Below are 118342 nucleotides of genomic sequence, written 5' to 3' on the forward strand. Positions count from 1 at the left end.
AGGACAGGATTCAGGGATGGGCATCTGGTTTTGTGGTTAAGGTGCCAGTTAAGATATCCAAGTCCCATGCTGTATTGTCTGGGTTTGTGACTTGGATTTGTTTCTGCTAATACAGACCCTGGAAGAGAGCAGTGATGGTTCACATTTCTTATCATTCAGATTTACCTGACTACTCCATTTAGAGTATTCACTTATCATTCTCAATTTTTTAATATTAATCTGTGCATATGACTTGTTCAAAAACATTTAGAGTCTTTCCATTTACAGCCTCACTACTCAAAGCGAGATCCTGGGATTAGCAATACTGACACTACCTGGGAGTGTTTTAGGACTGCAGTATCTTGGGCCACACTCCAGGTTTACTAAATCACAGTCTTCATTTGGGTGACATCTCTAGATAATATGTGTACACTTAGAATCACTAGCAGAAGTCAGAAACTATTAGCCTCAGTCTGTCTCTCTCCACAATGCAACTCCAATTTATCTTTTAAAATCTACTTTCCAGGCAAGTCAAACTATTCATTGACCCCTTTCAAGCACAGTGCGAGCTTTCCCAGTCTTACGTCTGACATGCAGTTTTCCCTCTCCTTCGAATACAAATTCTTTCCTTTTAAATAAAGACTTTACAGCCCACTATACCTGCGGAGTCCTCTTCTCTGCACTAACTTGCATTGTTCTTTACCTGTTCAGGCGATTTTTTCCCCAGCCCTGGAGAGAGAGTACTTTCCTCAGTGTCTTCTGGACATAGCTCAAGGCCTTGCACATAGTAGATTTTTCACATTGCTTCCTAAATGAGAATTTCATTCTGAGTATTTGAGTAGTTGTGTGTAGAATTGCATCTAATAATATTGATTTGAATGTTCATTACAGTCTCGGTGCTATAGTGAGCTGTATATATTTACATATTTTATCTCATTTAGTCTTCACAGTGGTTTTATGGGGTGTGCATTGCCATACGATTTCTCCAACAATGAAACAAAGAATCAAGGATTGAGGGATTTGCTGAAGGAGCTGAAATTGGACATGAGTATTATAATTGCTCACTGCGTGCTCCACCCTTTCACAGTTCCTGTCTCACATGTGTAGTAGGTTTCTTCCTCTAGTTCTTTGGTGCTTTGGGATCTTACACATTTTAAGAAAAGAGAAGTTAAAAGTGGCAACAATATAAATATTTGCAAATTTTGCATCCCCTGCCTCCCTGGCCCTAAAATTCAGGGACATGTCATTATACTGCCACCTTCTGGATCCTTTGAATGCTTGCACATTGATGACTAAAACCAGGTCTGTTCAATTCTTTACTACTATGAGGCTGACATATTAAATTATGTAAATAATGTTTTTCTTTAAAGGAGAGATACAGTAAAATACTTATTTAATTAATTTGGAAATCCCTTCTTAGCAATTTAATACATATCAGGTATGGATGCTAAAAGTAAATGTATTCAGAGGTCGCTTATTTCTGTTTGCTTGGGATGCAGAAAAACATACTTGTGACAAATTAATCACTGCAGACAATCATACAGCCTCCTTTTGGCCATTAGTTTCAATCTCTTCCAATTACAGTTTTTAAAAGTAAGATATTAATCATGTTGGGTAAAAAATCACTACACTGCTGGTGAGTGCATAAATTATTACAGACTTTTTCGAAAGAATATTGGATTGAATTTATAAAATAAAATGTATGCTATTTATTTATTTATTTATTTGAGAGGCAGAGTTAAAGACAGAGAGGGAGAGACAGAGAGAGAGTTCTTCCATCCGCTGGTTTACTCCCCAAATCATTACAACAGCCGTAGCTGGGCTGATCTGAAGCCAGGAGTGAGGAGCTTCCTCTGGGTCTCCCAAGTGGGTGAAGGGGCCCAAGGACTTGGGCCATCCTCCACTGCTTTTCCAGGCCATAAGCATAGATCTGGATCAGAAGAGGAGCATCTGGGACTTGAACTGGGCCATATGGGATTATGGAGCCGCAGGTGGAGGCTTAACCTACTATACTACAGCATCAACCCTACATGTTACTTTTGACACAGAAAATCTACTTTATGAATTCGTCTTATGTCTATTCCTGTTATTGTATGCAGTGATGTGTATTTTCAAAGCATGTACAACCTTTCTTTATTTATCAAAGGTTAGAAAAACTCAGCATGCTTAAGTAAGTGATGTTACTACACCTATGAAGTACAATTCTATGTAACTGGTTAAAAAGGATGTTGTAAATATGCTGAAAACAATAACTGTTACTGTAAGAATTTTATAATATGTTTTAAATAGTTGAGCCTGTATCTGGGAGATATGTAGAATAGATGCCATTTTCATAATTTTTATTGGTATATATTTATGCAGCAAAAACAACATTTTGGTTCTCCTCATTAGAAGAATAATGCATTTACATTTTAAAAATGAGGGGCTGGCATTGTGGTATAGTAGGTAAAGCCACCAACTGCAAAGTTGGCATCCCATTTAGGCACTGGTTCATGTCCCAGATGCTCCACTTATGATCCAGCTCCCTGCTAATGTGCCTAGGAAGACTGCGGATGGTGACTCAAGAACCACCTGCATGGGAGATCCTAATGGAGTTCCAGGTTCCTGACTTTGGTCTGGTCCAGCTCTGGACTTAGTATCCATCTGTAGAACAGCAGATGGAAGGTTCTCTCTCTTCCTTTCGAATAAATTTTAAAAATAGAGATTAATAATAATAACTACTCATAAAATAGAAAATTTTATCAATACATTATAATGGAAGTTAAATATAAAATAGATACCAAGAAAGTTTCACTATGTATTTTTATATCCTCTTGCATGAACCATTACCCAAAATTTAGTTTGGATCTAAGACTGGTGAAGCCAGACATATATCAAAATACATACTGAAGGTTTTGGGGGTAAGCACCACCCCCTAACATGCACCTCCTGGTCAGTGTTCCCAGCTAATCCAAAAATGACTTGAGAGAGCGGGTGAAGAGAGTGGCTTGAGGTTAGATGGTGGGACTAGGATGAGAACTCTTCTAGGAAGCTGAGTGCACTGCTTTTGCTGATCCTCCCAGTCCAGAAGTTAGCATTATGGTCATTGCTAACTGCAGGTAGGTTATAAAAGGTAGTTTTTGTTTGAAGATATCAAGTGGCAGCTTAACCTAGGGGTTCTGTTACTATACAAGGGGATAACGAACATGTTGAAGACAAAGAACAGTCTCTGACTGATTCATTCAATAGACATGAGGTGGAACGACATAATCATTTCATGTCAACTCTGTATGATTTACTATTTTTACAATTCCTAGTTTAGTGTTCAGAAGCTTGATATTTTTAAACTTACTTAAGGGTTTCTATATGTTCCATAGCAGCACGCCAGGTGGTGCAGGAAGGTGAAACTTGCTGAGAAGAAAAAGGAAGCTAACATCTGTTTGTGGCTAGGTGCCAGGCAACTGATTACACATTTTTGTGTGTATTTTCTCATCCAGAAGAGACAAAGAAGATAAGGGCCCTCAATCAGGGCCAACCACTTGCTAAATGGTAAGGAAAGTGCTTTTTCTTAATTCTTGCTTTCCTTTTCAATAGAGCTTTTCTACAATGTGTTCCGTGTATTTGTTGTACAATAGAATGCCCAACATGGGTCATAACTGCAAATATTCAGTTGTGCAAGAGTGCATAGGCTATAGGTATGAATGGAAGCATGATTTTTTAGAGTTAATACTAAACTAATTAATTTAAATAAATAATTTAGGGTCTTACAAAATAGTAAACCAGTGGATGGAAGACCTTTCTCTCTGTCTCTCCCACTCTGTCTGTAACTCTACTTTTCAAATAAATAAATAAAATATTAAAAAAATATTCTTGCTTAGGCCTCAAATACTACCAGATTTTTTTTTTTTTTTTTGCCAGAAGGTCTTTCAGACCTTTATGTTCTGCTGAGCAGAGTTTTCAACATCAGCTGCCAATTAGGCTCTGTGAAAATCTAATGGGCAGACAAAAGAAAGAAGTTGCTACAGCTCTTCCATCAGAGACTGGATTACCAGTATTCACCTCTGAAACCATGTGTGTGCTTGCTTATTCTTCTCAGTAACACCTGCTTATACATACTCAAAGATCAAGTGAAAGACTGAAGCAGGAAAATATTTGCTGCCATGTCAAAGTGTTCTTCTAGAAGGAGAATGCCTCTTGTTTCTTGGGAGGACAGACTACCCAATGCCTTATGCCTTTGCACAAGGATTCAACAGCAATCTGTTGGCTTATATGTGTTTGCCACGGGACTTTAACCCACGTGATTAAGCCATTGCGGTGGTGATACTGAATCCAGGAAGCCCTTTGCAAAGTACATGACTTGTTCAGTCATGCCAATAGAAGGTAAGGCTAGGGTGGGAGCTTTGAGCACCAAGAAGGTTGGTTTTGCTTGCTCAGTCCTGCCACATCTGCTACTGACAAGGCTAATCTACTGTTTAGCTTATTTCTTATATCTTTCCCTTACCACTCTTTTTTCTTTCCTTCTACACGGTCAGTACTCTTTTCAAGTGGAATTCTTTAAATTCCTTAGCCTGAAGAAGACTTGTTTAAAGCAAACAATACAAATTTCTGAGCCTAAAATTTCAGGTTTCATGAGAAAGTTTTTCAATGAACTTACATTGCCACTAACTCAGGAGAAACACTGGTTTAATCTATCCTGAAAGAAACAGGCTCAACAGCTCCTTTACCTGAGGGCTTAATTCATCAGTGACATTCTTTCCATACATCGTTTTTGAAGACCGCTCCCAGATGAGACATAAAAAGCTCTAGAAATATAATTCTACTTCTGGGGAGATAATATTTTTTATATTCTTGCTGAAGAAACAGGGTGACGAGAGGGTCAATTTCATTCTTTTGAATCTGATGGGCACATAAGCAATCATTCATTCACTGGTTATGAGAGGGAAAAATTCTCTGGCACAAGGTTTGGGCAACCTATTGGATTAGAGAGTATAATAAGCTTTGTCTCTTAGAATGGGCCTTATTCACATACTTTATAGTACTTTACTGGGGCATGCATTAATAAGGGGTCAAACACTAGGTCAAAGTTTTCTTGAGAGAGGTAGAATTCTCTGGCTATAGTGTCAGCTCTGGGTTCTTAGCTTGTATATATAAATATTGGTCATTCCATAAAATACTCCAAGCATCTACTGTGGGGTCAAATGCAGAGCATCACTGAATCTTGAAAATGCAGCTTGTTTAGGGAAATGCTTAAATATTTCTGCTGAAACAAGGGCCACATAATCTGTCATGCAATGCTTAATTGTAAGGGGAGTGGAGATGCAATCTTACTGACAGCAAGGTTGTTCTCAAGTAGAGCTCTTAGAAAAGATTCATTTATTTGAAAAGGAGAGTGACACACACACACACACACACACAAATCTTTCAGCCCCTGGTTCACTTCCCAAATGACGTCAACCATCACTTCTGGGCCAGGATAAACCCAGGAGTCAGGAAATCCATCCTGGTCTCCTATATGGGTGTCAGGGGCCCAAATACCGGGGTCATCTTCCATTGCCTTCCCAGGGGCATTTGCAGGGAGCTGGATCAGAAATGGAAAAGCCAGGACTGGAACCATCACTTCAATATGGGATGCTGGTGTCACAAGAGGTGGCTTAATCTACTGCTCTACAACATCATCCCTACCCCCACTCCCAAGTAGACTTTAAAGAGAACATAACCTGACTTTCCCAGGTCTAATTGTGAGTAGACAAGATGGGATCTACAGACAAATGCCTCAGCCAGGTGCATGTGGAGTTCACCTAGTAACAAAAGGTAAAACAGAGAGGTCCCAAGATGGTGGTATAGCAACAGGATGATCCAAGTCACATGGGGCAAAGTAGATAGTCAAAAAGGAGAGAAGATACATGTTGGAGATAGAGCTGTGGGAAATTCTCAACGGGAACCCCAGGAGAGCAACAGAGACTGGGCAGGTCCACACTGAAAGCAAATAAGGGAGGCGGCAGAGGCCCAGACTGGGGAGGTTGGTGCCAGCTGCCAGCAGACCAGGTGAGAAGGGAAATCACGGGTCCATGGAGCTACAAATAGCAGCGGGAGGGAGAGCTTGGCGAACTGCTTTTGAAGTTCCATGTGGGAAAAAAGAGAAGGTCTAGAGGAACAGAGAGGTCGGGCACCCCCCTTCTCACCTCTCTCCCCCTTCTCTCCCCACCCAGACCTGCGGGTGGCTGGGAGAAGCCATTTTGTTTGTTTACATTTTCAAATGTAAGCAAGGGACTGCTGCCTTTGCGTCCTGCACACATGCCCATCAATTGTGGGGGCCACTTCACCATACCTCCCACCCAGGAACAAGGACCACAACATTTCAGAAGAATTTCTTCCCCACCACACAAGCTGTACAACAAGAAGTCTTGAATATCAAAAACTCGAGCCTGCTCCATCCACCATTGAGAAGCGAGCCAGGCTATAGTAGGTGGGGCTCCGTGTGCCGGAGCTCATACCTGCCTCCTCCATGACTGAGAAGTGAGCTGGGTCCCAGTAGGCGGGATTCTGTGCTTCCATTTGCAATGCATAGACACATAGCAGCTCATAACAGAGGGAAACCTCACCACCAGAAAAGCTCCACAGATTAGAGGTGCAGTTTGTAGAACAGGGCAATATAACCCTGAACACACCAGAGACTAAGACTGGGGTGTCCCACAGCTGTGAGGTAAAGGGCAGGTCACACCAACAGAAGTGAACCAAAAACCCAGAGGAGCTGTACCAATCCAAAGCCAGGAGCCAGGAGCTTCTCCCAGGTTTCCTGTACAGGTGCAGGGGCCCAAGCTCTTGGGCCATCTTCTGCTGCTTTCCCAGGCCATAGCAGAGAGCTGGATTGGAAATGGAGCAGCTGGGACATAAACCAGCACCCATATAGGATGTTGGCACTACAGGCGGTGGCTTTACCCACTGCGCCACAGCACTGGCCCCAAAACAGACATTTTTCAAAAGAGGAAATCTAAATGGCCAAGAGACACATGAAAAAATGTTCAGGATCACTAACCGTCAGGGAAATGCGAATCAAAACCACAATGAGATTTCACCTCAGGCATAGAAACTAATACACTGTGGCAAAAAAAATGTCTTACATGAAGGATCTCTGTGAGTGAGACCCCAATGGCCACATCAAAGAAGGATATACTTTTCTCTGAAGGGAGGAGAGATTTTCTACTTTGTTTATGGCCTTGTCTAAATAATGATGGAAATTGCAGATTCAAAAGGCTTCCATAGCCTAGGCAGCTCATGTCAAGAGCCTAGGGTAATCACTGATGTCATATATAAGAGTGTTAATTGTTAAATTAACAACAGGAGTCTCTGTGCACTTACTTCCCTTGCAGTTCCTCTGTCCTCATGAGTTGTATTATGAAAATTAACTGTAACTTGTTCACAAGCAGTTTGTATGTGTGTGTGTGTGTGTGTGCATGCAAATTGTTGTAATCTTTACTTAGTACAGAATTGGTCTTCTGTGTATAAAGTTAATTGAAAATGAATCTTAATGGAGAATGGAATAGGGAATGGGAGAAAGAGAGGATAGGATGGGGTGGGAGTGGGAGCAGGAGGGCGGGTATGGTGAGAAGAATCACTATATTCCTAAAGTTGTACTATTAAATTTGTACTCATTAAATAAAAGGTTTATGTGGGGGGGAAAAAAGGTAAGGCAGAGTATTTGGGTACACGTGCTGGTATGTGAGTAGATGAGTGATAGGAGTGTGTATAAATGCTCTTAAAATAGTTTCCATTTTATCAATGAATTAAGAAATTCATTGGTTAAGAATAAACATGAGACAGTAGATATTGGAGATATGAGGGAGAAATGTTAGGTGTGAATTTACTATCCACAGGTCTTTCAGTATAAAAATCCTTAGATTCTCTCAGTCTAAGTTACACTCATCAAATTTCCTTGTCACATTCTCTCATCTATCTGTAGCATCACAATTGTAAATATTAAATATAAACCAAGAAAAGTTCATGACGAGATGAATGAGAAAGTGATATCGTAGTGGAGAGGCATGTAATGGTTGACCTCAATACTGATTCCACTAAGCCTCATAGAGTTGAGAGAGAGCTCTGTTTCTTCCATTTAAAATCTTGGCTGGTATGGTGTGCGTATGGCACAGTGGATAAGATGCTGCTTGGGGGGCCTGCATTGCCTGTCAGACTGCCTGTGTTTGAGTTCCCCTCTGCTTCCAGTTCCAGTTTCCTGCTAACGTGCACGCTGGCAAGAATTAGGTAATGACTAGAGTGCTTGAGTCCCTGCCACCCAGGTGGGAGGCCTGTCCTGAATTCTGGGCTCCGGGTTTCAGCTTGGCCCCACCTGGGCTGCTGTTAGAATTAGGGGAGTGAACCAGCAGATGGACGATGTGTCTTTCTACTTTTTTTTTTTTTTTTTTTTTGACAGGCAGAGTGGATAGTGAGAGAGAGAGACAGAGAGAAAGGTCTTCCTTTTTGCCGTTGGTTCACCCTCCAATGGCCGCCGCGGCTGGCACATCTCGCTGATCCGAAGCCAGGAGCCAGGTGCTTCTCCTGGTCTCCCATGCGGGTGCAGGGCCCAAGGACTTGGGCCATCCTCCACTGCCTTCCCGGGCCATAGCAGAGAGCTGGCCTGAAAGAGGGGCAACCGGGATAGAATCCGGCACCCCAACCAGTACTAGAACCCAGTGTGCCGGCGCCGCAAGGCAGAGGATTAGCCTGTTAAGCCACGGCGCCGGCCATCTACTTTTTTAATAAATAAAATTTTCAAGAAGAATCTTGGTGGTATTAACAAACCTTCTTGAGGTCTGTCCCAGTGACCCAAAAGATACCGGCTCATTTCCAGGAGTGGGAGTTAGAGATACGGGCCCATTTCCCATCTGGAATGCCTTCCTGAGAGTATTTGGACCCAGGTTTTGTTTTTTTTTTTTTTCTGATAGGCATCCTACTAGTTGAAATCAAGAAGACTCTGTATTGGTGGAAATTATCTCCCTTTCCTTCAGGGTCTTTAGTTGAGCACTGTGAGGTAAAATTTCCAGTCACGGAATCAGGGACATAAAGACATACTCTACTATTTTAGGAGGAAAGGCAGAGGGCGTTGGTTCAGTAAAAGTATATGTGATGTTGGAGATGACCCCCTAAAATCTTTTTTTTCTTCTTTAAAACTTTAATTCACTGCACCCCACAAATATTCTTTTTTTTTTTATTAAACTTTTATTTAATGAATATAAATTTCCAAAGTATAGCTTATGGGTTACAATGGCTTCTCCCTCCCAAAACTTTCCTCCCACCCAAAACCCTCCCCCCTCCCGCTCCCTCTCCCCTTCCTATCACATCATCATTCATTTTCAATTCTCTTTGTATACAAAAGATCAGTTTAGTATATATTAGGTAACGGTTTCAACAGTTTGCCCCCCATATAGTAACACAAAGTGAAAAGAAAAGAAGAAAAAAAAATACTGTTGGAGTACTAGTTATAGCATTAAATAAGGGTGTACAGCACATTAATGACAGAGATCCTACATAATATATATTTTTTTAAATTAATTAATTTTCTATGCCATTTCCAATTTAACACCAGGTTTGTTTTTTTTTTTTCATTTCCAATTATCTTTATATACAGAAGATCGATTCAGTATGTAATTAGTAAAGATCTCATCAGTTTGTACCCACGCAGAAACACAAAGTGTAAAAATACTGTTTCAGTACTAGTTATAGCATCACTGCACATTACACAATACATTAAGGACATCCCACAGGGGATGTAAGTACACAGTGACTCCTGTTGCTGACTTAACAATTTGACACTCCTGTTCATGGCGTCAGTAATCTCCCTAGGCTCTAGTCATGAGTTGCCAGGGCTATGGAAGCCTTTAGAGTTCGCTGACTTTGATATTGTTCCGATAGGGTCACAGTCAAAGTGGAAGTTCTCTCCTCCCTTCAGAGAAAGGTACCTCCTTCTTTGATGGCCCCGTTCTTTCCACTGGGATCTCACTCACAGAGATCTTTCATTTAGGTCTTCTTTTTTTTTCTTTTCCATGGTATCTTGGCTTTCCATGCCTACAATACTTTCATGGGCTCATCAGCCAGATCCGAATGCCTTAAGGGCTGATTCTGAGGCCAGAGTGTTGTTTAGGACGTCTGCCATTCTATGAGTCTGCTGTGTATCCCACTTCCCATGTTGGATCTTTCTCTCCTTTTTTGATTCTATCAGTTAGTATTAGCAGACACTTGTCTTGTTTGTGTGATCCCTTTGATTTTTAGACCTGTCTAAGCCATCGAATGTGAACTGAAATTGATCACTTGGACTAGCGAGGTGGCATTGGTACATGCCACCTTGATGGGATTGTATTGGAATCCCCTGGCACATTTCTAACTCCTTCATTTGGGGCAAGACTGATTGTGCATGTCCCAAACTGTGCATCTCCTCCCTCTCTTTTTCCACTCTTAATTTTAGCAGGGATCACTTTTCAGTTAAAATTTAAACACCTAAGAATACTTGTGTGTTATTTACAGAGTTTAACCACTAGTACTAGAACAACTACTACAACAACAAATACTAAAAAGGATAAAGTATTACATTGTACATCTAGAGTCAGGACAAAAGCTGATCAGGTCATTGTTTCTTGTAGTGTCCATTTCACTTCAGCAGGTTTCCCCTTTGGTGTTCAGTTAGTTGTCGCCGATCAGGGAAAACAAATGATATTTGTCTCTTTGGGACTGGCTTAATTCACTCAGCATGATGTTTTCCAGATCCCTCCATCTTGTTTCAAATGACTGGGTTTCATTGTTCCTTACTGCTGTATAGTATTCTATGGAGTACATGTCCCATAATTTCTTTATCCAGTCTGCTGTTGATGGGCATTTGGGTTGGTTCCAGGTCTTAGCTATTGTGAATTGAGCTGCAATAAACATTAATGTGCAGATGGCTTTTTTGTTTGCCAAATTAATTTCCTTTGGGTAAATTCCGAGGAGTGGGATGGCTGGGTTGTATGGTAGGGTTATGTTCAAGTTTCTGAGGAATCTCCAGACTGACTTCCACAGTGGCTTAACCAGTTTGCATTCCCACCAACAGTGGGTTAGTGTCCCTTTTTCCCCACATCCTCTCCAGCATCTATTGTTGGTAGATTTCTGGATGTGAGCCATTCTCACCGGGGTGAGGTGAAACCTCATTGTGGTTTTGATTTGCATTTCTCTGATTGCTAGTGATCTTGAACATTTTTTCATGTGTCTGTTGGCCATTTGGATTTCCTCTTTTGTAAAATGTCTATTGAGGTCCTTGGCCCATCTCTTCAGTGGGTTGTTTGTTCTGTTGTTGTGGATTTTCTTGATTTCTTTGTAGATTCTGGTTATCAACCCTTTATCTGTTGCATAGTATGCAAATATTTTCTCCCATTCTGTCGGTTGCCTCTTCACTTTCCTGACTGTTTCTTTTGAAGTACAGAAACTTCTCAATTTGATGCAATCCCAAATGTTAATTTTGGTTTTGACTGCCTGTGCTCCTGGGGTCTTTTCCAAGAAGTCTTTGCCTGTACCTATATCTTGCAGGGTTTCTCCAATGCTCTCTAATAATTTGATGGTTTCGGGCCGTAGATTTAAGTCTTTAATCCACGTTGAGTGAATTTTTGTGTAAGGTGAAAGGTATGTGTCTTGCTTCAAGCTTCTGCACATGGAAATCCAATTTTCCCAGCACCATTTATTGAATAGACTGTCCTTATTCCAGGGATTAGTTTTGGATCTTTGATCAAATATAAGTTGGCTGTAGATGTTTGGATTGATTTCTGGTGTTTCTATTCTGTTCCATTGGTCTATCCATCTGTTTCTGTACCAGTACCATGCTGTTTTGATAACAACTGCCCTGTAGTATGCCCTGAAATCTGGGATTGTGATGCCTCCGGCTTTGTTTTTGTTGTACAAGATAGCTTTGGCTATTCGAGGTCTTCTGTGTCTCCATATGAATTTCAGCATCATTTTTTCCAGATCTGAGAAGAAGGTCTTTGGTATCTTGATTGGTATTGCATTGAATGTATAAATTGCTTTTGGGAGAATAGACATTTTGATGATATTGATTCTTCCTATCCATGAGCATGGAAGATTTCTCCATTTTTTGGTATCCTCCTCTATTTCTTTCTGTAAGGTTTTGTAGTTTTCATCGTAGAGATCTTTAACATCTTTGGTTAAGTTTATTCCAAGGTATTTGATTGTTTTTGTAGCTATTGTGAATGGGATTGATTTTAGAAGTTCTTCCTCAGCCGTGGCATTGCCTGTGTATACAAAGGCTGTTGATTTTTGTGGATTGATTTTATATCCTGCTACTTTGCCAAACTCTTCGATGAGTTCCAATAGTCTCTTAGTAGAGTTCTTTGTGACCCCCTAAAATCTATACAGAAATGTGGCCCTTTAAAGTTCCCCAGAAGTGCCATCTGGGATGCCACATATGTTACCGGAATTTGGGGTGCCATATGATATCACCATATGCTTATTACTTTTTTTTTTTTTGACAGGCAGTTAGTGAGAGAGACAGAGAGAAAAGTCTTCCTTCCGTTGGTTCACCCCATAAATGGCTGCTGCGCCGATCCGAAGCTGGGAGCCAGGTGCTTCCTGCTGGTCTCCCATGTGGGTGCAGGGCCCAAGGACTTGGGCCATCTTCCATTGCCCTCCTGGGCCACAGCACAGCAGAAAGCTGAGCTGGAAGAGGGGCAACCAGGACAGAATCCAGTGCCCCAACCGGGACTAGAACCCGAGGTAGTGGTGCCGCAGGTGGAGAATTAGCCTAGTGAGCTGTGGCGCCGGCCCACCATATGCTTATTAATAAATCCCCAATATTAATAAGCCTGAGAGGAAGAATTCTTAGAGAATAATTCTAAATCCCGGCATCCATAAACGAGGCAGCATGGTACATTTTAGGCTGTATTTAGTGCGAAAGGTGCATAGGAAAGTGAGGGCTTTAGTTCAGTTTAAAGAGAAGGGAAAAGCTGGAAACTAGGGTAGTGTCCATACTGAGCAGAGAGCAGGCCAAAAGCTACACGCAGCAAGCGCTTTGAGCTGCTATCCACCGCTTATCACTGGCAGCCAAGCAGAGGCAGAGAGAGAGCCTTTTGGGACGCTCCTTGGCTTTTATGTATTTTTTACAGGGGAGTGCTCAGGTTATGGTCAGGTAGAGCAGGATGTCACACGGGGATGTGGTGAGGCTATCAGGTAGGGTGTGAGGTCACACAGGGACATGGCGAAGGCATGGTCTTCCAGCTCACAAACCTAATCCGTTTTAGCCTGTCTACTTCATATGGAAGTTCTCTCAGCTAGGTTTTCTCAGTGAAGTAGGGAGAAAGATTATTACCAAACTGAGTTTGTGTGAAGAGGTTTAGAAAAGAAAATGTGAAATACTTGTAGTTATAGTGAATGGCTAAATGGACTAGAAAAGTAGTGTGATTAGAGTTAAAATCTGCTTGAGCTCATGGTCCTGAATTTCAAGTAAGACCTATCAAAGGCTACATGGATTGGATTTAACTAGGCATGTCATTTTGACATATATATGTATATATGCAAGCTAAAGATAAATCAGGGGGTGAAATGGGGGATAATTAGCAAGGGAAGCTTAAATGGAAAGAATCTAAGAATTCTTAGACAAAATATATTTTTGGATAATTATTTTATACTTCTTTTCTCATACCTCCAATTTCAACTCTCCCTCTCTTCCTCTCTCCATATATGCACAGAGTCTGCATATACAGATTATGTGTAAGAAGCGAAGTGAGAATATATGTTTTTTATTATATTTGTATAACAGAAACACTGGAAGGGTACTTCAAAGCTAACACAAATGGTTACTAATGGGAGGGTTGTGGGAGAGGTGGACAGAAATTAAGTCCTTAAAAATTCTTGACAAACTGTTCCCAAAAAACAGAAGAGGAGGAAACATGTTTAGGCTCATTCTGTGAAGGCAGTGTTACCTTGATTCTCGAAACAGAGAAAACTGAAGATCAGTATTTCTTATTGATATAGGCAGAGTTTCCAGAAGAAGATACTAGCAAAATGAATTCAACAGCATATAAAAAAGACTATACACTGTTGAAAGATGAGGACTGATCCCAGGAAGACTAGCTTGGTTCAACATGACATTAATCAATGCAACATATCCTATTAGGAGGAAAAAACTGAATGACCATCTGAATTTATACAGAAAAAGTTTTGGAAAATTTTTGTGGCTTTTCTTGACATAAATGCTCAACAAAATAGAATAGAAGGACTTTTATTCTACATGATAATTGGCATCTGTGAAAACTCATATCTAATATCACACTCAATGCTAAAAGATTGAAAGCTTTCCTCCCAAGGGGAACAAGACAAAGATGACTGTTATTACTTCTGTTCAACAATGTGATAGAAGTTCTAACCAAGGTGACTGGGCAAGAAAAGGAAATGAATGACCTCTATGTTGAAAGAAAGAAGAAAAATTGTCTCTATTTGTAGATGATGTGGTTTTACATTTAGAAAATTATGAGATTCTCACACATGCATGCATAGACACAGAGACTTCTAGAGCTAATCTAGTTTATCAGAGTTGCAGGATGCAAGAATCATATGAAAAGCCAACTTTATTTCTATACTCCAACAATGAACAATTTGAAAGAGAATTTTAAAATATTACATTTACAATAACATCAAAATAACAAAATATGTGGGAGTAAATTTAACCAAAAGGTTCAAAACTTACACATTAAAATCTTCAAAACATTGCTGAAAGAAACAAAGTAAGGCAATAGACATACTATATTCCTAAATTGGAAGGCTACACAGAATAAACTCAAAGCCCTAAAAAGACTGAAAAAAAAAAAAAAAGACTTATGAAAAACTGTAGAGGGGCCAGCGCTGTGGTGCAGTGGGTTAATGTCCTGGCTTGAAGCAACGGCATCCCATATGGGCGCCAGTTTGAGACCTAGCTGCTCCACTTCCAATCCAGCTCTCTGCTATGGCCTGGGATAGCAGTAGAAGATGGCCCAAGTCCTTGGGCCCCTGCACCCACGTGGGAGACCTGGAAGAAGCTCTGGCTCCTGGCTTCAGATTGGCGCAGTTCTGGCCATTGTGGTCAAATGGGGAGTGAACCATCAGATGGAAGACCTCTCTTTCTGCCTCTCCTCTCTCTGTGTAACTGACTTTCAAATAAAAATAAATAAATCTTTAAAAAAACTATAGAGATAAATATTCATAACTTTGTATTTGGCAATGTATTTTTAGGATGCCAAAAGCACAAACAATGAATTGACCTTAAATGAATTTAATTAAATTGATAAATCAAACGATTAAAATGAAAAAAACTTCAGCTGGATGCTGCGTCATAGCGGGTAAAGCTGCTGCCTGCAGTGCTAACATCCCATATGGTCACCGGCTCAAATCCTGGCTGCTCCACTTCCAATCCAGCCCCTTGCTACGGCCTGGGAAAGCAGTAGACAATGGCCCAAGGACTTGGGCCACCCACGTGGGAGACCCAGAGAAGCTCCTGGCTCCTAGCTTCGGATCTCCCACCATTGTTGCCCTCTGGGGGAGTGAACCAGCCGATAGAAGACCTCTCTCTCTCTCTCTCTCTCTCTCTCTCTCTGCCTCTGAGCCCTTGTAACTCTGCCTTTCAAACTCTGCCTTTTTTTTTTTTTCTTAAAAAAAAGAGAATGGGCAACTTCTATAAAAATTACTTATTTATTTTAAAGGCAGAGAGACAGAGACAGGCAGATAGAGATGCTGATTTACTTTGAAATGCCTGTGACACGTGGGGCTGTGGAAGGCTAAATCCAGCTGGAAGTCCATTCAATCTCCCGTGAATGGCAGGAATCCAAGTACTTTAACCATTGCCTGCTGCCTTTCAGGTTGTGCATTAGCAGGAAGTTAGAGCTGGAATTTAAGCCAGGCCCTTTGATATGAAATGCAGGCATCTCAAACAGCAGCTTAACTGCTTTGCTTAATACTTACCCCTGTTAACTTTTATCCTCAGAACACACTGTCAACAAAGTGAAAAAAACTGCCTATAGAATGGTAGAAAATATTTGCAAACCGTTTATCTGGTAAGTGTGTAGTGTCCAGACTGCATAAAGAACTCTTGCAACTCAACACCAAAAAAATAAAAAATTTGCCTTAAAAATGGGTAAAATACTGTAACAGTAACTTCTTCTTTATTTTTTTTGACAGGCAGAGTGGACAGTGAGAGAGAGAGAGAGACAGAGAGAAAGGTCTTCCTTTTGCCATTGGTTCACCATCCAATGGCTGCCATGGCCGGCGCACCGCGCTGATCCGAAGGCAGGAGCCAGGTGCTTCTCCTGGTCTCCCATGCTTGCAGGGCCCAAGCACTTGGGCCATCCTCCACTGCACTCCCAGGCCACAGCAGAGAGCTGGCCTGGAAGAGGGGCTAAAAAAATGCTAAGAAAAAAAACCTTAGTGTAGGAATTTACATAGCTGAATTATTCATAATTTACATAGCTACATTATTCATAATAGCTAAAATTTGTGAAAACAACCCAAATATCATGAACTGATGAATGGATAAACAAAATGTGATATATAATGGAATATCGTTCAGATAGTAAAAGGAGTAACGTACTATACTGATACATTTAACAATACTGATGAATCTTGAAAACATGTTAAGTAGAATAAGTCAGACACAAAAGGTTACATTGTAGGCAATTACATTTAGCTGAAGTAAATGGATTTATATGAAATCCATAGACAGAAATCAGATTAGTAGTTACTGGGAACTGGAAGGTAGTAGCGATTGCTAATGGATATGGACATGAGTATTTTTTTGGTGGAGGGGTGATGATGAAAATACTTCAGAATTAGATAGTAGTGATAGTTTAACACTCTCATGAATATTTTAAAAAATCACTAGGATGTACTCTTTTTTTTTTATTTTAAAGATTTATTTATTTTTTTGAAAGGCAAAGTTACAGAGAGATCTTCTATCCTATGCCCACAACTGCTAGAGTTGGGCTGCTCTGAAGCCAGGAGCCAGGGGCTTCTTCCTGGTCTACCACATAGGTGCAGGGGCCCAAGGATTTGGGCCATCTTCTGTTGCTTTTCCAGGCACATTAGCAGGGAGCTGAGTCAGAAGTGGAGCAGCCAGGACTCAAACCAGTAGCCATATGGGATGCCTGAGTCGCAGGTGGCAGCTTTACTTGCCATGCCACAATGCCAGCCCCTCAGTTGTACTCTTAAAATAATGTGATTTTTATGGTTTTTGAATTATATTCCAGTGAAAAAAATAGAAACCCAATCTGGAGATAAGAGTGCAAATGATATGGAAGACCTGGCTACCACAATGGCAGTAGGACAGAATAAAAGGATTTAGAAATTAGAAGTATCTTCTATCGAAGTTCTTCACTGGGTGTTGGAGTCAATGAGGAAGAGGAAAAATCAACAATGATCCAGTGGTGCTCATCACCTTGAATTCTACTGATTTAATTAAATATTTATATATTTCATTAGAATATATATTTCTCAACCATAATTTGTCATACTCAACTTTGTATGACAATTTCAAGAAATTAGCATAATGTCATGTAGAAAACATGCTTGTTAGGTGAAGAAACGAATCAATGTGAGACTTCAAGGAGGAATTTAAAATCAGATTACGGTTGAATAGGTAGTTAAATGATTTCAGCATGTCAAATACCCACATTACCATGTACAGATGTTATTTATATGGGTATTTGTGTCTACCCTGGCTAAAAAGAAGAGGTGGTGGTTTTAGACACACTTCAGATAAAATAGCAAGTCTGTTTTCATAGGTCTGTGACATACAACCCAAGAGTGTTGCTATTTCTTGGGGCTGACATTGTGGCATAGCAAGTAAAGTTGCTGCCTGTGACACCAGCATTCCATGTGGGCTCTGGTTTTGTTACTGCCTGCTCCACTTCTCATCCAGCTCCCTGCTAATGTGCCTGGGAAAGCATTGGAGATGGCCTAAGTACTTGGGCCCCTGCATCTATATGGAAGACCAGTTCCTGGTTTTGGTCTGGCCCAGTCATGGCCTTTGTGGCCATTTGGGCAGTGAACCAGTGGATGAACGGATCTCTCTCTCTTTCTCTGTGTCTTTCCTTCTCTCTCTGTAACTTTGCCTTTCAAATAAAGTAAATCGTAAAAAAGATCTGCTTCTTATTTTGATATTTCTTCCTTTTAGTCTGGCTGAAATCACTAAGCTTTATTGACTTTACACTAAGTATTGTTTGGTAGAATTCTTTGGGACTTTTTGCAAGTGAGATGCCCTCTTTATTCTGTACCAAGTCACATATTCTGAAAGTTTTTTTTTTTTGACATTTAAAAAATTTGTTGAAATAATTGATTTTACCTCTTACTTAATCAAAGTTATAATAAATGCAGTTGTCATCTGGACTTTCTGATTTGTGTGAACTGTATCATAACTATTATAATACTAATTGATATAATTTCTTTTCTTTTTAAAGAAAATAAATTTTATTTGAAAGTCAGAGTTACACAGGGATAGAGAGAGGAAAGAGAGAGAGAGATAGAGAAAGAGAGAGAGAGAGAGAGAGGTCTTCCATCCATTGGTTTACTCCCCAACTGGCTGTGAAGGCCGGAGCTACCCCGATTTGAAGCCAGGAGCCAGGAGCCTCTTCTGAATCTCCCATGCAAGTGCAGAGGTCCAAGGACTTGGGCCATCTTCTACTGCTTTCCCAGGCCAAAGCAGAGAGCTGGATTGGAAGTGGAGCAGCCAGGACTCGAACCGACACCCATATGGGATGCCAGCACTGCAGGTGGCAGCCTTACCTCCTACACTACAGCACCGGGCCCGATATAAGTTCAATATAAAGAAAAGGATCTTGATCTTTAATAAGCTGGAGAAATATCATTTTAGATCATATATATTTTAAAGTAGGCTTAAGTATCCAACAACTAGCTTCTTAGACCCATAAGAATCAAATCAAACAGTGGATATTCCACCTTGGTAATTATTAATTGACTTCCCTCCAGACTTAGTGTTTGTAAGTTGATTTGATTATTCTCAGAAACCCCAGCATCAAAGTAAGTATCAAAGATATTCAGTAATATCTTTTACAATTTTTAAAAATAAAACCTTAATTTAGTCCCCATTTTTGGATGTGCAAGGTCTAGGGGCCTCATGTGATGAGGGCATTCTTGCTGGCAGAGTCCTGAGGCAAGACAGAGCATTCCACAGCAACAGATGGGATGTGCATGTATTTCCAGGGACTTACCTGGTTAAAAACTGTTTTGCTAAAATTCTTCTTTGACTCACATTTGCTTATGCATATTTTCATTTACTGTTCTTGGATGTGGAACCTATATGTGCTCAGGGTGCTATAGCATGCATTTTATATCCAGAATCTCAACAGTTCTCTAAAGAAAATTTCATTGTCCTTATTTATGTAAGAAAATTGAGGTTTAAGAGAATAATACGGATTGCAAATGATAAAGCCTAAAATTGAGATAAAATCTGTCTAATGCTTTTTTGGCAAGCAACATTTCCTTCCTAGAAACAGGCTCACACCAAGAGAAACTGGAGAAGGAGGAGGAAGAGAATGAAACCAACCCCTTTAGGAATCTGCGTGATTTCTTCCATCTTCATGTATATTTAAATGCCTAGGATTAGAGATCTTTACTCATATGCTCACTGTGGAAGAGTATACATTTGGAACTTCATCACATAAAAATGAAGGAAATATAATGACAATGCACAAAAGAAAAGATCTGCAGATCACTAGACTTCCTTTTAGACCGTCTTTTTGGCCTTGAAGCCCATCAAGCATTTCAGTGTGATTCCTGCTTCTGTTAGAGCTATGTGTATCCTTACCATACACCACAATTTCTGCAAACAAATGAAGGGACAGACAAGCAAGCAAGTGATGAAAGAACAAAGAATCTATCAGAAGGGATGGGCATTTACTATAGTAGTTACGATACTGGTTAAGGCACCTTTATTCCACATTGGAGTACCTGGGTTTGATACTCCATCCTGGATCTAGGCTTTGGCTTCTTGTCAATGCGTACTATGGGAGGCAGTGATGACGGTTCAAGTAATTGGTCCTCTAAAACCCTTACCCATATGGGAGACTTGGGTTTTTTCCTGGCTCAGGTACATGAGGAATGATTCAGCATATAGGATCTCTCTCTCTCTCTCTCACCCTCTCTTTCTCTTTCTCTCTCTCCCCCTCTCTCTCTGTTACTCTCATCTTTCTGTTTCTATCTTTTTGCCTCTAAAACAATTGAATCAACTTTTTGGAAAAAGCTATCTATTAGGGTGCTTATTCTGTTGGAGTATAATAATAAAATAATAACAGTTAACAAAGTAAAAATTTTAAAGATTTATTTATTTACTTGGAAGATCGACAGAGAGGCGGAGAGAGAGAAGATATCCTTCATCTGCTAGTTCACTCCTCAAGTGGCTACAATAGCCATATCTGGGGCAGACTGAATCCAGGAGCCAGGAACTCCATCCTGGTCTCCCACATGGATGGCAAGGGCTCAAGTGCCTTGGCCATCTTTCACTGCCTTCCAGGTACATTAGCAGGCAGCAAGATTGAAAGCAGAGTAGCTGGATTGGAAGCAGAGCAGGTAGGATTGGAACTGGCACTTGGATATGGGATGCTGGTGTTCCAAGCAGCAGCTTAACCCATTGTACTCCACTGCTGCCCTCTGGAATATTGAATGGGACTGAATTAGAAGACAATGGGAGGTGACAATTCTGTCCAGGTGTGCTGACAGATTTCAGTCTGAACACTGTGATATGAGTTTAAGTAAATGGAAACTCAAGGAAGTGATTAGAGGTAATTGTTTTCTTCCTCAGGGGTCTTGACTTTAAGTAGGCAAAGTGTTCATTCCATGAAGAGAGCCCTTTCCTTCATCTGTTGGGGTGATAGTCCTCGGACTCCTTTGGTATTAAGTGAAAAGTCTTAGTCCCATCACTGTTTCCATCTATCCCTGCTTCTGTCTCACCTATCCCCTTCCCATGTACAACCTGTCAGATAACCATTTTTTTTTTTTTTGGACAGGCAGAGTGGACAGTGAGAGAGAGAGAGAGACAGAGAGAAAAGTCTTCCTTTTGCCGTTGGCTCACCCTCCAATGGCCGCCGTGGTCCGCGCGCTGTGGCCGGCGCACCGCGCTGATCCGAAGGAAGGAGCCAGGTGCTTCTGGTCTCCCATGTGGGTGCAGGGCCCAGGCACTTGGGCCATCCTCCACTGCCTTCCCGGGCCACAGCAAAGAGCTGGCCTGGAAGAGAGGCAACCGGGACAGAATCCGGTGCCCCGACTGGGACTAGAACCCGGTGTGCCAGCGCCGCAAGGCGGAGGATTAGCCTATTGAGCCACGGCGCCGGCCAGATAACCAATTTTATTAGTTTCTTGTGTTTCCTTCCAGAGTTGCTTCATGAAAATATAAGTATTATATATATATATATAACATATATATATGCGCTTATTCTCCCCCTCGTTGTGACCCCAAAGTGAAGTACTTGCTGTACTCTTTAATAGTATATTTCATAAATTTTCCATGTCAGTGCACAGAAAGCTTTTTCAGTTTCTTAGCTTCATAATATTCCATTTAATGTATGTAACATAATGTAACAAACTCACTACCAACAAAATTTGATTATTTCTAATCTTTCGTATACTAGCTCATGTTTATTGGGCTAAATTCACTATATTCCAGGCATGATACTGGTTGCTATACATAGATTTAATATAACAACCATGTGAGTTTGATGTTATGGTTTCCTATTTTCAGATAAAGAAATAGAGAAAGAGGCTAAGCATCTTTCTCAGCATTTGAATACAAACTATCTTCAGAAGCCATACCTATACTAGGGAAATATTAATTAGTACCTTTTTGTGATTTCAGGAAAAGTCTCTTAAGGAGATTCTAATTGCATGTTTGTGACTGTTCTTCCCTAGTTTCTAAGATTTTTACGCAAATATTTGAACAGGGTGGTACAATGCAGGGTTTTAGTACTTCCTACCACTCCTTTTTCTTTTCTGGCCTATGGACTGTGTAATGAAGAATCTGATATGAAAATATATCTGTTTAAAGCTAGTTCACAGAGTTAAAGCTTAAAATTTTGGGCCAGTCTGACCTTTTCTGAAAGTGATTGGTTTTTATTTTAGGTCTATTGCATGTAGAACTCTTGGGCTGGGGAAAAAAAAAAGCTCTCTTTCTGCTTAGGTGCCATTAGTTTGAAGTGGAGATCAAAAAGATGCCTTGTCCTTTGATAGCCACCCTTCCTCTACAGGACTTTCCATAATGCAGTTACAGAACCACTGGCATCTTGGCATTTGACTTAATTCAAATTTAGACCAAATGAAATGTATCTTGGCCTTTTGCAGACTACCCCAGATAACTGAAAAGTGGACATTCAGAAAACCAAGCAAATGCTGACCTTCTCCTAAATTTAGCAAGTGCCTGCCATCACTGAACATCCTAATGACAAAATGTCTTATCCCCACCTGGGTGTAATTTGATCCTCGCCATCTAGGAGGGCACCAGGGCAAAGGTTTGTCCGGTGTTGTAAAGGGCAGTGGCATCTACCAAATGGGGAAGCATAAAACCCCCTAAGTATTTTTTGGCCGGCGCCGCGGCTCACTAGGCTAATCCTCCGCCTTGCGGCGCTAGCACACTGGGTTCTAGTTCCGGTCGGGGCACCGGATTCTGTCCCGGTTGCCCCTCTTCCAGGCCAGCTCTTTGCTGTGGCCAGGGAGTGCAGGGGAGGATGGCCCAAGTGATTGGGCCCTGCACCCCATGGGAGACCAGGAGAAGCACCTGGCTCCTTCCTTCGGATCAGCGCGGTGCACCGGCCGCAGCGCGCCAGCCGTGGCGGCCATTGGAGGGTGAACCAACGGCAAAAGGAAGACCTTTCTCTCTGTCTCTCTCTCACTGTCCACTCTGCCTGTCAAGAAATAAAAAAAAATAAAAAAATAAAAATAATTAAAAAACCCCCTAAGTATTTTTTAATCCACTTAAACCTTAAACAACATTCTTATGAAGGACTGGATGCCAGCAGGAAGTATTGGTCTAGTGACCCCACTTTAAATTAATGCACAAATCACAATGTTTAAAGCAGTGCTACCTTCAGAAGTGGGCAGCATCTCATTAGGTGTAATGATAAAGCATTTAACAAGCATCACTTGGCTGAAATCTTCCTTTGGATAAAGCTGCGTCTGGCAGCCATTTTTCATTCTCAAACGGTTCACACAGTGACACTTTAATGGGAAAGACGGTACCACCTGGAGTACTTAATAGCTTAACAAGCACTTGTTTGAGAGCCTAAGAATCGCCGTCTCCCGGGGCTGTGCTGCAGCCTGCCGCAAGGGGGAGCTGTTGCTTCTTCGCTCCAGCTGCTGATCGCTTTCACTCACCTTACTCTAGCACGAGAGAAAGGGAAGCTTTGCTCTGGTCCGCTGAGTTCGTCTTAAGCCGCCCGAATCAGCTGAGTCTGTTGGAACAACTCAGAACAAGATGAAATGGTTAGTAAGTAAAATAGACTCGTTAAAATGTTTTCAGATCTCTCCCTGTGGTGGTTCAGGACAGCCTCTTGGTATCATCAGTGGCCTAACAGGTCACAGTCTGGGGTTTTCAGGGTTTTTAAGGTGTTGCCAAGTTAAGTGAGACCACTTGGGGAGGAGCTAGTAGGTCAGGGAGGTCAACAGAGGGCTGGGCCCTTGCTGACCCTTCCCAGGTCTGGCAGAAATCCCGTCTTCACTCTAGTGACTTGGTATTTCTCAGATTCTGTTTGCCAAAGTAAACCCATGGTTCAGTGTTGCGGGTTGTTACAAATACACTTTCTGGAGTCACATAAACTTCTGAAACTCTCGATTGAAAAAGTTTAAAAAGTTTCATTATGGGGTGGGCATTTGGCACACCCGTTTAAGTGGCCCAGGTCTCATATCAGAGCGCCTGTTCCAAATCCCAGCTATTCTGCTGCCCATCCAGCTTCTTGGTAATGTGCATCCTGAGGGGCAGCAAATATCTCAAGTATCTGGGACTCTGCCATCCATTTGGGAGTCCCTGGTCCAGTCCTGGCCGTTGCAGAAAGTTAGGGAGTGAACCAGTGGATGGGAGATCTCCATCTCTGTCTCTCTTTGTGTCTCTTAAATAAAAAGAAAAAAAATTTTACTTGGTGCAGAATGTTCAGAGCATTTGCTTTACAATGGATTTGCTTTTTGCCTCCATGGCTGGCGTTTGCTAGGAGTCGACACTGTAGCTTATTTTAGTGCAAAAAATTTTGTAATTGGTGCAGAGCATTTTTATATGACACATTTTCTGTGAACTTCATGAAGACCCTTTGTGTACAGTTTGTTACATTTATTTAACCACAAAATTTATTTTTTGACGTGTATTAAAGCACTCAAGCCTTATGGAAAATAGATTGGAAAACTCTGCCCGAAGTTTGTCAACAATGTTCTAATTGTACAGCAGCATGCTCCCCCACCTCCATATTCCTTCTCTTTGACTGCCATGTGTCATTTGTTATTGTTGATTGACCTCTTCTTGAAATAACCTTCACTGGCCTGAGGCTGCATTGTTTTGATTTTCCTTCTTTGGCAACCCCTCTTTGATGTTTCTTCTTACTTTCTGAGAAATTATACTTGTTCATTTATATGTTGCATGCTACCCAAGAGATATCTCTTTCCAAAAATATGTACATTTTCAATGCCTTCCTTGAAGTAAAAACGTTCCCTCACCAAAACCATCTTTCCCTCTTTGACTTTATTTTCTTTCTCCTTTAATTTGTTCTTAAATTTTGCCAATTCTTGAAAGCATGTCTAATTAAGTTTTGTGACTCTTCTTGGCCCTCTTGTCCATTTCTTCTTAAATGAGGCTTGATTGCTCCTCGCCTGAACTACTGAAATAAATTCCTACAGGCTTCCCTCATTGCCTCTTCCGTGTATTCTACACACTACTACCGTTTGGCCATCCTAAACGCCATTTTGTTTTTCCTAAAAACATTCAGTGGTTGAGTTCCCATTGATATTTGAACACAGTCCATAGAATTTATGCTGGCAGTCAAAATTTCCACAGTGTGGCACCTGTGTATATTAAAAGTCTTTGTCAGAAGGAGGCACCTTTCTCTGAAGGGAGGAAGGAACCTCCACCGTGATATGGCCTTGACTAAACAAGTTCAGAGTTGGTGAACTCAAGGGGCTTCCATAGCCTCGACAGCTCATGGCAAGAGCCTCGGGTGATTACTGACGTCATAAATAAGAGTGTCAATTGTTAAATCAACAATGGGAGTCACTGTGCACATGCTCCCCACGTAGGATCTCTGTCATTAAGGTGTTTTACTATGAGAGTTAACGATAACACTACTAGTCGAACAGTACTCTTTATCTTGTGTGGTTGTGTGGGTGCAGCCTGTTGAAATCTTTGCTTAGTATATACTAAGTTGATCTGTATATAAAGATAATTGAAAATGAAACTTGATGAAGAGTGGGATGGGAGAGGGAGTGGGAGATGGGAGGGCTGCAGGAGGGAGAGAGGTTGGGGGGGGAAGCCACAACAATGCAAAAGTTGCACTTTGTAAATTCACATTTATTAAATAAAAAAATTAAAAAAAAGTCTTTGTCAATGCTCTTCCATTGAAATTCCAGGCAGAAGAAATGCTAATGTGAAATAAAAGATGTAGAAATGAGACCATGCAAGACAGGTGGGGAAAAGGATGTTTTTATAAACTTTTTGGAGTTGAATAATCCAGGATACCCGAGATCAGCAATTCAAGTACTTAAGTATCATAGATATATTTGAATCATCTCTGAGATTATGGATTCTCTATAAATGGACTATTAAAGCTATATTTAACATGCAAGGACTGGAAATAAACAAGGACCTGGCAGAAGTCATAGTCTATCATATTACATTTCTTCAGTACATATTTGTTGAATTTAGAATGAACAAATTAATCCAAGAACGAAAAACTACTCTAGCAAATGATCTTGGTATCCTTCCTAGGTCTCCCCAGCACTCATTGCTACATGACCAAGACAAAAACTTCAAATGCTGCAATACCTGCAACTCTACTGAAACCTTTTCTTTTTTTTTTTTTTTTTTTTGGCTGTAGGTATATGCTTAGGCTGCCCCAGGGCAAGCTGGAAGTGCCAGAGTGCAGATGCCCCAAATCCAGAAACCACCTTCACCAGTAACAGACAGGGTCTTGGTGGATAACTACTTCAGTTTCCTACCCCTAATTAAACTCACTCTGAGGCATGCTCTTCAGTGTCTGGAGCTTCTCACTGAGACTGAATTCCCATCCACTGTAGTAGGCTTTGGCTTCATGGGGCACCCTCTGACTTTCTTCCCTCTGCAGTCTCACTTCCCCAAGCCAGCAGTGATTTCTAGGATCACGTCTCAACACAAAAACAAAGCCGCCCAAATACTTGTAATTAAATTCTTGTCTGTGAATCTACTTCTGGGACCCCAAACTAAGAGAGTCACTGAATATGGAATTGCACATTTGTACTTGAAGGGTCTATGACATCTGTGCAAGGTGTCCAGCGCATAAGAAATCTTCCCAGCCAGATGAATCAATTAATTCACAAGCTTTTATTGGGATTCTACTCCGGGGTGAGGTTCACTGTTCCCAACAGAGTAGGGGCTTGGGAAGTTACATGTCAGAGGTTGGGAGGGCTCCTTTTGTAGATACAGGGCATGGGGGTTAAAGGTTGAGGTGTGTCTGATCCTCATTGGTTGACCTTTAGACACCCGCGGGGCCTTGGCAAGGACTTTTTGTCCCTGGAAGTGCGGGTAGGGACTCTCCAATGCCAGGAAGTGTGGGCCTTCTCTCCTGCGGATCCCAAAGCTACTAATCTGGAATTAATTTAAGTAGAGTTAAATTTAAAAAAGTACTTCTCTCAGGATTATCTTCACTAGCAAAATTTTTTCCACAAAATTACTGAAGATTAAAAGAAAAGATGTGAAAGCTTTACCTCTGGGAGCAGAGGGCAGGAGTTACTCTGTGAGGAGTCAGATGGGTTAACAGGCAGTCAGTGGAAGTTGGGGTGCATTTCCTTAGCAAATCAGGTCTTTTGATGGGTTTTGTGCCCCCCCCCTACCTTGTAACTGAATGTCAATCTGATTGCCAAGTTTTTTTTTTTTTTTTCCCTCAAAATTGGGGGCCAGCGCCATGGCGCACAGGGTTAATCCTCCGCCTATGGCGCCAGTGCAGCATCCCAAAAGTGTGCCGGTTCTAGTCCCGGCTGCTCCTCTTCCGATCCAGCTCTCTGCTATGGCCTGGGAAAGCAGTAGAGGATGGCCCAGGTCCATGGGTCCCTGCATCCATATGGGAGACTGGGAGGAGGCACCTGGCTCCTGGCTTCGGATTGGTGCAGCTCCAGCCATTGTGGCCATTTGGGGAGTGAACCAACAGAAGGAAGACTTTTCTCTCTGTCTCTCCCTCTCACTGTTTGTAACTGTACCTCTCAAATAAAAACAAATAAAATCTTTTTTTCAAAATTGTATTTAAAAAACTCCACTGCCACTGACCACCTGGGTTTTTTCTCCTTTGGAGCCCCTCTACATGCTGGTCTGGCTGGGGGTCTTTGACTCTAGTAAATCTTGTTTTTAAATATTGCTGCTTGTCTGCTTGGAAATTCTTCCATGTGGGACAAAGAACCGAGGTAATATCTTCTCTGCCTTCTCCCTAATAGATATTATTATACAAGTTCTTGGGATACAGGAAGTAAGTCATTAAAACTGCAAAATACTCAATGATAAAATGTTTACTTATAAAATCACTTTCAATTCAAATTTTCTTTCCCACTTAAAAATTAAGTCTGTCTTACCACTAATCCCCTAGCAGGGAGAATCAGAATATTTGACTGAACAATACAAATAAAACTGTAGCTTAATTTCAATAGGAAGGGCTGGCACTGTGACCCTGGGAAAGCAGCAGAAGATGGCCCAAGTGCTTGGGCCCTTGCACCCACTTGGGAGGCCATGAAGAAGCTCCTCGTTCCTGGCTTCAGCCATTTGGACCATTTGGGGAGTGAACCAGCAGACAATGATCTCTCTCTCTGTCTGTCTCTCTCTCTCTTCCCCTCCCTCTCCCTCTCTCTCTGTGACTCTGTCTTTCAAATAAATGAATCAATCTTAAAAAAATTTCAGTAGGCAATCTGAAATCTTGGGAAAAATGCAATATTTCATGAAATCTGTAAAAATGATGTTGGAGAACTCTTAGACTCAATGCAAAGCTGTGGACATATGACAATCTGGCAGAGAAAGATCAGGTGACAGTTGAAGAGGAGAGAAGGGACATGGTAGATGATGGTGATAAGAACTTTCCAGCAGAATGATGTGAGCATCACAGAGCTAGGAAAGTCTTGAGAAAATTAGTGATGCCCTCAAATATGTTAGCACACAAAACAAAGCATGGTGCTCTTTATGATTGTTCTGTGAAACCTAAATCCAAACAGATGGATATTGCATTGTGTTAGGCTACATTTTATTTGGGAAAAATTCTATCCCATAACTTTCCATTTACATTTCATATGAAAAAACTGCATTTATAGTTTTTCCCCACAAAGTAATCTGAGTCTGATGCATAACACGCTTTCAGTGAATCATAAAAATATCTCTTAATTTAGTAGATAAAAACAGGATGGGGATCATCCTTTACTTTGTAGAGTTTCTTTTGCTGGAAAAATCACTGAAACATTGAGCTGAGAACATTTGCTAGCTTTCCTGATTTACAGATAGGTTTCTCAGAAACATATCTATAGTTTCCAAAGAATCCCAGCTGGTTGTAGCTAAGGCCCATGTAGTTGATAAGATGCATCTGGCTTAAGGGCAGGCTCTCGATATCCCTGGAGAATCTGGCTGGGGTAGGAGCTATGTCTAAGGCCCAGTTGCTCTGTATGTGATTGCCAAGATAATCCAGAGCAGGGAGAGGCAGAGAGGGAGGCTGCCTGTTGTGCTCTCGCTGTTGAAATCTTACTGCACCCTTACAGAGGAAATTTTCCTCCTTTCTCCTGCCCTGAATGCTTTCCCAAACATGAAGGTAAGTTAACTTGATTCTTTTTGTAAAAGAAGCTATGTTAAAGAGTAGTAGTGCTTAAATGAAAGACATCAAATAAGGAGAGGGGCACAGAAAAGTGTACAAGGTTTGGAATTGACTTTTAAATATTCTTATTTAATTAGATTTAACAGTTCACCCAAAGTGAATTCATTTTCCTTACTTTTCAGTTAAATTATAGATACAGACAGCTTGGAATAGAGAATTGGAGACAATACTTATGAAAGTCCTGATGCCCATAAAGAATTAGAAGTTTGCTACTGTTATTTCTTACAAAAAATGTTCTTCCAGTGCATTGTTGGTTTGTTTTGATTTAGAAGCATGCAATGTTATTTGACTTATTTCAGAGCTTTATAAAAGTGAATTTTCTCACAAGGAAGTTTACAGTTTTGAATTATGGATGTAAGGGTCAGGACTGTGAGAATAGAAAATACAAGTAGATGGAATGAAATTAAAGGTTTGCCAAAGATAGATATTGGCCTACTATGAAATGGCCAAATGTTGAAACAAAAAAAATGCTGTTCAACCAAAGACAAGATTAAAGAAATAGCTATCATAGACCGAATTCTTCAGGTGCAAAAATAAATTGAAATTGTCATTACCATCTTACTATTAGAAACTTTCATATTTAAACATAAAAATGTTTCATTCTAATACTGTAGCCCTGTCAGCTGCTAGATTGCTTCTGAGGTCCCTAGGCTGTCCATTTGCAATACTGAATCCATGCTCACTTACCAGTTGGTTTGAAGGAGAAGTGAGAAATGAATATTAAATAATCCATGCATTATGTGGAATTGAGTAATTAAAAATTAAACACAAGTCACAAAGTTCATTTGTTTAATAATGTTATTATGCTAGGATGCCATGTAGCCTTCCAATGTTAGACTTATTATATAATCTATTTTCTACTACTCTGCCCTGTATTTTTATTTAAAAATTTAGAATATATGTTAGCTCTAAAAGAATGATGCTTTTCCTAAAGTCATATAGCTAATGTGTTTTCTCCTAATATTTGTATTAACTGTCAATCAGCTTCCTTAATTATCTTATGATAAGACATCTTAATAATTGCTTTATGCTTAAAAATGTGTTCACAGTCATTAGTTATTATGACATTTTACTGCTGTGATAATAAACATGCTTTTATCTTTTAATTGGTTGATAGAGTATCAACAAAGGATTTCATTCCAAGTTGCTGCATAGTTCCTACCTATGTTTGAAAGTAGATATTCGTGATTTTGCAGTAAGCCTTAAGGACATACTTTTGTGATTATTTCAAAGAAGGGAATCTTGGGAAAACTCCAGGCTATCAAGACAAAAGAACAGTTTTCTGAGTCTGGGCTTTCAAGAAGGGATAATCTTTTGGTCTCAACTCTCTGTCATCCATGTGCATTAAATCCCCTTTGATTCTCTCTGTGTCCCCTGGACAGGAGATGACTTGGTCCTTGGGTATTTGTGAAGGACATCAGAGCCAAAGCGGCTTCCATCTGAGCTGATTGTAGGCCAACCAATGACTCTGCATTCCCATAACTGAGCTGAGCCTGAGGGCTGTGGGCCTGGGGGATGGTTCACAGAGTGCTGGGATGTGGTCAGGCACAATGAGGTCCGTGATCAGGGCTGTGGCTGCACTGTGTTAAGAGAAGGAGGGAGAACCATTGCTCAGTTGTAAGAAGAAAATTCAGGGACATGTAGTTCCATCTTAGGTACCTTGATGGAGTACAAAAACACTGTATCTTCTTCTTAACTAAGCTATAACTTAGAGTCATCTCAGAGGTCTTCCTTTCATTCACGTGGTTTATTTTTATTTGTGTTCGTTCCATCTCTCTTATCTATTTGATAAAGTACCTTTTTCCAGTGGCAAGGAAGAATAACAGTCTCCTTTTCAGAGAATCAGTTAGCAAAGTTTCAAAAAATTCCTTTGGTTAGTAAATTCAGCTTGAATAACTTGTGAACAGAATTGGCCTTGTAATAAGCTAACTGTGATGGCTGATAATGAGCAAGCATATGGTGATGAAGGCACTCATAGTGAAAAGTATGTTTTCTAAAATTTGTTTGAAATTCTTTTAAAATTCATATAAAATGATATCATTAAATTCATATAAAATGATATCATTAATGGATTTTTCATGTTGCTGATTTTGACTGAGAGTCAAAAGCCAAAAACAGTAAATATCAAAATCTCCACATTTTATTTTTTAATTAACATTTTAAAAATTTATTTTCATTTTATTTGAAAGGCAGAGACAGAACAGACACATGTATATACGTGCTCACCACACACACACACACACACATACACACAGATTTTTGTAGTTATTGATTCATTACCCAAATGCTCACAACAGTAAGTGCTAGGTCATGCTGAAGCCAGGAACTCGGAACTCCTTTCAAGAAAAGTCTCCCCTGTAGGTGTATGTAATTGAGCCATCCCTGCTGCCTCCAGGGTACACATTAGCAGGAAGCTGGAGGATCCCCACATTTTATATATTTATTTATATATTTTTAAAAGATTTATTTATTTATTTGAAAAGCAGAGATATAGAGATAAGGAGAGAGAGAGAAAGAGAGAGAGAGAGAGAGTTTCCACCTGCTGGTTCATTTCCCAAATGGCTGAAGCCGGGAGCTTCTTCTGGGTGTCCCTCAAGGGTACAGGGGCCCAAGTACTTGGGCCATCTCTGCTGCTTTTCCAGGCCATTAGCAGGGAGCTGGATGGGAAGTGGAGCAGCTGAAATTTGAATGGCCACCCACATGGGAAGCTGGCACTGCAGGCAGAGGATTAATGACACAGCGTGGGCCCTGGATTCCTGCATTTCAAAGTGAGGTGATGAACATTCTGTAAAATATTATAGTATTATAAAGAGAGGAGTCCCCAAATCTATTTGGTGACTCTTAAAGCACCCCTGCCTTCCGGAATATGCTTCCATGTTTTGTTCTTGAAGTAGGGGGCATCTAGAATGATGTACTCTATGCACTCCATGTCGAGAGCTTACTTTAGCAGAGTAAGTCAGCTTAGCAGTGTGGGTTACAATCTGGACATTTAGAATTTGGCAGGACAAGGATGTGTGCAGGTCATCCATGAGCCAGATGTGGACGTCTGGAAGAGGGCCAGATTTGGATTGTCAGGGAATCTGTTCAAGAGGCTGACTGGATGAAGCCGCCCCAACAGATGGCATCAGTATGGAAATAACTCAAAGGAAGCAGGCACTGATTAGTATCAAAAGTGATGAACAAAGAGATGAATCATTGTGCCAAGGAATAGTGGTTATAGATTCCCAGCGGGGAGCCTGCTAAAGAACCACAAAACCCTGTGAGAGACAAGGAATCAGCATTCAGTCACCTAACATGCCCTGATTTACCATCACCAGATTCCAGCTAAATTAGTCAAGCAAGATCCTTTTTGACTCTTGTGTCTCTCACTTTTGCTGCTCTGACTTCGAAGAAGACAGAAGCAACTTGTGGGGACGCGGTATAAGGTGGAGGAATTTTACCAATTCCTCCCCTATTATAAGCACCCAAGAACTGAGGAGTAGGGGCGAAAATGAAAAAAATGGGTGATAAATTGAAGTTTGGATATTAGAATATTCTAGAGTTTTTTTTCCTGAAATTTTTAGTGTTTCAGAATGAATAGTAAAGAGATAGTAAAGATTGAGATAGGCTTTCCTGGGAACATGAAAGAAAGACTTGACACAATGCATAGTGTTTTAAAAGAAAAAATACAGATGGTTTGTAATTAAAAAAAAATTTAAAAGTGTATACTTCTCAGGGGCCAATGCTGTGGTGAAGTGAGTTAAGCCACCTCCTGGAATGCCAACATCCCATATGGGCACCAGTTCCAGTCCTGGCTGCTCTACTTCTGATCCAGCTTCCTTTTAATGTGTCTGGAAAGCAGTGGAGGATATCCCAAATCCTTAGGGCCCTGCACCCATGTGGGAGACTTGGAAGAACTTCTTGGCTCCTGGCTTTGGCCTGGCCCAGTCCTGGCTGTTGTAGCCATTTGGTGAGTGAACAGAGGATGGAAGATTCTCTCTGTCTCTCTTTCAAAATAAATAAAATAAATCTTTTTTTAATGTATATACTTTTTTTCATAGTGAATCTATTTTAATCTGTGCTAATTAAATCTTTATTTTGTAAGTAACACTTGTATATTAAATAAAATTGCTTCTGTACTTTTTTGTGTGCTTATCTTCTTAGGGGAAAAAATACTCCAGAAGTAAAATTGCTAGGTGAACATATTCATTTGCCTTAATGCTTTATTTTTTTCATTTTCTTTCTTTGAAATTTTATTTAAGTTATACACATTTCATGTATTTCATATATAGATTTGGGAACATAATGATACTACCCATCCTACCTGCTTTCATGCCTATGCACCGCCCTCCAAAAAAAAGTATATGAGTCCCATAAAAATTGTGGAGACAGATATGTTTATCTTGATTTGACCTTTACATGATTTACATATGTTTTGAGTCATCCCATGGATGACTCACTATGTACAGTTTTTATGTATCAGTTAAAAATATAGAAGTAAGAAAAATATTCATAGCATTGCTCAGTCTCTACCAGGTTGATCTTAATAAGTTGGTAACTTTCTGCCCTTTTGGATATGCTAATAAGGATAAAGGGATTAAATATTTTTAGAACTATAAAAGCCAAAAATGGGAAACTAATATTTTATGACCAAAAGTAACGTAACTAATAAGATGAATGGTTCTGGGGAAGCTGGTGGAAGGGTCTGGGAAAACGCTGGAAAGAAATTCCATAGGTACATTGAGGGAAAAGAGGGCTGGGAAGCTTAGGTGAAAGACAAAGAATATTGGCCTCATATTAAAATGTGGGAAACGGTGTTGTGACACAGAGCATTAAGCTTCCCCTTGGGATGCCTGAGTGTCCTCTCAGAGTGCCTGGTTTGGGTCCTGGCCACTTGGCTTCCAATCCAGCTTCTTGCTAATGTACCAGGGAGGCAGCAGGTGATGGCTTAAGTATTGAGTCACTGCCACACATATGGGCGGCTTGGATGGAATTCTGGCTCTTGGCTTTGGCCTGGCTCAGCCCTGTCTGTTAAGGGCATTTTTCAAGCAAAATATAATCATATTTTACTTACAATTTTGTAACCCATTAAGTTCTCAATATTTAGGTTTATGCTGTCACATAGGGTGATTAGAAAAGGCCTGGAGGGTATTTTAAACATTGAAGAAGCCACTCACAGTACTACAGAGTAAGATGAGAGTCACTGCTCCCGCCTATTGGCTGTGTCTTAACTGTTTTCCTTAAGTTTTATTTATTTATATTTATTTGAAAAACAGAGCATCACACACACACACATACACAATGTGAGGGGGCATGGGGGAGAGAGATCTTCCATCCACTGGCTCACTCTTGGGCAGGCCAAAGCCTTGAACCCAGAACTCTATCTGGGTCCCCCATATAGCTGGCAGGAACCTGAGTATTTGAGCCATCATCTGCTGCCTCCCAGGATACGCATTAGTAGGAAGCTGGGTTGGAAGTGGAACTGGGCCTTGAACTTATGTACTGTGACTTATGATGTAGGTGTTTTGTGCACTGGGAAAACACGTGTCCTTGTGCCTTAACTTTTGATTACTCATTTATAAAGCACCATCATCTTTCTCTTCCAGGCTTTTTCTCCTCTGTGTGTCCTCCTGGTGCTGAAGTTAGAGAGAAGGGGAGTGGAGAAAGGCATTGAAAGGTGGTGGAACCCTAAGGAAGTGCCTGAGGCCATTTCACTGTACTGAGCATTTTCATTTGGCATCACCCAACTCCTAGTTTTCTTTGCAGAAATAAACAGTAGGAGATGGAGTCCATAGAACAATATAAAACTTTTATGTATAAGATTTACATTTTTCTTATTTTCAAAAATAAAAATTGTATATATTTATTATGTACAACATGTTTTAAAACTCTTCTCTGTACACTGTGGAATATCTCAAATGAACTAATTAACATATACATCACCTCCCATACTTATCATTAGTGTTGAGAATATTTAAAATCTACTCTCAAAAATTTTCAAGTATTCAATACATTGTTTTAACTATAGTCACTATGTTGTACAATAGATCTCTTGAACTTATTCCTCTCATCTAACTGAAATCAGGGTATACTTTGACCAATATTTCTCCAACCCCTCATCCCCACCCTCAGCCTCTGGTAAGCAACTTATTTCCTCCCTCCCTCCCTTCCTTCTTAAAATTTTTAATATTCTACTTTCTACGTCTATGAGTTAAACATTTTAAGATGACACTTATAAGCAAGATGAGCTGGTGTTTGTACTTGGCTTATTTCACATAATGTTATGTCTTTGTCCATATTGCTGCAATTATCCGGATTTCCTTTTTTTTAAAGGCCAAGTAGTATTCCATTATGTGCATGTTACCAGATTGCTGGTGCAGAAGGTGTCACTTCAGTTCTTGAACTTGCCAGAGAAGGAATTCAGAGCGAGTTCAACTCAAGGAAGAAGTGAAGCTTATTGAGCAAAAGCACTTGGGAAAGAGCTGAGGGGGCAGTTGCTTAATCAACTCCAGGGAAAGTCTTTAATCGCCTGTATCTTAATTGAGTGGTGGTTTATTCCTCCCCTGGATTAGGGTTTCTGTAGAATGGGGGAGGGTTTTCTGGGAAGAGGGAGGTAGACCAGTTTAGTCTTAATTCTCAGATAGGATCTGTCATGGTGACTTTGAAGGTGGAGTCTTCCTTGGGGCAGGGATGAGCTGACCACAGCTCTCTCTCTGGCTCTTGAGAAGTTGCAGTTTTACTGGTGCTGAATGGCTGGAGCACAGGTGTCCTAGCCTGGGGGCCCCTGCCCGTGGCTGTCTAACTGCCTACTCTAACATTATCTATGTGTATATCTATGTATGCCACACTTCTTTCCTCTCTTCATCCATTGATGGACACAGGTTGATTCCATGTCTTGGCTATTGTGAATAATGCTACAATTAATGTGGGAGTGAGGTGATCTCTTTGACATATTGATTTTTTTTCCTTTGCCTGTATACACAGCAGGAGGGATTGTTGAATCATGTTAGTTCTCATTTTAATCTTTTTCTCTTTTTAATTTTTTGAGGAAACTTCAAACTTCTAAAATGGAAACTTAAAAGCAGAGTCATTTGACCTTCTCTGTGGTTCTTTCACTCTTTGTACTTCCAACTCACAGTTCTTGATTTGTACGAGTGTATTGGTATTCAGCTTGTTAAAGAAACTCAAGACATACTAATGATTTATTGTTTTTTTTTTCTTCAGGCAATCAGTTTATTCATTTTTGTGGGATTTATGGGAGAATTTCAAAGTTTTTCAAGGTGAGAATTTTTTATATTGTATTGAAAATTATTAAAAATTCTTTGTAAAACATTTGAAGGAAATTATTTGGTATGGTCTGGTTTTACATTGCATCTTCAGTGAGTTTATTTCTTCAATGTGTTTTGTTTTTCTATATTTTTTAGAAAAGGCAGTGGTAACTGTTAACTGAAAAAATCAGAGACTGGCTGAAAACTCAAAGTTAAAATTTGTTCAGTAAGTCAAACTGAGGATTTAAACTTGGAAACAAATAGTTGCCTGTGTTAGCTGTGCCACAGTCTGAGTTTGGTTATAGGTTTTACACTGTTCTTACAGGGTGGATGCGTACACTGAGTTAAGTTAAAAACAACACAGATTTGTGTGTGGCTATCAGTCACATTGAAAAATCAAGAATGCCTTAATGAAAATGGGAGAGCATTAATAGTCGTTAATAGACTCCCATATTGATTAGGGAGGAGCATTCCACACTCACTCTATATGCAGGGAAGGGCAGACAGTGGGAGGTAAGTCACTCTCTTTACAGTGGTCCTAAGACCTAAAACTCCCTCCTTCTCAAGGGGCAGTTGTTGTTTCCTTGCCCCTGGCTGGTGCTTCCTTGGTCAGAGTTGAGGTTCATTGAAAGGTCCTGTTATCTGGGAACCAACTGTAGGTCATCCTCACAGCACAGGCAGCACCCTGGCTGACTTAGGCCTCTGCAGTTACCGTTTATGTCCACATAACAAAAGTGTTTTCTTATTATTACAAATTTTATTTTTTATTACTATATTATTATTTTTTTTCCTTGTAAGGAATAAAACTGAAGATTAAAAATACCTCAAGGTCTTTGTCCCATCCCATGGTTTTACCTGTAATTCAGAGAATCATAACAGACCTACATATCCCAGAGAAATATTTAAAAAATATTAATTTTCATTTTATTTGAAAGGTGGGGGAGGGGGAGTTGAGAGAGAGAGAGGGATTTCCATCCACTTATTCGCTCCCCAGATGTTCCCAACAGGCAGAACTGGGCCAGGCTGAAGCCAGAAGCCTGGAACTCAGTCTGAGTGCTGTATGTGAGCGGCAGTGACCCAAGTACCTAAGCCATCCCTGCTGTCTCCCATATGTATCAGCTGGAAGCTGGATGGAAAACAGAGTAGCCAGGTCCTGAACCAGGCACTCTGATATGGGATGCAGGTTTGTCATATGTCTACCCCAGTCCACTATTTGGTCTTTAAACATAATCCTTAAAAAAATTTTCTGAACTTAAAGGTCAAGAGTTTTTTGAGAAAATACTTTTCATGACTCTTGAGACAATGCTAGAAAAATGTAGCATTGTTTTCCTGTAGTCTTGTTTGCTTTCATTCTCAGATTAGTGGGACAGAGCACTTGTTGGATTATCAGAATATGTGCCAGGTGCCATGTATGTGGGGGGTGCTTGGGATACAAACAGGAGCAAGATGGCGCTGAGTGTACTTGGTGATTCAGATATTGAGACATTTCCTTGCAATGCAATATCCTAGGGCTCCAGGAGAGGCCTGCAGGGGATGGTATGGGAATAGCGAGGAAGGAAAGCCAAGCAAACTTCTTGTCCTAAACCTCTGTGTTTGGGGAAAGCCTCTCCCTGGGACACAAACTAGACAGATCACAATAAGTTTAGTAAATATTTCTGCATGAAAAAATACTCAGATTTTTGTAAACTGAGAGTCTTAAGTTAATCACCTTGACTCAAGATATCTCCCAGCTTATCAATGTGCCATAAATCCAGAAATTAGGAGTCTTAGCTCCTTTGCTTCTTGTAAGACATTGTTTTAAACAAAGGCTACTGAATGTCTTAGAACTAACCCATGTGACTTCCTCTATGTGACTTGGCCAAGAATTGAGCACTGTGTGAGTAAACTCTCCATTTTTCACATGCATTTTATTTCAATGAGATTGTGTGAGCTCAAATTGCTCCATTTGGGTGTGTGCTTGAAAAGTGGTCTAAATGAAATGGGGGAGAGGCCGGCACTGTGGCTTAGCAAGTAAAGCTGCGGCTTGCAGTGCTGGCATCCCACATGGGCGCTGGTTCAAGTTCCAGCTGCTCCACTTCCAGTCCAGTTCTGCTATGGCCCGGAAAAGCAGTAGAAGATGGCCCAAGTGGGGCCCCTGCACCCATGTGGGAAACCCAGAAGAGGCTCCTGGCATCAGATCTGCACAGCTCAGACCACTGCGGCCATGGGGAGTGAACTAGCAGATGGAAGACCTCTCTCTCTCTCTGTGCCTATCCTTCTCTCTCTGTTTAACTCTAACTTTCAAATAAAATAAATAAATCTTTAAAAAATATGAAATGGGGGAATACAAGTTTAAATTTCTATCCAGTTAGCCTCTGCCTGTTTTTAGTTTCCCACTTCTGTTAGGGCCTTTTTAGAGCTTCTTGTCACTCAGTTAACAATTTCTGAATAACTCTTCAGTTTATCATTCAGATTCTCTCAAAGGCCAAAACACCTTCCTCTATATGTTCTCCCCTAACCTGCCAACTCCAAATGCTCCCCATCCATATTTCCATGTCACATTCCATTGTGCACATTTCTGTTATGAAATCTATCAAATTACATGTATTATATTATATTTGTATATCTGTCTGTCTTACTCTATCAATAGTCAGTAACCTCTTATTTGTACACTCTAGTGTCTTAACAGTATTTTGTTTATAACAGATATTTAATAAATGTTAACCTCTAAAAAATGAATCTCCCCATTTTTATGTATTTTGGGATATTTTTAGTGTCTCTTAGGAAAAAAAGTTGAAGCAGTTTTTGACTATTTTTGACTATTCTTTGTCTTGATTATTCTTTGCATATTCCTCACTTACTTGTCTACCTGCCTTATGATGGACAACTTGCCATTGCGACAGTGGTTCCTCTCCAGTCAATTGCCAGTGGGATTCCTATGGCTCTTGGTCAGAATGCAGTGGCTGTACCAAGACACAGGTAGGTCCACATAGAACTGTATATTTGATTATTTACATGCACAAATAGCACAGGCATATCTACAATGATATTAACTATTGCATGTTCACTAATTGATGTTTCTAGAAAACTATGTAAATAATTTTGAAGTGAGAAAAGTATGACTAAATTAATAATTAGTATTGTAGTAATTTCTGCATTTTTTTTTTTTAAATTTTTGACAGGCAGAGTGGACAGTGAGAGAGAGACAGAGAGAAAGGTCTTCCTTTTGCCATTGGTTCACCCTCCAATGGCCGCCGCGGTAGCGCGCTGCGGCCGGCGCACCGCGCTGTTCCGATGGCAGGAGCCAGGTGCTTCTCCTGGTCTCCCATGGGGTGCAGGGCCCAATCACTTGGGCCATCCTCCACTGCACTCCCTGGCCACAGCAGAGAGCTGGCCTGGAAGAGGGGCAACCGGGACAGGATCGGTGCCCCGACCGGGACTAGAACCCGGTGTGCCGGCGCCGCAAGGCGGAGGATTAGCCTGTTGAGCCACGGCGCCGGCTTCTGCATTTATTTTTTGAAGGACTTTTCTTTTTGCTTTTTGAAAAACTTTTCTAATCTTACCAATGTCTAGAAATGTAACATAGGCTAAAAGTTGAAGGTAATTCCTAACTCTTTGTTAGAGAAATAGCAAAGCATGGAATGAAAGTAGTAGATAATTCAAAATGTATTTCATATTGACTAGATTCAACTTTTCTTATTTCAAACAAACACCAGCAAATTAGCAAAATGTCTGCTTTGTTTTAGTTCACACATACTGAACTGTCAATGAAAAAAATCAAACATTTTGCAGTGTTTTCAAGTGTAATACCCAAGTAATGCAAAGAAAATGCTACACTTGATCTGAGATGTAATAGAGAACTTCTAAGCATGTCTATTTTTTCTTTATTATAAAATGTTTGTTGAAGAAAATACAGAAAAAGCGTGAAAAGAGTTGTACTCATAATTTCATCATTAATGAGAAATACATATAGTAGCATTTTGATATTTATTCTTTCAGCTTATTTTCTAATTGTGTGCTTAGCTTATAATTTGAAATAATAGGATTATATTTTATATATTATTTATATATTAATATACATGTTTATGTTCCATTGTTTTAACCTAAATTTGTAATGGCTGTATTATGTTCTAGTCTATGAATATTCCTATCTTGTTTATTCACTTTTCTACTATTTGACATTTATATTCTTTCCTTTTTTATTATTATAAACAAAACTTTATGAATATTTTGTGATTGGAAATCTCTTCTTTTCTCATAACTTTTTTAGGACAAATTCCTAGAAACATGTTTGCTTTAAAGTTTTTGAACATTCCGATGTTTAAACATTTTTAAAGAGATGCAAGTCAGATAAAAATATATATTTAAAATCATTTTAAAATATAAAAATAACAGAATCATACTGTAGTTGATAATTTCTATTTTGAAGCATAACCATGACTGTCATTTTCTTTTTCTTTTTAAAAATTTTTATTTATTTATTTGAGAGGTAGAGTTACATACAGAGAGGGGAGACACAGAGAAAGGTCTCCCATTCACTGGTTCACTCCCCAAGTGGCTGCAAAGGCCAGAGCTGAGCTGATCCAAAGCCAGGGCCTTCTTCTTGATCTCCTATGTGGACGCAGGGGCCCAAGCACTTGGGCTGTCTTCTACTGCTTTCCCAGGCCATAAGCAGAGAGCTGGATTGAAAGAGGAATGCCAGTACTTGAACCAGTGCCCGTATGGGTTGCCGGCAACCCAGGTGGAGGCTTAGCCTACTATGCCACAACACCGGCCCCTGTCATTTTCATCATTCATTTAGTAGGTGTATGCATAAAATTGTAAAACAAGTTACAGAAATTAAAAATTTGACTTCTAACAAATATGATAGATACCATCTGTGGTTATAGGTAAAGCAGATACATGAAGAATGAGGCAAAAGTCAAAAAACACCAAGTGCATAAAACATTTTTATAATTGAAAAACAAGAAAGAACACTAAATAAAAGTAGAGAGTTAAAGGTCATTTTCTTGTAAGTAATTTTTCCTTTTGAATGAAGGTCATGATGCAATAGATATACCTCTATATTATAAAACAAATTTTTTGTTAGGCAAGAGATAAGTGCAAATGACAAAGGGGTCATAAAATCAGAGTTTGACAGGTGAGAATGAGACTATTGAGAGTGGGCAGCTGTCAAGGGCACCCTGGTGAGATGGAGAGGAAAGCACTGTTTACACAAACATCTCAATGTGCTTTGGAACCTCAGAAAAGGACACTCTGGTAAGCCATAAAAAGAGATGTCTTCATCAATTAAAGACTGGAGCTAAAAACATAGCAAGAAACTTGACTGAGTTGCATCCCCCCCTCTTTTCCTCTGAGGCACTCCAGTTAGGTATGATGAAAAGGTGCTACAGCCACGCTCTGGTGGATACCAGAGTTCAAATTATGTTACCATGACCCCTTGTTCCAAGCAGACCCACTTATAACTTAACTTAGGATGGATGACTACATTCAGCATTGGTTTGCATATCTATTCTTCTCTGTGAATCTTTGCTCAAGGTTTAAGTCCCTGGGAAGCTGAGGCATGTTTCATTTTTATTAATGGAGGAGGGGTGAGTACAGGAAGAGTTCTGAAGGATGCATCTTTTATTGCCATTGGGGAGGGAAAAGATATTGTAGCTTTTAAATTTTTGGAAAATGTTAGATTCATGACTTTGTATCAAAGGAGGATTAAATGAATTTTGGGACAGACTAGTAATAGGTTTCTTATTTAGCTTGATTTCCTCAATTTTCCTATACTCTTTTCTTCAACAGGTTTGTTTCTTTCATATATCCTACTGCAGAGGTTAGTGTTTTTTGATAGCATCACAAAATTCAATTGTGGGTGTGGCTTTACCTTTGGACTACTTAGGCCTCTTTTTTTGTAAATTTGACCTCCATGTTGTAAAATTTCTCTCTGGACTATTTTTCCTTGCATTGTCTTCAAAGAAGGCTTAAATCAGCTCAAATCAATCACACCAATTTTCTAAAGGTTTCCCTGACTTCATTTCATCTTAACATCTCTTCTCAGTTCCTTACTCCCTCCCAACAAAATTCTTTCCACCTTTCCTAATTAGCTCTTAGTACACAGTTTTAGCAAAAACATTCATCATTCTAAATGATAACAAATCTGCTTATGTGTCTACTCAACTAAACTTGACTCTTTCATGTTACTTTCTTCAAGACTCACTAAAATTTTTTTTTTTTGTATTCAACCTCAGAAATATATAGCTGGGAATTCTCTCTATAATAACCCGAGTGGCACTGAACTGAAGTGGGTTCATTGGTTTTGGAGCTTTTACTTCTGTAGAACACCAGAACAAATTCTCAAACATTGTTTCTCAAATTGTATTAATTGCTCTTGGATTTTATTATGCAGATAAAAGAAATTGGAGACACATAAAAAAAAAGTATTACTTGTTTTGTGTTTAGACTCGTAGGCGGTCAGTTGCTGTTTATGGGCAGTATGGGGGCCATCCATGTTCTGGAAATGCTTTTGAAACACAATCTTGTGAACCTACACGTGGATGTCCAACAGAGGAGGGATGTGGAGAACGTTTCAGGTGTTTCTCAGGTGACTTGTTTTCCAGGGGCATAACATTAAGACTAAATTCAAATACTGTTTGTTTAACTTGCTCATTATATATTTTTTGAATTTTACTGCATTTATATTGGCCTACAAATGAATTTGCTGCAATCACAGACACAGCTGTTATTGTTTCAAATAATCTGATAATAAAGATGGGAGGAGTCTTGCCTCTTTGAATAGAATTATGGCTACTGATAGACCCAAACAGGTCTTGACATTGAATTTTTGTTGATGATGAAGAGTGAGTCTTGTTTGTACACTAGGACTGAGAGAAAACAATATTAAAACTGCTGAGGTCATTGTGTTTACAAGAAAAGCAACTTAAGTTATCTAAGCAAGGAGCAAGACGTATCACCCCTGTGCATGGGGTGAATGAAACATAATTTTGGTATTGAAAATTGCTCGACTCATTGTCTAGTTTGGATTTCCATGGTCTGAATAATCTGAAAATTGTAGTGAATTTTTATTCTTGTTGTGAAACATATAAACAATATATGTCATATATAGTGTTGAGGATTATGGACATAGAAATGAGGTATATAATCTCTTTGCTCAAAAATATTAAAGTTTAATGGACAGAATATAATGCAAATAATCCCTGCATTGTAAGTGCTCCTTAACAATACCTGTCAACCTCCTAGCTTAGTTTCAAAATCCAAATCAGATGACATCTACTTTGGGAAGCATTTCTTTTTTTTTTTTTAATTTTATTTCAGACAAGATCATGCATTCTTTTTCTTTCTTTTTTTTTTTAAAGATTTATTTATTTATTTGAATGTCAGAGTTACACAGAGAAGGAGAAGCAGAGAGAGGGAGAGAGAGAAAGAGAGGTCTTCCTCCGCTGGTTCACTCCCCAGTTGGCCGCAACTGCTGGAGCTGTGCCGATCCAAAGCCAGGAGCCAGGAGCTTCTTCCAGGTCTCCCACAAGGGTGCAGGGGCCCAAGGACTTGGGCCATCTTCTACTACTTTCCTAGGCAATAGCTGAAAGCTGGATCGGAAGTGGAGTATTTGGGACTCGAACTGGCACCCATATGGGATACTGGCACTGCAGGTGGTGGCTCTACCTGCTACGCCATAGCACCAGCCCCGGGAAGCATTTCTCAACTCCCAACTGATAATTCTTGCTAATCTTGCTGACAAATCACTTCTCTGTGTGTATATTGTACCATCTGTCATCTGGGTTATTTGTTGGCATATATGTTTCTCTTGGTAGATTGTGAATTCCTTGAAAATATGGCCTATATTTTTTTTTTCATTTTGGGATCTAGAATTCATAATAGACTATCAACAAATCTTTGTTTCAAGTGCCAGTACAGTGGAGTACATGCTATATTCTGAGAATAGTTTTGGAAAAGGCATCCTATGAAGACACAGAGGAAGACCATGCATCCTAGTATATGGAGGAGGAATAGTTTTCAAAATGTGCAAGATCGTTGGAGTTGATAAAAACCTGGTCTTTTATTCCTGCAAGTGACCCAGTAGGAATATAGGTATATAAGAAGCTCATCTGAGAATGGCTGGATATGATGCTATAGTGATAAGCAGGAGCTAGATTCCCCTGGTACACTGTAGTGTTTCCTTGGTACTCTGGATTTATGACATCATAAAAATTATATTGCTGAATTATAATGATCTATATCTTTGTAGTTTTTTTTCTATTAGATTGTAAAGTATGTAAGTCTGGCAAAGACCATTTTTATGCAAATTTTATGCATTTTTCTATCCCAACACCAAGTCTTGCATAGTCTATGTACTGAGGAAATACAGCATTTTAAACTTTCTACCCAATTTCTTTGCTCTCAATGATTACAAGCTAAATCAAGAAAAGCCCAACTTTAGTATCTTGGTTAGTGATTATAGAAATAATTAAAAAAATTGGAGAGCAGGAGGTTAATCTATATTCCTAGTGGTTGGCATTGTATAATTTTGGAGGATTTGAATAAACTGCTGGATGATTATGGGTGAGAGTCTGGAATTTTGAATTCACCTTCTATTTGCAGTTTTGTGTCTGGACAAGGTAAAAATCAATTCTGTATGCTGCAAATAGGAGACCAAAATAGTCACTAGTCTTTTTGTAGACATTTTGAGGATTTATCTGAAATTCACATTCACATTCATGTTGGGGATGGGGGACAAAATGATTTTGATCCCAGAAATGTTTCTCCTCTCTTATTTTTTATCTGCATGGGGCTTTTTGCTGTGTTCAGGTCAGTGTATCAGCAAATCCTTGGTTTGCAATGGGGATTCTGACTGTGAAGAAGACAGTGCTGATGAAGACAGATGTGAGGACTCAGGAAGCAGACCTTCTTGTGACATTGATATGGCTCCTCCCAACATAGAACTTACTGGAAATGGGTAAGGTGCTGGGCAGCCTCCTAAGTGTATCAGTGGTTTGTCATTTTTAGTTTCATTTTATTTATGGTTCAGTAAGTCTAATAACAATCACCTAACATGTGATCCTTTTCAATGGCTTAGAGCTCTTTGCCACATTTTGAAGTAATTAAGACAATTCATAACTGTGTACCTATAGGTATATGTGGTAAGATGGAGAGTGACCCATTGTCCTGGGAAAGTCCTGGCTCTGCCTCTGGGGAGAAGGACGAAGGGTCTACTGAGGAATAAGTAGGAGAATGAGAAGGAGCAGAAGAAACAGAGAGAGAGGTGAGAGAGAGAGAAAGCGTAACACACTGATTCAATAATGTGGTGCTACCCAAGAGAATGAAGGCAATGGAAAAAAAAGAATGAGAACAGGGAGAGAAAGGAGGAAGTGATGGTGCTGTAAAGCCCAGGCTGAAATGGGACTGCCTAAATTAGCTGAAACCTTCAATTCCAAGCGAGTTTGGGAAAATCCTGGTTTGTCTTTCAAAAAAGAATTCTGAGGAAATTTTAGGGATCATCTGACCTAAGCTAAGAGTTCACAGTTTCAAAGTAATCCACTTTAGAGTGATAGATGATGTGATTTTCGATAACATTTTAACATTAATTAGCAGAGAAACTGGATGAGATTACTTTAAGGAGTATACCATTCAGCATACCAAGAGGCAATTAGTTGAAATTGGTTGTAGAGAGCTCTCCTCAAGAGTAACCTTAATTGTATTGGTTTTATCTACAGATTTAATTCAAAACTAGCTGTTGCCATAGATACAACAGGGCTGTGTGTTTCAAGAATGTATTTGTGGGCTGAAAGGCTGTTGGACTTTCTCAGTTATTAGTTTTAGCTATTATACCGAATAGGGGAAGTTGGGTAATATATGGTGTGCATTAGGATGCTGTTCTCTATATTTGAGTTCTCTCAAAGAACTGCTTAATTGTAATGTAGTTTAAGAATCTCTGGAATTCTCTAATGACAATTTTCCCAGCAACTGCTACATCTGGTTTTTAACTGCCTTTGTCACTGCTCCCACCCGCCCCCTGCCCCCCCCCCCCCCCCCCCATCTACAACTCCTTCTCTTTATTCTAACAGTTATGATGCACTCACTGGCCAGTTTAGGAACAGAGTCATCAATACCAAAAGTTTTGGTGGTCAATGCAGAAAGGTGTTTAGTGGTGATGGAAAGCGTTTCTATAGATTGAGTGGAAATATCCTCTCCTACACATTCCAGGTACTTCTTATATCTCATTGATGTCTAGTATGTGAATTGTCAGATTGTTACTTATGAGATATTGACATTTTGGAAATTGTTGAGAATTTATTTATGGATCAATATGTGGTCAGTTTTTATGAATATTTTATGTGGAGTTAAAAAATACATATTCTGGGGCTGGTGTTGTGGCATAGTGGGTTAAATTGTTGCCTGTGATGCTAATATCCGTATGGGTGTTGGTTTATGTCCAGGCTCCTGCAGTTCTGATCCAGCTCCCTGCCATGGGAAAGTAGCTGAAGACAGTCCAAGCAACTTGGGCCCTGAACCAACATGAGAAACCCATAAGAACCTCCTGGTTCCTGGCTTCAGCCAGGTCCAGGCCCAGACTTTGCTACCATTTGGAGAGTCAACCAGTGGATGAAAGATCTCTCTCTGTATCTGTCTCTGTCTCTCACTCTCTGTATGTAACTCTGCTTTTCAAATAAATAAATAAATCTTTAGAAAATACATATTCTTTAATTCTTTGGTACAGAATAATACTTTTAATCTAACACATCCCTATGCCTTTAAAGGCCATGTTCTGTGTGGGCCCAGGACCTTACTGTCTGTCCCTCTATTGGTATTGAACTCAAAACCTTGGCTATGACTGATTTTGGTAATCTCCTTATACTGCTACAGTGTAAGCTCACTTAAGAATGTTTTTTATTTTTAACCTGTGAGATAATTTAATATATCAGAATAGAAAACATATATTCTGAAGAAAACAAATATATATATGCATATATATAGTATGTGTGTGTGTCTGTGTATATATATGTAGTGTACTCAAATCAAATATGCATATATTTTGAAGATAACATATTTTGAAGAAAACCAATGACATAAATATTCATATATGCCCACCAACCCCCATAAGAGGTAGAAAATTGTGAGTGCTTTAAAGGTTCCTTTGATCTCCTTTCTGGTTACATCCCTCTCACCTCTGGGCAACCACTGTGTTGTTACACTTTGTAAAAATCATTCCCTAGTTTCACGTGTAAGTGTTTATTCTATGTATGTCTTTGTCTCTAACAAAAAATTTGTGATTTACTTTTGCTGATTTTTGTTTCATTTGTAGAAATAGAAAGATACATTCTTCTATGATTTCTTTCTTATTCAAAATTATGGTTATGAGATTTGTTCATGCTGATACAGATGACATTTTTATTACTTCCAATTTTTTTCATATGAAAATGCCTTGAACATTATTGTGTAGGAGTGTCACACAAATGAGCAAGAGTTTCTTTGGGGCACACACTTGGAACTCAAACTGCCTCCTTGTAGGATATGTATATGCTAACTTTTATTAGTTACAGTTTGCAAATGGCAGTATCCATTTATACTCCCACCAGCAGCTTGGAAGAACAGCACCTGTTCCACATCCTTGCCCATGTTGGTATTACCAGACTTTCCCATTTTGCTTGTGATCTCAGGTCACCTCTAGTTCCAGGCTTCTGTCTCTCAAAAGCTCTTTCTGTAATACACACCTCAACTCATCCTGTAACTCTATTTTAACACAAAATATACACATGCAAAATAGCTATGGTTGTAGAAGACTTTCTTGAAGATTTAGAGGGAAAAAGAAGAGTTTCTTTTGTTGTTGTAGTAGAGAAAACACATTCAAGTCATGTCAATTGGCATCCTCCAACTTAACACATTGTTCTAAAGCCTCAAGCAAATAAAGTTTCTGGTATCATCCTGTTTTAACCTTTTTTCTTTTAAGATAATCTTTCTCATTCCTTTCCTTCCATATTCCCAGAATGCCCCAAATTTCCAATTCAGCTTTCCTTATCTGTTAGTTTCAAATTACAATTTAAAACTTTTAGGATATTCAGATAAAAGGGTCTTTTCTTTAAACAAATCAATCCTCTCCAGAAAGCTGCTTTGATTATAAACAGTAAACTCACCATCCTCCAATTTATAATAGAGTAAATTAGTAACATTTATTAGTTTTTAAAAAAGATATATTTATTTATTTGAAAGGCAGAGAGAAAGAGGGAGAGACAGAGATAGACAGACAGACAGACAGACAATCCATCTACTGACTCACTCCCCAAATGGCTAAAGTAGCCAGGGCTCAGCCAAGCTGAAGCCATGGCCAGGAACTCCATCCAGATCTCCCGTATGAGTGGCAGGGGCTCAAATTTTTGGGCTAAACTCCACTGCTTTCCCAGGCATTTTAGGGAGCTGGGTTAGAAGCAGAGCAGCTGAGATTCAAACAAGCACTTTAATATGGAATGCTGGCATCACAAGCAGTGGTTTAATCTGTTGCACTACAATGCCAGCCAACATATAAGTTTTGAAGTATGAAAATTAAAAGTGGGGGCTGGCGCCATGGCTCACTTGGTTAATCCTCTACCTGTGGCACCGGCATCCCATATGGACACCGGGTTCTAGTCCTGGCTGCTCCTCTTCCAGTCCAGCTCTCTGCTGTGGCCTGGGAAGGCAGTGGAGGATGGCCCAAGTGCTTGGGCCCTGCACCCATGTGGGAGACCAGGAGGAAGCATCTGGCTCCTGGCTTTGGATAGGTGCAACGTTGGCTGTAGCGGCCATTTGGTGAGTGAACCAACGGAAGGAAGACCTTTCTCTCTGTCTCCTTCTCTTACTGTCTATAACTCTACCTGTCAAATAAAAAGAAAATTAAAAGTGAAATGATCTGAAAAATAATAGTAGCTACCATTTTTTGAATATATATGTGGCATCAGCACTGAGTATAAGGCAATTAGTATGGGTTTAATCCTCACAACTGCCTTAGAAAGTCAGTGATATTTATATAGTCGGTGAGTAGTGGCACTGGGATCCAGTCCATCCAATCTCATGAGCATTTATTGTTCAATTGCATTTGACTCACTCCATTTATTGTATTTAATTCCTTTCTCAGTTCTAAATTCTATGTGGTGAATACTCTGAGGGGACTTCAAAAAGTTCATAGAAAATGAACTCAGAAAACAGGTTTATTTAAATGCAGAGCTTTTTATATTTATGCAGAAGAGTGGTCTTCAAAATTTTCATGGAATATGCTTATTGTGAAAAAACTGTGCATGGACTTCAAGCATATTTTGCACCAAGATGAACTTACCTCCATTTCATTTTTCCATGAGCTTTCTGAATTTTGCTTAAATGTTTGTAATTTAACCTTCAACTAAAAGGGATAATATGTGATAGACTTAGGCAGAGAATCATTTTCATTCTGTAAGGAGAATGTGTTGTAAATTCTATCATAATTTTAAAGGGGAGAGTTGCATGTATATTTTTCTTTTTCTTTTCTTTTTTTTGCATGTATATTTTTTTAAAGGGTCACATTTAGACAGTTACAGAGCAGAGAAAATAATAAGGAGGAACATTTCTGAGTCAGTTGAAAGGTAGCTATGCCCAAAGTCTGCAGTGTCTAAGCAACAGGAACAATTTCCTAACAGTGTGATCCTGACATTCATTTTCCTCAGCAGGGCTAAGTTTTTGGATTGGCATCTGAAATGCCTTCCCAGTCACTTAATGTGAGGTTGTTTGTCAGAAACAAAGAAATTATAGCTTATAGCCTGTTATTGAGTGAGGACTAGAGAAGTTTTCAGGATCTAGCCTGAGGAAAGTGAGTTGGAAGCAACAGACGATCCCAGTCATCTAAGTGCTAACCCCAGATATGGGTCAGGAGGAGTGAATGTCTTTAATACTTCAAATAAATTGACCTAGGCAGAGTCCACTAGGTATTCAGGTGTCTGCTAGGTGGAAGGTGATGTTTGGCCTATTGGAACATAAATAGTAAATAAGCATAAAGCAGAATTAGCCCACCTCTCTTATAATCTGTTTTGTTGATTGCATTGGGGTTTATCCAGTACAACCCTGGACCCTATTCTGAATATTTATATTGATGTCATCTCTCTATAAGTAGAGAAGAGGATGAGAGAGAGAGAGTGCGAGATATATCAGATTCTTTTTTTTTTTTTTTGACAGGCAGAGTGGACAGTGAGAGAGAGAGACACAGAGAAAGGTCTTCCTTTTACCGTTGGTTCACCCTCCAATGGCCGCTGCGGCCAGCACGCTGTGGCCAGTGCACTGCGCTGATCCAAAGTCTGGAGCCAGGTGCTTCTCCTGGTCTCCCATGTGGGTGCAGGGCCCAAGGCCTTGGGCCATCCTCCACTGAAGACCCGGGCCACAGCAGAGAGCTGGACTGGAAGAGGGGCAACCGGGACAGAATCCGGCGCCCCAACCAGTACTAGAACCCAGTGTGCCGGCGCTGCAGGTGGAGGATTAGCCTATTGAGCCACGGTGCTGGCGGCCGAGAGATCAGATTCTTTTGGGTTGCCTTTTCTCTTACCATCTACAATATAAAAAACTAGAATTTTAGCACTTTTTCAAGTCAAACAGAGTTAGAAAGTTGAATCTACTGCCAGATCACATAGAAAACTCTAAAAGATATTCCAAAACATCTGATTGCTTCATATGACCTATTTGTATCTCCATTCCCTTCTGTTATATGGGAAATCTGGAGCCAAATGCTTGTGGCTCTCTGTTAGTGTCTCTTTGTTAATTTACTCACTTCTGTGCTAAATGCTGACATTAAAGGAAAATGAAGATTTGTATATACAAAGGCATTTTGATGCCATATCACAGGCTTAACAAAGCATAATCATAGGAAGAACTCTTTCCTTATACTCCTGCAGGTCTGGTCTTTATGAGAGGTACAGTATTGTGTTAGTAAACGTTTTTGTCTTTTTGAGAAGATATGAAAAAAGTGTACATGTTAAAGAATCCATGACAGAAATATTACAGGTATATTCAAAACCTTAATTTGATCATGCCAATTTTTTTTTGTCTATGTAGGTGAAAGTGAATAATGATTTTAACTATGAATTTTATGACAGTAGCTGGTCTTATGTAAAACATACATCAACAGAACATACATCATCTAGTAGACGCAGTTTCTTATTTAGTTCATCATCATCTTCTTTACATAGTCATACTTCACATAATAATGAAATCCATAAGAAAAAGGTGAGTGTGAAATATCAGCTAACTTTCCCATATTTTAGTGGTTTTAGGTACTGCTAACAATACAGAGGTTTATTTGTAAAAAGGATCAGCTTTCCTATTTAAATTAGGTTATGATATCTCCTTTAAGAGACAATACAGTACATTTCTTTAAAGGGTACAAGATAGTGTTGTTAATTCTCTTTGAAAATATATTTATTTCTGCTTTTAATTTTCTCATTAAAATGTTTGTTCTTATTTGAAAATCTTATAAAAATGTGTTACCCTGAAATCTACTTTAAACTAGCCTAAGTTCTTCATTCATGATTACTAATGCTACTATTTTAAGTTTTACACATGATTTTTAAAAATAAATGCTTAAATGTGCTTTTTAAATGTTAATGCTGGAGGTTCTTTTTCGGTTTTGAGAAAACAAATTTTGATTTGAGGCAGTTAGGAGAACTTATTTTTACCTAATTTGTTGTTTTGAAATACTAAAACATTCATCTCGGGACACCTGAACAGTGGAGATGGATTGTACAGATTGATATACACTTATAGCTGAAGAATTGCTTCAGGCAGATCATTCTTAACAATCTGCATACTTCACCTCAATCTCAAAGTCAATAACTTGATTAATAAATCATGCAAAGGAAATGTAACTTATATTGATTTCATTTGTTTTATGATTAAGAAGCTGGCTGTGGGAATATGAACTCTAAAAATGTTACATCTTTATATTCTATTGTTTGCATATGGGGATTTGGTATAATAAGGTTGTTCTGTCTTGGATATCATGAAAGGATGCTTACAAATTGTTTAAAATACCTTATTGTAAAGTAGCTTAACCTATAAAAAACCCATTGTGGGAGACAAATTACATGGTCATCCTACCTGTAAGTCATTGTGAAGTTGTGGATCCAAGGAATACATTATTATATATTTATTAGTGGGACTATTTAACAGTTGAAGTTGATTTTCTTCTCCCTGTTGAGGAAGGCATAGCAACTTGGCCTTAGAGCTCTAGAGGTCACATATAGAAGACATTACCATGATATGTCACTAAGATATTCCTATTTGAGACTCCAAAAATTTCTTAGCTTGATCAAGAGAGTGGACCCAGAAGGACCTCATCTTGCATCCAGTTGAAATTCATATAGTCTGAGTAGATTGGAGGTAGCAATTGATGGAAACATTGGTAGCAGAATATTTTCATTGCCTTTCTATCCTAAAATTTCTTTTACCTTTTCTTCTTCCCATAGAGTTATCAACTGATGGTTGTTCAGAACACTGTTGAAGTGGCTCAGTTCATTAATAACAATCCGGAATTTTTGCATCTTGCTGAGCCATTCTGGAAGGAACTCTCACATCTTCCCTCTCTGTATGAATACAGTGCTTACCGAAGATTAATCGACCTGTATGGGACACATTATCTGCAGTCGGGGTCCTTAGGAGGAGAATACAGAGTTCTATTTTATTTGGATTCAGAAAAAATCAAGCAAAGTGGTATAGTATTGAGGAATTGTTATCTAAAACCTCTCCGGGAATTTTAATGGGGAAATAATGTGTAGTTTCACTTTTGAGGTTTAAAATAAAGCTCAAATAGAGATTTATTTTTAAATATGACAAATAAAGATTTAAATTGCAAAGGAGTCTAAAATTGCAAGTATCATCATACCCAACTCAGAATCTTACAGATTTTAAGAAAATACTGCCTACTCTTTTGGATAATACCCTGAGTTAAACCATTGTCATTATGTGTAATCTGCAGAGAGTGTTGGTTGAATTTTTAGAATACTTTCTAACTTTTCCTATTTCTCAAATTAAGAAATTATTTCACAAGGAAAATTGAGAAATTTAAAAATATTTTTTTTATTAAACTTTTATTTAATGAATATAAATTTCCAAAGTATAGCTTATGGGTTACAATGGCTTCCCCCTCCCAAAACCTCCCTCCCACCCACAACCCTCCCCTTTCCCGCTCCCTCTCCCCCTCCAACCACATCACGATTCACTTTCAATTCTCCTTATATACAAAAGATCAGTCCAGTATATATTAGGTAACGATTTCAACAGTTTGCCCCCACATAGCAACACAAAGTGAAAAAAAAAATACTGTTGGAGTACTAGTCATAGCATTAAATAAGAGTGAACAGCACATTAAAGGCAGAGATCCCACATAATATTTTTTTAAAAATTAATTAATTTTCTATGCCATTTCCAATTTAACACCAGGTTTTTTTTTTTTTTCAAAAATATTTTAAAGAACTGTTTGTCTTCCATCTGCTGGTTCACTCCCCAAGTGGCTGCAATGGCTGGAGTTGCACCAGTCCGAAGCCAGGAGCCAAGAGCTTCTTCTGGGTTTCCCATGTGTGTGCAGGGGCCCAAGGACTTGGGCCATCTTTCTTTCTTTCTTTCTTTCTTTCTTTCTTTCTTTCTTTCTTTCTTTCTTTCTTTCTTTCTTTCTTTCTTTCTTTCTTTCTTTATTTTTTGACAGGCAGCGTGGACAGTGAGAGACAGAGAGAAAGGTCTTCCTTTTTGCCGTTGGTTCACCCTCCAATGGCCGCCGCGGTAGGCGCGCTGCGGCCGGCGCACCGCGCTGATCCGATGGCAGGAGCCAGGTGCTTCTCCTGGTCTCCCACGGGGTGCAGGGCCCAAGCACTTGGGCCATCCTCCACTGCACTCCCTGGCCACAGCAGAGAGCTGTGGGCCATCTTCTACTGCTTTCTCAGGCCATAGCAGAAAGCTGGATCGGAAGTGGAGCAGCCTGGTTTTGAACTGGTGCCCATATGGAATGCTGGCACTGCAGGCAGTGGCTTTACCTGCTATGCCACTGCACTGGCCCCACAAATAAATAATTCTTTAAAAAAAAAAAAGACAACAAAATGAGAAAATTTCCGGAAAGTAATGGGGAAGCATAAAAGAAAGGTTTTTATTTTTAGGGGTGTCAAGGGGAAACTCAATACAAGAGTAGTCTGATTGAGGCTATTTTAACAGTAAACTTACATGAGAAAAATGTATTTTCAACTTTATTATTTTCTAACCTACTTTCAGGAAAATACAATGGAAGAATTCCAATTCATAAAGGTAGAAATTGTCACATTCTAATGTTAGGAGTCATGGAAAGCAAATATTAGGAATCACAGATATTAAAGATGGGGAGCTTGAGCCAGTAGAACTAGGGTTTTAGGAATTAGTTTCCATAGAACTAGAAATCAGCTTTTGAAATCTCAAGTGGATAGGTTATTATTATGTTCCTACTTTTACCATTTTGTTATATGCCTAAGAAGTTTACTGAAATGGGCATAAGATATCAGTTTTTGGGGTGTTAAATTTCTGCTCCATTGTTTTCTGTAGAAATCTCTCCTGCTTCTTCCCCCACCTGGTATTCTTCTCCCTATAGCCAGAGTGAACAGAAGGAAAATACCAAAAGTAAAATATCCTTTTTTTCTGATCCTTGGCCCTTCTAGAGTACTTGAAAAAAATACTTATCATGTCACTCTTAATTAGTCACAGTAGCAGGAAGCATTCTCCTGCTGTTCCTACTCCTCAACCTGGCTTTATTTCAAAGGAAGTCTTCAGTGAATGCAGAAATTAAGCACCTCTGTTTTACATCTTTCCTTTCCAGGTTTTTCTTCAGTAGACCAGAAGAAATGCACTTCTTCAAAATTCCAATTTTTGTTTACCTCATCAGAGCATTCATGCAAAGACCTGGAAAATGCTTTAAAATCAGCTTCAGGTAAGTGAGAAGCAATTTGCATTACAAACTTAGTCTCCTTGTTCCTCTGTCTCAATGAATTCTTGGTCTCCAAAGGCTTTTGAAGCTTTAACAGCTGTTCTGCCTTGTAGTTTTAATCTCTTTGGTTGTTTTTACCTCTGCTCTCTATTTCATATGTCATGGAAGTAAGACATCATGCAGGGTGGGATTTCCTTGGGTATCTACACTGTTTTGGAAATAGGTTCTCAACATAACACTGTTTTACTTCCCCATAATGGTTGGCAGCCTGGTGTAGAGAAGTGTCAGTGTCAGAGGAAAGTTTGGTTCCATATTGTCATAAGGATACTTAGTGAAGTATAAGGTTTCTTCTGAAGCTGCTGTTGGTGGTGGTGGTGGAGGTGAGAGTGGGGAAGGTTGTTGGTTGATTGAGGAAGGAACTGGAAGGTTAAGTTGACTGTGAAAGTTCCATGGTAAGGAGTTCACATTTCATCCTGATGACTATCAGGTACCATTAGAAGATTAATAAGACAAGTGATTAAAGATTACATAGATAAAGTTATAGAGAAAGAAGAGAGATGGATAAAGAATTATCTTATAGGATAAGAAACAGAAATGGAAATTAAAGGAGAAGAAAGAAGTCAAGTGAGATAAGGACTGAAATATTTCCATTGGGTTTGGTGATTAAGACTTAATTTTCATAAAGTAGATTTTGAAGTGAAGTAGGGATGGAAATAAGACATCAATGCATTGTGGGAAGACAGGTTTGAGTAGTATTAGAACTTAAATTCTCCTGGGGTGATGGCAGACATTGGGGTGAAGGTGAAGACTGACCATTGTGCCATACTTGTCAGTAAAGAAGCAGGGATTCTCAGGATGCTGGTAGATGGTTTTTTTTTTTTTTTTTTTTTTTTTTTTTTTTTGACAGGCAGAGTGGACAGTGAGAGAGACAGAGAGAAAGGTCTTCCTTTACCGTTGGTTCACCCTCCAATGGCCACTGCGGCCGGCGCGCTGCTGCTGGCGCACTATGCTGATCTGAAGCCAGGAGCCAGGTGCTTCTCCTGGTCTCCCATGCGGGTGCAGGACCCAAGGACTTGGGCCATCCTCCTCTGCACTCCCGGGCCACAGCAGAGAGCTGGCCTGGAAGAGGGGCAACCGGGACATAATCCGGCACCCTGACCGGGACTAGAACCCAGTGTGCTGGCGCCGCTAGGCGGAGGATTAGCCTATTGAGCCACGGCACAGGCTGGTAGATGATTTCTAGAAAAAGGGAAATCATTTTTAAGAAAAGCTGTTTTAAGTACTCATTCACTAATTTCATTCATCAACTATTATGGAATCCACAGTATGTGCTAAAGATTGTTCTAGGCACTGGGGGATACGAAGTGAATATGCCAGATAAAGTGTTTGCTTTCATTGAATAGACATGACAAAGGAGGATAAGTTTCTGATGGAGGTGGAACAAATAATGATCTAGACATGGAAATGGGAGTGGGAGCTTTGGGAAGAGGTTGATATTAGTCACCAGCTGGGTTGGTATTTGGAAACTTCTCCCTGATTTGATTTGATTTTGTACTTAACACAAAGCACATGCTATAAGCCCAGCAAAATTTTAAGCAATTATAAGCATTATACCTGTCCTACCTTATAGTTACATATTTTTTCAGATCCCCATTTTACAAATAGGGACATCAAAAAACAGAAAGGTGCCCAAGATCATAGTTAGTGAGAATCAGACATGAGATGCAAATACATGCAATCTGGGAATTCTCTGTTGCCTTTTCCAGGAGAAAAGAGGTTGAATGAAGAGCACAGTAGGATGTGGAGAGGGAGGCTGTGGGTTTAAAAATAACATACGAATGATTTCATAGAATATGGTTTTTATTAAACAGGTGTGCCAGTTAAGGTAGTGATTGTCAAGCAATAGTATGAGTGAGGCTACTTGCAGAGGCCTGTTTCAATGTTGACTCCAAGGCTTATACTCTCAAACTTTCTCTGAGAGGTCTTGGCTGGTGCTCAGAAATCTGCAGTTACCCCATGTGTTTGGATTCAGTAGTTCAGACACTAACCTTGCTGATACACTGGTTAAAAGGTGACAATTTGCATATTAAAGACCTATCTAATAATAAAAATGAAGAAGCAGTCAGTCAATTTATTAAAAATATCAGGCTTTAAAAATTTCTGATTATAAAGATGTCACAAAATTTTGATAGTTGTAAGAGAGGTAATAGAAATTCAAATGTGATCTGTGCGATTAGGAATTTCTAGTCATGATTTGTCTAACAATCAAATTACAAATAGACATAAAAAATTTCTGAAATTAGGAGACACATAAAAGAATTTAACTAGCATTTAAACTTTTCAGAACACTTTTCATGTGTTAGGTAATACATTACTATTAATTAACAGCTTTTTATTTATTATTAGTAGATCATACTCAATAAATTGTTTTCCTTCCAACATCTTTTTTGAAAACTTTCAGACATACAGAAGAGTTGAAAGTACTTTTACTATGGTATAAGAATAATATAGCTGAAATAACTTATTGCTGTATTATAGTAATAATATACTCATATACCCACCTCCTAAATGCAATTATCATTTTGTTACAATGTTGTATGTACATATAGATAAAATTGATGATTTAGCAATATGTAAATATATATCTAAAACATTTATATTTTCTGAACCATTTGTGAGTAAATTTCAGACACTATATTTCCTCCCCTATATATATTCATATATTTTCTAAGAAAGACATTCATCTGTATAACACAATATTTCTATCACACAAAGAACCTTAAGAATATGAACAATTTTTAATACCATCTCCTGTGAACTGATGTATTAAAAATGATTTTGAAGACCAGTTTTAGGTTCATAGCACAATTGATCGAAAGTGTAGATTTCCCACATATCAGGATGCTTCAAAAAGTTCATGCATGGATTTCTTTTTTTTTTTTTTTAAGATTTATTTATTTATTTGAAAGGCAGAGTTATACACAGAGAGAAGGAGAGGCAGAGAGAGAGAGGTCTTCCATCCACTGGTTCACTCCCTAGTTGGCCACAACGGCCAGAGATATGCCCATCTGAAGCCAGGAGGCAGGGTCTCCCACGTGGGTACAGGACTTGGGCCATCTTCTACTGCTTTCCCAGGCCATAGCAGAGAGCTGGATCGGAAGTGGAGCAACCAGGGCATAAACTGGCACCCATATAGGATGCCGGCACTGCAGGTGGCGGCTTTACCCACAATGCCACAGTGCTGGCCCCTGCATTTCAATTCTTTTTGGCACCAAAATAAACTTACCTTTTAATCCATTTTTCCACAGAATTTTTTAAGCACTCTCATAGTGCCTTTTCCCACACATCTATAGCCTCCCCCATATCCATATCACCCAGAAGGGTGGAAAGAACATTTGTATAATTGATGAATCTGTAGTTCACATCATGACCATGCAAAGTCCATTATTTACATTGGAGTTTGCTGTTGGTGCTGTATATTTTATGGGTTTTGATGAGTGCATAAAGACATGGATCCCCCATTGTAGTATCTTGTAGAATACTTTCATAGCCCTCTGGTAACCGCTCATCTTTTTACTGTCTCCATAGTTTTGCTTTTTCCACCATGTCATACAGTTCAATGGATTATTTTTCAAGACTTGATAGGCTTTCTACCTTCATGTCTTTATTTCATTTTGTTTGTGCTTCATGACTTATTTCACTTGATTTCTCCTGCGTAGGAACTCAGAATAATGTGTTGCAAGGGGACCCATATGTCATCGGAGGAGAGTCAGGCTTTATAGCTGGCCTTAGTTTCCTAGAGCTGGATAATCCTTCTGGAAATAAAAGGCGATATTCTAAGTGGGCACAATCTGTGCCTCGTGTTCCCCAAGTCATCAAACAAAAGGTATGTGATGCTCTGTTTAAAGAAGTAGGAAGCATTGTGTTTATTTGCATTGGGCAAATGAGATTAAATTAAGGTGGTTGAGCAGAGATGGCTGTAATTAGCATTTTCTGTATTCCAATTATGTTTTGTATAGTAAAATGAATGCATACATAATAATAAGAAACAAAAGGTGCAGTATCTAGTATGTTCATATTTCAGTTTTAAAGGTTAAATGTCTTGTAAATCCCAAGAGAAATTAATGGCAACATTTGCATTTTTAACTTTTGACCTAAACTTGATTATGTTTTCATTGATCCCTAACTCAGAGGAATGATAGATTCTTGTCAGAGGAATGCAATTAGGCTTGTCTGCTGTTCATCTGCCAGATCATCTTTCTTCCTGTGGCCATGGCTCATGGACTCCTGAAGCCAGAGCCAAACTGGATAGCAGAATTTGATTCAGTCAATTCTTTTACAACACAATGTATGTATTCCTGTGCAAAACATCACAGTAAAGACCACAGGGCTTATGGGAAAAATGGGGTCAGGGACATAGTTCTCTAAAACATCATCTGTGACACTCATAAGAAAGTTGATGGGCACTGCTAAAGACAGTAACATAGTTTTATGCATGTTACATTATTAAGAAATGCAGATATGCTACCATAATGTGGCACATTCCCTAGAAAAAGGCCTAATGCCTGCTGGGTGTTAGAAGAGTTATCACTGTGAATGAACATGAAGCAGTAGGAGAGCAATCAAGAGTGCTTTCAGAGTTGTGACACCAGATATGGATGGGTGTAGTGTATACCACAGGCAGTGAATCAGTACAGATGTTTGTGGGGTGCATTTTCTATATTTCTATGTGATTTGATTCAGCTGTATGGCATTTTCTGTGTTCATTCTATGTTTTATGTGGATGAATTGCACATAAGAAAATGCAAAACTTATATATGCTCAAATTATTCCCTGATATGTCAACTCAATGGAACAAATTCATACTTTCAAAACAACTATTATAGTAGTACTGACATTATACTCTATTCCAATGTCCTAGGAAAGGACTGATTTTCAGAGATTAAGAGACTTGGACATATTTTATAAGCTAAAAAATTACAGTAGGTCTTCTGGTACCCTCCTAACACCGTACTGTACCCACTCACCTCCCAATAAGTGTGAGGCCAGGAGAGCTTTTCCCATGGAAATTCTTAACTTAAAGTGCCATCTGTTAATATTCAAAATGGACAACACTTGTATTCAGTGTCAGTGTTTCATATAAATCTTTAGAAATCCTAAACTGTTGGTTGCAGAAAAAGACATTCCTTCAGTCTCAACAATGCACTTCCATCCTTAATGTAAACTATGATAGTAGCTGGGCAAGAAAGGGACACAGAAAGAAAATATTCTATATAGGTATGAGTGCACTTCAAAAGATTTGTGGGAATAGAATTAAAAGATTAGTTTGTTTTGATGCAAAAAAAAATGAATTGAAATCCACAATAATGTGGAATCTTCAAAAAGTTCATGGAAATGGGTATTGTGGAAAAGCTATGCGTGGACTTCAAAATTTTCAAAATCCCTGAATGATTTATCTTTTCCTTTTCATTAACTTTTTTGAAGTGCTCTTGGATCTGACCATGCAAAACCACTGTGTTCAGAAGTTTAGCTCTCCAGAGCAAATGCTGCATATCTCCTCTGGGTTCTGTGCTTAGCCTGGAATGTGCTATTGTGGGAATAGTCTGCAGTGACTCCTTTTGTCCCTTATAACGTGTACCGTTAAAGGCTGGCCAGCACGCTTGTGATTTTGAAGTTGCTTTACTTCTGAAATATCCCATGCAGTGTGAAAAAGTCTACCTGTTTTACATTCTCTAGGAGGACAGTCTCTTGTCTCCATTTAAGAGCCATGCTAAAACTTTCAGAGTCAGGAAATTCAATTTTATTCATTTCTTGCTGTGATTTAAGTGCATTTCCTTATTGTCTGTCCTCTATAGAGGTGGTAATGTATTGTCTTCAAAATAATCTTCCATTAATTAGAAAATGAGTGTGCTGTTTTCTTTTTTCTTAATTTTAATTTTTCTTAAATTAGCTCTATCTTAATTTTATGTATGCACACAAATATAAAAAATATTCCTCCCTCATCTGATCCTTATCTCCTTTAGGTTTGTCTTGACTTTGCTGCAGAAGAGTGAATTGCTTTCTTTTTTGTTTGAACAAAAAACAGTTGTTCTGCAGTCCCCCCTTATTTTTGATTTTGCTTTCCAAAGTTTTTGTTAGCCATGGTCAACTTACATTAAAAAAAAAATTAAATGGGAAATCCCAGAAAAAAATCATAAATTTGAATAGCTTTTATTGTAGTACTGTTAAATTGTCCTATTTTATTATGAATTATTGTTGTTATTACCTTAACGTGTATAATTTATAAATTAAAAATTTTATCATAGGTATGTATGCATAGGAAAAAACAATAAGCTCAGGGTTGGGTACTATGCACGGTTTCAGGCATCCACTGGGGATCTTGGGAGTATTCCCAGTGGATAAGGGGGGTACTATTGTAGTCAATATAAGAGAGACTTCCGATTTTGTTTGAATGGAGATTCTGCCTAAATGTGAAAAGAAAAATATGTACACTGAAGGCTCTAGTTACTGACTCTGATGTCTTTATCTGCACAGCTGACACCTTTATATGAGCTGGTAAAGGAAGTACCTTGTGCCTCTGTGAAAAGACTGTACTTGAAACGGGCTCTGGAGGAGTATCTGGATGAGTTTGACCCCTGCCACTGCCAACCTTGTCAAAATGGTGGCATGGCCACCATTGTGGGGACTCAGTGTCAGTGCCATTGCAAACCGTATACATTTGGTGCAGCGTGTGAGCATGGAGTCCTCGTAGGAGACCAAGCAGGTCGGTCCTCTGGGTTTTCTCCTAGTCAAGTTGCACACTGAGAAGGGAATTACTCTTCTCTGCACCCTGAGATGTACATTTCTGTGAATAGAGAATTTAGAATCTCCTCTTTCCCATCTCCCTGTTGTAGCTACTGTGGTTAAGACCCTTTGCAGTCTTTCTATTTAACCATTGGAATTAATAGCCCCGCTGTGCCCTCTACTCCCTATTTTCTATTAGAGTAGAATTACAGTTAAGCCATTTTCCATCCTTCAATAATTGTCTCAAGATTTTGTTAACAAGGTCTATGGAGCTTGGGTTTGTATTGCTCAACATTTCTAATGGCAAGCTCTTTGAAGCATCACTGTTTCTGCTTTGTATTATGCACCATCATTAATCATTAACAAATATTTGTTGAACATCTGCTGAGTGCTCAACATGGTGCATGGTGCTTCAAACATTTAGCACAGGGCTGTGTGAAGTTGGCTTTTGGAGTAGTTGAACTCTAATTATGATTTTTATTTATTTATTTATTTTTTTAAATTTTTTTATCTTTTATTTAATGAATATAAATTTCCAAAGTATAGCTTATGGATTATAATGGCTTCCCCCCCATAACTTCCCTCCCACCCGCAACCCTCCCCTTTCCCACTCGCTCTCCCCTTCCATTCACATCAAGATTCATTTTCAATTCTCTTTATATATATATATTTATTTTTACATTTATTTATATGTTCCTGTCCTCTAGAAAGCTCGTTCCTTAAGGTCAGAGCTGTTTGATTCTTTATTCTCAGAGCCTGATATATGGCTTGACTCATAGAAGTCACTAAGTAAATGTTTGATAAATTAATAAATACATGACTAGACTATGGTTGCTTATAGACAAATGTCAGGAAAGCCTGCTGGATCCCAACTGTTTACCCAAATGCCCCATGCTGGTAAATTGAAATTCCATCACTGTGATTTATTCCTTTGTAGTTTAGGTTTCCAGGTTATATATTAAAATGACATCATTCTCTGCTTATAAGAATTTGGGTAGCAATCACAATGTATTAATTTAACATTACCTCCTATTAACATACTTCAGGAGATGACTTTATTAAATACATTTCTAATTGCAGCAGTATGATGGTTAGAGGTTCCAGGGAAAATTACACAAAAGAATTTAGTTTTGGTTAGTGATGCAGAAGAGTAGGTGTGGAACTTGGGGAATGAGAGACGTGGTCCCCCTAGAATAGGAAGAACTAAGGAGCAACAAATAGGACACTCTTTGGGAGAATGGTTTCTGAGATCACTCTCTAGGAAAGCAAGTCTCTTAGAATATAGTACAAATTCTCTTGCTTTATGCATGAGATATCATGGGTGGTCAACGTGGGTTCAGGAGGTGCCTGTAGATTGGAGAATGTTGAAGAAAGCTAAAACTAGGGATTGAAAAATATTTTTCCTACTTAATGCATTTTCTCATTTTGTATAGTGCCAGCCTTGGGGTTAGTAGCCTAGCAGTACCCTGTAGATTATGTTGTCCTCACGCCCAGTCATTACTTTAACGACAGGAATTCGTTTGATTTACTGAGAGACTGTGGAGTAAGGAAAGGAGCCTGCATTCAACCAGAGGACCGGTTTACAATCTTGATGTGGCCCTTGGCTGCCATTACAACATTGGGCATAGCATTTAACCCATTTGTCTTACATTCCTTGTCTATTGAATGGAAATGGTAACAGATCTGCCCATGTTGATTCATTATTGTGAGAAGTAAGTAATTAGTACAATATACATGAAAGTGCTTTGAAATGATTATGATATAATCAGTAAATTTAATATTACTGCAAGAAATTCATTCTGAATTCAGACATTCTTAGTCAATGTATAGAACCATTCAGGCCACTGTAGAAAACCTAAGTGAACAGAATGAAGATGATCAGTCCCTGGAATTGTCCCTTCCCTCAGTAAGCACTTTAGCAGAAAGCATGACTCTAAGTTCTGAGGTCCTCCTCTCTCCAATAACTTAATGAGCAACCTCTTTTATCTTGCAGGAGGGATTGATGGAGGTTGGAGTTGCTGGTCCTCATGGGGCTCCTGTGTTCAAGGGAAGAAAACTAGACTCCGAGAGTGCAATAACCCTCCTCCCAGTAGGGGTGGGAAATCCTGTATTGGAGAAACCACAGAAAGCAGGCAATGTGAAGATGAGGAGCTGGAGCATTTGCGGTAATGGAGAGCAGCCCTTCTGGCAGATACATAGAACAGGGTGCCTTCTGCAATAAGTGTGAAATACACAATTCCTTCTACTCAAAGATTTAGAAGTGGGGTGGGTGTTTTGCCTAGTACTTAAGATGCCAGTTATGATGCTCAAGTTCCATATTGGATTACCTGGGTTTGAGACCCATGTCTGGCTCTTGACTCCAGCTTCCTGCTAATGTAGACACTGGGAGGTAGAGATGAGGTCTCAAGTGATTGTTTTCCTGGAGTTCACATGTAGATCAGAGTTCCCAGCTCTCGGCTTTGGCCTGAACTCATTCTTGGCTGCTGCTGGCATTTAGGATAGCAGCTCTATCTGTTTCTCAAAAAAGATATTAAATGGTAAATGGCACTTTTTATCAGTGATTGTTTTGTCCTTTATTGTTGGAGTGAGTTGAAGGAGCTAGAGGCAAACAATGGCCAACTTGAGCTTGTGTGCTTCAGATTTGCCTGACAGCAGTGTTACAAAAGCAGGGAAACTGGGAGCTGTCAGTTGAGGAATATATCCAGAAGCTTTGGCTTCAAGCAGACCTGCCACCAGCTTGCTGTGTGACGTTGTGCAAGTGACTTGCCACAACTCTGTAATTAGAATTACAGTAGTAAGTAAACCTATAATATGATATTGTTAGAATCCAATGGGGTTGATCATGTAAAGTAATTAATACAGTGCCTCGTACATAGTAAGCATTCAATAATGTTGTGTTGCTTTTCAGACATGCCTCTGTCTCTTATTCATGTACTTTTGGGATTAAGCATTAAGCCAGATAGATAATATCTTGACTGATTATCTCAGTTTTTTGGCACTAACTTCCAATTTTGCAAAGGATATTTCAAAATTGCTTAGTTGATCCATTATACCCCTGGGTCAGAATTTTTTGTGCCACACTCCACTGTTTTATGCTATTTTTATTAATCTCTTCTAATCACGAACCTGGTAAAAAATTCCAGTAAGTTGTTTGGAGGTTATGTGGATTAAAAATAGGTGAGGTGGGGCTCATGCTGTGGCGTAGCAAGTAAAGCTGCCACCTGCAGTGCCAGCATCCCATATGGGTGCGGTGCTGATTCAGGTTCTGGCTGCTCCACTTCTGATCCAGGTCTCTGCTGTGGCCTGGGGAAACAGTAGAAGATGCCCCACATCCTTGGGCCCCTGCACCCATGTGAGAGACCTGGAAGAAGCTCCTGGCTTTGGATTGGCCAGGCTCTGGCTGTTGAGGCCATTTGGGGAGTAAACCAGTGGATGGAGGACCTCTCTCTCTGCCTCTGCCTCTGCCTCTGCCTCTGTAACTCTACCTTTCAAATAAATAAATTAAAAAAGCTTAAAAAATAATTGAGTGCTCACTTTGGCAGCACATATACTAAAAAAAGAGAGAGTATTGACTTTGGAAAAAAAGATGAGGTGAGGTGTTTGGCATCTGGTAGGAGCATAGAGAGGTGATATGCCCTGTGGCTAGGTCTTCGGTGCTTTGCAGTACAACAATAATCAGTATCTCGGCTCAGAAGGAGGAAGACATTCTGGTAGGAAGAGAATGCTGGATTCAGTGCATGTAACTCTGGGAGGAAAAGGGTCCGGGAGGAGGTATCTGCCTGAGTGGGTGTATTTTCCCTGCCTTTAGAAATTTACAGAGAGGGGCACATCCTAAGGGAGGCATTGGAGGAATTTTCCTTATTCTTGGTTCTCAGAGGAGAGGAAGAATCCTCTTGCTCAGTACAAACAGGAAGATTATGATCACATTTCTGAGTTTCCTCAGACTGTTTCTTTTTTTTTTTTAAAGATTTATTTATTTATTTAAAAGTCAGAGTTACACAGAGAGAGAAGGAGAGGCAGAGAGAGAGAGAGAGAGAGAGAGAGAGAGAGAAAGGTCTTCCATCCAATGGTTCACTCTCCAGTTGGCTGCAATGGCCAGAGCTGCGCCAATCCGAAGCCAGGAGCCAGGAGTTTCTTCCGGGTCTCCCACGGGGATGCAGGGGCCCAAAGACTTGGGCCATTTTCTACTGCAGAGAGCTTGATTGGAAGTGGAGCAGCCGGGTCTTGAACCGGTGCCCATATGGGATGCCGGCTCTTCAGGCTAGGGTGTTAACCCGCTGTGCCGAGTGCCGGCCCCCATCCTCAGACTATTTCAAGAGGCTAGGAGTCCTGCTGAGTAGGAGACTGTACTCCCAGACTATTTCTGTTGCTTTCCCTCATATTCTGTGTCTATGGGGGTGGAGATAATACCGGTGGCATGTTGACCACAGAGGGACTATTGAAAACTGCTGTTTAGTGTAGATGTCATCACTGTTACAATCTTATTACAAGCTCCTCCTAGAGATGGTCATGGTGATGGTCAAGTGTCAGGACTGATATCAATGAGATGATCTTACAACTTCTGTTCTCCCATCTTACTTTAAGGCTTAGGGATTTTGAACCAAACTTTATCAAAACTTGCTTCACCAAAACTTGCTTCACATTCCTGCAAATGTGTACCCTGGGAGGCAGCAGTGACGACTCAAATGCTGAAGTCTCTACCACCTACATGGGAGACCTGAATGGAGTTCCAGGCTTCTGGTTTGGGCCTGGTCCAACCCTAAGTGTTGTGGGCATTTGGGGAGTTAAAAAGTGTATGAAAGATCTTTCTGTGTATTTATGTCTGCCTTTCAAATAAAAATAAAGGAATAAATAAAAAAAGTTTTAAGAAATAGGAAAACAATCGCATCAGTATACTTACATGAGTGGAGTTCCTTCAGACGAACAGGAAAAATTCAGTGTAGTAAAAATTATTTATTAAACTGTAGAAATCAGTCATATTAATCACGTCTCATTTCTTTTTTCTTTCAGATTACTTGAACCACATTGCTTTCCTTTGTCTTTGGTTCCAACAGAATTCTGTCCATCACCTCCTGCCTTGAAAGATGGATTTGTTCAAGTTGGTTATGAAAAATATTTTTTCTTTATAATACTCCAAGTTTTATCTCTCTGCTGAGGCTGTAATCTGTTTCCTTCCACTATGGTGAAGTGATGCTAAAAATATTTTGTATGTGCATTTTAATTTTAGTGGTGAGAGTTTCAGTTTGTGACTTTTATTCTTTGGCCCAAGGTGATCAGAATTTTGCAAAGGCAGTATTTCTTCTGTGGTATGGGGAATCAACACTGCTACCCAGTGAATTTAGAAATGTAATGTAATCATGCCACAGGGCTACTAAACATTGCCACTCTGGGCATTAAAATACACACCTATGAGCAATTTCTCAACTTAGTTTTGTTTATCGCCACTGAAAGACTGAAAGAAAGTTTTTTTTTTTTTAGCTCATGAATGTGAGGCTTGGGATGAAGTATTAGGTTTATTTCAGAAGTCAACACGATGTTTAGTCAGTGTCTGGTGTGATGTGGGTTGTTGTAGTTAGAGCAATTTTCTTGTTCAGGAAGGCACATGGATCATCTGCCACTTATCATTCTGGGGAGTTCCCTTGGCTCTAGGACATTTTTAATTAGTGCTGTTCTAAGTGCTTGTTAGGATGAAGCTTTGGCCCCAAATGTCACAGAAGTCTCTTCATGGCTCACACAGGATATATTGTTCATCAGGACTGTCAATGCTGCAAACCTTGCTTTCTTCATGAAGGCTTTGTCTCTCAAGTTCCAGATCCCTGAGCATATCTTATTGAGAGCTTGTTAAGTTTCCCCCAATTCTGATACTTTTGGAAGATGGAACCCACATGTGAGTGTGTGTGTGTGTGTGTGTATGTAGAGAGAGAGAGAAAATAAGCATAGCATCTGTAACACCCATGTTCTGTCATGACAGTCCATGGAGTTATTCAATGAAACACACGTGCAGAAAACAAGGCCAACCTAACTCTTAAACTTTAGTGAACAACAAAGCTATTATCCGAAACTCCAGTAATATGTGGAACCTTTTTGGGAGCCAGGGTTTCCAAACATTTCCCCATCGATTGGCTTTATGAGTATCATCCGGGAAACTCAAGAATATGTTTTTTTATTAATTAATTAATTAATTTATTTGAAAGGCAGAGTTACAGAGAGGCAGAGGCTGAGAGAGAGAAAGAGGGAGAGGTCTTCCGTCTGATGGTTCACTCCTCAAATGGCCTCAATGGCCAGAGCTGGGCCGATCTGAAGTCAGGAGCCAGAGCCAGGAGCCTCCTTTGGGTCTCCCACTGGGTGGGTGCAGGGGCCAAAGGATGTGATCCATCTTCTACTGCTTTCCCAGGCCACAGCAGAGGATTGGATTCAAAGCAGAGCAGCTGGAACTCAAACCAGCACCCATATGGGATGTCGGCTCTGTAGTCCTTGGCTTTACCTGTTGTGCCATAGTGCTGGCTCTGGGAACTCAAGAATAAACATTGCTGCTTACCCCTTGTCCTCTACCTTTTCTGATTTAATAAGTTTAGAGTACAGCCTGTGAGTCTGTTTTTAAAAAATTCTATGAGTGGATCTGATATAGGGCCAAATTTTGACACTGCTGAGTTAGACTCCTTCTTGGAGTCTCTTTGCCAGGTGGAGGAAGACCTTTGGAGCTAAAATCAAAGTAGAACATTTGCCCATCCCCATTTTCCTCAAAGCTCAACATCAACTTGGGCCCTCTGTTTCCTATGGGTTTCCAAGATGAAGGCAGATGAGGTCAGGAGGAGCAAGAGTGACAGGGAAAAGAAGTAGGCACCAAAACATCTTGTTCTGTTCCCTACAGCAGAGTGAGTCTAGGTATCGGCTGCAAGCCTTCCCTCAGACCTGAATTTCTCACTGATTTCTGGGTGACAGAGAACCAGATGGGTAAGGAAGATAGCCAAGAGAGACCCTCAGTTAGATGATTACCCCCCCCCCCACCACCACCACAAGCTCAGACTTCCAATTCTTCCCCACTTCACCATGAAAGCTCACTTCCTAGCGTTATAAGGCAATGAAATTTGAATCTGATGCAGCCTTAGCATTAATTCAATCCTTATTGGTGGAGTAGGAAAATATAAACATTCGGGTTTCCCTAAAAATTATCACTGCTGATAGGATTTGAACAGTTCTGGGTGTTCATGGTGGCATTTCATACGTAGAATTGCCAACGAGTAGTCCATAATATCTGGATATGAAGGGGTGACTGCCAAAGACATTTTCAAAATCTGAAAACAAACCACATTGTCTAAAAGTGTATGGGATAATATCCACTAAAGTAATTTTTATAAACTGCTTATACAGTGCTTGGTATTTTAGGAGCAATCAATGCCATTATAGTACATTGGCATTAATTGTTTCGTTTCAATTACTAATGACACTTGTGTTTTTGACTAGGACTATGCAGAGAAAAATATCATATAGACCATTTTCCAAATCAGTTATTTGAATGTAGGCTGCCTGATGATTACAAGAAGCTATGATTTATGGGCCAAATATGAAGAAACATTAATGTGAAATAGATAACTCTACTCTCCATCTTTTGTTTTTATTTAGGATGAAGGTACTGTATTTCCTGTTGGGAAAAATATAGTATACACTTGTAATGAAGGATACTCTCTTATGGGAGACCCTGTTGCTAGATGTGGAGAAGATTTGCAATGGCTTGTTGGGAAAATGCATTGTCAGAGTAAGTGTTATTGTATATTAGTGAACTTTTTGTCTCTATGGTTAAATACTTGAAACAAGGTCCTTGTTAGGGAGCAGATGTATTTTGTCTCACGATTTGTAAGGTCACAGTTCAAGGTTGGACAGACCTCTCTGGTTTGGGTGTCTGGTATGGCCAGAGGGTGGTACTGGCAGAGCATATGTGGAGGAAGGATCAGACGGTGAACCAGGAAGAAGAGAGCAAGTGGCCAGGCCTGACTCAGGCTTTTATAACCAACCCTCTCCTGAGAACTACCTGCTAAGAACATGTCCTCAGTGACCTCGGGATCTCTTATCTCCTAAAGGCCATAGTTGGGTTAGTTTCTAACTTTATTTATTTATTTTTTTGACAGGCAGAGTGGACAGTGAGAGAGAGACAGAGAGAAAGGTCTTCCTTTTGCCGTTGGTTCACCCTCCAATGGCCGCCGTGGTAGGCACGCTGCGGCCGGCACACCGCGCTGATCCGATGGCAGGAGCCAGGTGCTTCTCCTGGTCTCCCATGGGGTGCAGGGCCCAAGGACTTGGGCCATCCTCCACTGTACTCCCTGGCCACAGCAGAGAGCTGGCCTGGAAGAGGGGCAACCGGGACAGGATCGGTGCCCCGACCGGGACTAGAACCCGGTGTGCCGGCGCCACAAGGCGGAGGATTACCCTAGTGAGCCGCGGCGCCAGCTCAGTTTCTAACTTTAATTAGGTTAAATTTTCTAGCATAATTGGGTTAAGTTACTACCATTTTTTTTTGTAGTTTATTTATTTTAATGAATATAAATTTCCAGTGTACAGCTCATGGATTACAAAGGCGTCCCCCTCCCATAACTTCCCTCCCACCCGCAACCCTCCCCTCTCCTGCTCCCTCTCCCCTTCCATTTGCATCAAGATTCATTTTCAATTCTCTTTATATATAGAAGATCAATTTAGTATAAAGGTGTCAACAGTTTGCACTCACATAGACACACAAAGTGAAACATACTGTTTGAGTACTAGTTATAGCATCAAATCAAAATGTACAGCACATTAAGGACAGAGATCCCACATGAGGAGCAAGTGCACAGTGGCTCCTGTTGTTGACCCAACAAATTGACACTCTAGTTTATGGCACCAGTAACCACCCTAGGCTGTCGTCATGAGTTGCCAAGGCTATGGAAGCCTTCCAAGTTTGCTGACTCTGATCATATTTAGACAAGGTCATAAAAGACAGAGTGAGGATAGTAACCAATGATCCTAAGAGTGGCATTTACCAGGTTTGAACAATTATACAGCATTAAGTGGGGAAGAGGACCATCAGTACACACAGGTTGGGAGTAGAGCCATTGGTGGTAGAGTAGAGGTTATGATTACAAAGGAATGAGGCCCAAGTACGCTAGACAGGATCTAGAACAAAGGACAGAGTCATTATTAGAGGAGCTAAGAAAGGTGCTGTCTAAGCTACAATTAAGTTTTCTGATTGAGAGGCAAATAGAACCTGATAGAAGGGGCTTGATAATAATCTGGTGGGCTTTAGGCCTTGTAAGTTAAGAGGCCCAGACCTATCTATCTCTTCACATGGGGTATATCCTAAGGGAGGTGTGAACCTCCTAGGGGAAGGCACTCTGTTGACTTTCATTACTTGGCTGGCCTGGGAGGAGAGCTGGCCAGGTAAAGGCAGGGGGCATCTCTAACAAGAAATTTACAGTTCTGCCTGCAATGTTGCTGACCCTACTTGACCATCCCCTCAGCTGCAGTGGTCACTTTGGAAGTTGGGCTGAGTGAAGGGCTTTTCAGCTTAGAGCCAATAAGATCTGGGGCTCTGACCTGGGCATCCTTCGACTCCAGGGCAGGTCCATTTCCAGTGATCCAGCTCTTGGCAGAGCTGCCAGGGCTCTTCACAAGCTGACTTCTGCTGAAGCCCAGGCTTACCACATTGAAAGCCACTGCAGTGGACTGGCCTGTTGGGTCTCCTTGAGGGCAGATCACTGTACAGATCAGCCATTAATAGGCCTGCCACCCATTGCTTCTGATGCCCAGCTTTCTTTTCCTCCTGGTTTGTGTTAAAGCAGACCAGAGGATGCAAGTCAAGGGAGTGCCCGTGTCCCATCTCTAATCTTCGGTGGCCTGAACTACAAGTCTATAGTCACAGGCATGTTCTGTAGTAGTTTTTCTAAGGTAGACAATGCCCATGAGGAAAATTATATTCTCACTTTAAAACTTTCTTTCCCTTTGGTCTGAAAGGGAGGTTTTTTCTACTTACTGTATACTTTGCTGATGGCAAAGTGAATCTAGCTATGAGATTATTATTTAAGTTCTTATTTTGGCTATGCTATTACAGAAAAATGTTAGCCATCTCTTTTATAAGGTCTAAAGATTAAATTGTGCATCCTACAGATTCCTTCATAATAGAATTAGTTTCCTACCTTGAAGAGAATAGAGAAATGAAAGAACAAGTTGTGCTTAGAATAGAGAAATGAGGGAGCAAGTCCTAGATCGCTTGCTGACAATAGCAATATCACATGAATACTTAGCAAACAGTTTCAACCATTAGATACCAACTTAAGAAAACATTTACCAGAAGGTCCAATGCCTTCTATAAATTTTAAGAATCATGTATTTGAAAACACCTCTTAAATATCTAACATGGTGTAGTTTGTTTAGCCAGTAAACTTAAGCACAACCATCTAAAATGTTTTTAGTTTCTTTCTACCAACAAGTTTAAAATATATGATACACAGATTCAGGTCACACAAATTAAAATGCATCTTTGATTGATTTTAGCAGCTTAAATTTATGGACAATCTTATCTATAAGCCATTTAAAATAAAACTCTTAATAAAATGTCCCCATGTGGACATACAATATGTACACACATATAACATAGCATAATAGACCAATATAGCAATTTTAATAATAGCTTTTAAAATCTTTAACTCTTTTTGTAGATTGCCAATTGATTTGAATTGCTTTTTCTTTTTAGTAACCTCAGTTAACCATACTTTCTCTCAGTTGGTACTGTTAATACATTATTGGCTTCATCTGTTTACAGAGCCATCCCAAAGTACTGAATACAATGGAAGTGGCTGGAAAAAGTCCATAGGAACCTATAGGAGGACAGCTACACACAGAACCAACAACGCTTTAGTTTTATGAGCAGCACATCATATATAACTGTGGATGACAAAAGACTTTAAGTCGCCATATTTAAAATTATAAACTCATAGACCAAATTTGATCTTGTTACAAGGTGATTATTCAAATCTTTGAAAATAAGCACATATTTACATAACCCATAGCTCTTAATAAAAATTCAGCTGTTTTTGAACAATTAGAATTTAACAGACATCAAGAGAACATAATAGATTACTTTAACACATTGCTTTAACAGAGCATCAGAGTTTAATTCTATGTCAAAGAGAAATTGAGCTTCCTGTGATCTTTTGCTGTGAGGTTTCCTTCCTTTACCTTCTTTCATATTGGTGACCATGTTTCTGTGTTTCTGTGTGTAACACATCTTTAAGCATCTTTTGCAGGGCAGGATGAGTGGCAACAAATTCTTTCAGTTTCTGTTTGCTATGAAAAGTCTTAATTTCACCTTCATTCACAAATGAGAGCTTTGCAGGATATAGTATTCTGGGCTGGCAGTTTTTCTCTCTTAGTACCTGGGCTATGTCTCGCCATTCCCTTCTAGCTTGTAGGGTTTCTGATGAGAAGTCTGCTGTGAGTCTAATTGGAGATCCTCTGAGAGTAATCTGACGTTTCTCTCTTGCACATTTTAGGATCTTTTCTTTGTGTTTCACTGTGGTGAGTTTGATTACAACATGTCGTGGTGAGGATCTCTTTTGGTCATGTTTATTAGGGGTTCTATAAGCTTCCTGTACTAAGATGCCTCTGTCCTTCTCCAAACCTGGGAAATTTTCTGCTAGTATCTCACTGAAAATGCCTTCTAATCCTTTCTCCCTCTCCATGCCTTCAGGAACTCCTTAGAACTCGAATGTTGTGTTTTTTAATAGTATCCTGTAGATTCCCGACAATATTTTTTAGATTTCTAATTTCTTCTTCTTTTCTTTGGTTTGCCTGTTTCCTTTCCTGTTCTCTGTCTTCTAAGTCCGATATTCTCTCTTCTGCTTCGCCCATTCTGTTTTTAAGGCTCTCTAATGTGTTTGTCATTTGATCTATTGAATTCTTCATTTCATTATGATTTTTTGTCACTATCTCAGTTTCTTGTTCCACTAGCTGTTTCATTTCATTTTGATTCCTCCTTAATATTTCATTTTCACGAGAGAGATTTTCTATCTTGTCCATGAAGGATTTCTGTAGTTCAAGAATTTGTTTTTGAGAACTTCTTAATGTTCTTATCAATTTTTTGAGATCCGCTTCTTGCATTTCTTCGATCTCATCATCTTCATAATCTTGCATTGGGGTGTCTTTTTCATTTGGGGGCGTCATAGTGTCTTCCTTGTTCTTGTTACCTCGATTTTTGCATTTGTTGTTTGGCATGTTGGAGATATTTGGTTTCTTCACTGTGGTGTTTTTTCTTGTTACACTATGGCTCTATATTAAGTGGACTGTCTGCTTTCAGTGGAGCCTTAGAGGCTTGAGATGAGTGTGGACTGAGAGCTGTGTTTGGTTCCTCAGGGTTGAGGGTGTGTCAAAGATGACACTCCCAGGTTAGGCGTGGTAAATCTCTCTCTCTTTTTTTTTTTTTTTTTGATTCAAAAGGGAAGTAATTCCACACAGCTGAACGTACTTGGAGGTAGTTAGCAGGCGAATGATATACCCACAGGAGCCAGAGATTGGAAGCTCTTTCCCAAATACCACACAGGGAATCTCTGCTGCCCTCAGTGTGGGCTCCAATTCTCCTGCAGTCTCCCACTGGGCTGCCAAGTTAGATGCTAATCTCCTGTTATTTCACCCCTCCCCCCAGAGTCAGGTTTTTCTGCTAGGCTCAGGGCCGGTGCAGACCTGAGGTCGCCCTGCTTATGACGTATGTCCAAAATGGCGCCTGCTCTTTGTCTTGCTCGCCTTTGAGAGGTGAGTGGAGAGAAACTCGTGTCCGTATTGGTCACTTTTTTTTTTTCTCTCTCTCTTCTAGTTAGCCTGGTGAACTTTTCCCCACGGAGTTTCAAGCCTCGTTCCCTCTAGTCTCCTCTTTCCGCTTGCCCGCTGGTGTCTCGGGCTATGGAGGTTCGGCTCACCTCGCGTTCCAGCGCTGGTGCGTTGAGTCTGCCGCTGGTGTCCCGAACTTGGGCTCCCACGCTCTCCACGCAGGTCCACTGTGAATCACTAGTTCTGGAAGAGTTTCCTCTGCTGTTTCTTCCCCTACTCTTCCTTGACCCTGCAGTATCTCCACTTATATTAACGTGTGTCTTGACGAACTATCAATGTGCTCCCTTCCTATTCCGCCATCTCGTGTGTTAAGTTACTACCATTAACATTGTTTGCAGTATATAACTTAGATGACAGAATAATGTGGAATAGGATAAATCAAGATGAATAACCACCCACCATATGCCGCATATCTTGTTCCAGGTTTTAGGAGTGACTAGAATAAACCCTCAGCTTTCACTAGTTAGTCATGTTTCCATTCACTGAAGTAAATTTTATTGCAAGACTAGGCCAAGGAGCTCAGTTCAGAATAGGACACTCAGAACATTCTTTGGAGTTCTAGTCCTAATGGTGTACTACAATCAGTCTACTGCCTTAAACATTTGAATCCCTAGTCTGTTCAGAATATAGGCACCTGAGCAGAGGTTCTATGTGTTGTATACACTAAAGCTACTTTTGACTTCCATCTCATTTGAAATATGAATTTCTTCAACAAATAGATGGAACTGTAGGGTTATTTTCCATTTAAAATCAGTTGTCTAGTCTATATAAAGTAAGTCCTAGTATACACATGTATACCTTTTCTCTTGGATGTATATCTGCTAGTGAAATTTCTGAATAATTAGATATGAATATGCTGGGTATATCTATAATTAGATTAAGTAGAGTGCTACTACTCTATTCTAATGGTTGAACCAATTTATATTCTTATGAGGATATCATTCTGTATTTTTTTTTCTTTTTTCTTTTTTTTGACAGGCAGAGTGGATAGTGAGAGAGAGACAGAGAGAAAGGTCTTCTTTTTTGCCGTTGGTTCACCCTCCAATGGCCGCTGCGGCTGGCGCATCGTGCTTATCCGAAGCCAGGAGCCAGGTGCTTCTTCCTGGTCTCCCATGCAGGTGCAGAGCCCAAGGACTTGGGCCATCCTCCACTGCCTTCCCGGGCCATAGCAGAGAGCTGGCCTGGAAGAGGGGCAACCGGGATAAAATCCGGCGCCCCAACCGGGACTAGAACCCGGTGTGCTGGCGCCGCAAGGCGGAGGATTAGCCTGTTGAGCCATGGCACCAGCCCACCCACACTTAATATCATCTGTCTTCTCAAAAAAATTTAGCTGTACTAGAGAATGTATAGTGATGTTTTGTTTTTATGTTTTTTTCTGCTATTCAATGACGGTAAACCTGTTTTGTATATTTATATCCTAGTATTTTGCCCATTTTTTCCTCTTGGTTTATCAGTCTCTTTATTATACTATTCTATCTCTGTCTTTACCACCTGGTGTCTTGGAGCAGAAATAACAAATAGAATATATCAATAGCTTGTAATGAAAAAGCTAAAAGTTGGTTCTTTGCAATGATTAATAAGATACTGGCTGGCGCCATGGCTTAACAGGCTAATCCTCCGCCTTGCGGCGCCAGCACACCGGGTTCTAGTCCCGGTTGGGGCGCCGGATTTTATCCCGGTTGCCCCTCTTCCAGGCCAGCTTTCTGCTATGGCCCGGGAAGGCAGTGGAGGATGGCCCAAGTCCTTGGGCCCTGCACCCACATGGGAGACCAGGAGAAGCACCTGGCTCCTGGCTTCGGATCAGCACAATGCGCCGACCGCAGTGGCAATTGGAGGGTGAACCAACGGCAAAAAGGAAGACCTTTCTCTCTGTCTCTCTCTCTCACTATCCACTCTGCCGGTGGGGAAAAAAAAAGATTAATAAGATACTTCTGCTTGAAAAACATTTTTTTTTCTTTTGTGAATTGCACGGTAAAATTTTTCTGTCTTTGTTTACTTAAAAATGCCCATATTTTACCTTTATTTTTAAAAAATATTTATTTATTTGAAGGTGTTACAGAGAGAGACAGAGAGTGAGATTTTCCATCTATTGGTTCATTCTCCAAATGCCTAGAGCTGGGCTGATCTGAAGGCAGAAGCCAGGAGCTTCTTTTGGGTCTCCCATGTGAGGGGCCTAAGCACTTGGCCCATCTTCCACTGCTTTACCAGACACATTAGCAGGGAGCTGGATTGGAAGTGGAGCGATTGGGTCTTGAACTGGCTCCGAAATGGGGTGCCGGCACTGCAGAGAGCAGCTTTAATTGCTATGCCAAAGCACTGGCCTCATCTTTTCTTTTTCTTTTTTTTTTTAACTTTTATTTAGTAAATATAAATTTCCAAAGTACAGTTTATGGATTACAATGGCTTTCCTCCCACCCCCATAACTTCCCTCCCACTCGCACCCCTCCCATCTCCCGCTCCCTCTTCCATTCCATTCACATCAAGATTCATTGTCAATTATCTTTATATACAGAAGATAGATTTGGTATATATTAAGTAAAGATTTCATCACTTTGCACCCACACAGAAACACAAAGCGTAAAATACTGTTTCAGTACTAGTTATAGCATTACTTCATATTGGACAACACATAAAGGACAGAGATCCCACATGAGGAGTAAGTACACAGTGATTCCTGTTGTTGACTTAACAATTTGACACTCTTGTTTATGGCGTCAGTAATCTCCCTAAGCTCTAGTCATGAGTTGCCAAGGCTATGGAAGCCTTCCAAGTTTGCCGACTCTGATCTTATTTAGACAAAGTCATAGTCAAAGTGGAAGTTTTCTCCTCCCTTCAGAGAAAGGTACCTCTTTCTTTGATGGCCCCATTCTTTCCACTGGGATCTCACTCGCAGAGATCTTTCATTTAGTTTTTTTTTTTGCCAGAGTGTCTTGGCTTTCCATGCCTAAAATACTCTCATGGGCTCTTGAGCCAGATCCGAATGCCTTAAGGGCTGATTCTGAGGCCAGAGTACTGTTTAGGACATCTGCCATTCTATGAGTCTGCTGTGTATCCTGCTTCCCTTGTTGGATCTTTTTCTCCCTTTTTGATTCTATCAGTTAGTATTTTCAGACACCAGTCTTGTTTGTATGATCCCTTTGACTCTTAGACCTATCAATGTGATCAATTGTGAACTGAAATTGATCACTTGGACTAGTGAGATGGCATTGGTACATGCCACCTTGATGGGATTGTATTGGAATCCCCTGGCACATTTCTAACTCCACCATTTGGAGCAAGTCCGACTGAGCATGTCCCAAATTGTACATCTCCTCCCTCTCTTTTTCCCACTCTTATATTTCACAGCGATCACTTTTCAGTTAATTTTCAACATCTAAGAATAATTGTGTGTTAATTACAGAGTTCAACCATTAGTATTAGCTAGAACAAAAAAAATACTAAAAGGGATAAAGTATTAAATTGTACATCAACAGTCAGGACAAGGGCTGATCAAGTCACCGTTTCTCATAGTGTCCATTTCACTTCAACAGGTTTCCTTTTTGGTGCTCGGTTAGTTTTCACCAATCAGGGAGAACATATGATATTTGTCCCTTTGGGACTGACTTATTTCACTCAGTATGATGTTTTCCAGATTCCTCCATTTTGTTGCAAATGACCGGATTTCATTGTTTTTGACTGCTGTACAGTATTCTGTACAGTACGTGTCCCATAATTTCTTTATCCAGTCTACTGTTGATGGGTATTTAGGTTGGTTCCAGGTCTTAGCTATTGTGAATTGAGCTGCAATAAACATTAATGTGCAGACAGCTTTTTTGTTTGCCAATTTAATTTCCTTTGGGTAAATTCCAAGGTGTGGGATGGCTGGGTTGTATGGTAGGGTTATATTCAGGTTTCTGAGGAATCTCCAGACTGACATCCATAGTGGCTTAACCAGTTTGCATTCCCACCAACAGTGGGTTAGTGTCCCTTTTCCCCCACATCCTCACCAGCATCTGTTGTTGGTGGATTTCTGAATGTGAGCCATTCTCACTGGGGTGAGGTGAAACCTCACTGTGGTTTTGATTTGCATTTCCCTGATTGCTAGTGATCTTGAACATTTTTTCATGTGTCTGTTGGCCATTTGGATTTCCTCTTTTGAAAAATGTCTATTGAGGTCCTTGGCCCATCTCTTAAGTGGGTTGTTTGTTTTGTTGTTGTGGAATTTCTTGATCTCTTTGTAGATTCTGGTTATGAACCCTTTATCTGTTGCATAGTTTGCAAATATTTTTTCCCATTCTGTCAATTGCCTCTTCACTTTCCTGACTGTTTCTTTTGCAGTACAGAAACTTCTCAATTTGATGCAATCCCAAATGTTAATTTTGGCTTTGACTGCCTGTGCTTCTGGGGTCTTTTCCAAGAAGTCTTTGCCGGTACCTAGATCTTGCAGGGTTTCTCCAAAGTTCTCTAATAATTTGATGGTGTCGGGTTGTAGATTTAGGTCTTTAATCCATGTTGAGTGGATTTTTGTGTAAGGTGAAAGGTAGGGGTCTTGCTTCATGCTTCTGCACGTGGAAATCCAATTTTCCCAGCACCATTTGTTGAATAGACTGTCCTTACTCCAGGAATTGGTTTTGGATCCTTGATCAAATATAAGTTGGCTGTAGATGTTTGGATTGATTTCTGGTGTTTCTATTCTGTTCCATTGGTCTATCCATCTGTTTCTGTACCAGTACCATGTTCTTTGGATTGCAGCTGCCCTGTAGTATGTCCTGAAATCAGGTATTGTGATGCCTCCGGCTTTGTTTTTGTTGTATAAGATTGCTTTAGCTATTCGAGGTCTCCTGTGTCTGCATATGAATTTCAGCATCATTTTTTCCAGATCTGAGAAGAATGCCTTTGGTATTTTGATTGGTATCGCATTGAATCTATAAATTGTTTTTGGGAGAATAGACATTTTGATGATATTGATTCTTCCAATCCATGAGCATGGAAGATTTTTCCATTTTTTGGTATCCTCTTCTATTTCTTTCTTTAAGATTTTGTAATTCTCATCATAGAGATCTTTAACATCCTTGGTTAAGTTTATTCCAAGGTATTTGATTGTTTTTGTAGCTATTGTGAATGGGATTGATCTTAGAAGTTCTTCCTCAGCCGTGGCATTGCCTGTGTATACAAAGGCTGTTGATTTTTGTGCATTGATTTTATATCCTGCTACTTTGGCAAACTCTTCGATGAGTTCCAGCAGTCTCTTAGTAGAGTTCTTTGGGTCCCCTAAATAAAGAATCATATCATCTGCAAAGAGGGATAGTTTGACTTCTTCCTTCCCAATTTGTATCCCTTTAATTTCTTTTTCTTGCCTAATAGCTCTGGCTAAAACTTCCAGAACTATATTGAATAGCAGTGGTGAGAGTGGGCATCCCTGTCTGGTACCAGATCTCAGTGGAAATGCTTCCAACTTTTCCCCATTCAATAGGATGTTGGCTGTGGGTTTTTCATAAATTGCTTTGATTATATTGAGGAATGTTCCTTCCATACCCAGTTTGCTTAGAGCTTTAATCATGAAAGGGTGTTGTATTTTATCAAATACTTTCTCTGCATCTATTGAGAGAATCATATGGTTTTTCTTCTGCAGTCTGTTAATGTGGTGTATCACGTTGATTGTTTTGCGAACATTGAACCATCCCTGCATACCGGGGATGAATCCCACTTGGTCTGGGTGGATGATCTTTCTGATGTGTTGTTGCAATCTATTGGCCAGAATTTTATTAAGGATTTTTGCATCTATGTTCATCAGGGATATTAGCTGTAATTCTCTTTCAATGCTGCATCTTCCTCTGGCGTAGGAATTAAGGTGATGGTGGCTTCATAGAAAGAATTTGGGAGGATTCCCTCTTTTTCGATTGTTCTAAATAGTTTGAGAAGAATTGGAGTTAGTTCTTCTTTTATTTTTCTAAGGACAGTTGCAAGAAATTCTACATCAGCAGTTATTTTCTATAAACTCTATGGAAGTCAGAATAGCTTTCTGACTTCATTGTTTTCTAGTGAGAAGTCAGGACAGTCTGGCTGTTTCTCCTTTGAAAATCATGTCTTTAATGTCTGGCCATTTTTAAGTGCTGTTTTGCTTTTTATCTTTGTTTTTCAGTAGAAACTCTACTTTGATGTGCTTAGGTGTGATTGTTTTGAATGTATCCCACTTGATGTTCAAAATACTTCTTGAAACTTTGGTTTAATTGATTTTCTCTGTTTTAGACAATTTTTGATCATTAAATCTTCAAATATTGTTTCTGTCTCATTCTTGCTCACCTCTCCTCATGGGACATAAATTTTACATTTTTATGCTATGTTATTTTTAAGCATTCTTTTAAAAATTTTCTTTTTTCCCTTCTGTTTCATTCTAAGTGTTTTCATTGATCTATCTTTCAATTTATTAAATCATCTGTGTAGTTGTATACAATCCACTTTTTATTTTTTATTAATAGAAAGAAAACAGATTTTAAAAAATTTTTTTGACAGGTAGTGTTATAGACAGAGAGACAGAGACAGAGAGAAAGGTCTTCCTTCCGTTGGTTCACTCCCCAAATGGCCGCCACGGCGCCAGTCCGAAGCTAGGAGCCAGGTGCTTCCTCCTGGTTTCCCATGTGGGTGCAAGGCCCAAGCACTTGGGCCATCCTCCACTGCCTTCCCGGGCCACAGCAGAGAGCTGGACTGGAAGAGGAGCAACTGGGACTAGAACTCGGCACCCATATGGGATGCTGGTGCCACAGGTGGAGGATTAACCAAGTGAGCCACGGCACCAGCCCCAGAAAACAGATTTTGTATAGTTCATAGATACAATTCTAAGTATATGATGATTTATAATCTATTTAAGAAACCTATTGAATTACTTATTTCATTATTCTGTCCTACGTATATCATTTATATCTGTTAATTTAATTGTCAAGATCTTCTTTGGGTTTGTTTCTATTTTTTTTGTTGTTGTTGTTCTTGTTGTCAGATTTTGGTCAGTTCTTGTTGAATGTTAGATTAATTTTGATTGAATGCTATGTGAAAAATTAAATAACCTTGGATCCTATTACCTTCCTCTATAGAAAGTTTAGTCCTCCTCCTGGCAAATAATGAGGCTGGCTTATGCCTGGTTTACTTTTATTCCAAGGGAGTAGCCATTATAGGATCCTAACAAATTGTATGGACTTTCTACTGGGACTCCTCCTTTTTGAAAAGGCTGGCCTGTAATTTTTATTCCTGTAGCCCTATGTCACTGCTAAAAACTTTGTTCAGCTTCTCAGTCTCTGAACTGCAAACTTTTGCTTCCATTTACCTTCCTTTTAGCATTTTTTTTCCTCCGAATTTGCAAATGCTTCAGGGGAAAAGCCTTAAGAAGTGTTTTTATCACTAGTAAGGCTTCTCTTCTCAATGGAATATTGGAGTTTCAAACTTGCACTGATGAGTGGTAGTTGTGCTATTCTCTCAGAAACAGTTTTCTTTTAATAATATATAGCTCTCCTGTTAGTGGGAGAATGATTCTGAAACTAACAAATGTGTTATGTCAGAAACAAATAAATCTGATGCTAGATTACTAGTTTTCTTAAAAATTTTTGTTAGCGTTCTGAAGATAAAACATGTGACTTGTACATTGCTGTGTACCCTTCAGTACTCAACATACTTGGTACGATATAGACACTCAATAAATTCTGTTCTTGTGTGAATGAATAAATGGATTTTCTTGGGAAAAAAGTGTAGAAATAGAAAAATATTTTGTAGAATATTTTCCAAAGTCTTTTGAAGACATTGCAAATATTTTGAAAATTTATTTTGTCGTTTTTACTTATTTGACAGGGAGAGATTGCAAAGATTTAATTAATTTGTTTTCTTATTTATTTTATTTTATTTAAAGGAAACACATTTCATATATTTTATATATACAGAATTAGGAACATAGTGATACTTCCCACCTTAACCTCTGCAAAGATTTTAAAAAAATTAATTATTTGCAAGGCAGGGAGAGATAGAAATAGATAGATATTGATTTTCCATCTTCCAGTTCACTCCCCAAATGCCTATAGCAGTTGGGGCCAGGCCAGATCAAAGCTTGGAGCCTGGAACGCAATCTGTGTCTTTTGCATGGGTGTCAGTAACTTGGGCTCAGTAGAATTAGTGGGAAAATGGAATCATAAACAGAGCTGGGACTTGAATCCAGGCACAACACTATGGGATGCAGGCATCCTACACATAACTTCTGTGCCAAATGCCCACCCCAATTTTGTTTTTAAATTCATGAATTTTGATCTGTGTTCCATAGCTATGCATGTTTTTCATTTTTCTCTGCCTTTTACTTTAAGTAGAAGACTTGAGCTAATGAATGTACCTGATTAAGAAAGACTAAAGATGAGGGAAAAAAAAAAGAGCATTGAGCACTTTTATGGAAATCCTTTAACATTTCCAGATAGTAAAATATCCAAATGGAGGTACTGATACACAAACGAATACAGCTTTTGGGAAAATTCTAGTGGGACATCTCCTGACTGGAGAGAGAAGTGGCAGTTGTGAAAAGTGTGGTTTCAATAGCAGGCTGGGCTGTAGGACTCTATTTGTTGCTTAATTTGCCTTAAGCTTTCCCCTTGCTTTGGGAGCAGGCGTGGGAGACAGAGCCATTTTGGTCTTCAGTCATTTATGTATGGTTCACTGACATACCAGGCACTGTGAGTGATATCTTTTAGAGGATCCTAAGAGTGAACTTGGTTCTTCCTCCTTGTCCTCTTTTGTGAGCAAACAGAACGAGTATATCAGCACCTTTTAGCACTGTCATTTTTTTAAAATTTTTTATTTATTTATTTTTTTGACAGGCAGAGTGGATAGTGAGAGAGAGAGACAGAGAGAAAGGTCTTCCTTTTTGCCGTTGGTTCACCCTCCAATGGCCGCTGCGGCCGGCGCATCTCGCTGATCCAAAGCCAGGAGCCAGGCGCCTCTCCCGGTCTCCCATGCGGTTACAGGGCCCAAGGACTTGGGCCATCCTCCACTGCCTTCCCGGGCCATAGCAGAGAGCTGGCCTGGAAGAGGGGCAACCGGGAAAGAATCCGGCGCCCCAACTGGGACTAGAACCTGGTGTGCTGGCGCCGCAAGGTGGAGGATTAGCCTGTTAAGCCATGGCGCCGGCCTAGCACTGTCATTTTTTAAAACAGATGGTTTAGGAAAGCAATGACTCTGGTATTCTGCTCTATTTTATCTTTAGAAATTGCCTGTGTCCTGCCTGTCCTAGAGAACAATGTGCAGAGCCTTCCCCACAAGCCTTTCTATGCTGTTGGTGAGAAGGTTACCTTTTCCTGCCCAGGTGGCATGTTCTTACAAGGTCCTTCGACATTTCTCTGTGGCTCCAGCCTGAAGTGGAATCCTGAGATGAAGAATGTCCAGTGTGTGCAGAAAGGTGAGTGACTGATGTGTCTATCCAAGGATACCTGCGCTCGGGCAAGTGGGAGTCCTTGTGGAGACCTCCATGGATCTGCATCACCATGAGTGTGAATCAGCGCCCCAATCCTGCCCCTGTGAGAGGGAGGTCAGTTTGTATGCTTAGTTGTAGACTTGTCTTCACAAGGCACAAATAGACTCATGGAATTTAACAGAATGCAAGGGAAGCCATGGTAATTCTGGAACATTGAACTTCAATCCTCTCTAGAAAAGATCTGCTTTGTGTTTGTTAGTATGCAAAGAGATAAATGATGTTTAAAACTTGATTTTTGGTTTTTTCTTGATTTCTTTTTCTGTACTTTTATAAGTGTAAAGTCATGATTTTTATTAAATGCTCCACATTCCATTTCTGGGCTTTCAGAGAGTTTATTGTTATTAAAAATGAAATTTAAAAAAGCATTATATTTAGCACTGTAAAACAGACATTATTGAAGAAAAAGTTTTATGGATTGTGAAGTTTGTTCATAATAGTGGCAATCTGAAAATTTAGTATTTTGAACCCCAGGCAAACTAAAATGTTCTTTAATCTACTCAACATGGATAAAGACCTAAATCTGGCCGGCGCCGTGGCTTAACAGGCTAATCCTCCGCCTTGCGGCGCCGGCACACCAGGTTCTAGTCCCAGTTGGGGCACCGGATTCTATCCCGGTTGCCCCTCTTCCAGGCCAGCTCTCTGCTATGGCCCGGGAAGGCAGTGGAGGATGGCCCAAGTGCCTGGGCCCTGCACCTGCATGGGAGACCAGGAAGAAGCACCTGGCTCCTGGCTTCGGATCAGCGAGATGCGCCGGCCGCAGCGGCCATTGGAGGGTGAACCAACGGCAAAAAGGAAGACCTTTCTCTCTGTCTCTCTCTCTCACTATCCACTCTGCCTGTCAAAAAAAAAAAAAAAAAAAAAAAAAAACCTAAATCTACGCCCCGACACCATCAAATTATTAGAGAACATTGGAGAAACCCTGCAAGATCTAGGTACCGGCAAAGACTTCTTGGAAAAGACCCCAGGAGCACAGGCAGTCAAAGCCAAAATTAACATTTGGGATTGCATCAAATTGAGAAGTTTCTGTACTGCAAAAGAAACAGTCAGGAAAGTGAAGAGGCAATTGACAGAATGGGAAAAAAATATTTGCAAACTATGCAACAGATAAAGGGTTCATCACCAGAATCTACAAAGAGATCAAGAAATTCTACAACAACAAAACAAACAACCCACTTAAGAGATGCATCAAGGACCTAAATAGACATTTTCTTTTTTTTTATAACTTTTTTTTTTTTTGACAGGCAGAGTGGACAGTGAGAGAGAGAGAGAGACAGAGAGAAAGGTCTTCCTTTTACAGTTGGTTCACCCTCCAATAGCCGCTGACAGTTACTGAGGCTGGACCATGGTGAAGCTGGGAGCCCAGAATTACATCTGGGTCTCCCAAGGGTGTGGCAGGAGCCTAAGTACATGGGCTGTCATATTCTGCTTCTCAGGTACATTAGAAGGAAGCTGGATTGGAAGTGGAGGAGCTGGGACTCAATCCCAGGCAGTCTGATATGAGACAGAGGCATCCCCAGTGGTACCTTAACTCAAGCACCATGGTGCTGGCTCATAAAATATTTTTTTAAGGACCTTAGGTAGGAAGGAATTGAGAAATCAAACTATTTCTTTTCAGGGATATTTGAGAAGGGATGGACTTGTTTTAAAATAACTCCTATTTGTTCTTTGCTTGTATTTTTTAAAATAATTTATTTACTTGAGAGGTAGAGTTATAGATAGAGAGAGGGAGAGACAGAGAGAAAGGTCTTCCATCTACTGGTTCACTCTCCAGATAGCCACAAAGGGATGGGCTGATTTGAAGCCAGGAGCCAGGAGCTTCTTCCAGGTCTCCCACATGGGTGCAGGGGCCCAAGCACTTGGGCCAACTTCCACTGCTTTCCCAGGCACATTAGCAGGGAACAGGATTCGAAGTAGAGCAATTGGGACTTGAATTGGGGCCAATATGGGATGCCAGTGCTGCAGGCTGCAATTTTACCTTCTATGCCACAGCACCGGCTCCTGGTACATGGTTTCTGATTCTGTACTGAATATTTTCTTTTAGAAACATATATTTTTAAAATTTTAAAACATTATTTTTTTATTTGAAAGGCAAAGAGACAAGAAAGAGTGACAGAGACAGAGAGTCCATCTGTTGGTTCACTTCTCAAATGCTGGCAACAGCAAGAGCTGAGCCAGGCTGAAGCTAGAAGCCAAGTACTCAGTCTGGGTCTCCCAACTGGCTGGCAGTGACCCAGGTAGTTGAGCCATCACCAGCTGTCTCCTGGGTGCAGACTAACAGGAAGCTGGAATCAGACAGGGAGCCAGGACTCAAACCCAGTCATATTCCTGATATGGGATGTGGGAGTCCCAAGTGGCATCTTAACCACTATGCCAAATGCCCACCCCTGAAATTTATTATTTCTGAGGATGAAGTACTAGATTCTGCCAGTGATACAGTTAGGTGAGTTAGATGTTGATAGCTAAAATGAGAGGAGGCCACACAGTGCACTGTGTTCTTGAGGATGGATATGGGCTGAGGCAAAGAGCAGATGCCAGAAAACAGGACAGGAGCAGAGTATGTCTAGTGCAGCACCCTCCACAACTATAGCTGTCAAAGCTCAACAAGGGAATTGCTTGGTTTTCTACATACACCTAAGCACAAATGTGAATTTCTTTGGAATATGTAAAGAAATGGACCTGCTTCTATAATTCTAGAATGAGAGAAAAGAATATATGGTTGATGAGGTTGCACTTTTGTTCAAGTGAGATTATACATTTATTTTTCTAAAATGTCTGTTTCAGACATTTTGCAGCAAAATTTGTGTGAATTTTCTTCCACTCAATAGAAAATTCTATTAAAGTTGGTTTTAATTAAGGATGTTTATCAGACCTGTGTGCTTTACTGAGAGAGTGGATAACAATAATAGCTACCCTTTAAAATAAGCCTATAATAAATGAAAATATCATAGATGTGTCAGCCTCTAAAGTTGATGTTTTAAAATAGTGGCTGTTGGGACCAGCACTGCGGCATAGCGGGTAATCCCATGTGGGTGCCAGTTTGAGTCTTGGCTGCTCCACTTCCCATCTAGCTTTCTGCTATGGCCTGGGAAAGCAGTGGAAGATGGCCCAAATCCTTGGGTCCCTGCATCTGTGTGGGAGATCCGGAAGAGCCTCCTGGCTCCTGGCTTTGGATCGGCGCAGCTCTGACTGTTGTGGCCAACTGGGGATGAACTAGCAGATGGAAGACCTCTCTCTCTCTCTCTGCCTCTCCTTCTCTCTCTGTATAACTCTGCCTTTCAAATACATAAATAAATCTTGAAAAATAAGATGATTGCTGTTTTAGGATTTAGTCTTTCTTTTTTAAGTATAGTAAACAAAATTGACCATTTTAACAATTTTTTTTACAATAAAATTGTTTTGTTTTATTCCTTTAAGAGAGAGAGATAGAGTGGCAGAGCATGAAAGACGAGAGACAGAGAGGAAAAGGGGAAGAGAGAGAGAAACCAATTCCCATCTGCTGGTTCACTTCCCAGATGCCTGCAAGGCTGTGACTGGGGTGGAGTTGAATCCTGGAATCCAGAACTTGATCCAGGTCTCCTGTGTGAGTCATGGAAATCTCACCACGTCAGTGCTCACAGCTGCCTTCCAGGGTCTACACTGGCAGGAGGCTAGAATTAGGAGCCAGAGACTGGTATTGAACCTAGGCACTCTCAAATGGATTGTGAGCATGTCACCTGGCAGCTCAGCAACCACTCCAAATGGCCACACCCTCCTTCTCTTTCTTTTAGCAATTTTAAAATGTGCAGATCAGTGGTATTGGGTACAATCCCATGGTTACTACACTTGATCTTAGCCAAAAGGCCAGAAGTGATGGTACATTCCCATTGTTGTGCAGTCATCACCACCACCCATCTCCAGAATGTGTTTATTTCCTAAGCTGAAACTCTGTGTCTGTTAAAAAATACTTCCCCTCCCCATTCCCCCCCCCCATTGGCATTTCATCTCAATGTGAAGATATATATATATATATGTGTATTTTTTTTTTTTTTGACAGGCAGAATGGACAGTGAGAGAGAGACACACAGAGAAAGGTCTTCCTTTTACCATTGGTTCACCCTCCAATGGCCGCTGCGGGCAGTGCGCTGTGGCCAGTGCACCGCGCTGATCTGAAGGCAGGAGCCAGGTGCTTCTCCTTGTCTCCCATGGGATGCAGGGCCCAAGCACTTGGGCCATCCTCCACTGCATTCCCAGGCCACAGCAGAGAGCTGGCTTGGAAGAGGGGCAACCGGGACAGAATCTGGCGCCCCGACTGGGACTAGAACCTGGTGTGCCAGCGCCGCAGGTGGAGGATAAGCCTATTGAGCCGCGGCGCCGGCCAGATATATGGTTTTAAAATAGCAAAGCTACACATCTGGGTGAGGTTTAGGAGTGTGTTTATTTGGTTAACTGCACTATGAAGATAGCAAAGCTATATTTTTTTTCCATATGAAAGTCTTTGATCTATTGTGTGCACTTTTCACAAAGACATAATAAATTTTAGCAAATATTTAAACTCCAAATTCAAAATTTATCCTAAAATAAGTTTCCAATTATAATTGTAATACAGAGCTAGTTTATATGGTTTTATCACTGAGCTTTAATTCTGGCATGTGTTGATGAAGATTTCTCCACCTTGATGCTATTGGAATGTTGTATCTGGTCTTCCTTTGCTGTGGGAGCCTTGCCTGTGCGTTGTAGAACATTTAGCAGCATCCGTGATCTCTCCCCACCAGATGCCAGTAGAATCTCCACTGTGACAACTAAAATGAGCCATAGGCTTTGCCAAGTGACCCCTGCAGGGCACACTGCTCCTGAATGAGAAGTCCTGATCTAGATAATACCTTTTTAAAAAACATTTTATTTTAGAATAATTTTAGATTTTGGGAAAAATTGCAATATAGTTCCTATGTACTCTTCACCTATATTCCTATAATATTAATGTCTTATATAACTTGATATAGTTGGTTAAGACTAATAATGTTAGTTCAATGATATTGGGTAAATTACAATGTACTCAGATATCACCAGTTTTTCCATTAGTGTCCTTTTTTTGTTGTTGTTCTAGGATTCAATTCGGTATACTATATTGCATTTAGGATAATATCATCTCGCAGTGAAGTGTTTAAAGAATGAGTGTTGCTCATCAAGAGTGCTGGCCATGCAGGCATGCTTCACATTGCTACCACTTCTAAAAATTTATGCAAATTATACTGTAATTTCTAATGTGCTTAAAATTTCCAAAGTGAGGAAGTATTCCATGGTTTCTGTATTCATAAAAGTGTGCTCTTCAGATAAACTACCTTTATAGATATGTTAAATTGGTCTCTACTTTTATGATGCTGAAGTATAAGACATTTAATTCCTATTGTAATGAAACTGGCAGGAGGTGGAAAATCAGAATATTTTAGCAATTGCATTTATTTTATTCATTTGAAAAGGAGGGATGGAGAGAGGGTGAGAGAAGGGGAGGGGAGTGGAGAGGGGAGAGAGGAAGAGAGAGAGAGAGAGAAACACAGACTGACAGGCAGAGACATCCCATATGCTAGTTCAATCCCTAAATGCCCCCCCCCAAAAAAAAAAAAACAAAAACAAAAAACCAGAGCTAGGCTCTATGAAGCCAGGAGCCAGGAACTCAATCCAAGCCTCCTGCATGCGTGGCAGAGACCAACCACTTGAGCTGCCACCTGCTGCTTCATAGGGTGTGCATTAGCAGGAAACTGGAATGGAGACAGAAGCTCGAACTCAAACCTAGGAACTCAGTATCAGTTGTGAGCATCCCGAATGGCAGCTGTACCAAATGCCTTTTTCTGAAACCAGAGAATTTTAGGTTACTCACATTGCAGTCAGATATAGCTGAGATGGTGGTAGTCAAATTATGCTCTTGTAAGCTGGACTAAGGTGTCTTATAAGCTGGACCAAGGCATATAACCTACTGTGCCACGGTGCCAGCCCCAAGTTTTCTCATCTTTCAAATGGGTGTTTGTTAGGGAAGATTTAATTTGGGGCCTGCGTGGTGGTGCACTAGGTTAATCCTCAGCCTGTGGCACCAGCATCCCATTTGGGTACCGGGTTCTAGTCCTGGTTGCTCCTCTTCCAGTCCAGTTCTCTGCTGTGGCCTGGTAAGGCAGTGGAGGATGGCCCAAGTGCTTGGGTCCTGCACCCACATGGGAGACCAGGAAGAAGTACCTGGCTCCTGACTTCGGATCGGCATAGCACCGGCTGTAGCGGCCATTTGAGGAGTGAACCAACGGAAGGAAGACCTTTCTCTCTGTCTCTCTCTCTCACTGTCTGTAACTCTTACCTGTCAAATAAATAAATAAATTTAATTTGACAGTGTTCAAGAAGTACATGACCAAGTGTAAATGCTAAAAAAAGAAGCTATGTGTATTATCCATGCAATTATTTTCAGTGTAAAATATTTTAGATCTTTATTATTATTCCTTTTTGCTGTACAAACTCGTTGCAGTTAAGAATACTACAGGCCTTGGTTCAACAGTTAAGATAATACATTGTTTACTATGAAGAAGCTGTCTCTCCTGATGATTGTTTCTCCTTTGTCCTATTTTTTCAGACTCTCCTTTAACACAGGCAGTGCCTGAATGTCAGCGCTGGGAGAAACTGCAGAATTCAAGATGTGTTTGTAAAATGCCCTATGAGTGTGGGTAAGCTCTGTCTACACATTTCTCTGCCTTCCTTTATTCAGGATAATCAGGGTGGCTTGAAGATGCTAGTTTTTGCTGAATCAAAGGTGTAGTTTACCAAGAGTTGAAGATATTTTCAGTTTAATCTGGCCCATCTGCTGCCTGATTTTTGCCTGGGTCACCAGGGCTTACAGCCATGGGATTAGCAGTTCTCTAATCTGGCTACTGAAATTTCAAGACTGAAGGACTACTGAAACACTGTTATCTGTGTACAGAACAAAACGCTTACCTAAAGATTTCAAGCTTTACAGGATTAGGGCTGAAATTCTCTTGGGACATAAACTCTTAAAGCAATACTGATAGAGATTTTGATTATTTCGTTTTAAAGATTATTTAAGTTTGTTTATTTAAAAGGCAGAGAGGCAGAGACAGAAGGACATAGACAAATAGGAAGAGTGAAAGATCTCCCATCTGCTGCCCTCAACAGCTTAGACTGGACCAGGCTGAAGTTAGGAGCCAGGAACTCAATTTGGGTCTCCTACATGGGTGGCAGAGACCCAAGTACTTGAGCCATCACCTGCTCCTTCCCAGGGTGTGCATTAGCAGGAAGATGGTTGGAGGGTAGTGCTAGGTGTGAAACTAGGCACTCCAATATGGAATCCCAATGAGTGGCATCTTAACATGTGCCACAAGGCCCACCCCACTTTTCCGCTTCTTGAAGCTACTTCTCCAGATTTATGTTAGAAAATGCCGCCCACTGGAAATTCCTCCCTTGTAAGAGGATAGCTGAAGTGCGGTAGTTGTTATGTGCCTGTGTCATGGTCCTTGTGGGACACTGATGGCATAATTACATTAGAACGAGAATACATTTGTTAGCGGACTATTTATAAAAATATGGGCAGAATAAAGGAGGAGACTACAAGCCATAGAGTCGTATTCCTGGACTGTCAACAACTCAGCCATAAGTCTGTGTCCAAACCCTTAGGAATGAGGAGAGGAGTTTGCAACACTTGGAGACAAAGGAGGGCTTTGTGGAGATGGCTGCTGAGGAGGAGCTGAGGCTATGTTTCAGGACCTCAGAGATCCCACAGGAGTGAGTCGGGGGGATAAACATCCAAGCTGCAATTTCTTCCTGGCCTCCAATTTCCTGCCATGTTCCCCATTGATCAAGCCCACTGTAAGCTGGAGGGCGAAGGAGTCTGTAATATGTTCCAGGGAGTCTATAATGTGTTCTAGGCATGTTAGCCTCGTAGGCAGAGGGAGAGCACTGGAGAGTAACCTGGGAGGGAAATGAGAAATATCCAGCACCTGGGCTTACAGCGCATCTTTAACGCTAAGAATCAAAACACAAATATGCTAGTTATTACTTGGCTTTTGCTTATTGTGGTCATCAAACCCATATCTAACTTCTTGAGCCTACAGTAGGGAGTAGAGATCATATAAAGTAACTTCTAGTGTGAAGACAATTACAGCCAAACAGTGTAAGTGGAAATGGTGGTCAGCCCGGACACATTCTGGTTGCAGTATTCTAACTGCTGTTATTCTCTATTAGTCATCGTTCACTTCGATTCACTTTCATTCTCTTACCAACTTCTCCACTTCATTTGGTTTATCTGCAGTCTTGTAGACAGGCTATGAATTTTCATATGATTTCCTGGTATCAGATACTGATAACAAGGTGGCATTTTAAGGTCTCTGCCCCACCAGCTCTTTTGAGTAGTTCTATTTAGGCTTTAAATGAACAGATTGAAAGACATATGTGGGGCCGGCGCCGCGGCTCACTAGGCTAATCCTCCGCCTTGCGGCGCCAGCATACCGGATTCTAGTCCCGGTCGGGCCACTGGATTCTGTCCTGGTTGCCCCTCTTCCAGGCCAGCTCTCTGCTGTGGCCCGGGAGTGCAGTGGAGGATGGCCCAAGGGCTTGGGCCCTGCATCCCATGGGAGACCAGGAGAAGCACCTGGCTCCTGGCTTCGGATCTGCGCGGTGCGCCAGCCGCGGTGGCCATTGGAGGGTGAACCAACGGCAAAGGAAGACCTTTCTCTCTGTCTCTCTTTCTCACTGTCCACTCTGCCTGTCCAAAAAAAAAAAGAAGTGAAAAAAGGGATTCTTTTGTAATGTAAATAACTCTAAGAAATTAATCTCTTGGTCAGAGAGGAAAATATTAGAACTAAATAAAGCATGTGGATGTAGACTCTTTCTGACCCTGTCTGGCATATTAAGCTACTTCAAGAAGTTTGAGGAAATTAAAAGACAAATTTATTTTGTACAAATTTTTTTTTTAAAATCTCTGCATAGTTTTTCCATGATATACATTTTCCAAGAATTAATTTTGAGATTTTTATTTATTTGAGAGGCAGTAAGGGGGAGAGAGAATGAGAAAGAGTGCAGGATCTTCCTCTTGTCTGCTGGTTCACTCCCCAAATGCTGTGGGGAGCTATGCTGAGGCTGAAGCTGGGATCAGGGAACTCGATGCAGCTCTCCCACATGGGTGGCGGGAACCCGATTACTTGAGCCATCACTGCTGCCTCCCAGCATCTGCATTAGCAGGAAGCTGGAGTCAGGAGCCAGACCCAGGAATCAAACCTTGGTTCTCCTATGTGGGATGTGAACATCTTTGCCTTAGGCAAATGCCTGCCCCTTCACTGACTTTTTGAAGACCTTTGGTACAAAAATGCTTTGTTATCTAAAGTCTCACTAAATGTAATGTCTTTCTATTTATCAGCATTCAGAAATGTGATTGTTTTTATTAGTGACATCCTAAATAGCTTAATCTTACCATATTAGCACCAATGCTCAAGAAAAAGGTAATATGACTTAATATATACTAAACTGATCTTCTGTATATAAAGAGAATTGAAAATGAATCTTGATGTGAATGGAAGGGGAGATGGAGCGGGAAAGGGGAGGGTTGCGGGTGGGAGGGAAATTATGGGGGGGGGGGGAAGCCATTGTAACCCATAAGCTGTACTTTGGAAATTTATATTCATTAAATAAAAGTTTAATAAATGAAAAAAAATAAAAAAAGAAAAAGGTAATATGTAGTGAACATATTTCTGAATTCTTTTGTAAGCATAGATAATTTAAACAATAGCCATGGGGAGGGTTAAGCCACTGCTTGCAATGCCAGCATCTCATATTGCAGTGCTCATTCTAGCTTGGTCTGCTTAACTTTTGACCCAGCTTCCTGTTGATGTGCCTGGAACACAACAGAGAATGGCCCGTGCTTGGGCCCCTGCCACCCATGTGGGAGACCCAGATGTTATTCCTAGCTACTGGCTTTGGCCTGACCCAGACCTGGCTGTTGAAGTCATTTGGGGAGTGAAATGCTGGATGGAAGATCTCTCACTCTTTGTCTCTCCTCTTCTCTGTCACTATGCCTTTCAAGTAAATAAATACATCTTAAAATGCAATTTCACCTTCCTTTGAAAATTTAGGGTCAATAATTATTGGGCAACTTTATATTCTAGACATAAATTGTCATGGCTATTGGGCTAGAAGTAGTGTATTTCTCCTGCAGTCTCTGCCTGTTTGATTTTTGATGATTTTTTTTTGTCTCTTTCATCATTGTCAATTAATTCATTGGCTGCTGCAGCAGGCTTTACCTTCTCATCTAACTCTCTGTGTCTGATCTGTTGTAGATGAAACTAGCTCAACACTAGATATCTAAGCTTGTAAAAATCATGAGCAAGTAAAGAGCAAATATGTTTATTTGGAAGATCCGAGGGCGTTGAGCCTAGGAATGAAGGGAATTCCAGTTTCTGTTCCATCTTTTGCTGTGGCTCATAACATCTGGGGCAATGAGCTCAATGTCTTGCTTTCTACTTTTCCTTCTCAGCTTTTAAGGATGGAAATCTTGTAAGTAATATATAATTAAAAATATTCTTTTCAGATCTTCCTTGGATGTGTGTGCTCGAGATGAGAGAAGCAAGAGGACTCTGGCCCTGACAGTTTGCAAGCTGCATGTACTTCGCTGTCAGGGTAGGAATTACACCCTCACTGGCATGGACAGCTGTGCTGTGCCTGCTACAGTCCAGAAAGCTTGTGGTGCATGTCCACTGTGGGGAAAGTGTGATGGTAAGGGGCACTTTATATTTGTAAGTATGAGTGACAAAATGACAGTATTGAGTTTTCTAAAAACGTAGTTTCTAGGTTAGCAGGGATCAAAGCTGATATTTAAGGATGTCAAAGACTCAGATTGGTTTGACAGTGAGCTCTGACACTTCCTCTCCTGGGGAGGGTTGTAGATCAGTTACCTAAGCCAATGAGGACCTATTCATGATGCTCTGAGTGGTCCCCAGACATGGGTGATCCCCACTCCACCCCCAAGACTTTTCTCTTTTATTATCCTTATTATTATTACTGTTTTAAATTATGTGACAGGTAGAAACACAGGGGAGGAAAGGGGTGGGGGAGAGAAAGGGAGAGAAAGTGAGAGAGGGCGAACAAGCTCTCCCTTTCTCTGATTCCCCAAATGACTACAGTGGATGGAGCTGAGCCAGGTTGAAGCTGGGAATCAGGAACTGAATCAGGTCTCCCACAGGGTGGTGTGGACCCAACTACTTGAGCCATCACCTGCTGCCTCCCAGGATCTGCACCAGCAGAAAGTGGAATCAGGAGCAGAGCCTGGGTACTCCAGTATGAGCCAGAGGGGGTCTTAAGCAGTTCTTAATTGCCAGGCAAATGCCTGAACCATCCATATTACTTACTCATTTAAAGAACAGACTGCCATTTTGTAAAAACAAAAACTTCATAAAAGATCTGTAAAGGGAACGGTAACTTGCCACAAATATTAGGCAATTGTAAAAATACATATAATATAGCAAAGTTGTAGGTTCTAGCTAGATAATGCTCTGAGATGGAGATGCTGTGATAAAGGAAGTTTAACAAGTATTTGAGAGGTGTTAAAAACATGCTAGTGCCAAGAGGATGTTTTATCCTAGAAATAATTGAAAGAATAAAAGAGGAGTTACTTTCTCAGATTACAATTCAATATTAGCTACTGCTGTGTCCAAGTAGCACTTACAGTGATCTTTTTAAACAAGATTTTTTTTATTTGAATGTCAGAGTTACAGAGAGAGAGAGAGAGAGAGAGAGTCAGAGAAATCTTCTATCTGCTAGTTCATTCCCCAGATGGCCACTACAGCCAGGGCTGGACCAGGAACCAGGAGCTTCATCTGGGTCTCTCATGTAGGTGCAGAGGCCCAAGCACTTGGGCCATCTTCCTTTGCTTTTTCCAGGCCATTATCAGGGAGCTGGATTGTAAGTGGAGAATCTGGGACATGAACTGGTGTCCATATGGCATGCTGGCATCACAAGGGCCACTTTACCTGCTGTGCCAGAACGCTGGCTCCCTACAATGATCTTGAATACTGACTAGGGCGCAACACACTTCCCACAGTTTGGACAGTACTGTGAAATGGGAAGAGTTAGATAACTGGAGCCTAGTCACTGCCTTAAGCTTTGCTATCTGTAAATTTGGGAACGGGGCTGTGTGATCTGCCAAGTTTCTGTCAGTTCTTTGCTCCCTCCCACTCCTGGCCCATCCCTGCTCTCACTCCCTCAAGGGTTGCAGCATGGATGATGACATATGAGTATGAACTCAAGTCACGTCTGGGTCACCTTGGATTTGGTGCTCACCACCACCCTCTGGCTGACCTTGTCAGCTCTCTTGGAGCCATCTGCTTGGCGTATTTCAGCTTGTACTCCTCCTTCCCCCACCAGATTCCTTCCCTTCAGATCGTATTTCTGGTTTGTTTTTACAGGATACATAGCCTTTAGCATGCCATGCCTTCTTTCTCAAAGAGAATTTAATTCCTGTTTTCTTTCTCACTGTGCTTGAGCCTTGACTCTTGGCTCCTTCTGGGGGTCTTCTCAGTTGGTCTGTGGGGTGAAATATTGCACTCAACTCACAGGCTCACCAGGGTAGCAGCATCTGGGAGGAGAATTGGAGAGGTCTTGACTGGGATAGAACTACCTCATGTGGGTCCAACCGATAAAGTCTGGCACCAACCTCAAAACCCATTGATTCCAAGTAGAGCAAAATGCCTCAGTTTCTTGGTCCTACTGCTTTTCCAGCAGATAGTTTATTTTACCACTTAAGGCAGAAGTTTCTACAGCTCTCTAACCACCACATCATTGCTTTGGGAATAATGTGTTTTGACCCTCCCACCTCCATAATGTTCCATTAAACCTCTCTTGCTTATTTTTTCCAGCCCAGAGCAGCAAATGTGTCTGCCGAGAAGCAATGGAGTGTGAAGAAGAAGGGTTTAGTATTTGTGTGGAACTGAATGGCAAGGAACAAACAATGTCTGAATGTGAGGCCGGTGCCCTGAGATGCAAAGGGCAGAGCCTGTCCATCACCAGCATAAAGCCCTGTGCTGTGGAAACCCAGTAGGCTCCTGAGGGCCCTGGTCAACTTCCTGGGCTGCACTGACACACCTGTATCACTGAACACTTAGATGCTTTGCCAGCATGGAGGCACATTCTTTCTACTTCCTTTCCATTGGGTTTCCTCAATATAAACTATTTAAACACACACACAAACACACACACACACATGTATATATATAAATACATAAAATATATATACATGCACACATACATATACATATATAATTTATATATAGCAATATATACATATATACATACATATATATAAGATTTATGTATATATATATACACACATATATCAAGCTACTATATAAACACACCCTTTGTTTTCCCAAATGTGAATGCAGATACTCTTGTTTATCTTCCCCTTTTATGTTTCAGAATACAGAATGTTCTTGAACCTTTGCATGAACTAGCTGTGTGTTCTTGGAAAAATGGTGAACCTTTCTGGACTTTGACTTTTTTTTTTTTTTTAATCAAGAAAACTAGAGGATTAGATTAGAGAAATTTGAATGCTCCATTCATCTGTATGATTCTATTAAAATGATTGACTCAACTCATGGGCCAGAACACTACAAATTGATTATGAAAACAGAAGGAACATGATTTCCTGATTAGAGAGATTGGCTTCCCTCATTGAAAGCAAATAGAAGGGGATCTAAATAGAAAAAGACAGATACAATTATTCCCATCCTGAGTCGTAATCTCACACTTCACTCTATTGAGTCAACTGCCACATGTAGCGATCCCTATTCTTGTCAGGAGATTGAACCATTTAAATGTCAGAGCAGAATTCATTATGCTGTGGTCACAGGGGCACCTTCTGCCTTGTTGTCTGAGAACAAATACAATTCAGTCTTCTCTTGGGGGCTTTTGTTTAGAATGTATCAAACACAAGACGTGCAGTTCCTCCACTCTCCTTTTGTGAAAGAAGCATCAGTTCATGCCTCTGCATTGAGCATATTTGAGAACAGTTTTCCCTCATGTGGATACATGCCTAGGTTTTTCAGGAGGGTATGCAGCTCGAAGCATCCATCTTTTATTCATTCTTAATTCACTTTTCATCAATACAAAAAACTAGTTGGAGGTGAAATGAGTGGGCTTAAATATAATTTAAAATATGCTTTTATATACAAATACTGCCTCTAATTTCTGATTCTGGTGAATATGTTTCAACCAAGCTTAAGATGACAAGGATAAGAATACTTTTCTGCATAATTTTCTGGTTCTGTATTATGTTTAGTTTTAGATGCTATTTCCATGAAGACTGGTTAGCGTGTTCTTGCCTGAAGTTTTATGAATGATCCAGATCTGACTACATATTTGTTTTAAAAGTGCCCTCTTGAGGGAAGATGCAGATATAATGTATGGAAGTTAACAAGAGATAGATTTCAAGTGACTGGAAACAATAGCTTCCAGACACTGCTACTGCATTTGTTAGTGGTTATTACGAACTTAATTTCTACCCTGGGCAGGGGGGTAGGACTCGAGAATGCCAGACTCAGGTGAAGGTCATAAGACAATGACTTAAACAAGTCAATTCCTTTGCTAGGAAATATGTCAATATCTTTCCAGTGATTTCTGTTCTGAACTTAACCCATTCTCAAATTTTTCAATTCTGTCAATATTTTAATGATACAATATTTATCTCAAAGTTACCATAAATAGTATAGTTATTGCTCAACTCTTTTTAGGTGTTCTATTTATAGGACAATGTAGCGTGAAACTAGTACAAGGTAGAATTATGTTGCTTATGTGTTACCACGATCCCCTTTATATAGAGGACATGGTCAGCATGATCAAGTGCTCCCAGAGCCTGAGGTCTGAAATAAACTACGGGTTGGGCATTCCTAATCTGAAAATCCAAAAATCTGAAATTTTGAGTTTCCACTGGAAAATTTACATCTGACCCCAAGGACTGGGGCCATCCTCTACTGCTTTCTCAGGGCATAACAGAGAACCGGATTGAAAGTGGAGCAGCCAGGACTTGAACCAGTGCCCATAGGGGATGCTGGCACTGTAGGTGGCAGCTTTATCTGCCCTGTCATAGTGTTGGCCCTCAAAATGTCAATTTCACTCCAGTACATTATGTTTTAGGTACTCCATTAGTTACCACAGATCAGGGAAAACATATGGAATCTGTCTTTTTGGACTGGCTAACTTTGCTCAGGATAATGGCTTCCAGTTGCATCCATTTTGTTGCACAAGACAGGATTTCATTCTTATGGCTGAATAGTATTTCATACTGTATATATACCAAAATGTCTTTATCCAGTCATCAGCTGATGGACATCTGGGTTGATTCCATACCTTAGCTATTGTGGTTGAGCTGCAATGAACATGGGAGTACAGATAATTCTTTCATATGCTGATTTCATTTTCCTTGGGTAAATTCTTAGGAGTGGGATTGATGGGTCATATGGTAGATCTATTTTCAGATTTCTGAAGTATCTCCGTGTTGTCTTCCACAAAGGCTGCACTGGTTTACATTCCCACTAACAGTGGATTAGGGTACCTTTGTCCCTACATCCTCACCAACACTTATTGTTTTTTGATTTCTGTATGAAAGTCATTATAACTGGGTGGGAGCTATTGACCATTTGAATTTATTCTTTTGAAAAATGCCTGCTCAAATCCTTTGCCCATTTTTTGACTGGATTGTTTGTTTTGATGTTGTAGAGTTTGTTGAGCTGTTTATAGATTCTGTATATTAATCCTTTATCAGTTGCATAGTTTGTAAATATTTTATCCCATTCTTTTGGTTGCCTCTTCATTTTGCTGAGTGTTTCTTTTGCAGTGCAGAAGCTCATCAGCTTGTTGTAATCCCATTTGCCCATTTTTGGCTTTGATTGCATGTGCTTCTGTGGTGTTTTCCAAGAAGTCTTTACCTGTGCCAATGTCTTGCAGGGTTTCCTCAATGTTCTCCAATAATTTGGTGGTATTAGGCTTTTGATCCATTTTGAGTGAATTTTTATGTGAGGTGCAAGGTAAGAGTCTTGTTTCATGCTTCTGAATATGGAGATCAAGTATTCCCAGCTCTGTTTGTTGAAGAGACTGTCCTTGTTCCAGGGATTGATTTTAGCTCCTTTGTTAAAGATAAGTTGGTAGTAGATGGGTGAATTGATTTCTGGCATTTCTATTCTGTTCCATTGGTCTACACATGTATGTGTTTTTTTTTCCAGTACCAGGCTGTTTTGATTATAACTGTCCTGTAGTATTTCTTGAAATCTGGTATTGTGATGCCTCTAGCTTTGTTTTTGTTTTTTAAGATTTCTTTAGCTATTCATGATTTCTAATGTTTCCATATGAATTTTAGCATCATTTTTTCTAGATCTGAAAAGAATGACCTTGATATTTGATTGGAATCACATTAAATCTGTAATTGGTTTTTGGTAGTATGGACATTTTGATGAATCTGATTCTTCTAATACATTAATGTGGAAGATTTTTCCATTTTGTATTCCTTCTTCTATTTCTTTCTTTAATGTTTTATAATTTTCATCATAGAGATCTTTGACTTCATTGGTTAAATTTATTCCAATGTATTTTATTTTTTTGGTGGCTATTGTGAATGAGATTGTCTTGAGAAGTTCTTTCTTAGCCATGGTATTTTCTGTGTATACAATGGTTATTTTTTCTTTTGTGTGTGTTAACTTTATATCCTACCACTTTATCACATTCTTTAATGAGTTCCAAGAGTCTGTTACTGAAGTCTTTTGGTTCCCCTATATATAGAATCTTGTAATCTGCAAATAGGGATAGTTTGATTTCCTCCTTTCCTGCTTATATCCCTTTGATTTCTTTTCCATGCCTAATGGCTCTGGCTAAAACTTACAAGACTATATTGAATAGCAATGGTGAGAGTGGGCATCCTTCTCTGGTTCTGGATCTTAGTGGGAATATTTCCAACTTTTCCCCCATTTAATAAGAGCTGGCTGTGGATTTGTCATAGATTGCATTGTTTGTGTTGGGGAATGTGCCTTCTGTACACAATTTGCTTATGGTTTTTCATCATGAAAGAGTGTTGTATTTTATCAAATGCTGTCTCTGCATCTATTGAGATAGTCATATAGTTTTTGTTCCTCAGTTTGTTGATGTGATGTATCAGATTTTTTGATTTGCAAATGTTGAGCCATCCCTACATTACCAAGGATAAATCCCAGTTGGTCCAGATGAATGATCTTTCTGATGTATTGTTGGATTCAATTAACTAGTATTTTGTTGAGGAATTTTGCATTTATGTTCATTAGGGATGCTGGTCTATAGTCACTTTGTTGTTTCTTTTTTTGGTTTTGGAATTAAGGTGATGCTGGCTTCATAGTAGGAGTTTGGGAGGATTTCTTCCCTTTCAGTTGTTTTGAGTAGCTTGAGAAGAATTGGAGTTAATCGCTCTTTCAAAGTCTGGTAGAATTCAGCAGTGAAGCCATCTGGTCCCGGGCTTTGTTGGAAGAGTCTTTATTGCTGATTCAATCTCCATCTTGGTTATTGGTTTGTTTAGGTTTTTAATTTCTCTGTGTCTCAATTTAGGTAGATTGTATGTGTCCAGGAATCTATCCATTTCTTCTAGGTTTTCCAATTTGTTGGCATATTGCTTTTTGTAGCACTTCCTGATGATTCTTTTTATTTATGTGGTATCCATGGTTACATCTCCTTTTTCATCTCCGATTTTATGTATTTTTTTGGTTAGTTGGGCCAAAGGTGTGTTAAATTTGTTTGTTTTTTCAAAAAAACAGCTCATCATTTCACTGATCTTGTGTGTGTGTGTGTGTGTGTGTGTGTTTGGTTTCATTTTTTTTTTCTTCTTTAATTTTAAATATTTCTTTTCTCCTAATATGGGGTTTGGTTTGTTGTTATTTTTCTAGATCATTGAAATACATTATACCTCATTTATTCTGATGCCTTTCCAATTTCTTGATGTAGGCTAATTGCTACAAACTTCCCTCTTAACACTGCTTTTACTGTATCCCATAAGTTTTGGTATGTTATATTGTCATATTCATTCTTTTCCAGGAATTTTTTATTTCTCTTTTGATTTCTTTTTTTAAAAAGAATTTATTCATTTGAAAAGCATAGTTACAGAGAGGCAGAGGCAGAGACAGAGGTCTTTCATCTGCTGGTTCACTTCTCAAATGGCTGCAATGGACGGAGCTGGGCTGATCCAAAGCCAGGAGCCAGGAGCTGCTTCAACAAGAACTTGGGCCATCTTCCACAGCTTCCCCAGGCCATAGTAGAGAGCTGATTCAGAAGTTGAGCAGCCAGGACTTGAACCAGCACCCATATGGGATGTTGGCATTGCAGGCAGCGGCTTTTACCTGCTACACCACAGTGCTAGCTCCTCTTTTGATTTCTTCTATGACCCACTGTTCATGCAGGTGCATGTTTTTGTTTCCATGTGTTTGCATATTTTCTAGTGTCTCTTTTTATTTTCCATACCTGCTTGCATTAAACTTTTCTCTGGTCAGAGACATTCAAAAACCACCTGTAGAGAGTTGTGATTATTTCTTAGGTCTGCCAGGTTAAAGACCCTTTTAGTACTGAGTCTTTAATAATGTTCTGAAACTTAAAGATTATTTATTTATTTTATTTGAAAGTGAGAGAGAAAGAGAGATCTCCATTGGCTGGTTCACATTCTTTTTTTTTTTTTTTATTAAACTTTTATTTAATGAATATAAATTTCCAAAGTATAGCTTATGGGTTACAATGGCTTCCCCCCTCCCATAACTTCCCTCCCGCCCGCAACCCTCCCCCCTCCCGCTCCCTTTCCCCTTCCATTCGTGTAAAGATTCATTTTCAATTCTTTTTGTACACAGAAGATCAGTTTAGTATATATTAGGTAAAGATTTCAACATTTTGCCCATATAGCAACATCAAGTGAAAAAACTACCATTGGATTACTAATTATAGCATAAAATAGCAATGTACAGCACATTAAAGACAGAGATCCTACATAATTTTTTTTTTTTCAAAATAATTAATTTTCTATGCCTTTTCCATTTTAACACCAGGTTGTTGTTTTTTTTTTTTTTCATTTCCAATTCTCTTTATACACAGAAGATCACTTCAGTATATAATTAGCAAAGACCTCATCAGACTGCGCCCACACAGAAACGCAAAGTATAAAAATACTGTTTCAGTACCAGTCGTAGCATCACTTGGCTTTAGACGACACATTGGGGACAGATCCCGCATGGGGTGTAAGTACACAGTGACTCCTGTTGCTGACTTAACAATTTGACACTCCTGTTCATGGCGTCAGTAATCTCCCTGGGCTCCAGTCATGAGTTGCAAGGGCTATGGAAGCCTTTAGGGTTCGCTGACTTTGATCTTATTCCGATAGGGTCATAGTCAAAGTGGATGTTCTCTCCTCCCTTCGGAGAAGGGTACCTCCTTCTTTGATGGCCCCGTTCTTTCCACTGGGATCTCACTCACAGAGATCATTCACTTAGGTCTTTTTTTTTTTTTTTTCCCATGGTATCTTGGCTTTCCATGCCTGCTATACTCTCATGGGCTCTTCAGCCAGATCTGAATGCCCTGAGGGCTGATTCTGAGGCCGGAGTGTTGTTTAGGACATCTGCCATCCTATGAGTCTGCTGTGTATCCCACTTCCCATGTTGGATCTTTCCCTCCCTTTTTGATTCTATCAGTATTAGCAGATACCTATCTTGTTTGTGTGATCTCTTTGACTCCCAGACCTATCAGAGCTATCAATTGTGAGCTGAAATTGATCACTTGGACTAGTGCGATGGCATTGGTACATGCCATCTTGATGGGATTGTGTTGGAATCCCCTGCACATTTCTAACTCCACCATTTGCGGCCAGTCCGATTGAGCATGTTCCTGATTGTTCACCTCCTCCCTCTCTTTTTCCACTCTTAGATTTAACAGGGATCACTTTTCAGTTAAAATTTAAACACCTGAGAATAATTGTGTGTTAATTACTGAGTTCAACCAATAGTACTAGAACAACAAGAACAACAACGAATACTAAAAAGGATAGAGTATTACATTGTACATCTAAAGTCAGGACAGGAGCTGATCAGTTCATTGTTGCTTATAGTGTCCATTTCACTTAACAGGTTTTCTCTTTGGCGCTCAGTTGTCACCGATCAGGGAAAACAAATGATATTTTTCTCTTTGGGACTGGCTTAATTCACTGAGCATGATGTTTTCCAGATTGCTCCATCTTGTTGCAAATGACTGGGTTTCATTGTTTCTTACTGCTGTATAGTATTCTATGGAGTACATGTCCCATAATTTCTTTATCCAGTCTACTGTTGATGGGCATTTGGGTTGGTTCCAGGTCTTAGCTATTGTGAATTGAGCTGCAATAAACATTAATGTGCAGATGGCTTTTTTATTTGCCAAATTAAATTCCTTTGGGTAAATTCCAAGGAGTGGGATGGCTGGGTTGTATGGTAGGGTTATGTTCAGGTTTCTGAGGAATCTCCAGACAGACTTCCATAGTGGCTTAACCAGTTTGCATTCCCACCAACAGTGGGTTAGTGTCCCTTTTTCCCCACATCCTCTCCAGCATCTGTTGTTGGTAGATTTCTGAATGTGAGCCATTCTCACCGGGGTGAGATGGAACCTCATTGTGGTTTTGATTTGCATTTCTCTGATTGCTAGTGATCTTGAACATTTTTTCATGTGTCTGTTGGCCATTTGGATTTCCTCTTTCGAAAAATGTCTATTGAGGTCCTTGGCCCATCTCTTAAGTGGGTTGTTTGTTTTGTTGTTGTGGTTTTTCTTGATTTCTTTGTAGATTCTGGTTATCAATCCTTTATCTGTAGTATAGTTTGCGAATATTTTTTCCCATTCTGTTGGTTGCCTCTTCACTTTCCTGACTGTTTCTTTCGAGGTACAGAAGCTTCTCAATTTGATGCAATCCCAAATGTTAATTTTGGTTTTGACTGCCTGTGCTTTTGGAGTATTTTCCAGGAAGTCTTTGCCTGTGCCTATATCTTGCAGGGTTTCTCCAATGCTCTCTAATAATTTGATGGTTTCGGGTCGTAGATTTAAGTCTTTAATCCATGTTGAGTGAATTTTTGTGTAAGGTGATAGGTATGGGTCTTGCTTCAAGCTTCTGCATGTGGAAATCCAATTTTTCCAGCACCATTTATTGAATAGACTGTCCTTATTCCAGGGATTAGATTTGGATCTTTGGTCAAATATAAGTTGGCTATAGATGTTTGGATTGATTTCTGGTGTTTCTATTCTGTTCCATTGGTCTATCCATCTGTTTCTGTACCAGTACCATGCTGTTTTGATAACAACTGCCCTGTAGTATGTCCTAAAATCAGGTATTGTGATGCCTCCGGCTTTGTTTTTGTTGTACAGGATTGCTTTGGCTATTCGAGGTCTTCTGTGTCTCCATATGAATTTCAGCATCATTTTTTCTAGATCTGTGAAGAAGGTCTTCGGGATCTTGATGGGTATTGCATTGAATGTATAAATTGCTTTTGGGAGGATAGACATTTTGATGATATTGATTCTTCCAATCCATGAGCATGGAAGATTTCTCCATTTTTTGGTATCCTCTTCTATTTCTTTCTGTAAGGTTTTGTAGTTTTCATCGTAGAGATCTTTAACGTCTTTGGTTAAGTTTATTCCAAGGTATTTGATTGTTTTTGTAGCTATTGTGAATGGGATTGATTTTAGAAGTTCTTCCTCAGCCGTGGCATTGCCTGTGTATACAAAGGCTATTGATTTTTGTGCATTGATTTTATATCCTGCTACTTTGCCAAACTCTTCGATGAGTTCCAGCAGTCTCTTAGTAGAGTTCTTTGGGTCCCCTAAATAAAGAATCATATCATCTGCAAAGAGGGATAGTTTGAGTTCGTCCTTCCCGATTTGTATCCCTTTAATTTCTTTTTCTTGCCTAATAGCTCTGGCCAAAACTTCCAGAACTATATTGAATAGCAGTGGTGAGAGAGGGCATCCCTGTCTGGTACCAGATTTCAGTGGAAATGCTTCCAACCTTTCCCCATTCAATAGGATGTTGGCCGTGGGTTTTTCATATATTGCTTTGATTGTATTAAGGAATGTTCCTTCCATACCCAGTTTGCTTAGAGTTTTCATCATGAAAGGGTGTTGTATTTTATCAAATGCTTTCTCTGCATCTATTGAGAGAATCATATGGTTTTTCTTCTGCAGTCTGTTAATGTAGTGTATTACGTTGATTGTTTTGCGAATGTTGAACCATCCCTGCATACCGGGGATGAATCCCACTTGGTCTGGGTGGATGATCTTTCTGATGTGTTGTTGCATTCTATTGGCCAGAATTTTTTATTGAGAATTTTTGCATCTATGTTCATCAGGGATATTGGTCTGTAATTCTCTTTCAGTGTTGCGTCTCTTTCTGGCTTAGGAATTAAGGTGATGGTGGCTTCATAGAAGGAATTTGGGAGGATTCCCTCTTTTTCGATTGCTCTGAATAGTTTGAGAAGAATTGGAGTTAGTTCTTCTCTAAATGTCTGGTAGAACTCAGCAGTGAATCCATCTGGCCCTGGGCTTTTCTTTGTTGGGAGGGCCTTTATTACTGTTTCAATTTCTGTGTCAGTTATTGGTCTGTTTAGGTTTTCTATGTCTTCCTGGCTCAATTTAGGGAGGTTGTATGTGTCCAAGAATCTGTCCATTTCTGATAGATTTTCCTGTTTGCTGGCATACAAGTCCTTGTAGTAATTTCTGATGATTCTTTTTATTTCTGTGGCGTCTGTTGTTACGTTTCCCATTTCATCTCTGATCCTATTGATTTGGGTCTTTTCTCTTCTTTTTTTAGTTAGTTGGGCCAATGGGGTGTCAATTTTGTTTATTTTTTCAAAAAACCAGCTCCTCGTTTGGCTGATTTTTTGTAATGTTTTTTTGGATTCAATCTTGTTGATTTCTTCTCGGATTTTAATTATTTCTCTTCTCCTACTGGGTTTGGGTTTGGTTTGCTGCAGATTTTCTAGATCCTTGAGATGACTTGAAAGCTCATCTATTTGGTGCCTTTCCAATTTCTTGATGTAGGCACCTATTGATATAAACTTTCCTCTTAACACTGCTTTTGTTGTATCCCATAGGTTTTGGTATGTTGTGCTGTTATCCTCATTTACTTCCAGAAAATTTTTGATTTCTCTTTTAATTTCTTCTATGACCCATTGTTCATTCAGGAGCATGTTGTTCAATCTCCATGTGTTTGCACGTGCTCTAGGGATTCCTGAGTTGCCAATTTCCAATTTCATTCCTTTGTGGTCTGAGAAGCTGCATGGTATGATTCTAATTCTTTTGAATTTGCTGAGACTTGCTTTATGGCCTAGTATGTGGTCAATCCTAGAGAGGGTTCCATGTACTGCTGAGAAGAATGTAAAGTCCTTAGATGTAGGATGAAATGTTCTGTAGATGTCTGTTAGATCCATTTGGGCTATAGTGTCATTTAAATCTACTGTCTCCTTGTTCATCTTCTGTCCTGTTGATCTGTCTATCTCTGAGAGTGGAGTATTGAAGTCCCCCAGTACTATTGTATTGGGGTCTAAGTCTCCCTTTAAGTCTCTTAACAAGTCTTTTAAATAGGCTGGTGCCCTGTAATTAGGTGCATATACGTTGATAATCGTTATATCTTCCTGTTGAATGGATCCCTTAATCATTATATAGTGCCCCTCTTTGTCTCTCCTAACAGTTTTTGTGGTAAAGTTTATGTTGTCCGATATTAAGATGGCTACGCCCGCTCTCTTTTCATTTCTGTTGGCGTGGTATATCTTTTTCCAGCCTTTCACTCTCAGCTTGTATGGATCATTGTTGGATAGATGGGTTTCTTGTAAGCAGCAAAAGGATGGGTTTTGGTCCTTAACCCAATCGGCCAATCGGTGTCTTTTAACTGGACAGTTCAAGCCATTAACATTCAATGTGACTATTGAGAAGGAGTAACTTTGCCCTGCCATTTGCCAAAGATATTTTCTAATATCTGGTTTGAGCTTCCTGTGATCTTTTGCTCTGAGGTTTCCTTCCTTTACCTTCTTTCATATTGGTGACCGTGTTTCTGTGTTTCTGTATGTAACACATCTTTAAGCATCTTTTGCAGGGCTGGATGAGTGGCGACAAATTCTTTCAATTTCTGTTTGCTGTGAAAGGTCTTAATTTCACCTTCATTCACAAATGAGAGCTTTGCAGGATATAATATTCTGGGCTGGCAGTTTTTCTCTCTTAGTACCTGGGCTATATCTCGCCATTCTCTCCTGGCTTGTAGGGTTTCTGATGAGAAATCAGCTGTAAGTCTAATTGGAGATCCTCTGAGAGTAATCTGGCGTTTCTCTCTTGCACATTTTAGGATCTTTTCTTTGTGTTTCACTGTGGTGAGTTTGATTACGACGTGTCTTGGTGAGGATCTCTTTTGATCATGTTTATTAGGGGTTCTCTGAGCTTCCTGTACTAGGATGTCTCTGTCCTTCTCCAAACCTGGGAAATTTTCTGCTAGTATCTCACTAAAAAGGCCTTCTAATCCTTTCTCCCTTTCCATGCCTTCAGGAACTCCTAGAACCCGAATGTTGGGTTTTTTAATAGTATCCTGTAGATTCCTGACAGTATTTTTTAGATTACTGATTTCTTCTTCTTTTTTTTGATTTGACTGTTTCCTTTCCTGTTCTCTGTCTTCTAATTCCGATATTCTCTCTTCTGCTTCATCCATTCTGTTTTTAAGGTTCTCTAATGTGTTTGCCATTTGATCTATTGAGTTCTTCATTTCATTGAGATTTTTTGCCAGTACTGCAGTTTCCTGTTCCACTAATTTTTTCATTTCATTTTGATTCCTCCTTAATATTTCATTTTCACGGGAGAGATTTTCTATCTTGTCCATTAAGGATTTCTGTAGTTCAAGAATTTGTTTTTGAGAACTTCTTAATGTTCTTATGAAATTTTTGCAATCTGCTTCGTGCATTTGCTCTAACTCTTGATCTTCATAATCTTGCATTGGCGTGTCTTGTTCACTTGGGGGCGTCATAGTGCTATCCTTATCTTTGGTACCTCCGCTTCTATGTTTCTTGCTTGGCATGTTAGAGATAATTTGTGGTGTTTTTGTTTTTGTTTTTGTTTTTTTTTTTTCTCTCGTTATACTGTGCCTCTGAGTGAGCTGTCTGTTTTGTTGGAGCCTTAGGGGCTGTGATGGGTGTGGCTAGAGAGCTATGCTTGTTTCTTGAGGTTTAAGGCTGTGTAAAGAGCGACTCTCCCGGATTACTTGCTCCTTGCTGGGACGCGCTCTCTCTCTCTCTCTCTTTTTTTTTTTCTTTTGACTCAGTTGGGAGTGGAGTTGAGGGTAGTTGAAATCTAGCCTCTGTGGGTATTTGTTTGATCTATGCCTGGGAACATACACAGCGTTTATGCAGCCCTCAATGTGTTCTCCAGTTTCGCTAAAGATACTGAGTTTGGCTGAGCTTTACATATGTAAAATCGCGGTGCTCTTTGTTTTGCTTGGTGAGTGAAGGGAGAGGCCTCTGTTCCCCCTCCCCCCAATGTCTCGGACTTCTCAGGTCTTTGTCTTACCGACCTCCGTTCCCGCGCTGGCGAGATTCTGTGGCTCTGGCTCCTCTCCCGCTCGGCTCTTCTCGGTTGGTTTTCCACGCGGTGGGTTCCCTGTAAGTCCTCTGTGTCTCACCCACAAGATCCGGAAGCGTTTCCTCTGCAGTTTTTTTTTTTTTTTTTTGAGTCTTTTCCTGAGGCTACAGTAATTCCACTTTTATGAAAGTTTATTTTCCCAAACTAAGGCACACGTCCTCACTATCCGCCATCTTGGCTCCGCCCCCGGCTGGTTCACATTCTAAATGCCAATTATCATGCTGCCTGTGCTGGGACAGACCGTCAGGGAACTGGGGTTCCATCTGGATCTCCCACATGTATGTCAGGTAACCAAGCACATAAACCATCTTCTACTTCCTTCCAGGATGTATATTAGTAGGAAGATGAATTGGAGATGGAGCTGGGACTCAAATCCAGGGACTCAAGATACAGGATATATGCATCCCAAATGCCAACTCAGTCAATGTGCCAAATGCCTATCCCATGAAACTTTTAAAATAAGTTCTCAAACACTTAAAGAGAAGGTTTTGAGGAAAGCTTGGAGACTATTTATGCCATGATAATAACTTAAGAAGAGGATAGAGGGAGTATGGGATTTTTCCCTGTCTGTCCTTCCCTCTGCCTCTGGCCAGGTAAAGGTCAGCTGGGCTAGCATAGGTTAGAACTTTGGAACAAGCAGAAAGCAGTGCTGAGATGAAGGTCATTTGAACCTATGTGGAGAGCAGAGGGAGTGGAAAACGTGACTGATGCATTAGCCTTCACCAACTTCCAGGAGCTACATGAAGCACAGGTTATCACATCCATCACTCACCACTAATGTGGCCACGACAAGTTACTTGGGCAGAGGCTCTGTACAGGGAGATTAGAAGTATCTCCCTGTGCCATCTCACAGATGTTCTAATGACTAATCAATAGAAGTGCTACTTACTAATGCCCTAAGATTTAACAAGCCACATCAAAACTGCTTTGCATGGGACCTCCCTCCTCTCCATCACCAGTCCAAGAAGCTTGTTATCAATTTGAAACAGAAGGAAGATTCTTGATCTTCAGATGGGGGTATGGGACAGTTATGAACTGGCAAATATCAATATCTGATAAATGATCCCTGAAACTCTGGGTTTTCTAACAACTTGGCTAGGTAACTGGTTCATTCAGTTGAGGGCTTCCCTCTCAGGTGGCCGATCCAGGCTAATCTCAACTTCACTTGATACCTGTTAATCCTTCCATTTATCAAGTAGACACTCTGCAAATTATAGGCAGCTGTTTTACACAGCATTCCCTGAAATTGTTGTATGCCTGCCCATATATCATTAGTTACGTTTTTCCTTTTGGTTAAATAAGTATGTGTATTCATCAATACTTTGAGTCTCATGATTTAGCATTGTTCTTCATTCTCTTTCAAAACTTTATGCATTTATTTGAGAGAGGGGAATGGATAAGCACAGATAGAGACAGACAGATAGATTAGATACAGATGATCGACATCTTCCAACCACTGGTTGACTCCCCAGATGCCCTGGGACCCAGGAACTCAATCCAGGTCCCTCAAGTAGGTGGTAGGGACCCGAGTACTTGAGCCATCACCTGACACCTCCTAGGGTGTGCATTATTTCATTATTCTGAAAATCAGGAGCAGAGCCAAGACATGAACCCTGGTACCCTGGTATGTGTCTTAACTGCTATGCCAAGCATTCACTCCAATCCAAATTTCTTATGTCCACATACTCACATAGATGCTATCCTACTGTATGCATTTGGATTATTTGTGAGACCATCATAATAGCTAGTGGAGGTGGATACCATAAACTTGAAGATAACCTAAGATGCTGCTTACTTTAGGTACAAGATCGAGTATTCAGGTGTGTCTACGATTTCTGTTTTTCTTTTTGAGGTGAGAAAGTAGAAAAGCAGATGAGAATGGCAGGGAGGGAAGAGAAGTGTGTGTGTTGGGGGGAGTGAGAAGGAAGGAAAGGGAGTTTGGGTCATTTTTAGCATGGGACTGGCACAATTGAGCAGCCACAGAAGTCCTGCTGCTTTTTACTCCTCTGAGAGCTTTTTTCCTCCATGGACTAGTTAAAATGTATTGAGTGTTTGTGTTAGGGACAGGATGGCCTGTTTCTTTTTCAGAAGCTAAGCCAGAAATCAACCTCAGTAGGAGGCAATTTCCATTAATACCTGAGAAACCAATGCAGTTTATGCCTGCCTTTCAATTACTTTGGTCTTTCAGGCAGTTCACACGTTTGGGGAAAAGAAAGCTGATGGCGTGATAGGTGCCCCTGCTGTGACAACCAAGGCATTGACAATTTGTCTTTTTATTCCTTTCTATCAGGCTCTGAAGGCAAAGCTCTGGATTTCCAAGTGAAACATCAGTCACATAGAAAAACTTGCTTTTTCAGTCATGGGTTAATCAGACCAGATAGAAAGACTGTTGTTGTTTCAGAAGGGGTGGGCGTTGTGGGGGGGGGGGGAGAAGGTGGGCAGTGGAGGGAGGAATGTGTAAATGTTCTTTTTGATTCACAAGCTGAGAATGATTTCCTATGAAAGGACAAATGTGAAGCAGTGTTATCATTGTAAGCTCTGCTATCACTGTTATTTCTAAGCATCCTGATGTGACAAGACTCTGCTGAATTCCAGGGAAAGGGCTTCAAGAACTAGATGATCCTTGATGTCTAAGCTAGAGAAGAATTGACCACGGAAAGGAAGCATAAGTGGTGTTTACCTGAGGGTCCATTACATAAGCATCTGCTGGCCAGTTTGGCTGGAAGCACAGAGAAGTTAAAGGAATTGCTGGATGCTCAGGAAGGCCAGCATTGAGCATTCCAATCTGAGTCTGAGGGTTGACAACTAGGACCACCGATCTTAGAAGGCCCAGGCCAAAGGCAAGGGAAGGCAGATGTCTTCACGCACCAGGCACTGTGGTAGGCAGAGAGAAGGAGAGACTTTTTTTCCTCTATTTTCCTCTGTCTTTCTGTTCCAATTATGTTTTCAAGGATTTGAATGATGCCCACATTAGGCCACACATTCAGGGCACACAATGCCACATTCAGTTCACTAATTCTTATACTGTTTGTTTCCAGAAACATTCTCACAAACTCAGAAGTGCTTAACTAGATATCTGGGCATCTCATGGTACAGTCAAGTTGGCTCATAAAAGTAACCATTGCAAGCCTACCACTTGTCAACTTCACACATAGGTATTTGTTTAAAGTGCATTGACTTTCAGAGTAAAAACTGTCAAGGGCATGATTGTGTTCGGCCTAACATGATATGAGGATCCTGTGTACAACTGACAACAGTAGTAGCTCTTTCCTCAGAAGAGGGAGTAAAGTCTTTGAGTGATGCTTTCTGTTTGTAACTAACTTATAATAACTGTATAATATAACTTCCCGTTTTAACTAAGTACCATGATAAAAAACTAATAATACTTAAATACTACGATATAAAGTCAATACATCTTATATTGTACAGGGACAAAAAAGAAAAAAATAACAAAGATATGTTACACCCATTCATGCACACATCAAGAAATATAACAGGAAGAGGGATGGGCATTTGGGACAGAGGTTTTATGAGCCACTTAGGATGCCCTCACCTCATATCTGAGTGCCTGGGTTCTAGTTCAAGCTCTATTTCTGATTCCAGCTTCATACCAGTGTGACCAATGTGTGCCTTGGGAGGTAGCAAATGATGTCTAAAGTACTTGAGTCCCTATCACCCATGTGGAAGACTATGATTGAGTTCTGGGCTCCTGGCTTCAGCCTGTTGCAAGTATTTGGAGAATGAACTAGCAGATGGAAGTTCTATGTATATCTATGTCTTTATCTCTCTCTGACATTCAAATAAGATGAAAGTAAATACAATTTTTTTTGACAGGCAGAGTTAGACAGTGAGAGAGAGAGACAGAGAAGGGTCTTCCCTCCATTGGTTCACCCCCCCCAAATGGCTGCTACGGCTGGCACGCTCCACAGATCCAAAGCCAGGAGCCAGGTGCCTCCTCCTGGTCTCCCATGCAGGTGCAGGGCCCAAGGACTTGGGACTTCCTCCATTGCCTTCCCGGGCCACAGCAGAGAGCTGGACTGGAAGAGGAGCAACCGGGACTAGAACCCAGGGTGCTGGGGCCACAGGCGGAGGATTAGCCCAGTGAGCCATGGTGCTGACCAAATATAGTTTTTTAAATTGGGAAGGAAATACTCATGGCAATTATAGTTTTCATTTCTGTAACTGGCATGTGGTTTACCAGTTATTTCTTTTTTAAAAATTATTTATTTTTTAACTTTTATTTAGTAAATATAAATTTCCAAAATACATTTTATGGATTACAATGGCTTCCCCCACCATAACTTCCCTCCCACTCATACCCCTCCCATCTCCCGCTCCCTCTCCCATTCCATTCACATCAAGATTCATTTTCAATTATCTTTATATACAGAAGATTGATTTAGTATATATTAAGTAAAGATTTCATCAGATTGCACCCACACAGAAACACAAAGTGTAAATATACTGTTTCAGTACTAGTTATAGCATTACTTCATATTGGACAACACATTAAGCACAGATCCCACATGAGGAGTAAGTACACAGTGACTCCTGTTGTTCACTTAATAATTTGACACTCTTGTTTATGGCATCAGTAATCTCCCTAGGCTCTAGTCATGAGTTGCCAAGGCTATGGAAGCCTTTAGGGTTTGCTGACTTTGATCTTATTCCAACAGGGTCATAGTCAAAGTGGAAGTTCTCTTCTCTCTTCAGAGAAAGGTACCTCCTTCTTTGATGGCCCCGTTCTTTCCACTGGAATCTCACTCGCAGAGATCTTTCATTTAGGTGTTTTTTTTTTTTTTTTCCAGAGTGTCTTGGCTTTCCATGCCTAAAATACTCTCATGGGCTCTTGAGCCAGATCCGAATGCCTTAAGGGCTGATTCTGAGGCCAGAGTACTGTTTAGGACATCTGCCATTCTATGAGTCTGCTGTGTATCCTGCTTCCCATGTTGGATCGTTCTCTTCCCTTTTTGATTCTATCAGTTAGTATTTTCAGACACCAGTCTTGTTTATGCGATCCCTTTGACTCTTAGACTTATCAGTGTGATCGAATGTGAACTGAAATTGATCACTTGGACTAGTGAGATGGCATTGGTACATGCCACCTTGATGGGATTGTATTGGAATCCCCTGGCACATTTCTAACTCCATCATTTGGGGCAAGTCCGATTGAGCATGTCCCAAATTGTACATCTCCTCCTTCTCTTATTCCCACTCTTATATTTCACAGGGATCACTTTTCAGTTCAAATTTCAACACCTAAGAATAATTGTGTGTTAATTACAGAGTTCAACCATTAGTATTAACTAGAACAAAACAAAATACTAAAAGGGATAAAGTATTAAATTGTACATCAACAGTCAGGACAAGGGCTGATCAAGTCACCATTTCTCATAGTGTCCATTTCACTTCAACAGGTTTCCTTTTTGGTGCTCGGTTAGTTGTCACCAATCAGGGAGAACATATGATATTTTTCCCTTTGGGGCTGGCTTAATTCACTCAGTATGATGTTTTCCAGATTCCTCCATTTTGTTGCAAATGACCGGATTTCATTGTTTTTGACTGCTGTACAGTATTCTGTACAGTACATGTCCCATAATTTCTTTATCCAGTCTACTGTTGATGGGCATTTGGGTTGGTTCCAGGACTTAGCTATTGTGAATTGAGCTGCAATAAACATTAATGTGCAGACAGCTTTTTTGTTTGCTAATTTAATTTCCTTTGGGTAAATTCCAAGGAGTGGGATGGCTGGGTTGTATGGTAGGGTTATATTCAAGTTTCTGAGGAATGTCCAGACTGACTTCCATAGTGGCTTGACCAGTTTGCATTCCCACCAACAGTGGGTTAGTGTCCCTTTTCCTCCACATCCTCACCAGCATCTGTTGTTGGTAGATTTCTGAATGTGAGCCATTCTCACTGGGGTGAGGTGAAACCTCACTGTGGTTTTGATTTGCATTTCCCTGATTGCTAGTGATCTTGAACATTTTTTCATGTGTCTGTTGGCCATTTGGATTTCCTCTTTTGAAAAATGTCTATTGAGGTCCTTGACCCATCTCTTAAGTGGGTTGTTTGTTTTGATGTTGTGGAGTTTCTTGATTTCTTTGTAGATTCTGGTTATCAGCCCTTTATCTGTCTGCTTTTGATGGAGCCTTAGAGGCTTGAGATGGGTGTGGCCTGAGAGCTCTGTTTGGTTCCTCAGGGTTAAAGGTGTGCCAAAGGTGACACTACCAGGTTAGACGTGGTAAATCTCTCTCTCTCTTTCTTTCTTTCTTTTTTTTTTAAATTCAGAAAGGAAGTAATTCCACACAGCTGAGCAGAATTGAAGGTAGTTAGCAGGCTAATGATATACCCACAGGAGCTGGAGATTGGAAGCTCTTACTGCAAGGACCACACAGGGAATCTGTGCTGCTCTCAGTGTGGGCTCAAATTCTCCTGTAGTCTCCCACTGGTTTGCCAAGGTTACCGAATTGTAGCGTCTCTGGAGAGTACTCACGTGAATTCTGTGAGTTCTCTCTCCCACTGTCTCTTTTTACACAGTCTCAGTTCGTTAGCACCACACATTCACTAGTTCCTAATCTCCTGTTATTTCAGCCCCCTCCCCACTCCAGAGTCCGGTTTTTCTGCTTGGCTGAGGGTGGGTGCAGCCCTGAGGTCGCGCTGCTTATTACGTATGTCCAAAATGGCGCCTGCTCTTTGTCTTGCTCGCCTTTGAGAGGTGAGTGGAGAGAGAGAAACTCGTGTCCATACCAGTCACTTTTTTTTTTCTCTCTCTTCTAGTTAGCCTGGTGAACTTTTACCCACGGAGTTTCAAGCCTCGTTCTCTCTAGTCTCCTCTTTCCGCTTTCCCAATGGTGTCTCAGGCTATTGAGGTTCAGCTCACCTCGAGTTCCAGCACTGGTGCATTGATTCTGCTGCTGGTGTCCCAAGCCATGGGCTCCCATGCCCTCCATGCAGGTCCACCGTGAATCACTAGTTCTGGAAGAGTTTCTTCTGCTGTTTCTTCCCCTACTCTTCCTTGACCCTGCAGTATCTCCACTTTTATTAAACTGTCTCTTCCCGGACTATCAGTGTGCTCCCTTCCTATTCCGCCATCTTGCCGCTCTACCTGTTATTTCTAACTACCTTTTTCTATTACCCTTCCAGTGTTTGCTTTACCTATGGCAAGCACCTCAGCTTGCTGTAGTTCTTTACCTGGTGAGATAACCTATCACTTCATTCTTTAAATTTTATTTATAACAGTTGAGAAGATTTCACATATTTCATGTGTGCAGATACGGTAGCATAACGATCCTGGCCACACTGCCCTTCCATCTCCCTGTGCTCCCACCTTTGTCCTCCTTCCTTTCTGATTTTTTCTTTTAGTTTTTACAATAACATCCTTTCAGTTTATTTTATAAACACAAGTTTAAAACTCCATTAAATAAAGCTTTCAAAAAGCAGTAAGTAGAAAAACCACTGTTCCTCAAGAAAGTCAAATCTCAACATGTCAATTTCACTTACATATATTACATTTTTCGTAATCTGTATATTAATTACCACAAACCAGGGAAAACATGGTATTTACTTTTGGAGAATGTCTTATTTCACTAGGTATAATGATTTCTACTTGCACCTGTTTCATTGCAAAAGACAGGATTTCATTCTTTCTTTTTATGGCTGAGTATCATTCCATAGTACATATATGCCATATTTTCTTTTTCTTCTTAAATGATTTATTTATTTATTTGAAAGGTAGAGTTATAGACAGGCAGAGGCAGAGAGAGAGAGAGAGAGAGAGAGGTCTTGCATCTGCTGGTTCACTCCCCAAATGGCTGTAATAGCCAGAGCTGAGCTGATCTGAAGCCAGGAGACAGGAGCTTCTTCTGGGCCTCCCATGTGGGTGCAGGGGCCCAAGCACTTGGGCTATCATCTACTGCTTTTCCAGGCCACAGAAAGGAGCTGGATCAGAAGAGGGGCAGCTGGGACTCAAACCGGTGCCTATATACGATGCCCGCACTGCAGCCTTTTCTTTACCCACTACTCCACAGTGCCGGCTCCCGTATTTTTCTTTCTTTCTTTTTTTTCTTTTTGACAGGAAGAGTGGACAGTGAGAAAGAGAGAGAAAGGTCTTCCTTTTCCATTGGTTCACCCCCCAATGGCCACTGTGGCCGGCGCGTTGCGGCCAGCGCACTGCACTGATCCGAAGCCAGGAACCAGGTGCTTCTCCTGGTCTCCCATGCGGGTGCAGGGCCCAAGGACTTGGGCCCTCCTCCACTGCACTTCCGGGCCACAGCAGAGAGCTGGTGTGGAAGAGGAGCAACTGGGACAGAATCCGGCGCTCTAACCAGGACTAAAACCCAGGGTGCCAACCGCAGGCGGAGGATTAGCCTATTGAGCCATGGCGCCTGCCCTCCATATTTTCTTTTTCGCCAATCAG

General features: G+C 40.2%; 1 protein-coding gene across 1 annotated transcript; it reads left to right on the top strand.

The window, feature by feature from the left end:
* The first annotated feature begins 28855 nt into the window (after positions 1 to 28855).
* C7 (complement C7) lies at positions 28856 to 98527 on the top strand. Its single transcript, XM_062211767.1, has 18 exons — positions 28856 to 28964; positions 36231 to 36286; positions 39157 to 39232; positions 42704 to 42845; positions 45068 to 45215; positions 46324 to 46462; positions 51302 to 51472; positions 52711 to 52954; positions 55077 to 55187; positions 58904 to 59070; positions 61719 to 61947; positions 63961 to 64132; positions 66978 to 67065; positions 69591 to 69723; positions 84025 to 84216; positions 90881 to 90971; positions 94841 to 95025; positions 97164 to 98527. The coding sequence occupies exons 1-18, from the start codon at positions 28959 to 28961 to the stop codon at positions 97343 to 97345; spliced, it is 2532 nt and encodes an 843-aa protein (XP_062067751.1). The 5' UTR covers positions 28856 to 28958; the 3' UTR covers positions 97346 to 98527.
* Positions 98528 to 118342: the final 19815 nt, after the last annotated feature.

Source organism: Lepus europaeus, chromosome 15, assembly GCF_033115175.1.
Source record: "Lepus europaeus isolate LE1 chromosome 15, mLepTim1.pri, whole genome shotgun sequence".
In the NCBI taxonomy this organism is placed as follows: domain Eukaryota; kingdom Metazoa; phylum Chordata; class Mammalia; order Lagomorpha; family Leporidae; genus Lepus; species Lepus europaeus.

Excerpts from the sequence above, each read along its gene's own strand:
- C7 (XM_062211767.1), top strand. Across the intron at positions 39,233-42,703 it reads GTGGCTGTACCAAGACACAG|ACTCGTAGGCGGTCAGTTGC; the intron begins GTAGGTCCACAT and ends TTTTGTGTTTAG. Across the intron at positions 45,216-46,323 it reads ATAGAACTTACTGGAAATGG|TTATGATGCACTCACTGGCC; the intron begins GTAAGGTGCTGG and ends TTATTCTAACAG.